We start from the raw sequence: 129,495 nt of genomic DNA, 5'->3' as shown, positions 1-129,495 counted from the left end.
TTCATGGCCAGAAGATGGCCAAGGTTCCCTCCCCCAGCTCCCCCTGCCAAGTTCGTGGTCCGCCATTGGGACCGGCTCTCCGGAGGCTCGGCTGGAGGGAGCGCTTCCTCTCCCGGCCCCCGCTCCCTGAGATCCTTTCCGAGAGATGCCGGCGGGGACCGACCCCGGACGCCTCCGCCTGCCACAAGGGCACCCGAGGCACACCTGTGGGGGTGGTGAAGGGCTTTGGGAGAGCCCTGGGGGGGCTTAGGGGGCTGGAGGGGGTAGGAGGCAGCCAGGCACAGCCCACCCGCCCTCGTAAGACCGTGTCCAATTGCAATCTCTTCCCCCTCCCCATTTGCTGAGATTTGGGGTGGACTGGCGGGTCTCTCTCCCTCTCCCTGTCCCTTTGGGAAAGCAGGAGAGGGTCTCTCTTAAAACCGCAGTGGACAGTCCTGAAAGATTCTCTAGAAAACAAGGACAGGGGGGTTGCTCGTAGTTCTCCCGGCATGGCAAGCGCTACAAGCCTAGAGAGTCGACTAAGCTACTCGGAAGTAAGTAGAAGAAGGCAGGCAGTGTGCATTCATTAGAAGAGAAGAGAACAAGAAGGAAGAATCGCCGTATTACTCTAGCTTACTACATTGGCAAAGTCCCTGATATCCGTTGCTATTAAGAATATTGGATTAAAATGTACCTGATTTCTCAGTAATACTATCGTCTTAAAAATAACATGCATTACGTTAATTATTGCTTCTATTAGTTCAGTAGGAGAATATTGCCCTCAAATAGACTATTATCTAAAAGTTTGGCAAAGAAAACAAGTGACGTAAAATTGTTTTACAAATGAAAATCCATAATAATAATCATAATAATTTAAAAAAGCATCATCAAATTGGCATAGATTTTTAAATACGTTTTTGTTCTTGCATGCAAAAAACCCAGAGCGTTAGAAAGGATGGCCACAGCAACCCCTCCCCCCCCACCCAAAAAAAGAAAGGGGAACAAAGGTCAGTCCTTCTTCCTTGCGTTTGTTTCCTCGATTCCCCCCCCCTCAAAAAGTGACGTAGACTTTGGCATAGTAAAGCAGGTCTTGGCAACAATCGTTCAGATTGGAAGTCAACAGCGGTGCAAAAAAGAGTTGGCGCTTTTCTTTAGAAAATTGCAACGTAAACTTACGAAGGAAGGGGGCGCCCCCCCTCGAATAAATAAGGAAATAAATACATAAATAAGTGCATCCACAAATAAATAAGAAAGGCTCCACTTTAAATATAGACCTCTGATTTTTTTTCTTTGCTTAAAAAAACAGTGAAAGAAATATATAATCAACCGAACACTTTTAAGAAAATAGAAATCAGACGCTTTTTAAAAACAACAACAAACCCTCTCGGAAAACTCAACCAACTTAATAAAAATCAAACAGGAGCATCGTTCGCCTGACATAATTCACTACGAAAAAAACGCATCCTTATTACTGTGAGCATCCTTACTCTCCTTCTGGTTCCCAGCAGTGGAAGCAGGGCGGACACCGGCTCGGTGTCGGTTTACCTGTCAAGGTGAACACCTGGGTGGCCCTCGGCGGAGGAGTTTTGCAAATCTCTCTTCGCGTTAAAAAAGAAAAGAAAAGGTTGACCCTTTGAAAGCCGAAGGGAGGGAGAAGGGAGGGGCGGTGGGGGGGGGGCGGGGAGGCGACTGGGGAGGGAAGCGGGGCCGCGCCCCGGGGCCTGGGGATCTGGCGCCCCCCCCCCCGCCGGCCCTGCTCCGGTTGCCGGGAGGCCGGGGCGCCATGGCTGTGCTCTGTGGGGGCTGGGGGGTCAGTCCTCGAGGGGGCTGAGGGGGGGCGGCACGGCGCCCTTGAAGCAGGCCGACTCGTAGTGCTTGTTCAGGTAGGACTTGAGGGCGAAGGTCTTGCTGCAGCGTTTGCACTTGAAGTGCTTGAAGGCGGAGTGCGTCTGCATGTGGGCGCGCAGGTTGGAGCGGTCGGCGAAGGCCTTGCCGCAGTGCGCGCAGCCGAAGGGCTTCTCGCCGGTGTGCGAGCGCATGTGGCCCTGCAGCAGCCAGGGGCGGCTGAAGGCCTTGCCGCACACGTCGCACTTGTGCCGCAGGTCGTGCGTCAGCAGGTGCATGGCCATGGCCGGCATGGAGACGTACACCTTGCCGCACGTCGGGCACTTCTTGGCCATCTTGCTGTCCAGGCTGCGGTGCGTCTGCTTGTGGCGGCTCAGGTTGGACGACGTGGCGTACGTCTTGCCGCACTCGCTGCACGTGTGCCGCTGCGGCGGCTGCTGCGGCGGCTGCTGCGGGCCCAGGCGGGGGGCCGCCCCGCCGCCCCCGGCCCCCGCCGCCGCCGCCTTGCGCCGCGAGCGGCCGTCGGTGATGAAGAAAGCGTCGACGGCGTAGCCCTCGCTCACCGCCGCGTCGCCGTTGATGTAGCCGCCGGCCAAGCCAGAGCGCGGGCTGTCGGGCGGGTCCGAGTCCGGCGCGCCGTAGTCGCCGTGCGGCCCGGGGTAGATGGCCCCCGACGGCGAGGGCACCTTGAGGCCTCCGTCGCTCTCGCCCTCGTACACCGACGATGGCGTGATGTACTCGCGGATGTATCCTCCTGGGGGTGGGGAAGGAGAGGGGGCAGGGGTCGGGGGGCCCGGGCCCGGGCATGGCCAGGAGGAGGCGGCGCGCGGCGGATGGAGAGGCCGGGGGTGGGGAAGGGGGATTGGGCAAGATGGGGGGCGAAAAGATGGAGGGGGTGGGTAGGGGGGGCAGAGAAGAGGGGAGTGAGGGCATGAAGGGAGGGCAGGAGCAGAGGGTAGGAGGCAAGAGGCAAAAGCGAGGTATGGGGAGGAGGAGAAGAAGAAGAAGAAGAGTTGGTTTTTCTATGCCGACTTTCTCTATCACTTAAGGCAGAATCAAACCGGCTTACAGTCCCCTTCCCCCCCCTCCCGCAACAGACACCCTGTGAGGTAGGTGGGGCGGAGAGAGTGTGACTAGTCCAAGGTCACCCCGCTGGCTTCATGTGGAGGAGTGGGGAAACAAATGCAGTTCCCCAGATTAGCCTCTGCCACTCATGCGGAAGAGGAGTGGGGAATCCAACCCGGTTCTCCGGATCAGAGTCCGCCGCTCCAAACCCCCGCTCTTCACCCCCACACTCGCGGGGGCGAGAGCGGCGGCAGGGCCGGCCGGCGGGCCGGGGGCCGCCGAGAGGCCGGGAAGGAGCCGCTGATGAGGCCATAATTGATGGGCTTCGCCGGCTCGGCTCGAGAGCTCTCCAGTTAATAGATGCAACAAGCTGGAGCCGCGAGGAGCCCCCCCCCCCGCCCCCGCCAGGCGGCTCCTCTGTCATGCTAATCTCCGCGGCGCTTGATGAACCTGCCCCCCCCCCACCGCCCGCCCGCCCGCCAGCCGGGCGCTCCATCATTCCGAGCGATTTCTCGGCCTTTCACCTGCGGCTCGTGTGGCCGGATAACTGGCTGGCAAGGCTGGGGAGGGGGCTAGGAGGGGCGGACGGGAGAAGGCTCCTGGCCCTTGGGCAAAGAGGGAGGCGCCCCCTTTCTCTGCCCCCCCCCCAGATCCCTCCCTTCAAGGTCAGCTCTGTGCAGGAGACCGGGGGGGGGGGCGTTGCGGGCGGGGAGCTCCTGCCTTCCCTGTCTTCGAACCACTTCAGCAGAATCCCGGCGATTATGCAACGCGCCGCAGCCGTATTGCCCGGAACAAAAGCGGGAAGGGGGGGGAGGGAGGGAGAGGGGTCCACCAGACGCCCAGGCCAGAGGGTGGGGAGCCCCCCTAGCATTTCAAGGGGAGCGTCGGGAACCATGCACGTGGGGAGCGGCGGAGGCCCCCGTGGACGGTCCCTCCCAGGGGAAGAGAGGGAGGGAGAGAGAGGGGTCTGGGTTTGCCCTTGAACTTGACTAGCGCGAGACAAAAGGGCCGCCGTGCAATCCCGGCCCCCTGGCCGCGGCCTCTCCGCAGACCCGGCCCTCCTGCCTTCGCCCCACCGCGGCCCGGGCTCGCCCCACCGCCCGTCCCCGCAAGGTCGGGGGTTGCGGCGGAAATGTGCCGAGTCAAGCCGGCTGGCGCCGCGGCCCGCATTCCAGGGAAGCAGCCGCATACCGGGACTGGCGCGCGCGCGCCGCCCCCCGGAGCTGGCCGGGCCGCCGCGGGGACCCCCCTGCCTCCCCCCCCGCCTCCGCGCGCCCCCCCTCACCCTTGTCATGGATGCGGGAGGTGAAGTCGGCCCGCGAGCGGCTGTAGGAGTTCTCGAGGTCGGCGGCGGCGAAGTCGTCGAGCTTGACCTTTTTCACGAGGAAGGATCTGGGCATGGTTTCTGCCCTGGCCGGCCAGGGGAAGGGGGCTCCGCAGCTTCAGCCGAGGAGGGGCGCGGGGGGGGGGGGCGGCAGGCCGCAGCAGCCCCCGCAGCCGCCGGGCGACAGCCCCGCTCCAGACGCGCCGGCCGGGCGGGGGGCGCGGGGCCGGGCCGGGCTCCGGCGGCCGGGGCGCTGCCGCAGCCCGCAGCCGGCGCTGCTGGGGGGCCGGCGGGGGGGCGGCGCGCCTCAGCAGCCCACCATGAGGCCGGCCCGCTCCGCTGGCTCATAAGCGGCGGCCGGCGGGGTCAGCACCCGGACAGCTCCCGGGGCCGGCGCCGCCCCCCCCCCTCTCCCCCGGCCGCGGTTCCGCGGGGCTCGCCTGGGTGCCCGGCCCCCGCCTCGCTCCTCTCCAGCGCTGCGCCTCTGCCCGGCCGGCCTGGGCAGCGGGGATGATGGGGGGGGGGGGTTTCGGGGGCGCGCGCGCGCGGCCGGCTGCGTGCCGTAATTCGTATTGTTGTTCCGCTCCGGCGGCGGGGCGGGGGGGGGGCTCTCCTGGTTCAGCACCGGACAGCTCCCCGGCCTCCCTGCCGCAGCCTGCGTGGCCCGGCGCCGCGATGGGTCTGAAGGTTCGCCGATCAGCGGTGGGGATTTATAACGCAGCGATCAGGTGGTGGACGGAAAGGGAAGCGCTTAATTTAATCCATCGGCAAAAAAAAAGAGAGAGGAGAGAAAAGGCAGCGAGCCAGAGCCCCCCCCCCCGCTCTCTCGCTCTCTCTCTCCCGGGAGCGGCGCCGAGACGGCGTGATTTAGTGGCGCTGTTGTCGGTCGCCTCCTGCCCTCTCTTTTGCATCACCCCCCCACCTACCCACCCCCCCTTTCCCCCTCTGCAGCCGGCACAGGGAGCAAGCCGGGCCGGGAGGCCGGCCACCCCCGGGCGGGGAGTCTCCCGGAGTCCCCCTCTCCTTGCAACTTGCAAGAGTAGCAACTGAGGCTCGACCTAATGAGGAGGAGGAGGGTTTGGGGGGGGGGTGGGGGGTGGACGCCGCCTCTCTCGCCGGGCCTGTGATTTATTGGCGGCAGCGCCCGGAGGACCTGTGGTCTCTGTGATGCAATAAAGGAAGCGGCATGTTCTCTTTTTAATGAGGAAAGGGGGACGCGGCCTGGGCCTTTTGTTCTCGCTTCCGAAGGAGGCCGGGAAGCCAGAGCGCGGGTCTCCAGGGCCGCGTCCCCCTTCCCAGGCCCTGGTCCAGAGGAGAGATATCCTACCTGGTGAGGTGGGCTAGGAACCACGGCTCTCCCGCAACCCCGGGCCAGGAGCATTGGGTGGGGGGCAGGAGGCAGGGCTCTTAGGCAGACCCTCCATGGGACAAAGGCCTAGAGGGACAGGAACATCTGGAGCAGCCTCAGCCAGAGTCGGACCATTAGCCGTTCGAGCTTCCTGGCCAGTCAAGCAACAGCTCTCTCTGCCGTCCTGGGCAAAAGAGAAGGTCTTCCTTGAGTCTGCCACCTGGCATCTCCTGGCATGAGAGAAAGAGACCATTCTGCCAGCCCTCTAGAACAAGAGATACAAAATAGGTAAGATGGAACATCTGTTGTTCCAAACTGCACATGTGAATGAGGCTGAAGGGCTCCACAGGACCCTTTGAACACCTGAACACACACAAAGCTGCCTCATACTGAATCAGACCCTTGGTCCACCAAAGTCTGTACTGTCTGCTCAGGCTGGATGCAGCATTCCAGGGTCGCAGGCTGAGGTCTTTCCCATCACCCACTGCCTGAGCCTTTTAGCTGGAGACTCTTCCAGGGATACAACCTGGGACCTTCTGCATGCCAACCCCTCCTGAGCATAGCCATATGGGTTTGCAGTGGCAGTGGATCCCTGAGTGTCTTCGGCTGCTCAGAGGCCCACAGGGTTGCCAGAGGTCAGTGATGTTGTGCATGCCATCCACCAGCAACTTCTCCTGCACAATCCTGAGAGAAGTAATATGGAGGTAAATGGGACCCATGGAACAGTAAGATTTCTATAGGGCTTCACAGGAGGAGGAGGACATGAACAATAAACCTCATGTATTTTAATTCATATACTTATTGCGTTTCCACCCTGCCCTTCCCCTTGCTAGGAATCCGAAGTGGCTGACGCCATTCTCTTCTCCTCCATCTTATCCTCACAGCAACTCTGTAAGGATGGTTAGGCTGCGTTACAAGCCCAAGGTCACCTGGTGATCTTCCAAGTCAGAGTGGGGACTCAGACCCGGGTCTCCCAGCTGCTAACCTGACACTCTAACCACTACACCATGTGTAAGCTTTTGCCTTCATGTGAAGGTTATCAGCACCCGTAAATCAGAACTTCCTCTGCTAAGCTTCCTTCCCCGCCCCCAATATATTATAGTCCTTAAAAGAATTAGTTGTGATCAGGGAGGTCCTTAGTTCAAATCTCACCTCTATCACAAGCAGGCAGGTCACTCTCTCAACCTCAGCCCCCCATTGTAATATGGGAATAATAATACTGGCCTACCCTACAGAGCTGTTGTAAAAATCACAACCTGAAAGTGCTGCATGAAGCATTATAAGTACCATGTATCATTTATCTTCTTTCTTCCTTTTCTCATGGGATTCACTGGGGTGTTAATGAGGTTCCCAAGAGATCTCCCCATCAGGCCATTGAGCAGTCTCAGACTGGCTTACTTCCAGCAAGGATGCCACCCCACGTCTTCTCCTCTCCTAAGAAGCCTTTGGCTTTGAGGGGGCTACCAGAAACTCTCCCGTGCAAAGGACTTGCTGTGGGAAAGTTTGCTTTGTGCAAACCAAAAAAAAAAAAGTGGGATTGGGTTAGGAATCAAACCTCCAGGTCAGACTCCTGGACTCCTGAAATGCACCCGTCAGGAAAGACTGGAACCCTGGATTAGACTCTGGATTGGAACGGGAACCCCCTTTCGGAGCCTCTTTCCCCCAGCCCTGGCAAGCTCCTTCTGCCCGGCTCTCAGATATCCAGATGCACCGCTGGGTTGCATTTGTTTCTCCTCAGCTCCCCTGTGGCCCTGCCTTTGATTCATGCCGCTCTCCTTCCCTGCATCCTAATTAACAAGACTGCTGAGAACCTCAGGCCTTCGCAGGAGCCAGAGAGCACGTCTCGGTTTCGTTCTGATTTTCTGCCCTCCCTCTTTACTCCAGCAGACTGATGGAATTGCAAACCAAGCTAACAATCTACAGTCACCCAAAGTTTACAAGTCACCCTCTGACATCACAGCCCCCAAGCCAATGGTGTTCGCTTCATGCTAATGAAGGGGGCTGGAGAGCAGAAGGTCCCCCCCCTTGCACAATGATTCCTTTAGGAGACATATGTCCCTAATTAACAAATATCTAGGAACAAGCCTGTTCGCTATTGTCTTTCCCAGAGTAGATTTGTTTACTTCTGCAGAAAAGAAACTGAGCTGAGCTGGCAGCCCAGGTGAGAGAGGCCACAGCATGACAGCTCTTCCGTTGCCCCCACTCCTATTTCTCTATTGAAGGGCCTTCTGGGGTTTGAAGCAGGCCTGACCCAAGACCTTTTTGTGCCCGAGGTGGAAAAGGCACAGGTCTCTCCCACTCCTCCCTTGAACTAGCCGGGTTGACAGCCCACCAAGCGTGTCTCCTGTGCAAACCTGGCTGAGGAGAGCTAGGACACTCTCATTCCTTTCAGCAGTGTTATGGAGGAGAATCTCCCAGTAAGAACATATGTACAGCCCTGCTGGAGCAAACCAGTGAGGGCCCATCTACTCCAGCATCCTATCTCACACAGCGGCCAACCAGTTCCCCTGGAGGTCCAGCAAACAGGGCAGAGAGGCCAAGGCCCTCTCTTGATGTTGCTCTGGAATTCAGAGGTTGACTGCCTCTGAACATGGAGGTTCCCTTGAGTCACCAGGGCTAGGAGCCACTGATAGACTTCTCCATGAATTTGTCTGATCCCCTTTTAAAGCCATCCATGCCTGTGGCCATCACTACATCCTCTGGCAGCAAATTCCACATTTTAATCCCTCTCCGTATAAAGAAGTATTTCTTTTTGTCTTTTCTGATTCTGCTGCCCAACAGCTTCATTGGATGCTCTCAAGTTCTAGTATTTGGGGAGAGGGAGAAAAGGTTCTCTTTGTCAGCTCCATCCACCCCTGAGTCATTTTACTCTGTGTTACACCCCCCCCTTGAGTCCCACAAAGATAAATAAACAAGCCAACCCTTATCGTGTCCCCTCTTAGCCTTCTCTGGGTGTGTCTGGGTCTCCTAGCTTCCCTTCTGCCCCTCTTAATGGCAGCCAGACCATGGTGCCAAGTGGGCACACCATCCTCCAAAGAATGGCTGTGCCAGGAACTCTTGTCTTGCTGTCGGCATGCCATATGTAGGCAAGTACATTTGAAAATTGTGCAAAAATGTTCTTAGCATCTGTATAAAAGAATCTGCAGTTGCATAAAATATGCAAATAAGAATGAAATGCGCATCTGTGTATGCATCTGAGAAAATGAAACCCTTCTCAAACTGAAGCCTTGCAAAGGAAGGTCTACAGGGCCAACCAGGGCCCATCTTCTGGCAATGGAGCAGGCTGGACACACAGGGGCTACAGCAGAGCTTCTTGCAGATTCCTGCCCAGCTTGTCTTTGAACACCTCCAGACATTACATAGAATAATAGAATCATAGAGTTGGAAGGGACCACCAGGGTCATCTAATCCAACCCCCTGCACAAGGCAGGAAATTCACAACTACCTCCCCCACACACCCAGTGACCCCTACTCCATGCCCAGAAGATGGCCAAGGTGCCCTCCCTCTCATCATCTGCTTAGGGTCATAGAATCAGCATTGTTGACAGATGGCCATCTAACCTCTTCTTAAAAACCTCCAGGGAAGAAGAGCATACAACATTACAACATTCTTTAGGCCACAGCAGGCTTGGATACCTGGACACATGAAGCTGCCTTCTACTGAAACAGACCATCTGCCCATCCAAGTCAGTATTGTCTACTCAAATTGGCAGCGGCTCTCCAGGGTCTTTCACATCACCAAACATCCAATACGTTTAAGTGGAGAATTGAATTGAACCTGGAACCTTCTGTATGCCAAGGAGATGCTCGACCACTGAGCCACAGCCCCTCTGGCACACTGCACTCCATGCGCAACACTTGGTACTTTGAGCCTGGAAGGCCAAATAGCCCCTAAAAACCAGACAAGAACAGTACAAATGTCAAATTTAGCCTCAGTCGAGAAGATTGGCTATAAGGCAGACTTTGTGGCTCTGGGGTAAAGTCTGGAGCCCATTTTGAGATTGCATCACTAAAACGCTTCCATACTGATCCTTGTTGCCAGTGCTGATGGGTCTCACTTCTTCCCCTTCTTTGAGTATATCACTTTTGAAATGAATCAGTCATAAGAGTATTATGTTCAGTTTGGGGCACCACAATTTAAGAAGGATGTAGACAAGCTGAAACATGTCCAGAGGAGGGCAACAAAGATGGTGAGAGGTCTGGAGACCAAGTCCTATGAGGAAAAGCTGAAGGAGCTGGGTATGTTTAGCCTGGAGAGGAGAAGACTGAGAGGGGACATGATAGCCATCTTCAAGCACTTGAAGGGCTGTCATATGGAGGAGGGTGCCGACTACCGAGTTATTTTCTGTTGCCTCAAAAGGTTGGACCAGAGCCAACAGGTTGAAATTAAATCAAAAGAGTTTCCATCTAGACATTAGGAAGAATTTCCTAACAGTTGTGGTTCCTCAGTGGAACAGGCTTCCTCGGGAGGTGATGAGCTCTCTTTCCCTGGAGGTTTTTATGCAGAGGTTAGATGTCCATCTGTCTGCAATGCTGATTCTATGACCTTAGGCAGATCATGAGAGGGAGGGCAGGAGGGTTTTGCATCAGTGTTTGGCTCTCGTGGCCCTTTCTTGCATGCCCAGGGTAGTGCCAATTGCCACTTTGTGCCAGGAAGTGATTTTTCTCCGGCCAGATTGGCCAGGGACCCTGTAGGGTGGTTTTTTTTTTTTTTTTTGCCATCTTCTGGGCGTGGAGTAGGGGTCACTGGAGGTGTCGGGGGGGGAGGTAGTTGTAAATTTCCTGCATTATGCAGGGGGCTAGACTAGATGACCCTGGTGGTCCCTTCCATGTAAGAAGCCCTGAGCTCCTGGGAGGGTAAAACTGGGACAGAAAGGCAAAGCTGAGCATCAACGTTCAGAAGATCTTGGGGCTGCTCCTTGATGGCTGAACAAGCTTGTTGCTGCCTGTTGGGAGCCCCCCATGGGAGTGTACAGGAGACCAGTAAGTAGAGCCCACCCCAGATGTTTCCCTCCCCCCCCAAGCAAGGTCCATGCTGCCACTAGCTGGGTCCAAGCCAAGCCCCTGTGCCATCATTGCCAGGACACAGCCGGTGGCAGCGTGAGCTCAGGAAATAATGTCCATCCCCCTCTTGCACTCTTGATGCCTGGGACCAAGCTGAGCCCCCATGGGATGTCAACGCTGTCCTTGTTGTGTTGCCCCAAGCAGAGAATCAATCTTGGTTGCTCGCCTGGGAAGAAGAAGAGGTCTTTATACCCTGCTTTTCTCAGCCTTAAGGAGTCTTAAAGCAACTTACAATCAACATTCCCTTCACCTCCCCACAACCAGCACCTTGTGAGGTAGGTGGGGCTGAGAGAGTTCTGAGAGAGCTGTGACTAGCCCAAGGTCACCCAGCTGGCTTCATGTGGAGGAGTGGGGAATCAAACCCAGTTCTCCAGATCAGAGTCCACCGTTCCAAACCACCACTCTTAACAGCTATGCCTCACATGCTTTTAACCACTATGGCATGCATGCTGCTGCTCACAGTGCAGAAATGACCCGAACCCTTAGGGCACCGTTCTGCAGGGGAAGGGCATGTGGAAGACTCGTTCCTCCACTTATTTACCTTTCTATCCTGCCTTATCTCCTTGTACTCAAGGCACCCTCTGAGCTTCCATGGTGCAGACAAGATGCAGTAGCAGAGGATGCTATCGGTCCTTCCAGCTTGACCACACCTGCTGGGAGTGAGCACGTCACTGAGATCTGCACCGTCATCCTCCAGTGGTCCTGAGGACTCTTTCATGTGTGGACATTTCCCCTTGGTGACTCCGGTTTGTCAGATATAAATGATTCTTCCTGATTGGACCAGTGACTAGGGTTGCCAGCTCTGGGTTGGGAAATACCTGGAGATTCTGGGGCAGAGCCTGAGGAGGGTGGGGTTTGGAGTGGGGAGGGACTTCAGTGCCATAGAGTCCAATTGCCAAAGCAGCCATTTTCTCTAGGGGAACTGATCTCTTATTGGCTGGAGATCAGTTGTAATAGCGGGAGAGCTACAGCCACCACCTGGAGGTTGAGGAATCAAAGTTATGCACTTGTTGAAAGCTCAATAAAGCACATAAGAGCAATATGCAAACAATTGTATTCAGAGAAAAAAGAACCTCACTGCAAGGTATCCAAAGGATATAAATACTGAGCAAGGTAAGTTAATACACAATGAGAATACAAAAAATGTGTACAAGAATAAGTCAGGTATACAATGATAGACTATCCAGAATGGTAAAGTCCAAAAGAGCACGGAATAAATATCAGACGCAATGGGCTTCCGGTAAAATCCCCATTTCAGAGCTTTCCTCAAGCTTCAAGAAGTACCACGTGCCAATATCACCAAAATTGGAGAGAGATGTCTATTCTGCCATTCTATGTAAGAGGCTTGGTACTTCTTGAAGCTTGAGGAAAGCTCTGAAATGGGGATTTTACCGGAAGCCCATTGCGTCTGATATTTATTCCGTGCTCTTTTGGACTTTACCATTCTGGATAGTCTATCATTGTATACCTGACTTATTCTTGTACACATTTTTTGTATTCTCATTGTGTATTAACTTACCTTGCTCAGTATTTATATCCTTTGGATACCTTGCAGTGAGGTTCTTTTTTCTCTGAATACAATTGTTTGCATATTGCTCTTATGTGCTTTATTGAGCTTTCAACAAGTGCATAACTTTGATTCCTCATTCTCCTATTTTGTACTTGAAGCCCGATTTTGAATACTAATAAACCACCTGGAGGTTGGCAACCCTAATAGTGACCCTTCTGCTAAAATAATCAATGGCCCACCAAACCACTGCAGATATATCAATGTTTAATGCCTAATATAATATAAATGCCTAATGCCTAATATAAATGCAGATATATAAATACCTAACCCCCCTCAGTGAATTGATACATTCCCGTGTCTCTCTGTATGAGTTTCTGCTGCAGATTAGCTATACTCAAGGAAAGCTTCAGCTAGAGTAAAATCTTGTTAAACTTTAAGGGATTCCTGTTTATTTTGGGCGCAACGGACTAACCTGGTCACCCTGCTGGAATTGTTAACCTATTTGGAACCCCCTGCAAAGGAAGGCCTGGGACTGCTGGGGACTGAAGCGGCTGGTCTATCAACTTGGCCTCTGCTGCTGTTAAAAAAGAGTCGGCGGGCTCCTCAGGTGCCCCCTGTGTCCGCTTGGGACAAGGGCACTTTTGTGTCTGCCTGAGAAGAGGCGAATCTTGTTATAAATCTGGGATTGAAATTTTTCTGCAAAAGCAGTCCAGACTTTAGTTTTAGCTAACGCTATCAATGCTAAGCCGACATGGTGTAGTGGTTAAGAGCAGTGGTTTGAAGCGGTGGAGTCTGATCTGGAGAACTGGGTTTGATTCCCCGCTCCTCCACATGAAGCTAGCTGGGTGACCTGGGCTAGTCACAGCTCTCTTAGAGCTCTCTCAGCCCCACCTACCTCACAAGGAGTCTGTTGTGGGGAAGGGAAGGTGATTGTAAGCCGATTTGAGTCTCCCTTAAGTGGTAGAGAAAGTCGGCATATAAAAACCAACTCTTCTTCTTCTAAGCCAAAGCATTTCAGCTAGCCTAGCCAGTGTTTGTTTCCTCTCCTTTCCCATGCTGATTTCTGCATCTCTATTTCTGTTTGCTTAATAAAATATATAATTGGTTTCAAGTCCTTCTGATGTTTTGCCTGGGGCTTTAAAAAATTGCAGGTCTGATGAGACTACCGTAAAACAGTCAGAGGGAGACCGGGAGGTGGGGCTCTGCTCCTTCTGGCTTCCTGCTGGCTCAGTTCAGCCTTTCTCTCTCCTCGAGGCTGGCTGTGGGGGGGCGTCAGCAGGAGGGGAGGTGCTACTCTGCTGGGAGGGCTTGTTGCTCTCCCCTTCCCTCTGACTTTTTCAAAATTCAAAGAATTGGGGCTGGGAGCATGGGTCCATCAGTCAGAAGTTGCTGAAGTGAAACCAAGAGAATAAGACCATCAGAGGAGCCTGGTTGGCCCATCTAGTCCAACTAGCATCCCGTCTCACACAGTGGCCAACCAGTTCCTCTGGAGGACCAACAAAAAAGAAGAAGAGGAGGAGGAGGAAGAGGAAGAGGAGGATGAAGAGGAAGATTAAGAGGAAGAGTTTGTTTTTATATGCCGACTTTCTCTACCACTTAAGGGAGACTCAAACCGGCTTACAATCACCTTCCCCTCCCCACAACAGACACCCCGTGAGGTAGGTGGGGCTAAGAGAGCTGTGACTAGCCCAAGGTCACCCAGCTGGCTTCATGTGTGGGAGAGGGGAAACAAATCCAGTTTACCACATTAGCCTCTGCCGCTCATGTGGAGGAGTGGGGAATCAAACCCGGTTCTCCAGATTAGAGTCCACTGCTCCAAACCACTGCTCTTAACCACTACACCACACTGGTGCATAGGGCTGAGGCCTTCCCCAGATGTTGCCTCCTGGCACTGGGATCCAGAGGTTTACTGCCTCTGAACATGGAAGTTCCCTTTCGTCCCCATGGCTAGTAGCCACTGATAGACCTCTCTTCCATGAATCTGTCTAATCCCCTTTCAAAGCCATCTATGCACTGAGCAGGGGGTTGGGGTAGATGGCCTGTATGACCCCTTCCAACTCTAGGATTCTATGATTCTAAGCCTGTGGCCACCTCCACATCCTCTGGCAGCGAATTCCACATTCTAATCTCTCGTTGTGCAAAGAAGTATTTCCTTTTGTCTGTCTTGAATCTACTGCCCTCAAGTCCTAACATTTTGGGAGAGAGAGAAAAGCTCTCTGTGTCCACTCTCTCTACTCCATTCAAAATTTTATAAGCCTCTTTCTTGCCCCCCGCCCTCTTTTCTAAACTGAAAAGTCGCAGGCTCCTCAGCCTTTCCTCATAGGCTCCAACCCCCTAATCATCTTGTTCGCCCTCTGGAATATGAACTGGGCGTGAGCTCGGAGGAATCTGGTGAGGTGGAGCCGGGAATGCAGCGGTCTGGCAACTGAGGAACCAAGCAAGCCAGAGCTGGGGAAGACCTCTCTGGGCCTGAGGGCAGGAGGGGTTCTGGGCTGCCGGAGCCCTGAGAAAGCCTGGGAGACAGATGAGAGGAGCTAAGTAAGGGGAGCAGGAAGGAGAAAAATCTCATGCAGGACCTAGAGACTGCGGGGGGGATGGGAGGTGGAAATGGACCTGCCAAAGAGAAGGAGTCAGGGCTAGATTCCCACTAATGGACCCAAGGCCTTGTGTAGAGCCTATAAGGCTGTAGGAGTCAGCCATTCGGGGGCTAGAACATGGCTGCAGCATCATATATGCCAAAGAGAGCCAGCGTGGTGTAGTGGTTAAGAGCCGTGGACTCTAATCTGGAGAACCAGGTTCGATTCCCCACTCTTCCACATGACCAGCAGTGGAAATGGGTGCCTTGGAGGGGAAATCTATGGGTTCCCATTCCCTTCCCAAATCTCCAGGACTGTCCCACCCTGGAGATGGCAATCCTATGTGCCTAGCGCATGGGCCGAGCCCTGAACCAGCCCAGTGGCAATGGCCTTCCATTTGCAGGATGGACCAGCACACAAGGATCTGCTTGCTTAGTGTGCATTAATTAATAAACGCATTAATAAGTGACTTCTATGTGGGGTTTTTGGAACATGTCAGCTGGCTCCGCGCACCCTCTAGAAACAAGCAAAAGGGGCATCTTTGGAGTGGGGCAGCTGCTGTATGGTGGAGAGTGAGGGAGGAGCTCTTGGAAGAGCTGGCTGAGATGTGTGGGGTGGGGGTTCAAATATTTAAGCATGCCATCATTGCGGGTGGAGACATTTTTGGGCCACAGCCTTCAGTGAGGGGGTGGCTGTCTTAAGCCTACTGGTGCCCAGTTGTTTTCTGTTGCCCCAGAAGGTCGGACCAGAGTGGAACAGGCTTCCTCGGGAGGTGGTGGGCTCTTCTTCCCTGGAGGTTTTTAAGCAGAGGCTAGATGGCCATCTGTCAGCAATGCTGATTCTTATGACCTTAGGCAGATGATGAAAGGGAGGGCGCCTTGGACCATCTTCTGGGCATGGAGTAGGGGTCACTGGGGGTGTGGGGGGGAGGTAGTTTGGAATTTAGTGGGTTGGACTAGATGACCCTGGTGGTCCCTTCCAACTCTATGATTCTATGGGCCAGCCGGGTTGGAGCGGGACCTCTTGGGGCAGGCGGCGGCCCTCTCCCTCGGGCCCCTCCTCTGCCGGTGCCATTTGGCTGCCGGGAGGGAGGAGAGGGGGCGGGCGGGCCGCGACCATTAAGCAGGTAACTGCGGTAATTGAGCGCCGGCCGCTGCCAAGAGGCGCTGATTTGGGCTGGGGGGTGGCGCAAGAGACCGGCCCCCCTCATCTGCATGAGAAAGGCCGGGCAGGCGGCGCAACAAGCGGGCGGCGGGGCTGCTGCGCAATCAAAGGGCTCCATTAGCATTTAATTGCCACTCTCGCCCTGGAGAGGCGGCCGGCCCAGGAGGCGAGGGGGCCGCAGCCCCGCCGGCCAAGATGGGCCCAGAGGCCCCGTCACGCAGGAAGCTGCCTTCTACTTCTAATCAGACCCCTGGGTCCATCGAAGTCAGCCTTGTCTACTCTGACTGGCAGCGGCTCGCCGGGGTCTCAGGCAGGGGTCTTTCGCATCCCCTCCTGCTTGATTCTTTCAACTGGAGGTGCTTCCTGGGATTGAACCTGGGACCTTCTGCAGGCCAAGCAGAGGCTCTACCACTCAGCCACAGCCCACTCCCCAAACACATGAAGCTGCCTTCTACTGAATCAGACCCCTGGGTCCATCAAAGTCAGTATTGTCTACTCTGACTGGCAGCTCCTCTCCAGGGTCTCAGGCAGAGGTCTTTCACATCACCTACCTGCCTAGTCCCTTTAGCTGGAGATGCCGGGGATTGCACCTGGGACCTTCTGCATGCCAAGCAGATGCTCTACCACTGAGCCACAGCCCATTTTCTCGGCAGGGCCTTTGTGATCCTGACCACCTGATGTCTGCCATGGCAGGAGGGCCTCTCAGCCAGCTGGAAGGGCTTTTTCACAGGGGGTGGGACGCTGGATCCCACTAGATGCCCTTCCACCCCCACTTCCTTTGGTGACCAGCCCAAATTGTAAAGCCCGAATCCAACTCCTCCCTCCAGAGCAATCTCCACAGAAAGGGACCAGCAGATTCCCCGAGGCTGGTACAAAGGAGGAGGAGGAGCAGAAGAAGAAGAGTTGGATTTTATATGCCGACTTTCTCTTCCACTTAAGGAAGAATCAAACCGGCCTCCAATCAGCTTCCCCTCCCCACAACAGACACCCTGTGAGGTAGGTGAGGCTGAGAGAGCTGTAAGAGAGCTGTGACTAGCCCAAGGATACTCAGCTGACTTCATGTGGAGGAGCGGGGAAACTAACCCAGCTCACCAGATTAGCATCTGCCATTGATGTGGAGGAGGTGTGGGGAATCATACCCAGTTCTCCAGATGAGAGTCCACCGCTCCAAGCGAGTGGTAGCTGGATGTTGTAAAATAGAGGGCCTCACTTATAAGAATCTGCCCGTCACACTTTCTCATGCTCTTCCAGCAAAGAGCTCATTATATTTCCCTCCCTTTCTCTATTTTATTCTTACAACAGCCCTGGGAGGTAGGCTAGGCTGAGAGGGACTGGACCATGGTCACCCAGTAAGCTTCATGGTAGTGTGTGGATTTGAACCTGGGTCTCCCAGATCTTCGTCTGACACACTAACCACTAAACCGCACTGGTTCTCAGTCCATCATCTTTGGGTGATGGAATGACTTTACCCACCATGCCAAGTTGTTCTAACGGGTTCCTGAATGGCTTGGACCACCGGGAGATTCTCCAAGAGGGGGGGCACGTGAACACAAGTGGAGTGGCCTTACGCAGAGTTGGACCCTGGCATTTATTCTCTGCAGTGGGAGGCTTTCCAGCTTTGTAGTGTTGTTATTCCTTGCTTGGAAGTTAACAACAGAGTTTTAAAGAGAGTTTTAAAAAGAGGAGGAATTGATGGCTCGGGATGACGCCTGTCGTGGGCTCTCCTGCCTCCCCATGCACTACAGCCGCCGAAGAGACGGCATCCTTCTACCAGACAAACAAACATGGCTGCAGAAGCTGGGGGCAAGTCCCAAATGCCCTCTCTGGTGTCACCTGATTGAACGCCAGCCTTCCCGCCCCCAAGAAGAAGAAGAAGAGTTGGTTTTTATATGCCGACTTTCTCTACCACTTAAGGCAAAATCAAACCGGCTTACAATCGCCTTCCCCTCCCCACAACAGACACCCTGTGAGGTAGGTGGGGCTGAGAGAGCATGACTTGCCCAAGGTCACCCAGCTGGCTTCGTGTGTAGGAGTGGGGAAACAAATCCAGCTCACCAGATTAGCCTCCATTGCTCATGTGGAGGAGTGGGGAATCAAACCCAGTTCTCCAGATCAGAGTCCACCGCTCCAAACCACTGTTCAAACCACTGCTCTTAACTACTACACCACTCTGGCTCCAAGCGTTTCTTTTCTGAAAAGCAACGACTTGAAAGTCTGCAGTCTTCAGGAGTGGGCGGGCGCATGCCGGGCATGTGCTCTCGCCTGCCCTTGCCCAGGGGTGCAGATTGCTGAACCACCACTCAGGCGCGCTCTGCTGCACCTTCTCCTCCCCCCCCTCGGGGGGGGGGCCCTCTGCTGACTCCCTTTCTCCTCTGCTCACTTGATTTTTGCCTCCTCATGCTCAGAAAGGGCCCTTGTGCCTGAATAGCTTATTAACTTTATTGTCAGGTTGTGCGACTGAGGTTGATCTGCATTAACATCCACGGCCCCAGGGCTTTTGTGAGAAGGTGCAGCTGGGACCAATTCAACAATTTCCCCCTCCCGCCCCCCAACAGCATTTCCACACTCAGCTGCTACGGCCTGGCCTTGGAGGCACCCAAGAGCACAGGGCCTTCGCTGCAGGTGCAGATGGGCCGCTCGGATCCTGGGTACCGGATGCTCAATGCCTAGCCCTGGGAAGGAGGGCCAAGTCCTCAAAAGCCCAGTCCCACCGTGATAGAGTTGGGAAATTCCTGGAAATTTAAGGATGGAGCCTGGGGAGGGCAGTGTTTAGAGAGAGGAGGGGCTTCAGCAGGCTGCAATGCTATAGAGTCCAACCTCCAATGTAGCCATTTCCTCCAGTCTGCAGTCTAGGGATCAGTGGTAATTCTCCTCGCCCCACCTGAAAATTGGCAAGCCTGCTACGCAGCAATCCCGAGGGAGCACACTGTCCCTTGTGGTGCTGCCACAGGTGTAGGATTGCCAGCTTCCAGGTGGGGCTTGGAACCTTGTTATATCAGGTGCCGTGGAACACAGGCAGGATAGGATGCTGCTGCAGTCGTCTTGCTTGTGGGCTTCCTGGAGGCTCCTGGTTGGCCACTGTGTGAACAGACTGCTGGACTTGATGGACCTTGGTCTGATCCAGCAGGGCCTTTTATGTCTCCCAGAAGTGCAGCTCATCTCCAGACTACAAAGGTCAGTTCCCCTGGTGGAAATGGCTGCTTTGTATGAGTGTATGGCCACCCAGCCTTGGCTGGGCCTGTCCAGGGGAGTGTGTGTAGAGGCCAGAGGGGAGCCAGGGCCGGGAGCTGAATGAGGCCTGGGCTGAGCTTCCGCTCCTCCTCTATTACAGATGTTTAGCTGGGGGGGGGGTTCTCGTGGGCTGCCTCCAGAGGAAAACAGAAGTGATGTCATATTGCTCTAGGTAAAATCATAGAGTTCCCAACAATTCCTAGAATGACGTGTTGTCACTTCCAGGGAAAATCTGGACATCACGGGATATGTGACACTGTTTTTTAAAAAAATGTTCCCACTGCCACTCAGAGAGGTAGTGGTCAGCGAATGTTGCCAGCAGGGCGTCTCCTGCCACAGCCAGAGGCCCGGCAACCATATTTAAAAGCACAGACCACACCTTCTGTTTTCTGGTGCTCCAGCATCTTCGCAGGTGGATGTTGTCGGGGGAAGGAGGTGGAATTTGGAGCACAAGGGTTCCCCACCCCTTTCTGGAACTCACGTGGAATTATACAACCCCCAGTGCAATAAATGGAAGTGGGGCATCTTCATGGGTTAGGGTTGCCAACAACCTGGAGAAAAAAAACTCCTGCCCCATAGACAGAGGCTTAATGGGGGAGGGGAGTTATCTACCAAGTGATGATATTTACCTCTATACCATGACAAGCTTCTGCTTCCCATCTCTGTTAAAGTGGCAACATTTTTTTCTTCCAGGGGGTTGGCAATCCTAGCATGGCCCCTCCAATGGGTTACCACTGGAGAACATCTAGTGGGTTGTGGTTCTTTCCATAGAGTTGTTGAAGCTCTGGGGGAAATAATGGTGGTGATGGTGGTGGTGGTGGAAAGAGCTGTAAAGTCACAGCAGACTTATGGTGACCACATCTTGGGGTTTTCAAGGCAAGAGATGTTCAGAGGTGGCTAGCCGTTGCCTGCCTGTAAGCTCTTGACCCAAAGAACCAGAAATCACCACAGAGACACTTAGAATCCAAGCAGATGACTTTTACTGGTCAAATAGGCAATACAGTGCATTGAGAATAAGATGACAGCTATGAGTGACTTGCTCGTTAGTTGGCAATATAAAGCTTGAAAACGGCGGGAGATTACAAAGCACACAAAGCATAAACAGAGCACACTTTCCCAGGAGTAGCGTTCCCAGGCTTTGGTATGTGGAGCCGTCCTTGAAGTCTGGACGGTTCAGCAGAGGAACAGAGGCAACATAGAAACCGAGATAACAGCCTGACACTGCCTCTGCGTAGCAACCCTAGGCTTCCTTGGTGGTCTCCCATCCAAGTACTAACCAGGGCCAACCCTGAGATCTAGCTTGGGCCATCCCTGTTCTAACATGGCAGCCTGCTGGGTGATCTTGGGCCAGTCACCCACTTCAGCCTTATCTACCTTACAGGGTTGTTAGAACACATTGGGTAGCTGTGTTAGTCTGTCACCAGCAGCAGAAAAGAGCAAGAGTCCAGTAGCACCTTAAAGATTTCTGGCAGGGTAGGAGCTTTCGTGAGCCACAGCTCACTTCTTCAGATACAGCTAGAATGTGAGTCCATCTAGCCTTAGGTAGAGATGAGTGAATTAGACACCCAATGGCAATGTAAATGTAAAAAGCAAATAAATGACATTAGCAGGCATCATTGGATTAGGTGTGATATGCAGAGGGGTAGCAGGTGTGGAGAAATCAGCATTGCTAATGAGACAGGAATCCCAGATCTTTATTAAGTCCAGGAGAATGCATAGGGAGGTGGGCTCTGTTGGCTCAAGGAAGCCAAGAGGGGACTGAGCCAACCTGCCATCCGAAGCCACGGCCCAAAGCTGCTGCAAGAGGGAGGGCATCTTGGCCATCTTCTGGTCACTAGTGGTGTGGAGGGGGGAGGTAGTTGTGAATTTCCTGCATTATGCAGGGGGTTGGACTTGATGGCCCTGGTGGTCTCTTCCAACTCTATGATTCTATGATTCCTGACTTGTGGCAGGGGGCACATGGTGGCATGCATAGCCCGGGGGCAGCTGTGGGGGCAGGCTGGCTCCCCTCTTGGCTTGCTTCTGAGTGAGGGGATATCTTGGCGTGGCCAGCCACAAGCCGCAGTCCTGGCTAAATGCTCTGCCCAAAGTCTGGAGGACTAGGCAGGCTCCAGGGAGTTCGGGAGCTGTTGTGGCCTGCGGGTCAGCTCCATCCGCTTGAGGAAGCAAAGAGCAAACAGTGGCTGCAGCTGCTGCGGCCAAACATAACTGCAAGGCGCCCAGCCTCCCTGACTTGGGGTAGGGGATTGGTTGTTTGGTGGCAACCCCAGCCTGTGCACATCAGTGGGGGCAGCTGTCCTCCTGGGGATGGCACTGCCCTCCCCACAGGGGCCCAATAGGCAAGGCGGCTGAGCTACTAGTGAGAGAGGCAGATGGGCCACAAACTGTACTTGGTTGGCAGGGAGTGGGAGCACCGAACACTTTGTCCTTTCCTGCTGTGGCACCCTCGGCGACTGCCTAGGTCCGCTGAATGGTTAGAACCATAGAACCACAGAGTTGGAAGGGACCATCAGGGTTATCTAGTCCAACTCCCTGAATAATGCAGGAAACTCACAACTACCTCCCCCCCCCCAACACCCTCAGTAACCCCTACTCCATGCCCAGAAGATGGCCAAGATGCCCTCCCTCTTGTGACCTGCCTAAGGTCACAGAATCAGCATTGCTGACAGGTGGCCATCTAGCATCCGCTTGAAAACCTCCAGTGAAGGAGAGCTCTCGAGGAAGCCTGTTCCACCGAGGAACCGCCCTGTTAGAAAATTCTTCCTAATATCTAGACGGAAACTCTTTCTGATTTAATTTCAACCCGTTGGTTCTGGTCCGACCTTCTGGGGCAATAGAAAACAACTCAGCACCCTCCTCTATATGACAGCCCTTCAGGTTCTTGAAGATGGTTGCGCCGGCTCTGCCTGGGAGAAGCCAGTTTCCAGCCGTTCCGAACACGCCTTGCTGTGCTTGTTTCCACTGTTTGCTTAGATTTCGTTTCTCCTCCCTCACTGCCTTCCCTGAGGCCCAAATATTGATACTCCATTGCTGAACAATTAAGCCCTCAGCCTGAGATTGCCCATACTCCGCTGCAGAACCAAGAATGGGGGCTGAAGGAAGGGATTAAGCACCAGAGGCAGCACAGGGGATATGCAGGGTGTGTGTGTGGAGTGTGTGTGGCACCTCCTAACAGTTCAAGACAACCCTCAAAGGCTGTTACTTCTCTGCACGTGTCGTGGGGGCTCTTGGGCATCTATGAAGATGTTCCCACTGCCACAAGTGCTCCTACTAAGGGTCTTTCTGGATGTTTCAAATGAAGCTCGGTCCCCTAATGAGAAATAATTTGGAAAGTGAAGTAGGGAGGGAGGGAGGGCTACTACGAAAGCCAGCTTGGGGACTGAAGGGAAAGCTTTTGAAGTCCGCCTCCTGATGAAAAGCCTCCTCTGAATAATCAGCCAGTTAACTCAACATGAGCCACAGGAGGAGGAGGGGGAGGGGCAGCTGCACTGGGTGCCCCAGGCAGGTGACGGAGGGTGCCTCGTTCTGCCTGCAATGTATTAATAGCACGGAGCTCCATCTGAGACCTATTCCCCATCGTACATCCCGCCAGGGAAGGAAGCTCCCTGTAGCTGCTTTGATGCAAACCTGGCTTCCATCCTCCACAATCCTGGAGAAGGCCCAGCTGACGTGGAGGGCTGAGAGCGGCCAGCATCAGGCCTCTGGCGCCAGAGCTGGGGTTGCCGACTCTGGCTTGGGAAATTCCTGGAGATTTGTGGGTGGAGCCTGGGGAGGGCTGGGTTTGGGGAGGGCTGCAGCCTCGGCAGTGAAGAATACAATAGGGTCCACCCTCCATAGCAGCCATTGTCTTTAAAGGAAGTGATCTCTGTAGTCTGGAGATCAGATCTCCAGATGCCACCTGGAGGTTAGAGCATAAGAAAATCCCTGCTGGATCAGACCCAGGCCCATCAAGTCCAGCAGTCTGCTCACACAGTGGCCAACCAGGTGCCTCCAGGAAGCCCACAAACAAGACGACTGCAGCAGCACCATCCTGCCTGTGCTCCACAGCACCTCATATAATAGGCATGCTCCTCTGATCCTGGAGATAATAGGTATGCATCGCGACTAGTATCTATTTTGACTAGTAGCCATGAATACCCCTTTCCTCCATGAACATGTCCACTCCCCTCTTAAAGCCTTCCAAGTTGGCAGCCATCACCACACCCTGGGGCAGGGAGTTCCACAATTTAACTATGCATTGTGTGAAGAAATACTTCCTTTTATCAGTCTTGAATCTCTCACCCTCCAGCTTCAGCAGATGACCCCGCGTTCTAGTATTATGGGAAACCTATGCTTTAACCATCAGGAGCTGTTTCAAGTCTTCACTGTTTTCTGCCAGTAATGGGGTGTTATCTGCATAGCTCAAACTGTTAATGTTCCTTCCACCAATTTTCACTCCACCTTCATCTAAATCTAATTCAGCTTTCCTTACTACATGTTCTGCATATAGATTGAAGAGATAGAGAGATAAAATACATCCTTGTCTGGCACATTTGCCAATTGGAAACCATCCTGTTTCTTCATATTCTGTCCTAACAGTGGCCTCTTATCTGGAGTACAGGTTGCACATCAAAACCATCAGATGTTGTGGCACACCCATATCCTTTAAAACCAGCCATAGTGTTTCATGATCCACACAGTCAAAAGCTTTGCTGTAATCTGTGAAACACAAGCTGATTTTCTTCTGATATTCTCTCGTATGCTCCAGTAACCAGCGTATATTTGCAATATGATCTCTGGTGCCTCTTCCTTTTCTGAATCCAGCTTGAACATCTGGCATTTCTCGTTCCATATATGGTAACAGTCTTTGTTGTAAGATTTTGAGCATCACTTTACTCACCTGAGAAATTAATGCGAAGATCTGATAGTTGCTGCAGTCTTTGACATCTCCTTTTTTCAGAATTAGAATGCAGGTAGAGTGTTTCCAGTCTGTGGGCCATTGTTTTGTTTTCCATATTTGTTGGCATATTCTTGTCAAGATTTTGATGGACTCCGTTTCTGTGGCTTGGAATAGCTCTATTGATATCTCATCTCCTCCTGGTGATTTGTTTCTCCCAATTGCTCTCAGTGCAGCTTTCACTTAACTTTCTAAGACTGTAGATTCTTCTTCCAAAGATTCTTCTTGGAAGGAATTGGTCATTGGTCAGAGAGCCAGTGTGGTGTAGTGGTTAGGAGTGGTGGACTCTAATCTGGAGAACTGGGTTTGATTCCCCACTCCTCCACATAAAGCCTGCTGGGTGACATTGGGCTAGTCACAGTTCTCTTCGAGCACTCTCAGCCACACCTACCTCACAAGGTGTCTGTTGTGGGGAAAGGAAGGGAAGGAGACTGTAAGCCAGTTTGAGGCTCCTTAAAAAGGTAGAAAAAGTCAGCATATAAAAACCAACTCTTCTCCTTCTTCATCATCATTTCATAATTCGTTTAATGTGCATCTGTGTTGATCTTTCAACATGCCTAACCATGCTTAAATTTCCCTTTGATTTCTTGGATCTTGTGGAACAAATCTCTTGTTCTTCCCTTTTTGTTGTTTGATTCTATTTCTTTATACTAGTTACTATAATAGTTTTCTTTGTCTCTATGTGCGAGTCGCTGGAATGCTGCATTTAGACTTTAGAAACGCTGCATTTAATCTGCATTTAGAAAACCCTCTGATGGGGCAGTGCCGCTATAGTAAACTTCGAAGTTTTTTTAAAGCTCTCAAAAAGCCCTCTGGTGGTACAGCAAGAAAAAAATTCTGGGGAAATGGCCCCTGCCAGGGGCTGAAGACAGAAAAATGGTGCTGACGTGGGCAGGACCTTTTCAGAGGAGGAAAACGAGAACATTCCTTCCAGATGACCTGCTGACACGTTAGCCTGTGTTCTTTCCAAAAAGGTCCAAGCAAACAGTTTTAGGAAGGAGATATGAAGAACGGGGACAACTTGGAATCAGGACGGTTGCAGCATGAAGTCATGTGGAAGCCTCCCCCCCCCCCCAAGAGTGCTACAGTTTGGATGAATTTTTAACACTGGGTTTTAATTAATACTTTTAATGCTTTGTTTTTATTGTTTTTTATTTTGTAAGCCACCTTCACCCTGACCTGGATGGCCCAGGCTAGTCTAATTTCATCAGAGCTCGTAAGCTAAGCAGGGTCATCACTGGTTAGTATTTATATGGGAGACCACTGAGGAAGTCCAGGGTTGCTGCACAGAGGCAGGCAATGGCAAACCACCTCTGAAGGTCTCTTGCCTTGAAAACCTTTTGGGGCCACTGAAAGTTGGCTGCGACTTGATGGCAAAAAAATGTGTGTGGGGGGGGGGGGAAGCTGCCTTGGGCAGATTCCTGGAGAAGCAACGTACAAATGTTTTAAATAAATAAGGTGGAGAAAAACCTGGGAAGGGCCATGGCTTCATGGAAGAGCCTCTGCCTTGCTGGCAGAAGGTCTCAGGTTCTTTCTCTCCCAGTATGTCCAGTCTTTAAAAAAGGTCCAGGCAGTAGGTGATGTGAGAGCTCTGCCTGAGACCCTGGACAGCTGCTGCCAGTCCGAGTAGACAACGTTCACCTTGATGGACCGATGTTCTGATTCAGTATAAGGCAGCTTTGTGTGTGGTTCTTTCTCCACGCAAAAGTGCCAGAGAGAATCTTGCCTTGGCAGGGCTAAGCACGTCAGGCAGGTGGAGTCTGGAGATCTCCATTTTAACAAGATGTTTTCCTTTTCTGAAAATGAGTTCCTGATCTTTAAATGTAAGCTGTAATGTCACACATTTAAAAAACAAACAAACTAATTTTGGAGGGGGGGAAATCTGAAGCGAACCAGGTGATCCAGCTGGCCCAGGGCATCCTCTGGCCCGATCCTGGCAATGGCCCTGGGAAGTTATGAGTCCTAAGCTCTCCTTTGCCATGAGCATGACCTAGAACAATGCACCCTCCATGGCCTGATAAGGAGCCATGCTCCAAAGGGGTGGACGGTAGGTTTCCAATCCATTCCAGCACCCATTAAGCCACTGTTGTGTACACTGCGACCAAGACAGCACCCGTCTCCACACACACACACTTCGTTTCTGCATAGAATTTTTTAAAAAGGTGAATATGTACAAGAAATCGAATGGACCTCCAAGTTTGGCCATGACAGATGTGCTGTTTCCACTTGACCCACACTGTGTGAGACTCAGGTGTGTGTGTTATGTGTTAAGTGTCGTCAAGTCGCTTCCGACTCATGGCGACCCTATGAATGAAAGTCCTCCAAAATGTCCTATCTTTGGCAGCCTTGCTCAGATCTTGCAAATTGAAGGCTGTGGCTTCCTTTATTGAGTCAATCCATCTCTTGTTGGGTCTTCCTCTTTTCCTGCTGCCCTTAACCTTTCCTAGCATGACTGTCTTTTCCAGTGACTCTTGTCATCTCATGACGTGACCAAAATACGACAGCCTCAGTTGAGTCATTTTAGCTTCTAGGGTCGGTTCAGGCTTGATTTGATCTAGAACTCACTGATTTGTTTTTTTGGCAGTCCACGGTATCTGTAACACTCTCCTCCAACACCACATTTCAAAGGAATCTATTTCTTCCTATCAGCTTTCTTCACTGTCCAGCTTTCACACCCATACATAGTAATAGGGAATACGGTGGCATGAATTAATCTAGTCTTGGTGGCCAGTGACACATCCTTACACTTCAAAATCTTTTCTAGCTCCTTCATGGCTGCCCTTCCCAGTCTCCATCTCCTTCTGATTTCTTGGCTGCAGTCTCCCTTTGGGTTGATGGTGGAGCCAAGGAATAGAAAGTCTTGAACAATTTCAATTTCCTCATTGTCAACCTTAAAGTTGTGTAATTCTCCTGTAGTCATTACTTTTGTTTTCTTGATGTTCAGCTGTAGTCCTGCTTTGGCACTTTCTCTTTTAACTTTCAGCAGTAGTTGTTTCAAGTCATCGCTATTTTCTGCCAGTAATATAGTATCATCAGCATATCTCAAATTGTTAATGTTCCTCCCCCGCAATTTTCACTCCACCTTCATCTAAATCTAATCCAGCTTTCCTAATTATGGGACCTGCAAAGATATGCAGCAGAAACAGACACACAAACACACAAGTGACACACTGGTGCAGACACCCCTGTACAAACACACACTTGTGTGCACACTTTTGCACCCCTATCCAAGCGCAAGGATGCTCATGCACACACATACACACAATTTGCCCTGCTGGTTCTCAGGGCTGGGGTGCCACAACCCGAGTTGTCTGGTGCGCGGCCCTTTGTGCAGCCTGGACAAGGTGGCAGGAACGACATTAATCTTATTTGTCATAACCGCTCCCTGGAGGTGGGGGGAGCAGAGAGGGCCAGGCAGCTGAGCCCTCCCATTGGCCAGGAGGGGCTGGCCCCCTTTATCTCCCTTGTGCAGTGTGGGAAAGTTGGTCCGGGAGTGCCTCCATTATGCAAATGGAGTGTCTGATCCTTGTCAGTGGTCCCCACGGGCAGCCCCTTTCTTCCAGCCGAGGGAACAAAGCCGTGCCTCCCCCCCCCAATGCAGGCACACCCCACCCCTCGGCTCTTGGGGACTCCTGCACAGGCCATCTTCATGCTTGCAGGAACTAAGATACTCGTGTTGGGTCACATTCCCTACCCCCAGCAAGGTTGCCAACCTCCAGGTAATAGCTGGAGATCTCCAGCTGTTACAACTGATCCCCAGCCAAAAGAGATCAGTTCTCCTGGAGAAAATGGCCACTTTGGCAATTTGGACTCTATGGCATTGAAGTCCCTCCCCTCCCCAAACCCCGCCCATCTCAGGCTCCGCCCCCAAAACCTACCATCCCAGGGCCATTCCAGTCTTGCATTCAGGTGGGCTAACGTGGCAAAGGGGGGGGGGGTTAGAATCATAGAGTTGGAAGGGACCACCAGGGCCATCAAGTCCAACCCCCTGCACAATGCAGGAAATTCACAACTACCTCCCCCCTCCACACCCCTAGTGACCAGAAGATGGCCAAGGTGCCCTCCCTCTCATCACCTGTCTAAGGTATAGAATCATAGAGTTGGAAGGGACCACCAGGGCCATCAAGTCCAACCCCCTGCACAATGCAGGAAATCACAACTACCTCCCCCCTCCACACCCCTAGTGACCAGAAGATGGCCAAGGTGCCCTCCCTCTCATCACCTGTCTGAGGTATAGAATCATAGAGTTGGAAGGGACCACCAGGGCCATCAAGTCCAACCCCCTGCACAATGCAGGAAATTCACAACTACCTCCGCCCTCCACACCCCTTGAAGCAGGATGCCCTTCTGGAAGTCCAGGCCAGAAGGGGAAGCAGCCCTGCGGCCACAGGTCTCTCCTGTACCACGGAATCCGAAGACTGGAAATGACTCAGATCCTTCCCGATCTCTGCACAAAAGCCGGGCCCTAGCCTCCAGGGTGCCCTGACCCAGTTGGGCCAGGCTAGCCCAGTCTCCTCAGAGCTCAGAAGCTAAGGAGGGGCGGCCCTGGTCAGTACTTGGATGGGAGACCGCCAAGGAAGACCGGGGTCAGAAAGCAGAGGCAGGCGATGGCAAACCAGCTCTCTTTGTCTCTTGCCTTGACTTGGATGGCCCAGGTGAACCATCTGATGACAGAAGGGAGGCTTAGCTCAACGGGGGGCATCCTGGGCCATTTGCCCTTGCAGAAGCCAGCCCAACCCTGCCCGGTCGTGCCCTACCGGTGTGCCTCTGGCTTTCCCCAAGCCTTTCTCATGGGAGCCCAGTGGGGGACTGGAGGGATTCCCATACTCTCATTTTGAGCAACAACTTCTAGTAGGGCCTAGCTGTCAGCAAGGGCATCAATTCGGGCCACGGATAAGCAAACTCCGTTCTCCCCCCCCCCCCCCGCTCATTCTTTCTCTCGCTCGGCATTAGCGTTTCAATAGACATCCGCTGTGCGCTAGCTGGAGCTGCAGGACTATGCCTGGGAGCCCGAGAGATCGCCCAGTCGTTTACTAGTCAATTTCACCAGTATGTTTCTAAATGGGTAATCACCGGCAAATACTTCCTTATTGTAAACTTGTATCCTTTCCCATTCAGGACAGCTCTGCTGCATCTCACCCTTTTGTGTTCTGCCATTACGTGTAATCAATTCTATTGTATGTTCCCTATAAAGATGACCAGTATTTCCCCCATCTGTATTCTGACCTTAAGTTTGTATGGACCTACTGAACTCATTTTGCTTTCTTAATAAAACTTTTAACTCGCTGCACAGTCTGGAGTGAAGTTTACTATTACTGATATGCAATGAGGTATTGAAGTCCTGACAGAATCACAGTTTTCCTTAGCCTTCCTTTTTATTTTTATTTTAGTTTATTTTATTATTTTTTTGTCTAGTGAATAGTTAGTATTAATATGTCTGCACGATCCTCAAATCCGCTCTCCACGGGAGAGGACCTCCGTCAGACCTATTGATATTGGTGTTGGCCTGGAAGAAGCGACCCCGGAGCAGCGCCCGTCCAGGCTTACCGATTTCCCTGGGATGCCGATGTGGACCTCCTTACAAGCCGAGCAGTGACAAAGAATCGGGGCCAGCGAACGGGCAGCGTCGGAACCTTGGTTGTACCGAGGACCTCTAACCGATTGGTACGGAGAGGAGGAAGAACGGAGCCGGGAGGTCGTTCCTAGGGAATGGTTGGAAGGACCCTCGGTCACCCCAGCCCCCATCGCCACGGAGGAAGTCAGCCTGCTACGTGGACAGAACCAGGCGCTGGCTCTACAGAACCGGGACCTGCAGGCACAGATGAGCATTCTGCAGAGGGACTTGGCTGCAGTTTTGGGGGCAGTGAGGGATCTCAGACAGCCCTTGCAGCAACCCCGAGCCAGCTCGCTGCCCGCTGCTGAACCACCCGTTTGTGGAGAGGCGCCCTTACCCAGGCGCCCTACTGCCAGGGATCTGAAGTTGTCCTTTGACGGATCCAGCGTGCAGTTACCCCATTTCCTACTCCAAGTCTCTGGGTTCATGAAGGACCAAGGGGAGACTTTTTCCTCGGAGGAAGCCCGGGTCAGGTACGTGATCAGCATACTGGAGAAAGAGGCGGTGGAATGGGCAGTGATGGCGGCAGAGACTATGCCCAGGGTCTTGAGGTCCCTGGATGAATTTTTGTTTGCTCTGCCATGCCGTTTTGAAGACCCTCATAGAGGGGAGAAGGCCAAGATTGCCATGCGTCGTTTGAAACAGGGGCCCGCTCCGTAATTGAGTACGCCCAGGACTTTCAATCCCTATCCTGTAAGATAAGGGAATGGAGTGAGGCCACCAAGGTTCAGAACTTTCGCGAAGGACTGCGTTGGGAAGTGCTGGGTGGCTGCCTGACCCTGGGAGACCCAGAGTCAGTAGAGGAATGGATTAAACTGGCGGCCTTAGTGGAGAAGCATAAGCAGACCCTCCAGTTCTCCAAAGATCGCCCGTCAAAGGAGCCCCCCGCGGGTTCTGCCAAAGGGGGCAATGCAGCGGAACTGCGGCGAGACGGAAGGAACCGAGGGGGCTTCAGCCTGGAAAAGGCACACCGTTTCAAGGAAGGAGCATGTCTCCAGTGCGGGAGGATGGGCCATTTCGTGGCGAAATGCACCAGCACATCAGTGGAGTTGTCAGGCAACCGAGCATCCTGAGAACGGGAGACTACCCCAACTAGGACCCTGTATCGGAGAAGAGCAGAGGGGACAGACAGCCGACATGGAGCGGTGGCCCTACAAGCGGAACCGGCATCTGGTCTGTACAGCCTTAGCCCTCAAGGCCTCTCCAGAGACCCCTCGCCGGCAAAAAACGAGGACAGCCTTCTGTGAGCGAGCCGGCACGGAGGGCACCCTCGGAAGATTCCAAACCGGCTCTGAGTAGGGTGAGTGACCAGGGGGAAACTTTACTGCTGCCTGTTGTGTTGCGGAACCCCCGGGGAGGGGAACCTGTTGCTGTTGTTGCTATCCTGGACTCCGGGTGCTCCCGGACCTTAATAGATCAGGCTGTGGTGGAACACCTGAAGGTCGGAACTCTAGAACTTGGACCAGCCCTTGCATTTCCATCAGATGGATGGGAGTGATCTACGGGGGGGGGGGGGTCCAGTCCATTTGTGCTCCCACAAGGTGTTGTTGGGGGTGGGGAACCACTGGGAACAGATCCACTTCACGGTAGTGCCTAAGATCTCTTATCCGGTGGTTCTCGGTAGCAACTGGCTGGCGGGACACAATCCTAGTATCGACTGGGAACAGCGGCGGATAGTGTTTGGGGCCCCCCAATGCAAGAAGCATGGCTGGGACAACATACCCGGAGGCGAAGGGGGGGATGCCGCTACGACTGAGGCACTCACGCTGCCCCCGGAATATAGTGACTTTGCGGATGTGTTTGAGGGGATGGAGTGTGACTTATTACCCCCTCACCGCAAGACGGGCTGTGCCATAGAACATTAAGCCGTCCAAAGCCTGGGTCTATCCCATGGGCCCCCAAGAGAAGGCGATACTGCCGGAATTCCTGGACAAGAACTTGGAGCGGGGGTTCATACGGTCGTCCAAGGCCGCGTTCTCGTCTCCCTGCTTCTTTGTGAAGAAGAAGGGGACATCTGATCTCAGGGTGACTATAGAGGGCTTAATGCAATTACTGAGACTAACGCTTACCCCATCCCTTTAATCCCGGACCTCCTGAGTGCTCTCCAGGAGGGCTGTGTTTTCTCGAAACTTGACCTGGCAGAAGCTTACTACCAGGTCCGTATTAAGGGGGGGGGGATGAAGCAAAAAAGGTTTTTTTCTTGTTGTTATGGGTTATTTGAATTAATGGTTCTGCCGTTCGGTCTATTGGGGGCATCGTCGTGCTTCATGCAATTAATCAATGAGGTCCTGCATGATCTACTGTTTAAAGGGGTAATTGTTTATCTGGACGATATTCTGATCTACTCCAGGGATCCCGAGGAACACCGGAATTTGGTGCAGGAGGTTTTGCGTCGTTTAAGGGACAACCATTTGTATGCCAAGCTTTCAAAATGTGTGTTCAATCAGAACCAACTGTCCTTCCTTGGTTATGTCGTGTCCCCCAACGGGTTGCTCATGGTCCCCGAGAAGTCTCAGGCGGTCCGGGACTGGGAACCCCCCAGGACTCGCAAGCAAGTCCAACAGTTTCTGGGCTTTGCGAAGTTTTATCTTACTTTCGTCCCTGACTTTGCCAAGATAGCCCTCCCCATCACGGGGGAAGGGACAGGCGGCTACAGCTGCAAACTATCAGGTGGCATGGGACGACCGCTGTCAGGGGGGCGTTTGACTTACTGAAATGCTGCTTCACCTCAGAACCCGTTCTGGCCCACCCGGACTGTTCTCGCCCATTCACCCTCCAGGTGGATGCCTCAGATAAGGCCATGGGGGGAGCGCTCCTTCAGAAGGACGCGCAGGGGACGCTCAAACCCTGCGCTTACTTTTCTAAAAAATTCTCTGGGCCCGAGCTTAACTGGCCGATTGGAGAGAAAGAGGCCATGGTGATTAAGCAGCCCTCACGGTCTGGCGCCAGTTCCTAGAGGGGGCAGCAGAACCGTTTGAGATCTGGACAGACCACCGTAATCTGGAAGCCATCCTGGGGCAGAGGAAACTCTCGGCCAAACAGCTTAGGTGGGCGGACTTCTTTTCAAAATTCCGTTTCACTATTAAGCATAGTCTGGCGGATGGGCTCTCCCGCATGCCGCAATACAACTGTAGAGTTGAGCGGCCGGTAGGCTCCCTGTTTACCCCAGAACATCTTGGCTTGGACCCGGAGGGGGCGAGCGCAGGAGTTCTGACCCGAGCCCAAGCCCGTATGGCGGCTCCGACACCAAGCCCGGGCCCCCCACAGGAGGAGGCGGTCTCTACCTCCCGCTCCCTGGCGGTCCCAGGGGATCTTCCCACCGCCATCCAAACAAGGTGGGAGGAGGCTCTTCAGGAGAAGCGAGGGGATAAGCCCCTGGGGGAGGGGGAGAATGGCACCCCGGAGGGAAAAACCTATGTCCCCTAGAAACTACGCCGAGAGGTATTAGAGTGGAGCCACAGCTCCAGGGCGGGGGGGGGGCATTTCGGCTTTGTAAAGACTTTATACCTGGTAAAACGTCGTTTCTGGTGGCCGGGGATGCTCCAGGACATCGACGGTTTTATAAGGTCCTGCCCAGTGTGCGCCATGAATAAACGCCTGATGAGAAAACCTCCCGGGTTGTTAAAACCCTAGAAACTCCGGAGGCACCCTGGCGAGTGATCGGCATGGATTTCGTCACTACCCTTCCTCCTACCCAGGGGAAGTCTGTACTGTGGGTGATCATGGACCTATTTTCAAAACAGGTTCACCTAATTCCTTGCGAAGGAATGCCCTCCGCCCACAAATTGGCCCGTTTGTTCGTGCAACAGGTCTTCCGCCTACACGGCTTTCCCCGGAAGATCGTGAGCGACGGGCTCGGTATTTATTTCCAAATTTTGGAAAGCATTTTTAGGACTGGTGGGAGTAGACCAAGGTTTATCATCCGCCTATCACCCACAGACTAATGGACAGACGAAAAGGGTCAATGCTGTGATCGAGTGTTATTTGCATTGTTTTACCAACTACCATCAGGATAATTGGGTCGACCTACTACCATTAGCAGAGTATGCCTATAATAATTCTGTACATGCCGCCACTGGTTTGAGCCCATTCAAAGCCATCTATGGGATGGAATTCGACCCTCTGGGGGCAGTTCCTCTCCCGCCGCGAGGGGACCCCCCAGAAGTATCGGCATGGTCCAACACTGTACGAAATACTTGGCCCTGGTTAGTAAAACAATTGGACCAGGCTAAGGAAAGGTACAAGGCGCAGGCAGACAAGCCCAGAGCGCCCCAATGGGGACTTAAGGTTGGGGAGAAGGTCTACCTCTCCAGAAGGAATTTGAAGTCGTTGCGCCCATGTAAGAAATTGTGCCAAAAGTACGTTTTCCATATCCCGAGTCATTAATGAGGTCACCGCTGAACTAGACCTCCCTAAAACTTTGCAGGGAGTACACCCGGTATTCCACATCAGTCTTTTAAAACCGTTTGTTCCCGCCCCCGAGTGGCATACCGAACTTCTGACTGCAACCCCTATCATGGTTCAGGGGGAACAACATTTTGAAATTTCTAAGGTCCTGGATTCCAGACTACAGAGGAATCAGCTGGAATACCTTGTACACTGGAAGCACCTGAACTCTAGCCATGATGAATGGGTCTCCACGGTGCACGTGAACGCCCCCTTCCTGATCGCTGAATTCCACCGGAGTTGTCCCGACAAACCTGGGAACCCGGGGAGGGGGTCTTTCGGGAGGCGAGATGTCAGATAGGCTCTCTGCCAGCCCCGGATATGAGACAAGATGGTTCCCTTCACGAACAAAATGGAGGGTTTTTTTGCACTCCGTTCCCCCCCCCCCGTTTGCACCTGGTCTCCTGCCCAAGATCTGCACCTCAATGGAGACCCGCCCGAGTAATCGCTGATCTGATACCGGGTCCCGCAAGACTATACCGGGAGCCCGGAAAGATCAGCCAGTTAACGCACTCGTTTATTTCCTGTATGCGTCATCTTAAGTCTTTACCGGTAGTTAACTTCTGTATTGTTTCTTTGTTTCTCTAACCTAATCAACCCCATTGTATTTACCCTATATATGTACCGATATTTCCCCATGTCTGTATTCTAGCCTTATGTTTCTATGATCTGCTGAACTCACTGACATGCTGAAATAAAACTTTTAACTCGCTGCATCGTCTGGAGGAAAGTCTTTATTACCAGGAACGCAACGTGTTGCTGAGGCCTGACACCTAGTCCCTTTAACTGGAGATGCTGCCGGGGATTGAACCTGGGACCTTCTGCGTGCCAAGCAGAGGCTCTACCACTGAGCCACAGCCCTTCCTGTGTGAGGCAGGATGCTGGACGAGAGGGACTCACTGTTCTGACCTGGCCGGGCTCTTCTGATGTTCTTGTGCTTCCTTGCCCGAGCCAGAAGAGCTGGAGCAACCAACAGCCGGACTCAGTCATGGGGCCAGCAGGACTGCCCCAGAGGCAGGGGCCTGGCAGAGCGAGGGGAGAGGAGGAGGAGGAGGAGGAGGAGGAGGAGGAGGAGGAGGAGGAGGGGGCGGCGATGGCAAGGTTAGGGGATCCCCCCACATTAGCATTTTGATGAGAGCCTTTGCGATCCCCCGGGGCCTGTTCCAGGAGGCTGCCCAGGAAGATGGCACCATCTGGCCCAGGCCGGGATCATTACAGACACGGAAAGAGACTGAAACAGGGAGTCCTTGGGCGGGCATCCAAGATTGCTTCTTCAGGCAAGTCCACTTGGGGCTGGTGAGTTACCCAGAACTGGTTGTCCAAGGAAAAGGTCAGGTCTGACAAGCAGGAGGCAAGAGCCGAGTGCTCCTGAACATATGCAGAGTGCCTCCAACCCCTCACTGCGCAGAACAACAGAGCTGGCCAAAGAGATTTCACCTCCGCCAGCGGCTGCAGCTGATGATCCACAAGGGCCACGTCTGGCAGAGGTGGCACACAACCCGGGTCCCATGCTGCTCTTCAGAATGTGACTGCAAGCAACCGCTCCTGGGTTGCATGTGCAGAAGGCAGCCTATTCACCCCCACCCCACCCCAAGACACACCCAGAGAGGGGGCTGGCTGCAGGGAGGTGCTGTCAAATGTCTGACACGGTGACACCCCAAGTCATATCTGGAAGGGACAGGCAATTCTCCCTCCAGCCCTTCTGCCTCTGGGTCTGTAGTCATTAGGGCCTGGAGGAGGGCAGGTTTTCCAGTCCCAAATATGGCAATCCGTGACACTGAATCTTGCAAAAGGAAGAAGGAGAAGAGTTGGATTTTTATACCCTGCTTTTCTCTATCTTTAAGGAGTCTCAAAGGAGCGTACAATTGCCTCCCCCCACCACCAACAGGCACCTTGTGAGGTAGGTGAGGCTGAGAGAGATAGAAGAGAACTGTGACTAGCCCAAGGTCACCCAGCTGGCTTCATGTAAAGGAGTGGGGAAACCAACCCAGTTCAACAGATTAGCCTCCGCTGCTTATGTGGAGGAGTGGGGAATCAAGCCTGGTTCCCCAGATCAGAGTCCACTGCTCCAAACCACCGCTCTTAACCACTAAACCATGCTGGCTCCACACTGGGAGAGGGAAGTTCATACCAAGAAGATGACCAACCCAATTTTTATATAGACATGGAAGCTGAAAATCTTGGACTCCTAATTCTGTGGGGAGGCAGCGGTAAGGTTGCCAACCTCCAGGTAAGGCCTGGAGTTCTTCCAGAGTTACAACAAATCTCCAGACAACAAAGATCAGCTTCTCTGGATAAATTGGCTGCTTTTGAGGGTGGACTGTATGGCATTGTACCCTGCTGAGGCCCCTCCCTTCCCCATACCCAGCCCTCCTCCAGCTCCACCCCCAATTCTCCAGGAATTTCCCAGCCCAGATTTGCCAACCCTAGCCCTGGGTATTGCATCACTCACAATAATGCAGCCAGTCACCTCTGCCAGGCATACCTCTGCCAGGCACACTCCATCTGAACCCATGAAGCTGCCTTGTATGGAGTCAGACCCTTAGTCCATCAAGGCCAGTATTGTCTGCTCAAGCTGGCAGCACCTCTCCAGGGTCTCAGGTGTAGGCATTTCACGTTACCTACTGTGATCCTTTACTGGAGATACCAGCGATTGAACTTGGGGCCTTCTGCATGCCAAGCAGATGCCCTTCCACTGAGCCACAATCCCTCCTGATAAAAATGAGAAGTGCACATATGAACACACACAAAAAGCTGCCTTATACTGATTCAGACAATGGTCCATCAAGGTCAATCTTGTCTGCTCAGACTGGCAGCAACTCTCCAAGGTCTTAGGCAGAGGTGTATCACATCTAGACATTAGGAAGTTTCCATCTAGACATTAGGAAGAATTTTCTAACAGAGCGGTTCCTCAGTGGAACAGGCTTCCTCAGGAAGTGGTGAGCTCTCCTTCTTTGAAGGTTTTTAAGCACAGGCTAGATGGCCATCTGTCAGCAATGCTGATTCTATGATCTTAGGCAGTTCATGAGAAGGAGGGCACCTTGGCCATCTTCTGGTCACTAGGGGTGTGGGGGGGAGGTAGTTTTGAATTTCCTGCATTGTGCAGGGGGTTGGACTTGATGACCCTGGTGGTCCCTTCCAACTTTATGATTCTATCACCTAATGTCTGGAGATTTTTTAATTGGAGACGCCGGGGATTGATCCTGGGACCTTCTGCATGCCAAAGAGATGCTCTGTCACTGAGCCAGGGCTCTCCCCTTTCCCCAACAGAGCTTGGCCGCTCACTAAACATACTCTGCCAAAGGCAACCTGGGACAGCAGCACAAGTGGGCAGATGCTGGCACACCTTATTTGTGTTGGCAAGGCCGGCCCTGGAGGTGAGCGCAGGCATGCATGGAGCGGCGGGGGGGTCCCGAGGTTATGTCAGAGCTGTATCAGGCTGCAAGCTGGTGCGAGGCAGAGAGAAGCTGGCATCTTCATGGCATCATGGAGAGCACCCTGGCACAGAAGAGACTGGCATAGACTCCACCATCAGACAGAACCACTGCAGGGATGATTTTACAGGGCAGAAGCAAACACACACACAAATTTTCCCTGTTAGGAGTGAGTCAGCTTCCGTGTGTGTGTGTGTGCACGCGCTTGGCTATCTATCTTGCTTTTCTGCTTTTTGTAGTTTACCAGATTAGAACTCAATGCCGGTAGAATGTGTATTTTTAAACACCCACAACAATAATTTCAAAAGGGTAAAGTCTCAGAAGTTAGACTTCCCAGTAACATGCTCAGTCTAGTTGCCAGTAATGTTTTGTTAAACTTCTGAGAAGCTGGGATGCTTAAGAACATTCCATAATGTGTCAGTACCTGAGTCAGTGGCCAAGGAAGTTTTATTATAGCCAATTGAAGCCAGAGAGACATTCAGTAGCCATAGGCATTTCAGAACTTGCAGCCTGTTTACATCAGCTTTATTTCACCTTTTGTCAAGTTTGTCTGATTTTGGAAGATTTGCTGGCAAAACCACTATTTTTCTGAAAATGTTCAGATCTGCGCTTTAATTTTAGACCACACACCTCTCTTTAAAATACATTAAACATCATGCAAGCACATATGCATGATTGTCAAGTTTGCAGATTGCCAACGTTGGGTTTTACCCTATTCTACTGAGATGCTATAAGAAGGAGAGAAAGAGCCTGTACATTTAATTAGCTCTTAATAGGCAAAATAAGTTGCTTGTGGTTATTAAATGGGTGCAAATGCCAGAGGGGTGTAGTGGTGAAGAGTGCCAAATTAGGCGGGATAGAAATAAAGCAAGTAAATAAATTAATTAATGCACTTTGCACCAACTCAGGTAACACTGCATCTTCATCCTCACACGGCCTTTTGGGGAGGGGGAGGGAGGGACCTCAGAGGGGTATGATGTCTACCTTCCAAAGCATCCATTTTCTCCAGGGAAACTGATCTCTGTCATCTGTGATGGTATCCCTTTACTCTGCTCTGGTTAGACCTCACCTAGAGTACTGTGTTCAGTTTTGGGCACAGCAATTTAAGAAAGATGTAGACAAGCTGGAACATGTCCAGAGGAGGGCCACAAAAATGGTGAGGGGTCTGGAGACCAAGTCCTATGAGGAAAGGTTGAAGGGGCTGGGTATGTTTAGCCTGGAGAGGAGAAGACTGAGAGGGGATATGATAACCATCTTCAAGTACTTGAAGGGCTGTCATATAGAGGATGGTGCGGAGAGGTTTTCTGTTGCCCCAGAAGGTCGGACCAGAACCAACGGGTTGAAATTAAATCAAAAGAGTTTCCATTTAGACATTAGAATTTTCTAACAGTGAGAGCGGTTCCTCAGTGGAACAGGCTTCCTCGGGAGGTGGTGAGCTCTCCTTCCCTGGAGGTTTTTAAGCAGAGGCTAGATGGCCATCTGTCAGCAAGGCTGATTCTATGACCTCAGGCAGATCACGAGAGGGAGGGCACCTTGGCCATCTTCTGGGCATGGAGTAGGGGTCACTGGGTGTGTGTGTGGGGAGGTAGTTGTGAATTTCCTGCATTGTGCAGGGGGGATGGACTAGATGACCCTGGTGGTCCCTTCCAAATCTGCGATTCTATCTGGACAGCAGCTGTTTATTTCAGGAGATCTCCAGGCCCCACCCAGAGGTTGGCAACCCGAATTCCACTGCCTGACCTGTGCATGAGTCAGAGGCAAGCACGGCCTTTCCACTCACTGGGAACACTCCTGGTAGACCGCAGTGCTGGGGATGGCTGCCAGTGGCCGGAACAGGTGTCCCCAGGGTCGAGGCTTGGATCTGGCTAGCTGACTTGGATCTGGATGGTGCTGGTGTGGAAGGAAGAGAGAAGTCATGCGACTGGGGAGGGGGTGTTAAGCGGCCCCACAAGGCTGCCGAGGATGGGGGCTTCTGCCGGGACTTGCTTTTAACCTCACAGTCTGCCCTGGCTGCTAACTGGAGATTGTCCAGCAGAGTTGAGGCCAGACTGGAGCAGGAGACCCTGGATTGTGCAAGCAGACAATCTAAGCGGATTGCTAGAATCCTTGCCACTCAGAGATCCTGCTGCATACAATATGATTTTCCTCCACGGGTATTGTTGGTATGTGGGGAAGGATGCATACCCAAACTCTATGACAAAAGCACACATATCCATTTCGCCGTGTGTGCAAGTGATATATTTTGAGGGCACTTGTTATGAGTGGCGCATCCCTAAATCTCACCAATGTGCTCACATTGAGCTCACATTTCGTTCAAAAACTATTCCACTTAATCCCTTGACCTTGATACAGGGATCAATGAGTTTGAAAACAAAGAACAGCAAATCTTAAAAATGCAAATGGAAAATACGCCACTACAACATTCCCATACCCTCCTGCGGCCAATTAAACCTGCATCGTCTGTTTCTCTGCCTGCCTGCCTTCCAACAAAATCCTCCCCGAGTGTCAGAAAATTCTGAATCTGGGCTTAGGAAGAACTCATGGGAAGCCCAAGTCATGCTTGGCCAAATGAAAACTCCATGAGCATGTGTGCTTCTTGCACATACAGAAATGTCTGCATTGATGCCCAGGCACAAAACCATTTAAGGGGTGGATTTCACATGCAGGCACATGGATGTAATGAAATACATTGACCATTTCCATTCCACATGCCAATACCAATTTTTCTTGCACTTGGGTGGTTTACTGTTTTATTGCTCCTTTGTATTCCACTTTCTCCAAAGTGGCTTACAACTTTCTCTCCTTCTTCATTTTATCCTCCCAACATTCATAGAATCATAGAGTTGGAAGGGACCACCAGGGTCATCTAGTCCAACCCCCTGCACAATGCAGGAAATTCACAACTACCTCCCCCCCCCGCACACCCCCAGTGACCCCTACTCCACGCCCAGAAGATGGCCAAGATGCCCTCCCTCTCACGACCTGCCTGAGGTCATAGAATCAGCATTGCTGACAGATGGCCATCTAGCCTCTGCTTAAACACCTCCAGGGAAGGAGAGCTTACCACCTCCCGAGAAAGCCTATTTTACTGTGATGTGGGTGAGGTGCCAACTGTGGTTTGGGAAATTCCTGGCGGTTTGGGGGAGAGAGCTTGGGGAGGGCACAGTTTGGGGAGGGCAGTAACTTCAGCAGGGTATCATATTTATTTATTTAATTTATTTATATCCATTTTTCTCCCCAATGGGAAACCAAAGTAGCTTAAAGCGTTCTCCTCTCCTCTGTTCTATCCTCACAACAACCCTGCAAGGTAGGTTAGGCTGAGAGTGTGTGACTGGCCCAGGGTCACCCAGCAAGCTTCCATGGCAGAGTGGGGTTTCAAACCTGAGTCCCCCAGATCCTAGCCTGACCACTACACCATAACTAGGGTTGCCAGCCAGGTCCAAAGGTTTCCAAAACTCACTGTCCTAAAGACAGACAAAAAGTCCAACAGGTACCAATTCAAGGTTTTTTGTTTGTTTGTTTGTTTGACACTTGAAAGAAGAAGAAAAACCTAGAATTGGTATCTGTTGGACTTTTTGTCTGTCTTTAGGATAGTGAGTTTTGGAAACCTTGGAATATTGTGACTTTGTGTCTTTATGCTTAAGAAATAGGACTTTTTGTATGTGCTTGTCAATGTTATTGTATAATACAGTCTGTTGTTTAGCTATACCTTGTATGGTTGATCTGTGTTAGATTTGGAGTAACTACCTGGAAGTTGGCAGTCCTAACCATAATCCCCTGAACTTTTAAGAGGCAGGATCTAATTTCCACAGATATGCAGTGAGAGAGAGGGGGGGGGGAGAGCGATGCCTCTTGGAAGCCAGCCCCGCTGGCTTTGTTTGCATCGAGCCCTGCACGGAAGGGGCTTCCTTGGCGGGCTCCTTGTGCGGCACAGAGGCTGGGGACGGGTGGGGTTCCTCCAGTGCTGCATGACTGCAGAGCTGGCCAGGAGAGCCCCGGCTGGAGGACTTAATTGGAGGATAATCAACTGCGAGGCACATGTGGCAGCCTGGTTAATGTTCTCTAAACCCGCCCCCCCCCCTCCGCCAATTGCCTCTCCCGTAATGGCAGAGGAGTTCCAAACACATGTGCCCCTTTGGCAGGCCCGGCCCGCCGGGCGGGGGAGAGGGAGCCGGCTGCTCCAGGCCAGGCTGGGTGCAGGGGGACGGGAGGGGGGCACCGCTGTGATTTATCGCCCTGTGCCGAGCTGGCGTGGAGCAGATGTGCACGAGGATTCACTATCAGGCCTCAGCGCCAGCCGGCACTCTTCCCACATGCGTCCCCCCACCTTTAATTAGCCCCGGGCCCTCCCGGACCCATCGCCCTCATTTCCCTGGGGGGCCCTTGGCCACTGTCAGCTGTGATACCCACCCTTTTCTATCCCCCCAACTGTAATTGCCCGTGCAACACAGACAGACCGCCCCCTTCGCCCCCCCTCCAGCCCAGGCCTCCCAAACAGGTAGCTCTTTCCTGGGTGGTGGATGGGGTGGGGTGGGCTGGCGAGGGCCAGGCGTTGAGACCTGCGGGCTGTTTGGGCAGAGCTGAGGCCCCAGAAGCCCCCAAACCTCACCAAGCGTATTTGTGGCTCTTGGGGTGTGTGGATGACCTTCCAGTGGACTGAAGGGACGGGCACAAATTGGCACCTGGCTTAAAAAGAAGCAGAAGGACAGGAATAAATGGACAGTTTGTGCAGAGAAGGGAGCGGAGCCGTGCCCCCACCCCAGATCTGTGAAGGAAAACCTTCCGTAAGTGACCACCGTCATACAAAAAGGGAGGCAGGCCCGTCGCTGAAGAAGCCAGGGATCTAAAGGTACATGGAAGAATGGAAGACCCTGCTGGGTCAGACCCAGGCCCGTCAAGTCCAGCAGTCTGTTCACACAGCGTCCAACCAGCTACCTCATAGGGTTGCCAGGTCCCTCTCCGCCACCTGTGGAGGCTTTTGGGGCGGAGCCTGAGAAGGGCAGGGTCTGGGGAGGGACTTCAATGCCATAGAGTCCAATGGTCAAAGTGGACATTTTCTCCAGGAGAACCAATCGCTTTAGGCTGGAGATCAGTTGTAATGGCAGGAGATCTCCAGCTAGTACCTGGAGGTTGGCAATCCTAGCAGATCTTCAGGCCCCACGGGTGGCATTTAAAGGTGTGAACTTAGGTATGGGCTGCACAATAACATCCCTGCACAATTTCCCAGGGCTGCCTGCTCTCCGGTCAAATCCAAGGCCAACTCCTAATACAAGGGAAAGAACAGACCCAAGCATGCCCCCCCCCCACTCAGCGTTGCATGGCACCAGATCGTGGCCAGCCTGCTGCTGGGGGCAAAAGGGCAACCACCAGGGCTGCTTCGGCTCAGGCCCCAGAGAAGCTCTTTGCTGCAAAATGCTGCTCCACCCCAAAAACCTCCCACCAGTGGCGAAGAGGGACCTGGCAACCCTACTGGCGACACCTCTGGGCTCTGTCCTGACCGGGGCTCTGCGAAAGTGAAGCTTGAGGCCGTGTGCTGCAATCCAAACCTTCCGAGTGGGCTCTAGAGGCACGGCGCTCAGCTCTTGCACTGGGCTGCATACCACTGAGCTTGCAGGTGCTGGCATCTGCCCGGGACCAGGGTCTCAGGCTGGCCCCCCTGCCCATCAGCAGGCATGTGGAGGAAGGGGGGGACCCATCCTGTGACCAGCTCTCACCCACACACACACAATCGGAGCGGCTCAAAGGCGAACGAATCTGGTGTTTGCCCTGCACGCGCAGCGCCAGGGGAGACCCGGGTGGCCCCCTTTGGCTCCCCTCCTAGCAGCCTGATTGCCTTCGGTATCAGTCCGGCCCGGCTGGCTCCCCCAGGCCTGCCTGCCCCAGATAAGGCCGGGCCTCTCTGCCTAAGCCTGATTAGTGGGGTGGGAGGGAGGAGGGAATTAGCAGGGAGGGGGCTTTGATGGGAGACTCCCGGGCGGGGAGCCTGACGGCAGCCCCTACTCCCTGTCTGATGCAAGCAGGCAGAGATGTGGGGAAGGAGGGGGGCAGAGCCCCGAGTTGACAGGGGCAGGGCAGCGGGGGGGGGGGGGGGCGGCTTGGGTCCTGCCTGGCCTGCTCACCCAGCCATCCTTTACTGCTCTGTGCTATTTTTAGGAGCTCCGAGTTCAACCCTCCTCTCTTTTACCCTCACAACACCCCTAAGAGGTAGATTAAGCTGAGTGAGTGGCCCATGGCCTGCCATGAGCGTCATGGCTAGGGTTGCCAACCTCCAGGTACTAGCTGGAGTTCTCCCGCTATTACAACTGATCTCCAGCTGATAGAGATCAATTCCCCTGGAGGAAAAGGCTGCTTTGGCAATTGGACTCTATGGCATTGAAGCCCCTCCCCAAACCCCACCCTCCTCAGGCTCTGCCCCAAAAACCTCCTGCCGGTGGCGGAGGGACCTGGTAACTTTATTCATGGCAAGCAGAGGTCCAAAACCCAGGTCTCCCCGCCGGCCCGAGTCAGCACTGGAACCACCCGGCGGCCCTCTTGGCTACCCCAGCCTATAATCGGGTAGATTAACTGTTATTATTAACAATGAAAACCACATTTATTACACAGCACCTCGCATGTCTATGGCAATGTATAGAATAACAGAGGCTCAGAAGTGCCTGCCCCAAGGAACTTACCGCCTACGTTACCACTGAAGGTCTAGTCATGCAAGAAAACAGTGTAGTTCTGCAAATCGGACCTGTCCCAAGTTGCATCCAAGCAGTTCACTGAACAATCTGTGACCTGCTGTTGAATGGAGAGCAGGACGCGTGCGGGACAAGTGGGGGTTGGTGCGTACGTAGGTGAAATGATGGGAGGCGGCAGGAACTGTTGAAAGGGCACCAATCCGCTCCTCCTAAAAAACGATTCAGTAAGTCTTCAATGACTCTCTTGCAACATCCCCCCCACCCCAACTCATCTGTTGCCGTCACCTCCAACTGTAAAAGAAAGCAAATCTGTTTGATTTTTTTGTGTATACTGCGAAGAAGAAGAAGAGGAAGTCTACCACTTAAGGGAGGCTCAAACTGGAGTACAATCACCTTCAACTTCCCCTCCCCACAACAGACACCCTGTGAGATAGGTGAGGCTGCGAGAGCTCTAACAGAGCTGTGACTTGCCCAAGTTTACCCAGCTGGCTTCATGTGTAGGAGTGGGGAAACTAACCCGGTTCACCAGATTAGCCTCCGCCGCTCATGTGGAGGTGTGGGGAAATCGAACCCGGTTCTCCAGAGCAGAGTCCACCACTCCAAATCACTGCTCTTAACCACTACACCACGCTGGCTTAAGTGTGTCTGTGTGCCTTTTGGGAGCTTTGTCTCTCAAAACCTCCTACCCCAAAAATCTTCTTGGTCTCTGAGAGGCTACTGGATTCGAATCTAGCTCTTCTGCTGCAGACCAGCAGGGGTACCCTTTGAAATGGTGTGTCTTTGGTGTTCATGTTTGAGCCCAGCTAAGCCTGGAGACAGTTTTTGTGACCCCCTGCTCCAGTGGGCCTTGCGGGCGCAGAAGGCAGGGGCAGCACAATCTGTCTGCTTTTGGCCCTTGAAAGGAAAAATCTGACGGCACAGGAGCAAAAGGGAAAGGGCCATGGGTCAGTGGTACAGCATCCCCTTGGCATGCAGGAGGTCCCAGGTTCAATCCCCAGTGGCATCTCCAGTGAAAGGGACTAGGCAAGTAGGTGATGCGAAAGACCCCAGCCTGAGAACCTGGAGAGCAGCTGCCGGTCTGAGCAGACAATACTGACTTTGATGGCTCAAAGGTCTGATTCAGTATAAGGCAGCTTCGTGTGTTCCTAGAAATCAGTACATGGAATGACCCCCAAGGACCATGACCCCAGGGGATACAGCCTCTTCTCGGGTAAGGGAGATGAGCTCCTTCCCCAACTGGGTGAGAGGAGCCACAAACTGCAGCTGTTCAGGGGCTCCTGTGCAGTTGGTGATGCTGCTCCAGGCAATACGGAGGCCCTCCAACCACTGCTGCAGAACAGCCCCATTTTGAAGAGCCTCTAAGCTCACCAGCCAGCCTTCGTCGGCTGAACACCCACTTCGCCCTCTCCTTTGGGCAGTTCCTGACCCCACAGAAGAAACCCAAGATCTCCAGTGGGAAGAACCGAGGTCCCCTGCACAGTTAGCATGACCACAATTTGAAGAATTGCCCAGCGTGGCGTCAGGCATAGTGCAGACGGGGTTCATGGGGGGGGGATGGGACTTTCCACTCCAGCGCACCCTCTCGGCTGCTGGGCATCGGCTGGGTCCAGGTGCTGGTAATTAGCTGTGTTTGGTTAATTGGCCCCTTAGAAGGCAGCTCCAGAGCAGGTCAGTCATCAGGCATGCTAATGAGAAGGGCACGATCCTGCATGCCAAAGCGTGGCTGCCGCTGGCAGGCAATGGGCTGAGCTCTCCTGGGAACCTCCCAGCCCCCTTCCTGACCCACCACTACAGACCTGCCCCTCTGTCCCCACTGAAGGGTTGCAAGACTCCAGGCAGAAGAAGGAGGAGTTGGTGTTTATACCTTGCTTACAATGCAGCTTACAATCACCTTCCTTTCCCCTTTCCACAACAGACACCTTGTGGGGTAGGTGGGGCTGAGAGAGTTCAGAGAGAACTGTGACTAGCCCAAGGTCACCCAGCAGGCTTCATGTGGAGGAGCGGGGAATCAAACCCAGTTCTCCAGATTAGAGTCTGCCGTTCTTAACCACTACACTTCGCTGGCTCTGGAGATCTGCCGGAGTTACAGCTGATCTCCAGATGACAGAGATCAGTTCCCCTGGAGAAAATGACAGCTTTGGAGGGTGGACTCCATGGCATTCTACCCTGTTGAGCTCCAATTCTTGCCCAAACTTTGCCCTCCCCAGGCTCTGCCCCCAAAATCTCCAGGAGTTTTCCAACCCAGAGGTGGCAACTCTACCCTACAGACATGCCATCAGCAGGCCAGCCGGAGAAAGGAGGGCGAGTCGCCTTCTGGGCATGGCAACCTGCCTTGCTCAAGGCTTGATCTGAGGCAAGACCTCCCCTCCTGAGGCAACCTCAGCCTCAGAACTTGTCTTCTTCCAAGCCCAAAATGTGAAAGGGGGGAGAGGAATGCATTTGCCAAAGGATCTCTCTGGCAAATGGAGACCAACCGCACATCACAAGCCCTTCCCCCACATGGTCACTCCCATTTCACCAGAAGCTGCTGGGATGCAGAGCCCGCCTGGGTGGGGAGTGGGGTGGGGTCTGGAGGCAGGTAAGTTTGGAACGTGGCTTGAAAGAAGTTTCCCTTCCCATGGGGGGCCCACAAGCCTCTGCCACCGCCAGTCAAATAAGCAGGAGTCTGGAGGCACCTGAGAAGATCTTATCCCAACAGACACTTTTGTGGACTTCTTTGGAGGGACACAAAGGGTGGATCCTTGCTAGGCAGCTGTTTTAGGGGGGTATAAAAAAAACTGCAGGGTTGGGTTTGTCTCCTTGTGCTTCCTGCATTTCATGGCTCGTTTCCCCCCCGCCCACCCAACCTCCTTCATAAAATGGTTGCCTAGTGAAGATCTGCTAGATGGTGTCAGACACAAGCTTATTCCAGGATTCAATCGTCTTAGTGATGAAGGTGTTAAAAACTCCTGTTTGGTTTTGCTGCCACAGACTGATGGATTCCAAGAGGGAAAAGACATGTTGGGGGGTTCAATCACATGGCAGCAGCAAATGCCACACATAACCAGGATGGCCTAGGCTAGCCTGATCTAAGCAGGGTCAGCCGTGGTTAGTCCTTGGATGGGAGGCCACCAAGGAAGCCCAGGGTTGCTACGCAGAGGCAGGCCATGGCAAACCACCTCTGAACATCTCTGGCCTTGACTTGATTGCCCAGGCTAACCCAATGTTCAGATCTTGGAAGCTAAACTGGGTTGCCCTGGTTGGTACTTGGATGGGAGACCACCAAGGAAGCCCAGGGTTGCTACGCAGAGGCAGGCTTGCAAAGTCTCTTGGCTTGCAAACCCCATGAGGGGACACCACAAGACAGTTGCTGATGGCCCTTTCCACCATCGCCAGGGGACTGTTTGTGGTCAGAAAAGTAGCATGGGGGCCCCTCCTCCCCTCACACAGCTAAAGGGGACATGATATGGGTTTATAAAATTATGCACGGGGTGAAGAGAGTGGACGGAGAGAACTTTTCTCCCTCTCCCAAAACACTAGAACTCAAGAGCATCCAATGAAGCTGATGGGCAGTACATTCAGATCTTCTTTTATTTCTCCATTGATCTCACATTTTTCAGTATGTTCACATGGTGATCATTTAATATACCTTCTGTCTGGCAAAGATAAGGCTGTTACCCTATCCGTAGTTCATTATTTAATGGCTACCTTGAAGATGTGTCCAAAGGTATAATTAACTTACGCCTAAACTCATATTTGCATACAGGCACTCATTTGCACTGGAACTGGAGATTCAGGATGAACAAAAAGAAATACGTTTTTACACAGTGAGCGATTTTTAAAAGCTGGTTTTAGTCTGCTGTTGCTCCAGCAGCCGTCCTCTCCCCCTCCACATGTCTCAGTTCAGACTTTCTCTTCCTGCCCTGCTACACATATTGGCCCTGTACACAGATACATTGCGAGTCCTACAGTGAGTTGGGGGAATGCAGCTGTTGCCAAAATGGGCATCAGGGATGAAGAGAAAAGAGGCCCAAGACCCCCTCCCAAACATGAGATGCTTGGCCAGGCTATGCAAGACACACACCCTGCCCCCATGCCACTGTGGCTCCATTTCCTAGGCCCCGAGCCCCCTTCTCCCACCCAGCTCCTGCCCCTGGCAACGGGGTCTCGAGTTGCAGCCATATAATGGGCAGACGCTTTCATCCACTCACAAACCCTCCCAGCTCCAGTTCCAGGGTTAGGCGGGCCCTGGGAAGGCAGTGCCCGAGGGCCTATCCCAACGGCCTCCGCCTTTGAGCTGCATGGAGTCCTCTAAATGGGCAACGCATGGGTCTGAGCACACATGGGTAGCATGCAGTCTTATCCCCCCCCCCCCATTCACCCCAGGCCCACAGGTGGGTCCTGCAGGGCTGAGCCACCAGAACATCTGCTGCTTGCTAAGGAGGGCTAGTTTGACCTCGCAGAAACTGGGGAGGACTGTCAGTTCTCCCGAAAGACCAGGGAGTGAGAGATGAAGCCTTAGGAGACCTAGGGGCCATGGAAGTTGGCTCAGTGGGGACTCCATGTTCTGAGGCAGTGCATCTCTGAAGACCAATGCTTGGGCGGCACTACGAGGGAAGGCTTCAGCCTCAGCGTCTTCCTTGCAGGTCTTCTGAGGGCATCTGGTTGGCCCTGGCATGGAACAAATGCTGGCCTCGCTGGATCCGGCATGGCTGCTCTTACGTCCCTGTGACTTTCCAGCAGAGAGCTGGTTTTCCTGCTGCGGGTGCTGCACAGAAACTGTTCTGAGTCAATCCATATCATGGCTGACCCCAAACATTCCGGCACCTGGGGCAGGAAATCCGAAGGGCACGCCCCTCCTACTTAAGAGCATGGGTCTCAATCCACCAGAACGTTTTCCTGCCTGGAATGAACGGGTGTGGCAGAAGGAAACCGCCCCGTTGTGATGGCAGAGCAGCCAAAAGTGACGCAAGGCTCCCTGACAGCCAGATCCTTGACAGCACGCCCATCTGGGCCAGGCGGCCCAGTCAGACCATTCCCCAGCAGCATCTCGGCCTCCTCTGGATGGAGCATTAGGATCTGTTTGCCTCCCCCCGCCGACCAGTCTGCCATTCCCTTCAGGCAAGCGCTCCAAGCATCCGTTGGCACCAATCAAGTGGAGAACTGAACGCTGAATTAGACCATCAGGTTGCCGAGCCCCGCAGTCTCTCTTCCAATGGCAGTGGGCCTCCGATATCCCAGAGACTAAACCTGGGGCCTTGCCCAGGCAAAACAGATGCCCCGCCACAGAGCCATGCCCCCCCCCAAGCCGGCATGCCCTTTCCCCCTGGCGCAAGAGATCGTCTGGGAACGGAACGTCTTGCACTCAGCACAACCAAGCGGCTTGGCCTAAGCCTCCCTCTGGAAAGCACCGGGCAGCCTCGTGGAGCCTCTCTGCTCTCTTAAGGGGGCAGCTGCCCAGCGGGCAAAATCGCTGCCGCCAGGTGGCAGGTAGCGTTGCGCAGGAATCTCCGGCAGGGTCCCGGCAGGGCCGGCAGATGTTCCAGCCGCTCATTAGCTTCTTCTTGGAGCACAACTGCCAGCTTTCGTTTCCATCAGCCCTCCCCGGCCTCGGCTTCCTCCCACCCCACCCGTCCCACGTTCGGCGCTTCATCGTGCCCGTGCCCTGCCACTGCCAGGCTGATCCTAGCAGGGACGGCTCTCCTGCCCACCACACCCACCCTCTTGGAAGCCCAAACCAAGCAGCCAGGAAGACCCTGCCCAGGGCAAGGGAAGGGGTGGCCAGGCTAGCCGGGGCAAAGGCAGAGCCTCCATCTGCAGGGCGCGGAAGAGCCGTGGATGGCAGAGCTTGCCCAGCACCTGCCCAGTTTCACCAGTGAAGGTCCCAGACTCAAAGCTGCCTGAAAATTATCATTATTAACAGAATTTGCATCCCGCCTTTCTGCTCTTACAAGGGCCGCTAAGGCAGCTAACAATTCAAAAATATATAATAAAATCACATTTTCAACCATTAAAATCAACCCCCTTCCAAACACGCATCAATAAAACAAGTTAAAAAAACAGAGTTGAAATACATGCAAAACATTAAAACGTTGAGCAGGAAGGACAGATCACTGAGGGAACGCCGAATGAAACAAAGACGTCTTCACCCACTGGCGGAAGACGGTAACAGAAGGGGACAGGCGAAGCTCCCCAGGGAGAAAGTTCCAGGGCTTTATTGCCATGACTGAAAATGACACCCGCCGCCTGAGAAGCAGGGCCAGGGAGACCCTCCGTCTACCTTCCGTGGTGCACGTGGGCCCTTTTCATGCTGGACTTAATGATCTTGGAGGGGGGAGGTAAATGCAGACATCAGACATGAAGCTACAGCCTGTGTTTGGTGGGAGGGGGCTGCTGAGCCCGTTAGCCAGAGCCCAGATTTCCATCCTAAAGCCTGGATTTTCCTGGAGGCTTCTGGCCGGCCTCTGGTGGAAAGAAGAAGCTTTGATCTGATAGAGCAGGGAAATACCGACCCCCCCGGCCCCGGCTATGGGGGGAGGGGGGCTTGCTGCTGCTAGTCAAAGGGTGGAAAGAAAAGCAAGATAACATCACTGAAAGAATGGTGATGGGCACACACACCCACCCACCCAGCCTGCCTGATTTGGGCTCAGCAGACCAGGCTGTTTCCCACCCACCCCCAGTAGTATTCTGAGCAGAGTTTGGAAAGTCCCTCTTATGTTCCCAGTGGCATCATGGAGAGTTTCCCCAGGATCTTGCATACTCACAAGCCCCCAATGCGCCCTGCAAGATGCCAAACCATGCCATGCCGTGCCGTTTCTCACCTGCCAATCCTTTACTGGGCTCAATTTAAGGTTCTGGTTATCACTTGCAGGTCCTTCATGGCCCTGGGACCCTTGTTCCCGCAGGAACGCCTCTCTTGCTACAAATCACCTTGGCAGCTTTGCTCACCTGAACAAAGCCTTTGGAAGGTGCCACCCAGCAAATGGGTAAGATGGGCAACTGCCCACTCACTCGCTCACATACTCCGTGAGGGCTCCCACCTTGTGGAATGGCCTTCCTGGGGCCGTCTTTTGCACAACCTCCTCACATTTCCACCACTGAACCATCGAACCATATAAGGAACCATATAAGGATGATCAATTGGCTCCCACCCAACACCATAGAAAGAAGAACTCCATGTGGACTCCACCTGAAGGCCGCAACACTATACCGGACATGTATATTGAATGTTTTCGCCGCCGAGCCCAAACTGAAATAATCAACAGAAAACACCACTCAAGATCCAATCTCAGCCGTACAGAGAAGAACGCCATAAGCAGCCTGAGAAACAATCCAAATATTATAATAAAACAAGCTGACAAGGGAGGAGCCATTGTCATAATGGACAAGACTAAATAGATACAAGAAGCTGAACGACAGCTCTCAAACACCAGTTTCTACAGGCTGCTATCCACAGACCCCGCTCAGGAATACCAGCGAGAACTCAACAAAATCATGAAGAAATTACCAAAACACATACAGGAACGAATTGATATGGATTCACCTCAAGAACCTCGACCAGGCACTTTCTACCTCCTGCCTAAGATACATAAACCTGACAACCCTGGACGCCCCATTGTTTCGAGCATTGGAACCATCACTGTAGGAGTATCAGGATATATGGACTCCCTTCTGAGACCATATGTCATTAATACCCCCAGCTATGTCCGAGACACCACAGACTTCCTAAGGAAACTACAGTCTATCAACCGTCTCCCAGAAAACAGCATTCTAGTCACCATGGATGTGGAGTCTCTATACACCAACATACCCCATGACGACGGGCTAAAAGCCATTAGAAATACCATCCCTGACAACAACACTGCAGATCTGGCTACACAACTCTGCAGGTTTGTTCTCACTCACAACTACTTCCGGTTTGGTAAGGACTTATACCTTCAAATCAATGGCATTGCCATGGGCACTCGCATGGCTCCACAATATGCCAACATTTTCATGGCAGATCTAGAACGTTTTCTGAACTCATACCCACTGGCACCTCTCCTTTACTTGAGATTCATTGATGACATTTTCTTTGTCTGGACTCATGGCAAAGAAGCCCTTGAAAGATTTCACCAGGCTTTCAACCACTTCCACCCCACCATCAATCTAACTACGAATTACTCCGAACAAGAAATCAACTTCCTAGACGCCAGAAAATATTTTTGTTAGTCTTTAAGGTGCTACTGGACTCTTGCTCTTTTCTACTACTGCAGACAGACTAACACGGCTACCCACTGTGAATTATCATTTTGCAGAATGTGCAAAACAGAAATGGTCAGGAGGGAATTTTTGTAATGGGATTAGCACTGTTGTGTCATGGAACAGCACGGGCGGGGAGGGGGGGGGTCATAAGAATCTCAGAAGAGCCCTTCTGGATCAAACCGAGGCCCACCAAGTCCAGCAGTATGTTCAGACAACAGCCAACCAGCTGCCTCTAGGAAGCCCACGAGCAAGGCGATTGCCGCAACAGCATCCCGCCCGTGCTCCCCGGCCACTGATACAAAGAGGCATCATTCTGCCCCTGGCATTGGAGGGAGCAGATATCCATCAGGGCTGGCAGCTGTATAAGGGAGAGGTCCGTAGTCTATTGCAATGCTTATCTGTATCTGTGTATGTGTGTGTGTACTTTTATCTCGCCTTGCTTTTACAATTGTCCTCTACTTTTGTTAGCCATTCTATTACAGCACGTCATACCTTGAACTTTCTTTTTGTGTGTATGCATTGCTGTCCAGTTCTGCAATCCTAGCCCCTTGTGTGTGTGTGTGTGTGTGTGTTAAGTGTGGTCAAGTCGCTTCTAAATTATGGCGACCTTCTGAATCAATGTCCTCTGAAACTTCCCATCATTAACAGCCTTGCTCAGGTCTTGCAGACTGAAGGCTGCGGCTTCCTTGATGGAGTCCGTCCATCTCATGTTGGGTCTTCCTCTTTTCCTGCTGCCTCCAACTTTTCCTGGCATCATTGTCTTTTCCAGTGAGTCTTGTCTTCTCATAGGTCATTTATGCTTGGTAATTAGCAGCGCGTTCCAGGATGAAGTGCCCTGCATATTATTTTTGAGTTTTTCATGATGAACCATCATTCAGGAAGTGACTGCGAATCGAAGAATCCCCTCAAGGAAGCATGCAAAATCACAGCTGCCCATTAACTATGCAAACAGAGATTGCTAATGGCTATGGAAACAAGGGAACAAAGGAGCAGGCGAGTGGGGGAGTGGAATTTCTCCTTTTGCATTAGGACCCTGAATATGCATTTTAAAGGTCGCATTTAAAAAAAGAGCTTTGAGCGAACATCAAAATTGACCCATAATGTGACCAAAGTACAATAGCCTCAGTTTGGTCATTTTAGCCTCTAGGAAGATCCTGCACTGTAAACTGGAGTCCTCTGCTGTCTGATCGTTTTCGATCCTATAATCCACTTTGAGTTTCCATGAGAAAGGTGGGCCATAAATGCAGTAAATAAAAATTAACCACACCCCACAGATTTCAGCAACATCACTACTCCTGTGTTGTGTGTTAGAGTTATGGCGACCCTATGAATCAAAGTCCTCCAAAATGTCCTTGCTCAGATCTTGCTCAGATCTTGCAAATTGAAGGCTGCGGCTTCCTTTCTAGAGTCCATCCATCTCTTGTTGGGTCTTCCTCTTTTCCTTCTGCCCTCCACTTTTCCTAGCACAACTGTCTTTTCCAGTGATTCTGGTCTTCTCATAATGTGACCAAAATACAATAGCTTCAATTTAGTCATTTTAGCTTCTCGAATCAGTTCAGGCTTGATTTGATCTAGAACCCACTGATTTGGTTTTTTGGCAGTCCACGGTACCCGTAACACTCTCCTCCAACACCACATTTCAAAGGAGTCTACTTTCTTCCTATCAGCTTTCTTCAATGTCCAGCTTTCACACCCATACATAGTACCCATATATACTACTCCTAGGTGAAGGAAAAACTCTTCACATGCAGAGAGACATCTCTCCTTTTATTACTTCTCTTGTCCCAGGGGACTTGCAGCCACTTGCCTTGGGAGAGCACCAACTCCGCTCCAGCAGGCAACCAGTTCCATGCCCCAGATCCATGGCAACTTAGCAGACCTGCCCAGGAGCTCTTCGTTCCACAGGGCAAATCCACCCAAGAATCAGCTCTCCCTCAAAAAGAGATGGCCAACTTATGTTCTGGTAAATGCTTTTCTTGAATGGAAGAAAGAGGCCCCATGAAGACCTGAGGCTCCCAGTAGTACTAAACGGGGCCTGGTGCTTCATGGGGCAGACTTCAGAAGACTCCCTGGCTTCTGTTTGGGCAGGAAGGTTGCCAACTTTCAGGTGAGGCTTGGAGACCTCCCAGAATTACCACTGACTTCCAGGCTACTGGGATCAGCTGCCCTGGAGGAAACGGCTGCTTTGGAGGGTAGACTCCAAAGATCAGGGGTCCCCAAACTTTTTGAGACTGCGGGCACCTTTGGGATTCTGTCAAGGCACGGAGGGCACAGCAGCCACAGAACGGCTGAAGCAGGAGGTGGAGACAGCCACAGAACGGCTGCTGCAGCTCACCTTCAGTCACCCAGTGCAGATCCTTGAGCTGTGTTGGCAGCTGCTGCCAAAGCAACATTTTAAAAAATCTGCACAGCCAATCAAATCTCTGATAACCATTCAAACCCTTTCTGGGCAAAAGCCCTACCTGGCCACACACATCCCAAAAACACTCAGCAGGCGCCAGAAAAGGTTCCCGTGGGTGCCATATGGGCACTACATTGGAAACCCCTGTGATAGAATCATACAGCTGGAAGGGACCGCCAGGGTCATCTAGGCCAACCCCCTGCACCATGCAGGAAATTCACAACTACCTCCCCCCCCCCACACCCCCAGTGGTCCATACTCCATGCCCAGAATCACATCCCTGCTGTGTTCATGCTGCTCTTCCCAGGCTCCGCCCCAAATCAACCTGGAGTTGGCAACCAGAGAACAGGGAAGGGGCTCCTCGGGCCTCAACCAGTGTGCCCCTATGAGGGTCAGACAGAAAACGGCTGGGGGGGCTGCTCTTGACAGGAGAGCCATGGGCAGCCCCTCCCCCCTGCGCCTGGCAAGGGAGGTGGGGCTGTCCTGTCGGGATGTGACATCACCCCATGGGTCAGGAATGATCCGGTGTTTGCACAGGCGCTACCTTTACCTTTTTAAGCTGGTTTACAATCACCTTCTCGTCCCCCCCCAACCCTACCTTGTGAGAGAGTGGGGCTGAGAGAGTTCAGAGAGAGCCATGACTAGCCCAAGGTCACCCAGCTGGCTTCCCCTGGAGGAGTGGGGAATCAAACCTGGTTCTCCAGATTACAGTCTGCCACTCCTAACCACTATACCACGCTGGCTCTTGAATAGTTGATTAGTTCTTCTCTCTACCAGCAGTTTAGAATTATTGATTTTAACTAATGATTTTTATGCATTTGATTGTATTTGTAGTATTGTGCACATTGTCAGCTGCCTTGAGTTCCTATGAGGTTGAAAGGGGGCTAATAACTGTTTAAAGAAGTAAGTAAGTAAAAGGATGAAGCGGGCACTTGACTGTGGGTCTCCGCAGCCTGCCTAGAATGCTGAATCCACGACGCCCACTGCCGCTTAGGAATGGGAGGGGGGAGGCGGAGAGCGGGCAGCTTGCCCAGGACCTCTTGGCTGACGGCTTCCTCTCGGCGCCAGATGCCAACCTGCCCTCGGGAGCCCCCCTCGGGCGCCGTGAGCAGCCCAAGGCGGCCCAGCAGGCGTCGTGTGGAGGGCTGGGGAAACCGACCCGCTCCTCCAGATTCGAGTCCGCCGCTCTGACCCACCGCGCCGGGATGGCCGGGGGCCAGGGAAACCTTCCGCGGGGACCCCTCCTCCCGCCCGCTGGCCCCTCTGTTCCCCACTCAGACAGACTGCTTTGGGCAAGAAAGAAAAGCCAGCATTTCGGAAGGGGGGCTGTTGCAAGGATGGCGAGCCCCCCCTCCCGCCGCCGCCTCTTGGTCCTCCGCGAAGACCACCCAGTTTGCAAGGGGGCGGGGGTGGATGGAGGTGCGAAAGGCAGGAGGGGCCTTTTGCGGGCGCATCTGGGGGAGACGCCTGTTGCAGCGCAGAGGCCGGGCCGGGCCGGCCCAAACCGGGAGGCGGGCGCTGCCCTCCCTCTAATCTGGGGAGGGACCTCTGGACCAAAGGCGGGGCTGTACAACACCTCTCCCCCCCCTCCCCGCCCTGCAAAACATCCCCACCCCTTTCAACAAAAGCATCCCCTGGGGACCAAGGAGAAGCCCCCCCCCCCGCCCATGCTTTCTCTGCAGAGGACGAGAGAAGTCAGCCTCCGTGGCATCATCAACCCCCCCCCAATGAGAAATCAAAGAAGGAGCCCCCCAGCTTGGAATCTCGAGGAAGAAGAAAATATGGCATGGCTGGCATAAGTGTGTGTGCATGCATGTTCTGAGAGAGCCAGCATGGTGTAGTGGTTAAGAGCGGTGGTTTGGAGCAGTGGGCTCTCGTCTGGAGAACCCGGTTGGCTTCCCCACTCCTCCACATGAGCAGCGGACTCTAATCTGGTGAACCGGGTTGGTTTCCCCACTCCTCCACACGAAGCCAGCTGGGTGACCTTGGGCTAGTCACAGCTCTCTTAGAGCTCTCTCAGCCCCACCTACCTCACAGGGTAGCAAGCTAGCTATGTTGTGGGGAGAGGAAGGGAAGGTGACAGTAAGCCGGTTTGATTCTCCTTAAAAGGTAGAGCAAGTCGGCATATAAAAACAAACTTTTCTTCCTTTTGTGAGCAAAACCAGCAGCCAGACTTTACTCAGAAGAGACAGAATGACCTCTCTCTAGGTGAAATGGTGCAAGGAATATAATTTGGGCTTTGGATGAGGGGGATCCGGGTTCAGACTCCAGCTCAGCCCTACATAACCAGCCCCTCCTGCTCAGTTTAGGCCTACCTCACAGAGTTGTTTTGAGGAAATATATGGTCTAACCCCTTGTGGGGTGTTTTCGGCTCCTTGGAGGCAGATGAGGAACGGATATGGATAATGACTTGAGTGCAACCGCAGAAGACGCATTTCTCTTTGTCTCTGGAAAACCAAGTGCTTAGAGTATTTTCCTTGGGTACAGGGAGATGCAGGTTCAAATCACTGCTCTGCCATGAAGCTCACTGGCTGACCTTGGGCCTATCAGTCTCTCTCTCTGCGCCTCGCCTTCCTCACAGGACTGTCGTGAGGATTAAATGGGGAAGGGAGCGTGCTGCATGCTGCCCCGAGTGTCTTGGAGAACAGGCAGAAAAAATATGTCCTAGACCTAGACGGAGTCTCAGACACAAACTCTGCAGCACCTACACACAGAGACCCGTGTGGCCCCTGGCGGTGGCCTCTGGGGAATTCCACATCCAGCCTGCTGAATGTTCCCCTGCACCAAAGTGAGCCAGATGGTGCTACACCAAATGGAATCCAGGCACAAAATGTTCTGTGCTGCATTTGAAGTGGGAAGGGGGATGTGTGAACGATAAGAACATCAGAACGGCCCTGCTGGATCAGACCCAGGCCCATCAAGTCCAGCAGTTGTTCACACAGTGGCCAACCAGGTGCCTCTAGGAAGCCCACAAACAAGACGACTGCTGCAGCATTGTCCTGCCTGTGTTCCAAGGCACCTAAGATAATAGACCTGCTCCTCTGATCCTGGAGAGAATAGGTATGCATCGTGACTAGTATCCATTTTGACTAGTAGCCATGAATACCCCTCTCCTCCATGAACATGCCCACTCCCCTCTTAAAGCCTTCCAAGTTGGCAACCATCACCACATCCTGGGGCAGGGAGTTCCACCATTTAACGATGTGTGGTGTGAAGAAATACTTCCTTTTATCTGTTTTGAATCTCTCACCCTCCAGCTTCAGCAGATGACCCCACATTCTGGTATTATGAGAGAGGGAGAAAAGCTTCTCCCTGTCCACTCTCTTCAAACCATGCATACTTTTATAGACCTCTTTCATGTCTCCCCTCAACCACCTTCTTTCCAAGCTAAACAGCCCTAAGCTTTTTAACCGCTCCTCAAAGGGCAGTTGCTCTAGCCCCCTGATAATTTTGGTTGCTCTTTTCTGCACCTTCCCAAGATCCGCAATATCCTTTTTTAGGTGTGGTGACCAGAACTGTCCACAGTAATCCAAGTGTGGTCTCACCACAGATTTATACAAGGGCAGTGTGCTACCAAGCAAGCCCTCCCCAGAGGTTGACTTGCACATGCAGGGAAGTATCTTGGTGGATTGGGTCCTGTGTCCTTTGCCTCCTGCCTGAATGGCACAGCTTCCCAAAGTCTCAGGATGAGCGGAGGGTGGCAAAGCTCTCTGGGTGCCCTGGAAGGAGAAAGGCCTGATCTAGCGGGGCTGCTCTGATGCTCAAACTTGCCCCAGGAGGAATTTGCCTCCCATCGGTCGATGTGAAGGGAACGGCAGTGGATCCAAGCTCCAGAGGGAGCCCCACGGGTCACGCGTCATGGCATCAGAGTCTGGGCAAAAGAGCATGCATTCCCACCCCCACCACCCCCATGCCTGGAAAGGCAAAGATGCTCGGACTCTCCCCGGAAGAAACTGTTTGCTGCAACCATCATGGGTAAAGGAGGTTGGTACTGGGGGAGTGGAGATCTGCTATCCTAAGCAGCTGTGGGTGTGGGGAACAAGGGGCACTAAGACCCAGTGCAGCCCCCCACCCACCCTTTGTGCTGTGTGCCTCGTCACTGTCACCGGTCACAAATGAAGCGGTAAAGGAACAGATCAGCTGCCCCCCCAAGGGAGGCCGCAGGCAGCCGCCAGCGCAGAGGGGAGGGGGCTTCATTAGTTGTGGATGGAGTCTGTTTCATTGTTCACTCTATAAAAGCAATTAAAAGGGGATGCCTCTTGCAGCCGTGGAGATTGTGGCGGCGGGGGGGGGGAGGCGCAAGGAGGCTCCGTTACAGCAGGGCCTGCCCGCTGGAGAGATCCAGCCTCCGTCGCTGGAATCTGACAGTGTGCTGGGCCAGTTTCAAGAGGTCCTGCCAACAACCCCAAAGTCCCCCAGGGTTGGGAGGCTCCCATCCCATTGGGCCCATCTCACGCTTTCCATAAAAGTAAAAAAAAGGGCTAAGTTTCTAGTCCCTATGCAATCATGGTCTGAGTTTGCCAGGAGCCTGAGCCAGCAGCTCAGAGAAGGGTGAGCAGTCCCTTGACGGCCTCCTCAGGATGGGTCTCATCGGCTTGCACCTGGCCGTAAGGTGGTGCTGTGGGATGGGGGTAGCCCATCTGGACAAAGGGCAGAGAGAACAGGAGGGGCTTGTCATTCCCAAATGCGGGGGGGGGGTTCTCCTTGGACTGGGGCCGAGAACACCCATTTATTTATTTATTATTTGACTTATAACCCGCCCTCCCCAGCAAGCTGGCTCAGGAAGACAAAGAAAACAAAGTTGGTTTTTACATGCCAACTTTCTCTACCACTTAAGGGAGAATCAAACCAGTTTACAATCACCTTCCCTTCCCCCTCCCCACAACAGACACCCTGTGAGGTAGGTGAGGCTGAGAGTTGGAGAGAGCTGTGACTAGCCCAAGGTCACCCAGCTGGCTTTGTGTGGAGGCGTGGGGAATCGAACCTGGTTCTTTAGATCAGACTCCATCGCTCCAAACCACCGCTCTTAACCACTACACCACACTGGCTCTCTATAGCTGACTCCCTATATCAACTATCCCTGACCCCCCTCAGAAGCTGGTAAAGATGAATAATGTTTCCAGCTATGGATGGTGTGGTCATGTTCACTCCGCGGGTTTCCTTCGTGTCTGGTGGGAGCGCCCACGTGCCGTGAATTACAGGAATAATCCACGTGGAAAACCGAGGTGTGGGTTAGGGATTACGCTGCCTTTAAATCCGGAGAGTGTGACTAGCCCAAGGTCACCAAAGCTGGCTTCATGTGCAGGAGTGGGGAAACAAATCCAGTTCACCAGATTAGCCCCTGCCACTCATGTGGAAGAGGAGTGGGGAATCGAACCCGGTTCTCCGGGTCAGAGTCCACCTCTCCAAACCACCACTCTTAACCACTACACCACATGGGTAACATCATTTAAAAACTCAAAAACATTCCATATATACAGTCATTAATACAACCAAACAATAAAGCTCTAAAACCCCAACATGATGGCACACTGAATCCCAGGCATACTGTAGGTGCCGTACAGGTGGCAACCCTTCAATCTACATTATTCCCATTCACGGGAAGGAAGGGGGTGGGAGGCGAGTAAAGATGGTATAAGCGGATACATGGATTCACAGGGTGGCCATAAGTCAAGAGTGACTCAAGTCTCTGGCACCCTGACCCGCATGGTCCAGGCTAGCCCAATCTTGTAAGATCTCAGAAGCTCAGCAGGATCAGCCCTGGTTAGTACTTGGAAGGGAGACCACCGAGGAAGTCCAGGGTTGCAGTGCAGAGGCAGGAGGGGGCAAAAACCACTTCTGAACATCTCTTGCCGTGAAAACCTTATGCGGTTGCCAGAAGTTGGCTGCGACTTGACAGCATTTTCCACCAAGCCTACAGCAGTCTGTGCTCTGCAAGAAATGTGTGTGATTCCAACACCCTCTGCTAGCTGAGCCAGAGGAAAGGGGCAGGCGGGCAGAGAGATGGAAAGAATCTCTCTCTTTCTCTCTCTCACACACACTGCTATGACGCTAGATTCTGCCACTACACTGTCCCAGTTTCACCCAGTGAGAATTGATCGGTAGTACCGTGACGCAAGAGGCAGTGGTGGTCAGGTTGCCTACCCAGGGCTGGGAAATTCCTGCAGTTTTGGAATGGTGCTCGAGGAGGGGGGATTTGGGGAGGGATTTCACCAAGAATACTATAGGGTTTGCCCTCGGAACCTGCCATTTTCTGCAGGGGAACTGGTCTGCGTACTCTGGAAATTAGCTGTAATTCCAGGAGATCTCCAGACCCCACCTGAAGGTTGGCAACCCTAAGTGGCGGACACTTGCTGAGATGGCATTTTTAAAGGCTTGCCCAGTTGATGGACCTTTCTTGTTCTATCTCCTGCTATTAACTGCGATACCTAAATGGAGCTCTGTGTTCAGATGCAGTCTACTTGTGAAAACAAGGCCCTTTGTGCCCTGCTTGCGGGCTTCCTGGGAATATCTCACACTGGTGACTGCTGGAAATGGGATGCTTATGAACCCTAACCTTCATGGAGGAGGGCTCTTTGCAGAGTCTCGCGGTGTCCACCCCTCTTGACCTGAGGGATCCCAGGGGACAATGTGGAACCTTCCTCTGCAAACCCACCTAGCCTGGCCCCCGAGAGGATTGTACCACAGCACATGGGGGCTGGACTGGCCCTTTAACTTCCTGGCAAAGTGCCCTGGAGTGCCACGGGCATGCGGGAGGGCCTGCCTGTTTTCCATAGGTTGGCCCCTGGGCCCAGCTGAGTGGCTCTGCCAGCACCCAAAGAGCTGGTTACTTGGCCTCAGCATGCTGCAGGGTTTGCTTTAACATCTTTGTCTGCTCGTGACCACAAGTGCCCCATGAGGTTCCCCAGGACTGAGATCTAGGGTTGCCAGCCTCCAGGTGGGGCCTGGAGATCTCCCAGAATTACAACTGACCTCCAGAGTAATCATAGAACCATAGAGTTGGAAGGGGCCAGACAAGCCATCTAGTCCAACCCCCTGCTCAATGCAGGATCAGCCTAGACTAGAGCATCCCTGATGAGTTTGTCTAGCCTCTGCTTAAAGACTGCCTGTGAGGGGGAGCTCGCCACCCTCCCTGGGTAGCTGATGCCACTGTCCAACAAATAGTACTGTAAAAATGTTTTCCTAATATCCAGCTTGTACTTCTCCACCTGCAATTTAAACCCACTATTGCAACTTCTAACCTCTGCAACCAACAGGAGCAGCTCCCTGACAGCCCTTCAAATACTTCAAGAGAGCAATCGTGTCCCCCCTCAACGTCCTCTTCTCCAGACTGAACATTCCCAGGTCCCTCAGCCTTTCTTCGCAGGCCCCGGTCATCCTCGTCGCTCCCCTCTGCAACTGCTCCATCCTATCCCCATCCTTTTTGAAGTGAGGCCCCCAGAACAAAACACAGGACTCCAGGTGCGGCCTAACCAATGGGGTGTACAGCGGAGACCCACCCCCCTGGAATGGCTGCTTTGGAGGGTGGGGCTCCTTGGCATTATACCCCACTAAGGTCCGTGCCCTCCCCAAACCCTGTCTTCCCCAGGCTCCACGCCCAGATCTCCAGGAATTTCTCAACCTGGAGTTGGTAACCCTCCTGGGATCTTGTGGGCAGGGGTGTGCACTGGCTGCAGAGGACGACGCTCTGGACAAATCGTGTCTGGTGCTGGGACAGAAAGTTCCCCCCAGCACCGTACTCTGGGGCATGGAAGAGCAGCCAGAGGAGAGGAAGGGTCCGGTGAGGGACCCCCACACACCTCAATCATGCAAGGGTGAGGCTGATCCCACCCCCACAGCCCAGCCGGCAGGACCAAGGTGGCGGCAGCGATAAGGCCAAGGGAAGCAAAGTCCTCCTGGAGCAGCATGAGATTGGCCCCCCCTCCAGGGAAAATGGGGCAGAGCAGGAGGGGGGGGCTGTGCTTTGGAAGGAGGGCCAGGCAAGGCACTGGGGCGCTCTGGCAGGCCTTGGCCAACCCCAGGGGCGCAGGTCTCCACTCCATGCCCGACCTGCACGCAGTGCTTCTGCTGGGCATTTGGCTGCTTGAAGCAAGGGGCACGGCCGGAGCCAGCCCCTTGCCTCAATGTGCAAACGGAACAGGCGCAGGCCAAACCAGAACAACAACATGAAAAGGGAGATACACCCAGGATGTCTCACCTGTTGGGTTTTTAAAAAGTAAAATCCAGCTGTGTGATGTGGGGCGGGGACTCCCAGCTGGATCAGGCCAGGGAGGTTGGTGAAGCCAGCGCCTAACCCTTTTCCTTCCTGCCAGTTGCCCGCTCAGCTGGGTGACCTTGGGCTAGTCACGCTCTCTCAGCCCCACCCACCTCACAGGGTGTCTGTTGTGGGGAGGGGAAGGGAAGGTGATTGTAAGCCGGTTTGATTCTTCCTTAAGTGGTAGAGAAAGTTGGCATATAAAAACCAGCTCCTCTTCTTCCCTCCCTGCAGCAAGCGGGCCCTGGCAGAGGCAGCAAAGGGCAGCAGCGCCATCTAGTGGGGCACCATCGGCCCAGGCTGGCTCCTTTGCGGGCAGAGACGGTGTTTGAGCAACGGGAGTCCCCCCCCCCCCCAACAATGTGAGGACACCCAAGTTCTGCAGCAGTGGCATGGCAAAACACTGCTTAGGGCAAGAAGAATTGGCTCCTCTGTGAACAACCTCCCTACAGAGCGGGGTCTTCTGGGGGTGTCCAGCACCATGTGTCACGGCCCAAGGAGGCAGGGTGTTTTCTGTTGTGGCCCTCGTGGATTGGATCTGCCTGTCTCCCACTTGGGGGCAATTAACGGTGGCCAAAATCTGCCACCTGAATCGGCCGCCTCCCCTTGCCCTAGACTGGGGCTTTCTCAGGCTGCCAGTCATTGGGGACGGGACGGGCAAACCCCAAGTGAGGGAGGGGCTGTGGCTCAGTAGTAGAGCCTCTGCTTGGCATGCAGAAGGTCCCATGTTCAGTCCCTGGCATCTCAAGTTAAAGGGACCAGACAAGTAGGTGATGTGAATGACCTCAGCCTGAGACCCTGGAGATCTGTTGCTGGTCTGAGTAGACAATACTGACCTTGATGGACCAAGGCTCTGATTCAGTATATGGCGGCTTCGTGTGTGTACATTCTTATCTATGACTCAGAAGCAGAGCATCCGCTTGGCAAGCGGAACGTCCCAGGTTCAATGCCCGGCATCCCAGTGAGAAAGGACCAGGCAGCAGGTGATGTGAAAGACTTCAGCCTGAGACCCTGAAGAGTCGCTTCCAGTCTGAGTAGACAAGGTTAATCTCGATGGGCCAAGGGTCTGCTTCAGGATAAGGCAGCTTCATGAGTTCAGGAACTCTTGTGACCATCTGCATCAGTGCCAGAAACAGGCTATGCAGTCCATCCACCACTGGTAATTGAAAAGGAAAGGCCATGGCTCAGTGGTAGAGCCTCTGCGTGGCATGCAGAAGGTCCCAGGTTCAATCCCTGCCATCTCCACTTAAAGGGACTAGGCAGGTAGGTGATGTGAATGACCTCTACCTGAGACCCTGGAGAGTTAGTCAATGCTAACTTTGATGGACCAAGGGTCTGGTTCAGTATAAGGCAGCTTTATCTGTGTTCATGTGTGTGTGAAAGGATGCAAAGAGGGGATGAATGGCAAGTGATCCTGTGCCTTACAAGACAGGTTGGTCACTTCAATGGCCCTGGGGAATGCTTGTCTTCTCTGGTAAGAAGTGATTGAGTTCTCAGGCTGGATGAAAGCAAGCACAATCCGCAAGGACCTGGCCCTCCAGCACAGGTGGGCACCGTGTGGGTTTGGCCCAATGCTGTTCTGATTGTTAGGGGACAACAGTCAGGAGCCCCCTTTGATGGAGGGAGTGCAAGCAAGGAAAACACTTGAACACGTGAAGCTGCCTGCGACCCTCAGTCTCGTGCCTCCTCTGACTGCTGGCGGTTCTGCAGGGTCTTCGGTCGAGGTCTTTCACATCACCCACTGTCTGATCCCTTGAACGGGACACGGTGGGGGTTGACTACTACTGAGCCATGGCCCCACCCCCATTTGCTTGGTGGCTGTGCTCCTGACAACGTTCTCAGGCTGCCTGGTTTGGGGCTGCCCCTGCTTGTGCCAACCATCCATGGTTTCTTGGTCAGGGCCTTGAGCCTTTCACTGGTGGACTCTCTCAGATGGAACTTTTCTCCGTATAAAATCTGGCGCAGTAAAATATCCACTATCTCAAACGTTCAGAGACAGTCCTGAGAAAGAACAGACACTTTGGAGACAACTGTTTTCCACAGAGGCCCTGGTCCCACCCCCTCCACATATTTAATAGGCAGCCTCCCTCCCCATCATTACCATCATACCCCCGCTCATACATTCTGGTCCTCATTGGACGACGACGACGACTCCCCCTTCTTGGCCTCGGGCGGCCTGTGACGGATCACGTGGCGGGTGGAGATGTCCTCATAATCAAAGTAGTTGAGGTTCAGATTGCGTGCTATGCGGCGCCCCAGAATATCTATTGGCTGTGGAGGGAGGGGGGAAGAGACTGGTGTTTAAACTGGGGGAGGTCATGAGAACCCCAAGGCCCACTGCCTGGCCCTCTCCCTCAACGAGAGCTGGGAGGCCAACTCTTCCCCACCCCTCATGGACTGACATCTAAGGAGCACGGGTGCTGGTGGGGTGCCAAAAAAGACACAGTGGGGAGGTGCGACTCCAAAGTAGGCCCCACAGCCATTTGGGCTTGGGGAAAAAGTTGGGGGGGGCAGGGGTCCCTCCTCCCCCACACCATCAAGCCAGGTAGGGCTCCCGTGGGCTTTAAAATTCCTTTTTCTGCAGCTGCTGTGTGACTCTGGGGGAAGTGAGTTGGGTCCAGGAAACCTGGCGCTGACTTGCCAAAATCTGTAATGTGTCCTTTGGCCCTAAGCAGCCACCTTTCCCCTAAACTCAGCCCCACATGCTTTTGCCTTGCTTCATAGGAAAGGCAACTCCAACCCCATGTACATTTTGGTTGCCCTTTTCTCAGCTCTTCTATATCCTTTTTGCAGCGTGGCAACCAGAACTGTACACGGTAGCCCAAATCTGGCCGCACTGGACACTTGTGTAAGACCACTACTCTGTCAGTGGTTACATTCCCAGTCCCTGGGTTGATAATCCCTGGCAGAGAATCTGCCACATTTAATCACTGCTGCTGCACACAGAGTTGACATTTTCAGCTTTCTACCCACAACTGCAAGTTGCCATCCCCGGCTCAGGCCCCATCAGCATACATGTGAAAAGAAGCTGCTTTTGCCCAAATGTGTAACACTGACTTACAATGAATTCCATCTGCCATTTGGAAGCCTGCTCACTCACAGTATGGAGAGATCCTTTTTGGAGCTCAGTCATCCCCTTATGCTCTCTCCATCCTGTGAGTCGAGCCACTTCACTGTTCACCACCACTCTTGGATAATTTGTGAACAAATTAAGAAGAAGAAGAGTTGGTTTTTATATGCCGACTTTCTTTACCACTTAAGGAAGAATCAAATTGAATTGCAATCACCTACCCCTCCCCTCCCCACAACAGATACCCTGTGAGGTAGGTGGGGCTGAGAGAGTGTGACTAGCCCAAGGTCACCCAGCAGGCTTCTTGTGTAGGAATGGGGAATCAAACCCGGTTCTCCAGATCAGAGTCCACTGCTCCAAACCACCACTCTTAACCACTTTACTTACTTAAAATATTAACATAACCTCCTTTCTCCTGGGCATCCCAGGACCCAAGAAGTCAAGCATTTCTGTGTAACTTAGAGCCAAACCATTCTAGGCTGGCTTAAATTCCAAACCACTGCTCTTAACCACTACACCACGCTGGCAATTTTACTCCAGGCCAGATTGGCCAGGGATCCTGGAGGGTTTTCTCCCCATCTTCTAGGCATGGAGTAGGGGTCACTGGGGGTGTGGGGGGGAGGTAGTTGTGAATTTCCTGCATTGTGCAGGGGGTTGGACTAGATGACCCTGGTGGTCCCCCTTCCAACTGTAGGATTCTATGATCAGAAGAGGCCAAGTGGGGCCATTTCAGGGCAACCGGTGAAGAAAGCAAGTGGGGAAAATCTGATGGGGAAAGCTGCACATGGGTTGCATTTGTGCCTGCCATGGTGCTGCCAAAGATACAGAGAATAGGTCTACTGCAGAGCAGACTCAGGTGGTGACTAAGCCATCTTAGCACTCAAGCCCAGAGAAATTTTCATGCTCACCTCAAACTTGCTGGAGAGATTGGCCAAGGTGAGCACCTCCAGACGGTATCCGTTAATAATGAGGCTGTAGAACAGTTTCCCGTAGGCTGGAATGAGGGGGAGAGAGAGAACGCACACCGTGTTCCAGCCGCTACTCAGGATTCAGCAGAGCTGGAAGCTTTTTGGCAACTCGCTCTGCAGGTGATGTACTTATCGACAAGGTTTCTGCCCACCTTTCCGTCCAACTGTGATGTTCACCAAGGCAGATTGCAACTGAAGTTAAAAACTGTGCCAAGTACTGGGTGATATAAATAGCTCAAGTCAGCAACAGGAGAACAAGAGCAGATTCTGATTCTGGCCTCAGAGCCGGGGAGGGGGGGCGGTTGCAGCTGGAATGTCAGACGTGATTGGATCTGGGACTGGATCAGAGTAGGATCAGATCCCCACTATACCGTGCTCGATTTTATTAACTTTTGGTGTTCTGTTTTTATTACATTTTATTTTGTAAGCTGCTTTGTGCAGATCCTCTGGAGAGGTGGCCACCGCCATCCAGGTCCAAGCCAAGACCCTAAAGCAACTCTGGGTTGAGAAATTCCTGGAGATTTGGAAGTGTAGCCTGGGGAGGGCTGGATTTTTTGAGGGGGGGGAAACCTCAGCAGGGTATAATGCCATAAAACGTGCATCCTCCAAAGGTGTCATGTCATCCAGGAAAACCAATCTCTGTTGTCTATCAGTTGTAATTCCAGGAGAGCTCCAGGTAGGGTTACCAGCCTCCAGATGGTGACTGGAGATCTCCCGCTATTACAACTGATCTCCAGCTGATAGAGATCAGTTCCCCTGGAGGAAATGGCAGCCTTTGGCCATTGGACTCTATGGCCTTGAAGCCCCTCCCCTCCCCAAACCCCGCCCTCCTCAGGCTCTGCCCCCAAAACCTCCAGGTATTTCCCAACCCGGAGCTGGCAAGCCAAGTTCCAGGTCCCACCTGGAGGATGGCAACCCTATTCCACAGGAGCTGGGTGGGACCCGGCTTGTGGTGGTGTCTGCTAATGGTGCCCCCCAGAAGTCGCTTGAGGGGTTTGGTCATTGGAATCCCCTGGCTGGCCTGGATTAAGGGGTCCATCTTGGAACAAACCTGGACCCAGATTAGCAGGCCAAACGGCAGCCCCTGCCCGCCCGCCCGCCCGCCCGCCCATTAGGCACTCACCGTCCCGCTGGGCCACCAGGCGCACGTAGATCTGGTAGAGGGGGCCCTCCTGCCAGAGGCAGCCCTTGATGTAGAACTGGTAGCGCTCCTTGTTGTGGTTGATGATCAGCCGCCGTTTGTGCATGTTGCTGATGATCAGCCACAGCCCAATCGTGATGCCGTAGATGAAGAAGCCAACGAAATTTTGGAAGCCCTGCAGGGCAGAGCATGAGGTGAAGTTACCGGGCCCGGGGGCCAAAGTGAGCCCCCAATCCTTTCAGAGACTCAGCCCGTTTCCTGCCTACCTCGCATCTGCAGAGGAAGCCAATTGAGGGTTGCCAACCTCCAGGTGGGGCCTGGAGATCTCCTGGAATTACAGCTGGTCTCCAGAGAAAAGAGATCAGTCCCCCTGGAGAAAATGGCTGCTTTGGAGGGTGGACTCTGTGGCATTACATCCCTGCTGAGGCCTCTCCTCTCCCCAAACTCTACTCTCCCCAGGCTCTGGAAATTTACAGACCCAGAGATGGCAACCCGATTTATCTGTTTATCATGAACGTCTTCCTTACATAAAGATTGCCTTTCTTGCATCCCTCCACATGCTCTTAGAGTTCCCTGCCGTGCTTAGACTCAAAGCAGTGGGAATGGAAGCTCTTTCATGATCACTCTGGCATAAAGGTGTTGGTTTATTCTGAAAAATACACCAGAGCCAGGTCAGTCTAGGGTGGACACATCTGGTGGATGTAGAGTTGCCAATTCTGGGTTGGGAAATTCCTGGATATTTTGGGGATGGGGCCTGTGAAGGGCAGGGTTTGGGATGGGGAGGGACCTCAGGGAGGTACGATGCTCTAGGGTTCACCCTCCAAAGCAGCCATTTTCTCCAGGGGAACTGGTCTCTATTGTCTGGAGGTCAGTTGTAATTTCAGGTGAACTCCACTCCCCCCCACACACACACCTGGGGTTTGGCAACCCTATATCTACTAAGCTCCAGGGGCAGAAACAGAGACTCCACCAGCCCTCTGGAGAGAAAGACCACCTGAAATCCACACCTTGGCTGGGAAATGCCTCCCTTGTTCCAATGGCCACTCCAACAGCCAGAGTGGAACATGCCCTGGATAATGCTGCTGCAGCCGTCTTGCTTGTGGGCTTCTTAGAGGCACCTCGTTGGCCCCTGTTTGAACAGACTGCTGGACTTGATGGGCCTGGGTCTGATCCAGCAGGGCCTTTCTGATGTTCTTATGTTGTTATGTTCACTCTAGTTTTCATCCTGCAAGCTGCATCGGACCACGAAAGATCGGTCACCCTGTGGCCAACAGGGGAGGTGTGAAATCCTGAGCAGTACCCAAGAAAGTTGGCCCAAAGCGGACACTGCAGGCCTAGGGAGGGTCAGCACAAGCTCTGAGACCACCTTCGCCAGCTTAGCCAGGCATACAGACCAGGGACTGTGTGCAGATGAAGAAGGAGGGAAGAACACGCAAACAAACACACATGAAGCTGCCTTATACTGCATCAGACCATCAAGGTCAGTATTGTCGAAGGCTTTCACGGTCAGAGTTCATTGGTTCTTGTGGGTTATCCAGGCTGTGTAACCGTGGTCTTGGTATTTTCTTTCCTGACGTTTCGCTAGCAGCTGTGGCAGGCATCTTCAGAGGAGTAACACTGAAGGACAGTCCTTCAGTGTTACTCCTCTGAAGATGCCTGCCACAGCTGCTGGCGAAACGTCAGGAAAGAAAATACCAAGACCACGGTTATACAGCCCGGATAACCCACAAGAACCAAAGGTCAGTACTGTCTACTCAGACTGGCAGCGGCTCTCCAGGCCCTCAGGCAGAGAAAGGTATTTCATGTTACCTACTGCCTGGTCATTGAAACTGGAGGAGCTGGGGATTGAATCTGGGACATCCTGTGCTCTTCTACTGAGCCTGGACCCTTTCCTGTACCATTGGTCCATCAAAGTTAGTATTGTCTACTCAGACTGGCAGCAGCTTTCTAGGGTCTCAGGCCGAGATCTTTCACATCACTTATTGCCTGGTGCTTTTTAAGTGGAGAGGCTGCGGCGATTGAAACTGGGACCATCTGCATGCAAAGCAGAGGCTCTTCACTGAGCCACAGCCCCTCCTCAAAGCACCCTGTAGCCCCACCTCTCCCCCACAAGCGTTCGGGACCCTGAGACAAATTGCTTTCCCTATTGCTAGCTGTAACATGCAAATTGGCAGTGACCCCACCTTGCAGGGAGGGTGTGTTTTCACACAGGACCAAATAAATATGTGATGCAACAAGGCAATTCCCACCAGCCGCCAAGGACAGGGAGAGAACAGAACCATAGAGTTGGAAGGGGCCACCAGGGTCATCTAGTCCAACCCCCTGCACAATGCAGGAAACTCACAACTACCTCCCACACACACACCCAGTGCCCAGAAGATGGCCAAGATGCCCCCCTCCCATGATCTGCCTAAGGTCATAGAATCAGCATTGCTGGCAGACGGCCATCTAGCCTCTGCTTCAAAACCTCCAGGGAAGGAGAGCCCACCACCTCCCGAGGAAGCCTGTTCGACCAAGGAACATCTCTGACTGTTAGAAAATTCTTCCCAATGTCTAGATAGTAGCAAAAGTAGCAAGGATGAGCAGGAGGAAATGTTGTCCCTCATGAGTCAGTGGCATTTGGGTTGGGCGGGAGGCCAACTCTTCCATGGACCACCTAGATTTTGCCGAAGGGGTTTGAAGGAGAGCAGGGAGAGGAAGGAGGCTCCGTGGGGGGGGGGGGGCAAGAGCCCATCTATAAAGGAGTACTTGGAGACAGGCAAGGCGGCTGACCTTAAGAACCGCAAATCCGGTGCCTACCGTTTCTGCCCTGAAGTAAAAGACGCTGGCCACCAGAGAAACGGTGAAGAGCAAGGCCCCCTTCCAGAGCAGGTCCTTGTAGTACTCCATCACAAACACTGCAAGGCGGAGGAGGGAGAGAGAGAGCAAGAGACGAGGGTCAGGTCCCCAGCAAACTCAGCCAGGTGCCACCAGAAAAGGGCTGCTGGAGGCCTTTCCATTGTTCAGGTCACAGAACCAGGCATCTCCAAGGCCAGGACAGGGCAGTATGGCACAGGCCTGAATTTAGCTACTGCAAATGCAAATTACATTGTTTTACACATGTGGGGAAAGTAACAGGTTGCTATAATCAAAGCAAATGATTTCAGCTTTATTTTATATGTTTTGTTTGTATTTTTCAGAGAGGTTTGGAGGCATGTTACTGGAGGAGTAAACAAGTGGAAGGCAAGGTGTCACCACCAGCTCAGCGGGCCCCCCCAGAAGGCAGGGGTGAAGGGTGGATCTAACAAGAGTCCTAGTGAGAGAAGAGCTCAGGACGACTCCTGTGGGGCGGTTGGTTTGGGAAGGCAGGATGCCTCTTTGGCCGTGGAGAAATGCCCTCCGTCCTAGAATGCACCCCAGTAATACTCTGGTCATATTGGGAAACCAGTTGCAAACTTGTAGCTGGCAGAAAGGAGGTTGAAGGAAGGAGCCACCCAGCTTCAAGTGCAGAGGGCTTTAGTGCTTACAGGTGCTACTGGCTCCAGTCCAATAGAATAGAAGTGCCTACCATCCCACACCTCGCTAGAATGTCACACCCAAGGGAAAGGGACTTGGACAGTCAAATAACTAGGTAGTGTCAGCATTGCCGAATGGTGACTTAGGAATCTGTGGTGTGCTCAAACCTCCCAGGACCCCAGGCAATGGGGCTTGTAACTCTGTTCCTTCATAGAACAGGTCCCCAGTTTTCCTCTCCCTTGCCATACCAGTTCCCAAGAGTAACCGGGTGGGTGCCAAAAGCCTCTAACTGGGACCTGTGATTTGGGGTGCAGGGCTATTCAAATGTGCAGAACGAAGGATCCTGAAACCACGTCGATTCTACCTCCCAGTACAGCTGCCACACTGGATCAACTGGGTAGGAAAAGCTTCCCTCCCCTGTGGCCAAGCGCCACCCCAGGAGATTCCTCACCTCTGGGCTGCTGCACCTGAAATGGAAAAAACTTATTCCCTTGGACCTTCTGGGAGAGCTTTATCTCTGGATTGGAGAAGCTGAAATCCCAAAGGACCAAGGGCCCCCGGAAGAGGGACATTTTCAACCCCATGGGGCCGGAGACAAGGCGTGGCTGTTTCTCTGTCCTAGAGAAGACCTGCTGGAGAGAAGGAGGCAGGGAGAAGGGTGTGAGGAGAATGGGTGCTCCTGGGAAATCAGGAATAAATAAGCAAATTTGTAGTCTGGAGAGCAGTTGTAATTCTGGGAGATCTCCAGCCCCCAGCTGGAGGTGGGCAACCCTAGTGTTGAGGAACTCACCCATACAGCACTTAATGCAACTACAAAGCAAAATCCAGAGTAGTTAGAGATAAGGGGCTGAGCTCTCCACTGGATGCCCTCAAAGCCCGGAGAGCACAGAAGCAGCTGGCATTGGGACAGGCCGCCGAGACCAATGGAGAGTCAAGGAACACACACATTTGTCCAGCAGTGGGCAGCTGCCACCCTTTTTAGAGGGTTGTCAGCTCCAGGGTTGGGAAATTCCTGGTGTTTTGGGGGTGGAACCTGGGGAGGACCAAGTTTGGGGAGGAGAGGGACCTCAACATTGTATAATACCACCCTCTAAAGCAGCCATTTTCTGAGTGGGAACTGATCTCTGAAGTCTGGAGATTAGTTGTAGTTCCCGAAGATCTCCAGGCCCCATCTGGAGGGTGGGAACCTCCCCCTCCCAGCTTGCACATTGACAGGGGCACCTGAGGGCCTCCACATCATCCCCAGAGCCAAAGACTCCATCCTTCGGCTCACCAGGATGGGCTCGCTTGTGAAACCAGCATCAGGAGGTCTCTGCAGACCCCCCTCCCCCAGGAGCACAGGGGCCTGGGCATTACAGGGGGCAACCCTGGGCCTCAGGGAGGGCACCTAGCCCTCCTCTTGGGGAGTGCCTTCATGCCGAGACTCCCCCACATCAACCACACAACAGGAGGTCACACAAAGACACACTTCAAGCTCCAGCACTCCCCTCCCTGAAGATGCCCCCTTATAAATAGAGTTGCCAACCTCCAGGTGGTTGAGCAAACCCAAACCAGCAACGTGTTGCAAAAACAATGAATAATTCAAAATTAAATACTTGTAATAGTGTTATTCAAACTATCATATACACTATATACAATGAACTTGGTTTACAAACTGAACTGTATATACCAAAGAACACAAAATTAAACTACAGAACATAGGTACAATGTCCATTTTTTGCAGTCCTTTTAGCTGTATAGAACGTCTTGTCATTCAAGAGGTAAGAAGGTCAGTTCTTCATTTAAACAGAAGCCCGGTTGTCTTTCTGTTTCGGCTTAACAAAAAAGCCTTCCTCAGCGGCCACTACAAAAATACAGCAATATACACAATGCAAAATGGTCTATAAATAACAGGAATCAAAAGTAAGCATTATAGGAATAAACAAACAATTGATACTTACACGCGAGCTGTTACTAACTGGCTTTCGCGTTGGCAAAGTAGTCCTGAGTACGGAGAGCATTTAAAGAGTCTAGTCACCTGATACAAGGAGACCATGTGAGCAGAATGTTTTAAAGTGACAGAACCATATAGTGTAAGTGATGTACTTGCTCATAGGTAACATGCTAGATCTAGCGATGTGTTTAGTCCTTTAGGATGTAAGGAATCGAACATATGTATGTACTTAGATTCTTGACGTCTAAGTATCAATTCAATGTCAGTTTTCTCATATTTCTTAGTGTTAGTATAACGCCATAATACAAAGAAAGAAAGTTCCTCATCAGAGTGGTTTTTCTCCAGGAAATGTGAGGTAAGGGGAGCCTCCAGAACGTGATTTCTTACTCTGGACCTGTGCTCACTGATCCGGTATTTTATAGGTCTCTGGGTTTGTCCAATATACCAGAGAGGACATGCACATCTGATCACATAAATAAGGTGCCGTGAGTCACAATTATTAAAACTATCAATTTTGAATATGCGACCCGTTACTGGGTTCGTGATTTCACGAACTGTCAGCATGTATTTGCAGCTCTGACAAGAGCCACATTTGAAATTACCTGCAGGCAAATTGGATGAGGACATAGGGCGTGATATTGGATTTATTAGTATGTCTCTAAAAGACCTGGTGCGTTTGTATGCAATCCGTGGAGGTACTTGGCAACCGGGTAGATGTTGCACCAGGTGCCAGTGTTTACGGAGAATTTGGCCAATTAGAGGTGACATGGAAGTATATTGCATCACATAAGTAAGTCGTGTAGGCTTAAGAGTGGTGCATTCTGTAATTAATGATTCCCTAGGTTTGTTATTAGTTTGATGCATAGCATTTAGAATGACATGTTTAGGGTATCCCCGTTGTAGGAGATCAGCATTCAAATTGTGTGCTGCTTGGAAAAAATCAACTTGTTGAGTTGAATTCCGTTTCAATCGAAGTAATTGGCCATATGGGATATTATTTTTTAGATGGACCGGATGGAAAGAATCATAATGCAATAAAGCATTCCTGGCCATAGACTTTTTATAGGGGCGAACGCCCAATTTACCATCAGAATTTTTGTAAACGGTCACATCTAGAAACGGAATTGACTCTAAATTACATGCCCCACTCAATTGAATATTTAGATCTTGTTCATTAATCCATTGGTTAAATTGCATGAAACTATGTGCATCTTGCATAGCCAAGCAAACATCATCTATGTAACGAAAATAAAAAAAGATCTTATTGCTAAATGGGTTATTGGTCAATATATGTGCATATTCAAATGCGATCATATAAATATTTGCAATTGAGGGCGCACAGGCGCTCCCCATGGCGACCCCATGTATCTGCAAATAAAATTCCTCATCATATACAAAGTAGTTCTTTTCCATAACAATGTCAAGTAAGTTCAAAAGAAATGGGGTCGGAGGTTGTAAGTTAGCACGTGAGTCCAATAAATCAGCAATTATAACACGTACTACGTCCGTGGGGACATTTGTGTATAGTGCGTTAACATCTAGGGTGCAAAGCACCGCAGTCAGTGGTATAGTCAGTTGTTCTATGCATGTAATAAAATGTTTAGTGTCTTTAATATATGCTGGAGTTTTTAAAGTAAACTCATGAAGGAAGGATTCTAGATACTTAGCTAAGGGTTCTAAGGCAGAGGAAATCCCTGCAACGATTGGTCTACCTGGTGGAGGGCGGGTCTGTTTGTGGATTTTAGGCAGAACATAAAACTTAGGTACTTTGGGAAACTCATTATATAAATATTCAGCAGTCGCTTTTGATATGTGGTCAGCAGCTAATGCTTCATTCACCACTGTTCTAATAATCAGTTGTACTTCCTCTGTGGGGTCATGTGTCAGGCGCTTGTAAAATTGCGTATTGCTAAGTTGTCGTTTTATCTCATTGTGGTAATCTGCTTGTGATAATACCACAATGGCCCCTGCTAGCAGCACAACCCGATATAGTGATTCAACCCGCTGATAAGGGCGGGGCCATTGTGGTATTATCACAAGCAGATTACCACAATGAGATAAAACGACAACTTAGCAATACGCAATTTTACAAGCGCCTGACACATGACCCCACAGAGGAAGTACAACTGATTATTAGAACAGTGGTGAATGAAGCATTAGCTGCTGACCACATATCAAAAGCGACTGCTGAATATTTATATAATGAGTTTCCCAAAGTACCTAAGTTTTATGTTCTGCCTAAAATCCACAAACAGACCCGCCCTCCACCAGGTAGACCAATCGTTGCAGGGATTTCCTCTGCCTTAGAACCCTTAGCTAAGTATCTAGAATCCTTCCTTCATGAGTTTACTTTAAAAACTCCAGCATATATTAAAGACACTAAACATTTTATTACATGCATAGAACAACTGACTATACCACTGACTGCGGTGCTTTGCACCCTAGATGTTAACGCACTATACACAAATGTCCCCACGGACGTAGTACGTGTTATAATTGCTGATTTATTGGACTCACGTGCTAACTTACAACCTCCGACCCCATTTCTTTTGAACTTACTTGACATTGTTATGGAAAAGAACTACTTTGTATATGATGAGGAATTTTATTTGCAGATACATGGGGTCGCCATGGGGAGCGCCTGTGCGCCCTCAATTGCAAATATTTATATGATCGCATTTGAATATGCACATATATTGACCAATAACCCATTTAGCAATAAGATCTTTTTTTATTTTCGTTACATAGATGATGTTTGCTTGGCTATGCAAGATGCACATAGTTTCATGCAATTTAACCAATGGATTAATGAACAAGATCTAAATATTCAATTGAGTGGGGCATGTAATTTAGAGTCAATTCCGTTTCTAGATGTGACCGTTTACAAAAATTCTGATGGTAAATTGGGCGTTCGCCCCTATAAAAAGTCTATGGCCAGGAATGCTTTATTGCATTATGATTCTTTCCATCCGGTCCATCTAAAAAATAATATCCCATATGGCCAATTACTTCGATTGAAACGGAATTCAACTCAACAAGTTGATTTTTTCCAAGCAGCACACAATTTGAATGCTGATCTCCTACAACGGGGATACCCTAAACATGTCATTCTAAATGCTATGCATCAAACTAATAACAAACCTAGGGAATCATTAATTACAGAATGCACCACTCTTAAGCCTACACGACTTACTTATGTGATGCAATATACTTCCATGTCACCTCTAATTGGCCAAATTCTCCGTAAACACTGGCACCTGGTGCAACATCTACCCGGTTGCCAAGTACCTCCACGGATTGCATACAAACGCACCAGGTCTTTTAGAGACATACTAATAAATCCAATATCACGCCCTATGTCCTCATCCAATTTGCCTGCAGGTAATTTCAAATGTGGCTCTTGTCAGAGCTGCAAATACATGCTGACAGTTCGTGAAATCACGAACCCAGTAACGGGTCGCATATTCAAAATTGATAGTTTTAATAATTGTGACTCACGGCACCTTATTTATGTGATCAGATGTGCATGTCCTCTCTGGTATATTGGACAAACCCAGAGACCTATAAAATACCGGATCAGTGAGCACAGGTCCAGAGTAAGAAATCACGTTCTGGAGGCTCCCCTTACCTCACATTTCCTGGAGAAAAACCACTCTGATGAGGAACTTTCTTTCTTTGTATTATGGCGTTATACTAACACTAAGAAATATGAGAAAACTGACATTGAATTGATACTTAGACGTCAAGAATCTAAGTACATACATATGTTCGATTCCTTACATCCTAAAGGACTAAACACATCGCTAGATCTAGCATGTTACCTATGAGCAAGTACATCACTTACACTATATGGTTCTGTCACTTTAAAACATTCTGCTCACATGGTCTCCTTGTATCAGGTGACTAGACTCTTTAAATGCTCTCCGTACTCAGGACTACTTTGCCAACGCGAAAGCCAGTTAGTAACAGCTCGCGTGTAAGTATCAATTGTTTGTTTATTCCTATAATGCTTACTTTTGATTCCTGTTATTTATAGACCATTTTGCATTGTGTATATTGCTGTATTTTTGTAGTGGCCGCTGAGGAAGGCTTTTTTGTTAAGCCGAAACAGAAAGACAACCGGGCTTCTGTTTAAATGAAGAACTGACCTTCTTACCTCTTGAATGACAAGACGTTCTATACAGCTAAAAGGACTGCAAAAAATGGACATTGTACCTATGTTCTGTAGTTTAATTTTGTGTTCTTTGGTATATACAGTTCAGTTTGTAAACCAAGTTCATTGTATATAGTGTATATGATAGTTTGAATAACACTATTACAAGTATTTAATTTTGAATTATTCATTGTTTTTGCAACACGTTGCTGGTTTGGGTTTGCTCAAGTAACTATACAGCACGCTAACGTTTGTTTGCTACAACCTCCAGGTGGTGGCTGGAGATCTCCAGCTATTATGACTGACCTCCAGCCAACAGAGATCAGTCCCCCTGGAGAAAATGGCTGCTTTAGCAATTGGACTCTATGGCATTGAAGACCCTCCCCAAACCCCGACCCCCTCAGGCTCCGCCTTAAAAACCTCCCACTGGTGGCGAAGAGGGACCTGGCCACCCTATTTATAAAGGGTACCTTGAAGCCCTGGTACAACCAAAGAAGCCCCACAAAAACCAGCAACCATAGCAGGTCCCAGAGCCTGAGCAGTCACACCAGCGTTGTGGCACTAGGTGGGCCCCATAGCAACCGTAAGCAACAGAACCCCCCTCCCCTAGAGACGGGGCACCATGTTTGCAGCATCCGTGCTGGCTGCTGAAGCAACTGTGGGTGGGGGCTGCCCCCCCCCCCCCGGCCTTGAGCGGAACCAGGACAACTTTCAGCCCCACTCCAGAGAGACGACAGAAGCTGGTTTGCCAGTTTCAGGACCAAAATGAAATAAACGCTGTGTGGCATGTAGGGTTGCCATCCTCCAGGTGGGCCCTGGAGATCCCCCAGAATTGCAGCTGATCTCCACTCTATGAAGATCAGTTCCTCTGCAGAAAATGGCTGCTTTGGAGGGTGACCTCTGTGGCATTATACCTCACTGAGACCCCCACCACCACCAAACGCCCCCCTTCCTAGTCTCCACCCCCAAATTTCCAGGAATTTTTAAAACGAAAGTTGGCAACCCTAGTGGCCTGGCCTGGCCTAGAGTGTGTCATTCAGCGCTCTGCTGGCAGGACCAAGGAAGGAACAAGGCGGAGGGGGCCTCTCCCACAAAAAAGTTCACGGGCTTCAGGAGCTTCCAGGTAAGAGTCCTTTACCATGGGAGTCTGACTTGATTCAGTTTTATTTAGTGAAAATATTTGTATGCCGCCTTTCCACAAGGCAAAAGTTGGTTCCCAGTTCTTTCCCAGAACTGAACATGGGACTCCCCTTCAGCCTGGTTTTTTCCAGTTCTGAGCAGGCCAGAAAGGTTGTTTCCCGTCATAAAGGTGATGTGCAGCCTTGGACTGTCTAGCCCCAGGATCAACTTTATTCCTTTACAGCTTCCTGGGTGGGAGACTTTGCATTTCCACTGCAAAGCTCCAGGCCAGGGCACCTGAATTGCTTCATGGGGGATTTCCCTCAAGCCAAAGGCAAACACTAGCAAATCCCCTTTATTTCAGAGTGGCTCTACCAAGCCTGTTGTTCTGATGAGCAAGATTCGAGTCCAGGAGCACCTTAGAGACCAACAAGATTTTCGGGGTAGAAGCTTTTGAGAGGCAGAGCTCCCTTCATCAGATGCCTCTGACTGTCGGGTAGCTTTGACACTCATAGAATTATAGAGTTGGAAGGGACCACCAGGGTCATCAAGTCCAACCCCCTGCACAATGCAGGAAATTCACAACTACCTCCCCCCCACAACACCTAGTGACCAGAAGATGCCCAAGATGCCCTCCCTGTCATCATCTGCCTAAGGTCACAGAATCAGCATTGCTGACAGATGGCCATCTAACCTCTTCTTAAAAACTTCCAGGGAAGGAGAGCTTACCACCTCCCGAGGTGCTCATACCCCGAAAGCTCATACCCCGAAAATCTCATTAGTCTCGAAGATGCTACTGGACTCGTGCCTAGCTGTTCTACTACAGACTAACACAACCACCCGCTGAAACGTGTTCTTATGAGGCATTCTGATCTTGGAGCCAGAGTGGTGTAGTGGTTAAGAGCGGTGATTTGGAGTGATGGACTCTGATCTGGAGAACCGGGTTTGATTCCCCACTCCTCCTCCACATGAGTGGCAGAGGCTAATCTGGTGAACCGGGCTGGTTTCCCCACTCCTCCACACGAAGCCAGCTGGGTGACCTTGGGCTAGTCGCAGTTCTCTCTGAGCCTCACCTACCTCACAGTGTGTCTGTTGTGGGGAGGAGGAGGGAAGGTGATTGCAAGCCGGTTTGAGTCTTAAGTGGTAGAGAAAGTTGACATATAAAAACCAACTCTTTTTCTTCTCTTCTTGGAGCATCATTCTGAAGCTCACCGTCTTGCGCTTTCATGAGACCAGGAACCCAGGTCCACGAAGAGAAACGGAATAAAGGCATGTCTGTTTCCTGCGCTCTGCCCAGCTTGTGCTTCTCCGCCTGCCTTCCAGCATTCTCAGCCCCACCTGTTTTTCTACCATGACCCCAGCCTGTTCCTTTAGCTAGTTCCATGATGTTTGGACCTGGGTAGTAGGTTTTAAGGGGCTTAAAGTGATAGGGGTGACTGATTTGCTTTCAGTGTTTCATCCCAGCCACTGGGGGCCGTGGTGTGCGCAGAGCCTTCTCTTCTTCCTCCACACTAGCTGATTAAACAAGTTTAACCGGCTTTGGAAATACCGGCACATCTAAAGCTTGTGGAACAGAGCCAGAGATGGAACTGGTATGTGTGCTGCGAGCAACAATTCCTCTTTCAAACTGCATTCTGCTCTCTGGAAGGGCCGGCATCTCTCTCTGGTCAAAGGGGCTGAGCAGCACGGGCATTCCCAGCTCAAACGATGCGATGCAGCCCAATCAGATGTCCACTTGTTTCCTACACTTTCCAATCTGCTAATCAACCAGGCCCATATTGTCCTTAACTGATGGAGCTGAAGCAGAAGGAGGAGTTGGTTTTTCTACCAAGAAGGAAGAGGAGTTGGTTTTTATACACCGACTTTCTCTACCACTTAAGAAAAAATCAAACCAGTTTACAATCACCTTCCCCTCCCAACAGACACCCTGTGAGGTAGGTGGGGCCAAGAAAGTTAAGAGAGAACTGTGACTAGCCCAAGGTCACCCATCTGGCTTCATGTGTAGGAGTCGGGAAACCAACCCGGTTCACCAGATTAGCGTCCACTGCTCCAAACCACCACTCTTAACCACTACACCATGCTGGCTCTTTGGTAGGAAGAACAAGAAGCAGATCCAACTGGTTCCTGTGGAATTGTCCAGGCTTAAAATACAGCTTCTGGGTTCTAAATCTGGATTCTGTCACACTTTAGAGACTGCCTTGGTCACCCCCATGAGATGACCATTTCCAGGCAACTGACGCTGGGATTTTGCCCCCACTGAGCCTCCTGGAACTCTCAAGGGGCCTTGGGCATCAGTGGGCAGGGCGTCCTTTTGAACTGACTGAAAGACACAGCACTGGCCATCGTTCAAACCCTTCCCTGCCCCGTGGTCGCTGGCGTGTGGGACACCACAAGGTTCCGCCTGGTCCCCTTGAGTTCTTTAACATCTGCACCCACAGATTTGAGGCTCAGCGCCATCCATATGCTTAAAAAAAATATTTAGTAAACTTATTAACTGCCTTTCAACCAAAACAGATCCACAAGGCAATTTACAACATGAGATAAACACAAAATAACATTACAATCAGAATAATTAAGAGTTTGAAAAGATCCAGGAATAAAGCCACCTTCCCCAAAATGCCACCCTCAAATACAAACATCCATTTTCTAAAAAGCTGCTTTAATCTAAACAGAAGTCCCTCTGGAACTGGCAGGTCTTTAGACCCATCCTGAAGGCCTTTTGGGAATCAGGCCCCCTCAATTTCTGGGGGACTGTGAGGAGGAGGGCGGTGGTAACAAGTGTCTTTCCCTCAGGTCCCCACCAGCCACACTTCAAACAAAGCTTGTCCATCTGGATCTCAAGTCCCAGATCAGACAATATGGGCGGAGTCAGGGCTGTGGGAACTGGCGTTTGACTGTTCCAGTGGGGTAACACTGCCTCTGACAGAGCAGATACCCAGCTTGGAGGTGCTCTTTGCAGGAGAAACCAGTGACAGGGGGAGCCAGGGGGAGCCTTTGACCGTTCCTGGCAGTGGACCTGGCTACAGGAACACACAGACTGCTTACAAGTTACATTACAGTAAAGGTGTTCTAGGGGGAAGTGCCCCAAAGATGGTCCGGAAACACGGCTGCGAGAGGTCTATCAAATGAGGTTTAAACCAGATGCATGGTGGGAGTTGTATCCAGAGCAATTGTTTAAAACCGAATTCTCAGGCACACCTCCCGTCCTCCTGTTCGGGGGGGGGGGGGCTGGATAAGAGAGAAAATTGCTGGAGGCACGCCAGCCATTCCTCCTCACCCAAAGGGAAAACTTGCGGCAACCCTGCCACAGGGGGTCCGGCTCTTTAGACTTACGCAACAGCTGCCTACACTCCCCATTCAGGAAGGCTCAGGACCCGGGCACAGAAATGGAGGGGGGGCCAGGGAGCTGCTGAGCCCCTGTGATTTGAGTGGTGACCCAGAGCTGGGCACAACACCCCGGCCAAGGTCAAAACAAAACTTTTAGAAAATCCTGGAAGTGTTCAGTCCCAAACATGCTAGAAAAGATATAAAAAATCAGGAACTGGAAAAGAGGGTGGCGTTGGACATCTGGAATGCTTCCCTTTGGCCTCTTTGCCACCCAGTATCCTCGATGCTCTCCCTTGCCAGGGAGGAGAGGGATGGCTGTCCTGGCAGAGGAGTGGGAACCATCCAGGAGAGGTGCAGGTGCTGAAGAGGCCAGGGAACTTGGCTTGACAAGGCAACTGGTCCAAGACAGGAGCCTGGGAGATTCAGAGAGCCTCCTCTGCACTAGTCAGGAGGTGGTGCAAACACTGGCGGATTTCCTTCTGGCCTCGATAGGCCTTCTTTGTGCCCCGTGGCAAATGGCGACAGGACGAGAGGTTGAGGTAGGTGAGGGCAGGGCAACTGGTGATCAGGGTGCTGAGGGCGAGAGAGAAGACCAGAGTTAGCAGGATACCCAGAGTTCTGTGCCTGCCTTCTTCCCATTCTGGCTGGGTCAGAGGACTGGTTATGACAATACCGCATGTAATGCCAAGGCCAGTAACTTGAGAAATTGTGGCCCTGGCACCAGCTCTGTGGTTGTTGATGGCCGAGCATGCCTGGACTGGCTTTTCCCCGAGGCCCACGGCCCTGATTCATCAAGGCTTTGGAGAAAACTCCAACCTGAAGAGAGGATTAGCTGTAAGGTCCAGCAGCACCCAGGTCAGCGTACATCAAAGGTAGAGTGAAAAACTGAAAAACTGTTCTGAAAAAGCTTAGCAGTTAACATCCCCCATCCCCAAACTGGTTAAGGGAGGGCACCTTGGCCATCTTCTGGGCATGGAGTAGAGGTCATTGGGGGTGTGGGAGGGGAGGTAGTTGTGAATTTCCTGCATTGTGCAGGGGGTTGGACTAGATGACCCTGGTGGTCCCTTCCAATTCTATGATTCTATGAAAAACCCGGGGAAAGGCAAAGCAACTTCCCCAAGGGGGGGTGCGGGTGGGAAGCAGGCTCAAAGAGTAGCAAAGGAGGAGAGGGCTGGGGAAATGGGCTGCCCCCCCCATCCCACTTACCTGACTGTGCTGAGGATGACCTTGGTGCCAGTGAGATTGAGGGAGCGAAGGGGGGGAGGGCCCCCCTTCTGGCTCTGCCCCTGAGCCAAGGAAGCCATTGCCTGCTCCAGGTCACCCTCGCTGAAGCTCTGGCCGGCCAAGTCCAGCTCCTGCAGGCTGTGGCTCCACTTCCGGGTGAGGAGGGGGCTCCCTTCCAGGGGCAGGTGGATTTGGCTGGTGCTGCAGTACAGGCCCAAGTAGAGCTGCTCCAGATCTGCAGAAAGGTGCGAAGAAGAAGAGTTGGTTTTTATAGGCTGACTTTCTCTGCCACTTAAGGGAGAATCAAACCGGCTTACAATCACCTTCCCTTCCCCTCCCCACAACAGGCACTCTGTGAGGTAGGTGGGGCTGAGAGAGCTCTAAGAGAGCTGTGACTAGCCCAAGGTCACCCAGCAGGCTTCAAGTGGAGGAGTGGGGAAACAAATCCAGTTCACCAGATTAGAGTCCACTGCTCAAGTGGAGGGGTGGCGAATAAAACCCAGTTCTCCAGATTAGAGTCCACCACTCTTAACCACTACACAACAAAGGGAAGGAGATCACAGGGAGAGGCCCTCCTGACTGTCCAATCAGAGAAGCTCCTCTGGAGGGCAGACAAGAAAGGGCCTTTTTGGTGGCAGCCCCATGATTATGGAACAACTTCTCCCAGGAGGTGCATCTGGCACCATCTTTTGATCCCTAGGAGGCAGCTAAAGGTAGCTTTTTAGGGCTACATTTCATTGTTTTAGTTTTTACTTATTGGCAGTCCCAACTGAAGATTTTAAATTGAGGTCTTTTGAGTTTTGCAAGACACTTACCTGGGCACGGCAGCTGCTGCAGCCCTTTGGGAGTGACACGGAAGCAGCCGCGCAGGTCAAGCATGCGGATTTGGTCTGAGGCCCACAAGATCCGCTGCAAGGTGCTGTCGTCGACGAAGGAGTAGGAGGTGGTGGCCAAGCAGAGCTCTGCCATCTCAGGGAAGCCCTGGGAAGGAGGGGCAGAGCGGGGGCGGGGCTTCGGGTTCCAGACAACATTGAGCAGGCGCAACACCTGGACAGCAGGAAAAGAAGGGAGAGAACACCTGGGGACACCTCTGGCCTCTGCCATCAAACCACGGGGGCAAAGCCCTACGCATGCAAAATCCTCCCACCCCTAATCTTGCCTCCCACCCTCCCCCTCATATAACAAATCCAGGGCACAAATGCCCCATGGAAGGAGGAGAGAAAGAAGAGGAGTTGGTTTTTATATGCTGACTTTCTCTGCCACTTAAGGGAGACTCAAACCGGCTTACAATCACCTTCCCTTCCCCTCCCCACAACAGACACCCTGTGAGGTAGATGGGGCAGAGAGAGCTCTAACTGAGCTGTAACTTGCCCAAGGTCACCCAGCTGGCTTCATGCAGAGGACTGGGGAAACAAATCTAGTTCACCAGATTAGCCCCCACCACTCATGTGGAGGAGAGAGGAATCAAACCCTGTTCTCTAGATTAGAGTCCACCGATCCAAACCACCGCCCTCAACCACTACATCACACTGGCCAGGGGCCTGTGTTGCAGCTCCTGCTTCCGGATAACTTCAGCAGGAGAGCCAAGCCAGGCTGGCCCCGGGAAAGACAACAGCCCCAGGCTCACCAGCTGGTCTTGAGCTATACTGGGCCCAGGCCCTACAGGGCTTTAAGGGTCATGACCAGCACTGTGAATTGGAACCCGGAAGCAAATTGGAAGCCAGTGTAGATGGAACAAGACTGGAGTTAAATGGTCCCTATGACACTTTGGCCGCAGCTTCTGGAGAGTCTTCAAGGGCAGCCCCATGTAGCCTGCATTGCAGTAATCTAATCTATATGTTACCAGGGCATGCACCACCATGGCCAGATCTTCCTACCTGTAGATGTGGGCAGGCAGCCTGGAGCTGCTCAATGGGAAGCTGGAAGTGCTGGCTGCTTTGCTTGATCTCCATGTTCAGCTCCAGGAGCCGCAGTCCAGGGCAGCAGCCGTTCTGCGAGAGAAAGGAGCTTCAGGGAGTGGCGTTGCAAGCGCTGCTGCCCAGGACAACTCGCCTGAGCCCTTTTGCAAGGTTGGAACATAGCCAGCCTCTGCCCCAAGGGATGAGCAGCCCCAGCAGAGAACAAAAAGCATCGGGAACAAATGGGTCCGGTCCAGGTAGCACCAAGCAATCCTGGTGGAGGGGTGATGCTCCAGGAATCCCTGAATGCACATACAACAGCTCTTTCACGTGGCCAAGCCCGTCAGCCTGACCTGGGGGCCACAAGTGACTTCCCATTTTGATGCTGATCAGTGGCAGAGCCTAGAGTTGGAGTACTCTCTCCACTTTGGTGACCCGTTTAATAATTATAATATATAGAATTTCTAGCGTACAACGCATCGGCCCTTTCTCAGCTGTCCTCACAACAACCCTGTGAAGCCGGTCATCACGATTCCCATTTTGCAGAAAGAGAAACTGAGGCTGAGAGGTAAGTGACTTACCCAAGGCAGCCCTGGGAGTCCCTTGGCTAAGCGGGGATGTGGGCCCTGTTCTCCCAGACCTGTACCCAGCGCTTTCTCCCTTGGCCCACACTGCCTCTCTAAAATGGGAACAACAGGGTTGCTGTGAGGCCAAATGAAGGAAAGACTGCAAAGGACAGGCAGGAGCGATGCATCTTCTTCCCTGTCTGTCAGAATAGCTCCCCCTCAACTGCAGGCAGAAACCCTCTCGTGACACCTGCCCGAGTACTCCAAGTAAGCTTACTGAAAGCGCAGCGATAACGGCGCTCGTTCGGGTGTAGGTCAACCATAGGTACCGGATTCGAGAACCAGCAGCTTCAAGAAAGCTGACTACGGCTGAAGAGTGAACCTAGAGGCAAAGCGGAAGACAGCAGTTAAGGTGGCCCTGCAACCACTCCATGACTGAAGCTCTTTGAGAGGATGTAGCCGGCCCACTCCTTCAGAGCCTCTCCCTTCCAACACAGTCAGCCCTCACCTGGGAATTCTGCACATTCAGACTCTCCAGCTGGGGGCAACATGCAGCCAGCGCGACCAGGGACTCTGCAGTCACCCCACTGCAGTGGGACAGCTTGAGAGATGCAAGGAGGGGGCAGGATTTGCCAATTTCCTGAAACAAGCAGGATAGGAAAAGGAGATTAGGTGACACAAGGTGTGTGTGTAAGCCAAGGTACTCTGCACCTCAAAAAACCCCAACCCCGCATAACTGAATTAAATCTTCAACATTCCACTCATTGATTAAGCAAAAGCATGAGCTACTGGCTTGTGTTGCATCGTTTTGTTTGCTTCTACAATTCGACGTAAAGCGAACAAGAAAAACAGGAAACAGGGTGTGGAACGGGTCACAGAGTTTGCAGCTCCCCTCACCTTCAGGACAAAGGGCACGTGATTTTTCCAGTGGCAGAGAGCAAAGTCCCGGAGGTGAGAAAATCTGCAAGGATGAAGCACAAATAAAATGAGTCAGCCCCTTCCCCCCTGACAAAGGGAGAATAAAGCAGGTGCAAAGAGCAGATGTGGTAGGCCCAGGAGCTCTGCCAAGGGAAGAAAGATGGCGAGCGGGCAAGCGAGCGGGCAGGCGCCACCGCAGCGTCATCATCACATAAGGAGGGAGCATCTCCCGCAAGGAGAAGGCGAATCCTCACCTGTGGCCAGCCAACCACTCCACAGTGCCAAAGACTCTCTTCTCTACAACGGGCGACCATTTTTGGCCTGGCGCTGCCCAGCAGTAGCCAAGGGACACCTTTTGCCAAAGCACAGGGTTGGCAGCTGCTCCATACCAGAGCCGGCACACACGGGCCACCCTAGAGAGAAAAGCAGCCATGAAGGTAACGTCCCTCCATGCTCACTTCCTGCTCAGGGGCAGTCCTGTCCTGGCCCTTTGCTGTGGCCAGCACCCCCACTGACCTGCAGAGGAAGGGGACCGATCCTTCTGATGCCACAATGTGCTGGAATATCTGTACCAGGATCTCCACCGGGAGTTGCTTGCCCCAGGAACTGCCAGCAGCTGGGTAGGTGCTGGGGGGGAATGCCTTGCTGCCCTCCCCCAGGCTTCCTGCAGGCACGGGCTGTTCCGTCAAAACCCTCCCCTTCCCTCTGCTCGATGCCGGCTTCCTCAGCCCCTTCAGCTGCCGTGGCTTCTTCCGCTTCCTCTTGGACACTTTCTGAGTCGGCCGCACTCGTTCCTCGCCCACGTTGGAAATGATCAGCAGCATGTCGTTGTCTGTCTCGTGCACGAGGAAATGGGGGGCCGCTCTCCTGGGGGCTTTCCTGGCCTTCTTCTTCGGGGCCGGGCCAGCAGGCCCCGGGCTCCTGCTGGTCTCTGCCCTCCTCTTCCGAGGAGCACGCTGTTTCGTAGCGGCAGGGGCCACCTCCGGGGACGGCCCGGTGCCAGGCGGCTTCTCTTCCATCCTGGGCCGGAAGGGGCTGCCCGGTGAACTCTCCTTAGGAAAAGCAAGCGAGAAAGAAAAGACAAGCGTAACACAGTCATTGTATGACCAGGGACATTTATCTAGCGCATTTTCTCCCCGAAGCTGCCATTCGGTGAGTGGGCCCTTCTGAAAAACCCTATGTGCGTCATTTGTTATCGGATTATGGTGGTGATTATGGTCTGTCCGAGCTTTTGGCAGCTGAGTTTTATTCTTGCCCCACCCCAATTATCTGGTTTTAACCTTCAGTTCCATCTCGCGCTGCCATTTTACAATTGTTTGGTTATTTCCGCTGCTAAGATTTATGAGTTTATTATCCGTATTATCGCGTTATTTCTTCTCCGACGGTTTGATTGTGAGCTTCCTTGATTGCCCATTGAGCATAAAAGTGGCGCACGCATTTTAAAATGGAACAGGTTTATTTGGAGAGAGGATGCCACGGCTGAGAGCCTCGGTTCCTGGATGTGCGGAGATCTGGAACAGGCCCTGCCGCTCCATAGCTCACGTCCTCAACCGTCACCACCGGCGGGAGGTTTTGGGGGCGGAGCCTGAGGAGGGGCGGGTCTTCAAGGGGGTCGAATGCCATCGAGGCCACTTTCCAAAGCGGCCATTTTCTCCAGGGGAACCGATCTCTGCCGCCTGGAGATCAGCTGTCATCTCAGGAGATCTCCCGCCCCCACCTGGAGGTTGGCAAGCCAAGAAAGAAGGACCAGTTGGGGGAGGGGGAGGCAACTCTGGCCAAGCGCCGCGGAGCATTGTGGGAAGGGAGCCATGATTCCCGGGCTCGCCGAGGATGCTGGGAAGGGAGCCAAGCTTCCAAGGCGGCGCGGAGGATGCTGGGAAGGGAGCCAAGCTTCCAAGGCGGCGCGGAGGATGCTGGGAGGCGGCGCCATGTGGAGCTGCTCTTTCGGGGAGGGAGGGGGGAGCATGACTCTTGACCAACAGCCGCGCGAGGCATTCTGGGAAGGGGAGCCGGGGGGGGGTCAGAGGGACCTGTGACACCCCCCCGGAGAGGGGCCGGCCGCAGAGGACGCCGGGAGAGGAGAGCGGGGGGGGAGGGGGCCCCTCTGGCCGACCTTACCTTACCTTACCTTGACTCTCCTGGGCCGGGCTGGTCCTCCCCCTTCCCTTCCCCCTCCCCTCCCCTCCCCCGGCGGGGCGGAGCTTCCGGGCGGGGACGGAGGAAGAGGCGGCTGCCGCGGGAGCACGTGAGTGCGGCGCCGGGGTCGTCTCGTCTCGTGGGAAGGGGCCGGCGCGCCTCAGCCCGCGCCTGGCAAGGGAGGCCGGTGGGCGAGGGGTGCGCCGGTTGGGGCCTGGGGATCCCCTGGAACCAGGCCTCCACTCCAGGCTGCAGAGATCAGCCCCCCCGGAGGCGATGGCAGCTTTGAATCAGAGACTCTAGTCCAACCCCCCTGAACAGGGCAGGGAATTCACAACTGCCTCCCCCCCCCACGCCCCCAGTGACCCCCTACTCCCTGCCCAGAAGAGGGCCAAGAGGCCCTCAGTCCCTCTCATCACCTGCCTACGGTCATAGAACCAGCCTTGCTTTGGGGGGTGGGGTGGACTCTATGGCCTTGTGCTCCCCAGGCTCCATCCCCAAATCTCCAGGAGTTTCCCAACCTGGATCTGGCAACCCTGCTCCCCCCCCCATTCCCTCACCAGCGGGCCAGGGGGGACCTAGCAACTCTAGCAGGGCCCCTGGAGCCAGTCACAAGTCCGGGCTGCCCAAAGAGAGGCGGCCACTTGGCCCCGCAGCCCCTTCAGAGTCCCCTTGGGCCTCGCCGTAGGACCCTGGTGGAGACCCAGCGCTCGGCTTCCTGATACCCTGAAAAGCAGTTGTTTCATAAAAAAACAGTAAAGGAAATGAGACAGGATTATTGCACGATAAAGATTATGCAAGAATGGGTCTTCCTGAATTTACGATTTACGCTGTGTAGTTTGCAATGGGATATAGTGCAGAAGAGGGCGGGGCAAGCGGAATAAGAGAATTTCAGAGGGCAGGCCGTGTTGGGCTGCAGTAGAATGGCCAGATGCGAGTCCAGGAGCGCCTTAGAGACCAACGAGATTGTCGGGGTAGTCACTTCCGAGAGTCAAAGCTCCCTTCGTCATATGCAAGTTGGAATGGGGAGGGGATCCCTGAATGAGGTAGAGATATAAGGACTCGGGGATCGGAGCATTGGCTCTTGAAAGCTTACAACGGTCTGAAAGCTTACAGTTTTCCCTGAAACTGTCCTCGCAGTAGCCATTTACTCCCCTTCCCTTAGGAGGCTTTATAATTTTTACACTGGCACTAGAATATCATTATATTGGTACAACATTATAACAAGTATGTGTAACAGGTTCTCTGAATTCTCAGCTTTCATTTTTTTTAAATCTCTAGTTCCTTCCATGTTGGGTCTCCTGCATTTCCGGCTGCCTTCCACTTTTCCCAGCTTTATTGTCTTTTCCAGTGAGTCTTCTCATAATATGATCAAAGTACAATAGCTTCAGTTTAGTCATTGTAGCTTCTAGGGAGAGTTCAACATAAGACCTGGGATTTTGTTCTCCCTGCCCCTTTAAAAGTATTAGATAAAAATGTTGCTGTGGGTAGATCTGGAAGTGGTGGGGTAGTCAGAACTAAGTTCTCTGTGTCCTGGAGCAATCTGATTCTTGTTATGTATACTCTGTTGTGAACTTTTTGGGGGACAATCTTGTCAACCCCCCTTCAGAGAAGAAATGCTCAGCTGGGGAGAACCCTGTTCTGGATTGGCATAGAAACTTCATTTCTTGTGCTGTCTAAGAACTCTGTGCTAGGCCTTGTGAGTCGCCTCCCCTGCCATGCCTGAAGGGCAGAGTCCAGAACCACGAGAGTCGGGAGTGAACTAGGGGCAGGGGGCAGCTCAGGTCACCTCCGTGGTTCCGAGAGGCTGCCTCTTGATGCTTGATCAGGCTCCCCTTTGGAGTCGTAAAAGTGCCGTGGCCTCGGGCATCCAGGGACTCGCAGAACAAAGTCTGTTGCTGAGCTGCTGGGGAGGTTGCCAGACATTGGAGCAACAGCTGCTGCTGAGGACAGGGAAGGGCTGGCAGGGAGGGAGATCTCTGGGGTGAGAGAGAAAGCTGGGGGATGGGGGGATTGGCCTTCTCCAAAAACCTCGCCAAGGTCTGAAGGGATCTTGTCCAGCATGCTGCGTAATATCCCAGAGTCAATTCCCTTTCCTGTTGAGATTTGGGGAGGAGACACGTGCTGGCAGACAGAGCGCTTCCCTCTCAGTATGATCAATTACGTGTCTCCTGGCCTGGCAGAGGAGCATTTTGTGTTGAGAGCAGAACAGTTGTGCCCAGGGCCTGCTTCCTGAGCAGGGATTTGAAGTTGGAATCGCTGCCTCTGGTTCCAGCTGTCTGCATCACTGACCAACTCTGTGCTTTTGTGATGTTTTAGAGGGCACTTTTGGCAACAGAAGGTACCAAATATCTCTGTGGCGTTGGCTGAGGCCTTGTGTCCGGCTGCTTCCCTGTTGCCCCGCTCCGAAATGATGCTTCTGACTTTCTGGTCTTCCACAGCCAGAGCCGGCAGCAGGTAAGAAGGGATTGGGAGAGATCACTGTGCCACCTCTGTTTGCTGCAGGAGTTTAAAGGGATGGGAAGTCCAGCATGGGGCTGTTGGCTAGAATGGCCAGGCAATATCCCTCCATGCTCAGGTCTGTGCAGGACGAAGGGTGTTGGGCATAGTCAGTTCCCTCCTTAGGGAAGGGTTCATGTAGAAACAGAGACTTTAGATACGGATCAACTGCATATTGCAGACAGGGTGGCGAAGCAAAGAGCCGCTCTGTTGTAGTCTTTAACGCTGACATCAGAGAGTCACGCTAGTCATCTTTCAGACAATGCATTAAAAGTCCATTTCTGAGCTTGCAGGAAACAACAACTCCCAGTCAAGAAACTGGTTCTTTTTTTTAAAATTATTTAGACAAAGAAGGACATTCCAGGGCTTCAAAGTGTTTCCGCTTGCCACTGACAACTTAAAAAGAGAACCAAAATGAGAACGAACCCATCGGATATTCCTCCCCCTCAAATAGGCTGTTACTAATTCTTAGTATAACATTGATCTAAGGCCGCATGTTTGTATAGCCATTCATTTGTAGCGTAAAATTTCAATCCTCGTGTAGTCCTCTGGTTGTTTAACCCAGTTCCAGTACCAAATATATGTGTTGGTGAAGTTATCCTGGGCAGATTGCTTCCTTTCTTGCATTTGCTTCTACATTTTTTCCTGCATTTTTTCTATATTCTATATTTTCCTATGACTCACAAAACTTCATAGCAGGATAACATATCTTGTTTCCAATTTTAATAGTCTTGCTGCTAGAAGTAGAGTTCTTACTAACCGCATGGATTTTATCTCTATGTCTACAATAGCCTAAAAGAGCAGCCTTCAGGAGTGCCTGGGATTTTCCCTTCTACTTTTCCTTTCCAGGGTCTCAGGCAGAGAAAGGTCTTTCACATCACCTACTTTCCTGGTGCCTTTAACTGGTGATGACAAGGATTGAACCTGGGACCTTTTGCATGCCAAGCAGATGCTCTACCACTGAGCCACGGCCCCTCCCCAAACCAAACGTGGCCAATTCCAGCACTCTGGACTGGCATAACCAGAACTCTGTGGACAGCCCGCCGGGGGTTCTCTGTGTTCCCGTGAGAGGCTGGGAGGGATCCTGAGCCACTGTACAACCTGCCCTGCGTGATAATGGTGTGCATTGCAGAACCATTTGCCAAGAATGCCAAACCCGTGCACAAATGGTGGGGAGTATGCGTGGAGCGTTTTGCCTTCTGGGGCTGAGAGAACAGATCTTGTGGTGCCACCCTGGAATTGTTGCAGCTTGTTGGCAAGTGGAGAGACTCAGCCTCTCACGCCTGGGAAGCCAGCATTCTGAACTCCGTGGCGTGTGGAATGCAAGCGCTCCTGGCTGATCAGCTCTTGCCCTGACCTGTAGCCTGTTTGCCAGCCAGCCGGCCAGATCCCTTCTGCAGTCAGGAAGGTTGGTTCTTCTGGGACCGTGGTTACTCCTGCCACAAGGTATGGGGGGCTTGTTTGACCGTGGACGCACCCCTGCCCTATTTCTGGCTGTGTGGCTGCCCCTCGGTCAGCACTGTGGTAGGCAGGCCAATCCTAGGCAGGGGGGCCGCCATCCAAAGCTCTCCGCTGAGAAGGCAGATTCCATGCGGGCCATAATTAGACAAGGAATAGAATATAAAACTGCTGATATCATACTGCCCTTGTACAAATCTGTGGTGAGACCATACTTGGAATACTGTGTACAATTCTGGTGACCACACCTCAAAAAGGATATTGCGGAGCTTGAGAAGGTGCAGGAAAGAGCAACCTAAATGATCAGGGGACTAGAACAACAGCCCTATGAGGAGCAGTTAAAACGCTTAGGGCTGTTTAGCTTGGAAAGAAGGCGGTTAAGGGGAGACATGACAGAGGTCTTTAAAATTATGCATGGTATGGAGAGAGTAGACAGGGAGAAGCTTTTCTCCCTCATAATACCAGAATGCGGGGTCATCTGCTGAAGCTGGAGAGTGAGAGATTCATAACTGTTAAAGTATTTCTTCACACAATGCTTAGTTAAATTGTGGAACTCCCTGCCCCAGGATGTGGTGATGGCTGCCAACTTGGAAGGCTTGAAGAGGGGTGTGGACATGTTCATGGAGGAGAGGGGTATTTATGACTGCTAGTTAAAATGGATACTAATCATGATGCATACCTATTCTCTGCATGATCAGAGGAGCAGGCCTATTATCTTGGGTGCTGTGGAATACAGGCAGGATGGTGCTGCTGCAGCCGTCTTGTTTGTGGGCTTCCCAGAGACCCCTGGTTGGCCGCTGTGTGAGCAGACTGCTGGACTTGATGGGCCAGGGTCTGATCCAGCAGGGCCTTTCTTATGTTCTTATGTAAGTTGTAGTGCTGCAGTTGGAATGAATAGCAGAATTAGGAAGCAGGGATCCATGCTACAAACGCAAGACACGCTGCTGTTGGTTCCTGTCTTGTGCTTTTTGTAGCGTGGACGTGCATCTCTCCCTGTTGAGATCTGTGCCACTCGTCCTGCCGCTGGCGAGGGCCGGGAGGGCTGGTAGAACTTTGTGGGGGAGGGGTGGGTGGGAGGCCAGGAATTTGCTGGGTTGCCCCCAGCCTCCCTCTCATTCAGAGAACTTTGGGAACTTCTCTGCCGTAGGCCCCATTGACTCGAATGGGGCTGGCCCAAGAGTGGAATGTGGGGCGGGCTCTTTCCACAACATGTTGAGCACGACATAACTTACATGGGCACAACCAGTGCTGAAGGAGGGGCAGAGTGGTTTGGTGGTTAGAGGCTAAGGCGTGGCGGAGAGGGGGCTGCCTGCAAATTCCTGTTCAGTCATGAAGTTCAGTGAGTGCTTTTGGGGGCCACTTATGTGCGCTTTTCCCCAGCCTAGTCTGTTTTTTAGGATTGTAGTGAGGATAAAGTAGAAGAGGGAAGAACAATGTACTGAGCTCCTTGGAGGACAATCAGAAGAAGAAGAGTTGGTTTTTATATGCCGACTTTCTCTACCACTTAAGGGAAACTCAAACCTGCTTACAATATCCTTCCCTTCCCCTCCCCACAACAGACACCCTGTGAGGTAGGTGGGGCTGAGAGAGCTGTGACTAGCCCAAGGTCACCCAGCTGGCTTCATGTGGAGTTGTGGGGAAACAAATCCGGTTCACCAGATTAGCATCCGCTGCTCATGTGGAGGAGTGGGGAATCCAACCCGGTTCTCCAGATCAGACTCCACCGCTCCAAACCACTGTTCTTAACCGCTACACCACGCTGGACAAAATGTTAGGTGGCCGTGGGGACTGGGGGCTTGATATTTGAATGGAGGTTTGAATGGAATAGTGGAGGAAGCCTTTAGAAAATCCTCGCTGTGGGAAGCAGAGGGTTGTGCCAGACTGGGCCTTGAAGGCCGTGTGTGTGTGTGCTGTGGAGAGTCAGGCCTGTGCTGAAGCCTAAACTCCACAGCCTTTAGGTCAGAGGTACCCAAAGGCAAGCTGGGCATCTTCCTTCCTCCTACTCGCAGGCTGAGCCAGGCAGACAGTAGGAACAGGCCCTCTGCTGGGGCCGGAAGCCTCTCCACTGGGCGTCTCCGACCCTCTGGAGCTGCACAGGAGCTTAGCAGAGCCGAGGACTCCCCAGCCGCTAAGGGGTTAAGGAGCTTAGCCTAACAAGTTAATGGTCTCTCTATTTCTTCCTGGTTAGTTTTAATTGTAGGTGATTACATTTCACCCCGTTCTTCCTGCATTTCATGTGCTTGCATAAAATGAGCCCCCAGTGAGGATTCCCTACATTGCACCTGGAACCACGCTGCAGCCCACAGAAGATTCTGCTGGGGTAAAATCATGCTAGTTTTTAAGGTTCCGCCAGACTCCTGCTTGTTTGTTTGCTGTGCTTCTAGTCCTCCTTGGTGCTGTTTGCTTTTGCAGTAACAGATCAGCACAAGCAGCAGCCTCCCCCCTCCAGGGAAGGGTTCTGTACTGCCTCACTGTGGACTCTCCGTGCACTTTAGTTGGAGCCCTGATTTGTCCATATGCCCTGCCTTTGGAGCAGGCACAGCCCCGTGTTCTCCTCTCTGTTTCCCGAGCCTCTACCTTCTGTGTGTTCCGAACAGACTCTGTGCACATCAGAAACCAACCACAATTTTTCTCTCCCACAAGAACAGCCTCCGTGGTGTGAGAGATGCTCCATCCGACCTGATGCTTTCCTCCAATCTGGGCTAGATCAAGGAAACCAGCAGTGTTTGAAAAGCAAAGCTCTGATCTGTGGTAAGAAAAGAGAGTTCCCAAAGATCGCTAGCTCCTCCTCTCCCTGTGTGCTGTGCTCCCAGCTGCTTGGAATCTTTCTGGTCTTTAGCAACTTCTCTTGCATCTCCTTTTCTGCATTTCTCAGTCCTTGGAGACCTGCACTTTTATCTCTGGTCGGTCTTCTTGGTCCCTGCAGAGTCTGTTCCCCCAAACCTCCTGCGACCTCATTCACCCAGCAGCTAGGCTTGGTGCTCTGCCTAAGCAGTGTTTTCTCTGAGATGCCCCTTGTGCACCGCTAGTTGGTAATGATGAGATTCCTGAAGTTTCCCAGAAGCCCCTTGTGTGGTATGTCTGTGGGATGACTCCTACGGGGAATGGGATGTGAGGTTCTTACCAGACAGCACCAGGAGGTGGCAACAGAGGCTACCCCACTGCCTTCTTCACCACTTCCTGGTTCCCTCTGGAAAAGGCATCCCCTCTTCCAACTTCAGGGGTGCTAAGTGGAGTCTCCCCAGTGCCCAAGTGCTGCCTGTGCTCCTCTTCTCTTTTCCCATCTTCCTAGTTTCGTAGAATCATAGAGTTGGAAGGGACCACCAGGGTCATTAGTCCAACCCCCTGCACAATGCAGGGAATTCCCAACTAGAAGAAAAAGAGTTGGTTTTTATATGCTGACTTTCTCTACCACTTAAGGGAGAATCAAACCGGCTTACAATCACCTTCCCTTCTCCTCCCCACAACACACACCCTGTGAGGTAGGTGGGGCTGAGAGAGCTCTAAGAGAGCTGTAACTTGCCCAAAATCACCCAGCTGGCTTCATGTGTAGGAGTGGGGAAAAAATCCAGTTCACCAGATTAGCCTCCGTCACTCATGTGGAGGAGTGGGGAATCAAACCCAGTTCTCCAGATCAGAGTCCACCGCTCCAAACAATCGCTCTTAACCACTACACCACTATCTCCCACACACACACACAGTGACCACTACTCCATGCCCAGAAGATGGCCAAGGGGCCCTCCCTCTCATGAACTGCCTAAGGTCATAGAATCAGCCTTGCTGACAGATGGCCATCTAGTCTCTGCTTAAAAACCTCCAGGGAAGGAGAGCTCACCACCTCCCGAGAAAGCTTGTTCTACATGTTTACAGACATGATGTTCTGTTCTTCTCAGCTGCTGATTCCTGCCACCGCTTCCCTTTCCATACTGTTAAGTTCTTCCTTCTTCTCTGTGCTTGTTGCTTAGACACTTGTCTCTCCTCTGGCACTCTCAGAGGTGGACTGCTGCAGTTTTCCTCCTTTCGTTGTGAAAGGCCTCCCTTGCTGGAATCGCCACTCCCGTCACCTGGCCTGGCCGTCCTGCCTCCTCTCCAGTCTGTGTCTTCTCTTCTTCTTACTTTATTCACACAGTCGCTTTGATGATCAGCTTCTTCTCTGGCTGCTGCAGTGGGGTGTCGATGCTCGGGGTTATGTGTCTTGAGCCAAGCTGCCCCGAGCAGCTGCTTGAGCCAAGCTGCCAAGCACAGAATCACCGTAATCCAACTTCTGTTGGAGTGGACTTTAAAAGGAAAGCTACATTTTGAGTCCTTTTGCTTGTGGGGAGGTGTTGCAAAAGAGGAAAGTCGCACCTGCAGATTTTGGCCTTTGTTGCCTGACTTTAAGAGGCGGAGCATGGCTGCCTGGCCTTTCTTAGCCAGCCCTGTGCCTCTCAAATACCCGTTCTTTCCTCTTTCTCTTCATGCTGCTCCTTTTTCAAAAACACCATTCTTGGCCTTGAAACACAGCAGCTATTGTCTGTATTGTATCATTTTGGTTAGTTTGGTGGCAGGAATGGAAGCTTCTCGATGCAGAGTTTGTGTTTCGTTGCTGCCCTTCCTACGTAGCAGGACCTTCTGTCTGCAGCCCCGTGTTGAGGAAGGATTCCTCAGCTCTGCCTACAGAAGCTGTGGGCTCAGGCCTCACCTTCCTAGTTACTTCCCAGATCATCTGCCTGAGGCCTGAGGCCTCGAGGGAGCTGGGTGAGCGGGGTCAGGGTCAGCCTGCTCCATCTGTGTCTTTAATCAAGCCTGCTTCTTCTTCCAGGACCTAGAAGGGCTGCCCCGGGCATCTCCCACAATAGCTCAGCTGCAATATACCCTTCTGGAGCAGAAGGTAAGGATGCATTGATCTCCGCCTCTCTCTTCTTGAGGCTCCGGGGAGCGTCCTTCCGTTGGCTGGGGGTTTTGAAATTTTTTCTGTGCCAGCAGTGCTGTGGGCTGTCTGTGGTTTCACCCACTGTAGAGAAATGGAGCCCTTTCAGCCGTGGCTCTGGCACTCTGGAGTCCAGCTGACCTCTTTGATGGCAGACTTTACACTGCGTGGGAAAACTGGGGGCGCTTGACTTGAGCTCCTGGAGCTGCTTTCTCCTGAGCCAGGCCCTCGGTTGGTTGCCATTTGTCTCTTCTCCTGGGACTAGCAGCGGCGCTCTAGGGTCTTGGGCAGAGACAGGCCTTTCACATCACCCCCTACCTGCTCTTTCTAACTAGAGGATGCTGGGGATTGAACCAGGGACCTTTTGCACACAAAGCATGCCCTCTCTCACTGAGGCATGGCCCCTCCCACAGCTTCTGCGTAACACTCTTTTTCCTTTCTTTCCTTTATCCCTTAGAAGCTCCTTGATCCATTGATCTTGAGCAGCATAGTTTTGAATCTAATGTTTGGGGGGTATAAGGACTGAGATAAATTTTGCCACTGCCAATGTAACCTTGGGATCCCTGTCACAATAAAAAAAGGCATTATATCGGACACAGAGGCACTGGATCGTGCTCTCAGTTTCTCATAGAAACGGCATTCCAAGAGCACATGATCTAATGAGTCAGTGGAGCCAGAAGAGCACGGACAGGTCCTTTCTGAGTATGGCAAATTCAGAATTCTGCCTTGCATAACCACTGAAGGGTTAGCATTTAATCTAGCTAGAAAGAAGGCTCTAGAGAGGCGAGGAATTGTCAAAAAGTAGGTACAGGCAGGTAAACCACGTGGTGGTGGTATTCCAGAAAACTGAAATGAGCAAACTTGACGAGCATGAAAAGATGTGCTATAATCTCTTTGATACGCTTTTTTATTGTAGCAAAAGCCTCTGTTTTTCCAAGAAACAATCCTTTTCATGCTTGTCCAGTTTTCTGGTTTTCAGCATCTTAGCTTTTGCTGTTGAGGTTGGACGTGCGTGTTTTTCTGATTTGACTATCCTGTCATTGTTATTTAAGCACATGGTGATTAGCCTCCAGGCTTTGGCACGAGGCGCAACGGAAATATTTTAGCACTGCAGAGCGATGCTGCTGAGCCTTTTGCAGGCCCCTCCCTGCGTGGGGACCCTGGTGCCCAAAGGGGTGTGATCATCAGGCCCTCGCTTTTCTTGGGGCCCCGCAGCCACCCCCCTGCTCTGAGTAGCATGCAGTCGGGAAGCCTGAGAAGGGGTGGAGGGCAGAGGAGGATGTGAGCCAGGCGGAGGGTAAGGGCCCTCCCTGAAGCAAGCCCGGCTTTCTCTCCCCAGGCCAAGAGGATGTCTGCCCCCCTGATGAGCCGCTCTGTGGCCACTCATGTGCTTGTGGCCCTGTTCGGCATGGGCTCCTGGGTCCCCATCAATTCCTTGTGGGTGGAGCTCCCAGTGGTGGTGAAGAGGCTGCCCGAAGGTAAGGAGCAGGGCTGGCACCCTGCAGCCCCCGCGGTTCCCTGGAGGAGTTTTTATTGCCATCTTCTGGTCATGGAGTAGGGGTCACTGGGTGTGTGTCGGGGGGAGGTAGTTGTGAATTTCCTGCACTGTGCAGGGGGGACCTTGGAAGCCCCTTCCAACTCTATGATTCTATTATTCCTTGGACTGGGATCAAAGTCCCGACGGTTGGGCAGAAAACAGACACAGAGTGGAGGTGAACGGCTTTGTGGGGCTTCTTGAGGGCTTGTCTGGAGGTCTGCGGTGATGCCGGGGAGCAGGAAGCCAGGACGGTGCCAGCTGATGGAGGTGCCAGTTAATGGAGAAGGGGCTGCCAGGTGGGCGCTGCCTGGAACATCTGTGGTGCCCTTGCTGTGGGATCGCAGGGACATCAACCAGGATCAGAGCAGAGGGCCCTCAAGTTGGCGTCCGGCTTCCCACGGTGGGCGAGACCATTTAGGACCAACCTGGATAGTGCCAGGCCCTGTGGGACTTTAGCTGCTCACTTCCCTCCACTGTGAGGCTGCTGCGTGTTCCTCCCCTCCCTTTCCTCTTATGTAACTGGCTGTTAATCCACATGAGGATCCCTCTCCTTATTACCATACTGCTCTGGAGTGTCCGCAAAACCTGGTCTATTTGTTTGCTTATTAAACTATTTATATCTCTTTGCCCTGGCTTCCTCCATTGGGGGCAGCCTGGCAGCTTCCCCATGATGGAAGAACACGCCTGGAGTGAGGGGTTTGTCCCAGTGGGGTCTGAACTGACATCCAAGAACCACCCTGACTTCAGTGTATGGAGACATGGGAAGGGGGGGGGTTTAGAGGGGAGTGGCTCGTGCCCTGCCCTCAAAGAAAGGCCCGGCTCGCTCCATATTGCTGGCCCCGGAGGAAGTCTGAAAGGGGAACATCTAGCACCATGCAGCTGGGCAGGTGTGACTTGACGGCAAAAAAAGCAAACAGTCACATCGGACTTATGGGGACCCCTGGTGGGGTTTTCAAGGCAAGTGACGTTCAAAGGTGGTTTGCCACTGCCTGCCTCTGCGTAGCAACCCTGGACGACCTTGGTGGTCTCCCATCCAAAGATTGACCAGGGCTGACCCTGCTTAGCTTCTGAGATCTGACAACATCGGGCTAGCCTGGGCCATCCAGGTCAGGGCTAGGTGTGACTCGCCAGGGGTTAAATGTCAAGATTCTGCTGGAGGAACGCAATATGTCCCAGGAAGCCAACCCTGTGACTCAGCAAGCCGCGTTTCTTTGTGCAGGATAAACACTACCTGTGTGAATCAGTGTGCTGAGTTTGAGCTGCCTGTTTTAACTGCAGCACCTTGGCTTTTCTGCAGCGTTGCCTCCTTCGGAGGGCAGCAAAGAGGGGAAGGTGTCCGCCAAGGGTGGGAAGTAGGACGGCACATCAGTTTCTAAAGAACGCCAAGCCTGGTCTCACGACCAGCAGGAAAAGTGGCCAAAGCCCTCTGTTTCCAAACTCTTCATGGTGTGTGTTTAGTGAGGAAATTGCTAAGATTCTTTAGAGCAGGAAACCCCGGTGGGGGTGCCCGTGGGTCCACAGTGCCCACTGACCCCTTTCCTGATGCCAGCCAAGTGTTTTAGAAAGTAGGCGGGGCTGGGTGGGCCTGTCATTGAAGAAGAAGAAGAGCTGGTTTTTATATGGCGACTTTCTTTACCACTTAAGGGAGAATCAAACCGGTTTACAATCTCCTTCCCTTCCCCACAACAGACACCCTGTGAGGTAGGTGAGGCTGAGAGAGTTCAGCGAGAGCTGTGACTAGCCCAAGGTCACCCAGCTGGCTTCGTGTGGAGGTGTGGGGAAGCAAACCTGGTTCTCCAGATCAGAGTCCACTACTCCAAACCACCGCTCTTAACCACTACACCACGCTGGCTCTCACTGGAGATTTGATTGGCTCTGCAGATTTTTAAAAGCATGCCTTTGGCTGCAGCTGCCACCACGACACAAGGATCTGCTATGCCCGAAGGGAATAGGCTAAATCTCCTGTTATCAAACAGTATTCCAACACGCAGCCACAAAATTTCTGTTGTTATTTTTATAAATTGTTTTTCTTATGCTCACATAGACACATAATCCCAGTTCACAGAATCATCATTGTAAACAAAGTAAACTTGCAATATTACAACTAACAAAAGCTTTTATTGCAAGTTTACTTTGTTTACAATGACGATTCTGTGAACTGGGATTATTTGTCTATGTGAGCATAAGAAAAACAATTTATAAAAATAACAAAAGAAATTTTGTGGCTGCGTGTTGGAATACTGTTGATAACGAAGGGAATAGGCGGCAGCATTTTTGTGCCCATCTCTCCCTCACACCACTGCCATTTCGTGGTAGCGCCCACCACACTGTGTCAGAATTCCAAGGGTGCCCCCAGGCTCACAAAGGTTGGGGGGGCCTGCTCGAGAGGGCTGAAGTCTATGCAGCAGCCCAACTTGCTGTTTCTTTTTTGCAGGCTGGGACCTCCCCGCCTACCTGTCTGTCCTCATCGCCCTGGGCAACGTGGGCCCCATGAGCGTCACCCTGACTCACCACTTTGCGCCCGGGCGGCTGAAGGAGCACTGGCTGATCCATGCCATCCAGCTGCTAGCGGTGTGTGCAGCCCTCTTCCTGGCCTGCTTCTGGGATCGGACGACGACAATCGCTGGCCAGGAGCGCAGCGTGGCCTACTTGGTGCTGGCCTTCCTGCTGGCCCTGGGCTGCTGCACCTCCAACGTCTCCTTCTTGCCTTTCATGTACCAGTTCCCGCCGCTGTTTGTGCGCACCTTCTTCATCGGGCAGGGGCTCAGCGCCCTCCTGCCCTGCGTGCTCGCCCTGGGGCAAGGCGTGGGGCAGCTGGAGTGCCTCAACGGCACTTCTGGCAACGCCTCGCAGCCGCATTACCTGGAGGAGAACTTCTCGGCCGACACCTTCTTCTGGCTGCTCCTGGGCCTGCTGGCCGTCTCGGCGCTGGCCTTCCTGGCTTTGCTGTACTGGCCTGAGGGCGGCAGCTCCCCCCAGGGGAAGAGCTCCTCCCAGGAAAGTGTGGCGTCAGAGGAGTCCTTCCCATTGCAGACCGATGGCGCACCCACCCCTGACGGTGCCATAGAGAGCCCCATCCCAGAAGCAGCTGCCAAGTCGCAGACCTCCAGCTTCTGGACGTGGAGAAACATCTACTTGCTGGTGCTGCTGGGGGTCTGCAGCGCCCTGACCAATGGGGTCCTGCCTTCTGTGCAGAGCTACTCGTGCCTGCCTTACGGGGACATGGCCTACCACCTCTCCGTGGTGCTCAGCAACATCGCCAACCCCGTGGCCTGCTTTGTCGCCATGTTCCTGCTGTGCAGGTAGGTGAGCGAGGGCCCTAGAATCATAGAGCTGGAAGGGACCACCAGGGTCATCTAGTCCAACCCCCAGCACAATGCAGGACATTCACAACTACCTCCCCCCCACACCCCCAGTGACCCCAACTCCATGCCCAAAAGATGGCCAAGATGCCCTCCCCCTCAACATCTACCTAAGGTCATAGAATCAGCATTGCTGACAGATGGCCATCTAGCCTCTGCTTAAAAACCTCCAGGGAAGGAGAGCTCACCACCTCCCGAGGAAGCCTGTTCCACTGGAGAACCGCTCTTGACTGTTAAGAAAATTCTTCCTAATGTCTAGACAGAAGCTCTTTTGATTTAATTTCAGCCCATTGGTTCCGGTCGGACCTTCTGGGGCAACAGAAAACCACTTGGTCATCAGTGTTGTAGCTTCAACACACCCTCCAGTCCCCCCATTCCACCGTGCCGCGGGTGCTCGGTAGCGGTGGACAGTGCCGTCAAGTCGCAGCCGACTTATGGAGGCAAGAGACGAGCAGAGGTGGTCGGCCCTTTTCCTGCCTCTGCCACAGCTTCCTTGGTGGTCTCCCATCCAAGTATTAACCTGTGCCGGCTCTGCTTAGCTCAGGCGGTCTGGCTACGCAGGGCCATTCAGGTCAGATCTGCCTGTGCTTGGATATCTGAGACTCCTGCTGCTGAGGCTCTAGGAAACCCCTCCCCTGTGGCAGAAACCATGGAGGGGAAGGGGTGAAGTCTAGATTTTGTTCCAACACATTCTAGATTGTGGGTACTGGAAACCCGGACCATCTAAAGGAGTGGTAGATATGTGTTTGTATCACAGAAATTCCGCAGGGTTTCTAGCCCTCATTCATCACCTTTGTCTGGTGGGTCATTTGTACCCATTTCACAGAAGGCAGAGCCGGCAACTGAGGCAACGCCGTCCAGAGAGAAGGCGGACCCAGGTCTCCTCCTTCTGCTTCCATGGCTGGGCCCCGTGGGCAGGACGACTATCTACCTTCGCAGGATCCTGGGTTTCTGACTGGGGGCTGGGAGAGGCGTCCTGGGGAATCTGGGGCTGCGTGCATTTCCGAGCCTTTTGCTTTCACGTACAAGGCCTGCAGCGCTCCAGGCCAGAGGCCTTTCCCCACACAGGCTCTGCACGGCCCCGTCAGAGGCAGCCGGCAGCGCACTTTGTGCCCAGCCTACCCAGGAAAGAGCACATCTGGCTCAGCTGCTCTGTAGCCTGAGGGGGCAGGAGGGAGGAGTCAGAGCCTCGGCTGCGCTTCTTGGGGGAGGTGGGTGGGCGCTCAGGGTCTGCCAGTCTGTGGATGCCGAGGCTGTCCAAAAATCCCCTCCACCCCTTCGTGGCCAGCACCCTGGGAGTAACAGGCCATGCCCAATAGGGCCTTTACCCGCCCCCCCCCCCCCCCGATGCTTCTCTCACATGGGTCGTCCCCCATTGTGTTTGCTCTCCCCTCTGCTGTTATTTCCACCCTCCCAATGGAAAGCCGAGGTGCAGAGAGGGGGCCCAGTGAACCCAGGGCAGGGAGTGGGTGTGGATGCGACTCTGCTTCCTGCGCATCACTGTTGCTGTGCATAAGGGTCATCCTGAGTGGTTCCTGAGTATTCACTCACATTTTCTCAGCAGCGCTCACAGCAGCCCTGTAGGGCACTCCTGTGGCTGCCTCGTGCGGCGGGGAGAGGGGCTGTGAGAGAGCGACTTGCCCAAGACCACCTTTCCCTGCCAGGTCATGGGTGAGGACGCAGCTCGACCCTCTGGCTTCCCAGCTCTCCCCCTCCTGAGCACTGTGAAAGAGGGGGTCAGTCGGGGTGTGGTGATGGCTGCCAGTTTGGAAGGCTTGAAGAGGAGTGGAGAGAGAGGGGTATCCATGGCTACTAGTCAAAATGGATGCTAGTCATGAGGTATACCTATTCTCTCCAGGATCAGAGTAGCAGGCCTGTTCTATTAGGTGCCGTGGAGCACAGGGCAGGACAATGCTGCTGCACTTTGTGGGCTTCCTAGAGTCCCCTGGTTGGCCACGGTGTGAACAGACTGCTGGACTTGATGGGCCTCGGTCTGATCCAGCAGGGCTCTTCTCATGTTCTTCTGTCTGGACTCCAGCACTCTCCAGGTCTCTTCAGGCCACGGCTGCCTCTCTTGGCCACTAGGCGGCAGCAACAAGCAGCTGCTACTCTCTCGGTCGCCCCTTTTCTGGCCTTCCTGCTGGGGGGTGGGGGAGACCGGGGAAGGGGGGCTGTGCCGCCTCTGTTTGGGGCATCTGAGCCCTCTTCCCTCGGGGCACCACTCTTCCGCTGAGGGCTTGCTTGCTTTTCTTTCCCCATCAGGTCATCCCTGGGCCTGGGCCTCCTCTCTGCCCTGGGTGGCGTGTTTGGAACCTACCTGATGGTCCTGGCAGCCTTCAGCCCCTGCCCACCGCTGGTGGGCAGCCCCGTGGGAGTGGCACTGGTGGTGAGTTTGGCCGCAGCTGCTGAGGAGTGCCTTGGGGCACCTCTGGCTGGAGGGGGGTGGAGCTGAGCATGCAGCCCCTGCCCCCAGGGGCCTCTCTGTGTCCAGGTCCTTCTTCTGTGCAGGATTGGGGCCTGCAAGGCCTCCCACGGCACCTGGCCCCTTTACTGGGCTGGGCAGGATGACACGGCCCGCTTGACTTGCCTTATACTTGGGTGGGGATGGGCCCAGGGTAGGGCGGAAGCAAGTTTGCTGCATGCGACTCTCGTTCCGGGCATTTGAATGGGGTCCCTGGAGAGGGAGGGGAGAGTCTCTTGCACTTAATGGACGCAGAGGAAGCCACAGTATTTCTGGCAGCCGTCAGGGCAGAAGGAACCCGGTCTTTCCCCACCCCTCTTTAGCTGCTTGGCCAGGCACTGTGTGAACAGACTGCTGGACTTGATGGGCCTTGGTCTGATCCAGCAGGGCCTTTCTTATGTTCTTATGGGCATCCATCCGGTCCACCGACTGAGGCCGTCTTCTCCTGGCAGGTGGTCTCCTGGGTCCTGTTCATGGGCCTCTTCTCCTACCTGAAGGTGGTGATCGGCAGCCTGCTGCACGAGGCGGGCCACGCCGCCCTGCTCTGGTGTGGCAGCATCATCCAGGTGGGCTCGCTGGTGGGCGCCCTCGTCATGTTCCCCCTCACCGGCGTCTACCACCTCTTTCGCAGCGGGACGAACTGCAAGGACAACTGCTCGGCATGAGCCCAGCCGGGAGCAGGGGAGAGACCTTGTGAGACAAGGATGGGCCCCCACCCTCTGCGGCTAAGAGCCGGAACTGGACTTTCCTCCGGCTCCTGGAGGGGAAGAAGCTGGGCCACAGCATGGGCGTTCTCCAGGGGTGGGGGTGGCCCCATGGCCGGCATAACACTTGGGCTCCGTAGCTGCAGCTCCCCTTCCTCCGAGCAAGAAGCACTTCCTCTTATTCGGGCCAGGCACTGCCCATCTCCAAAGAAGGGGCTCCCTCCCCCCCCCACCCCCCACCATTCCCAGTCTCTTTTTTTAAGTCTTGGAAAATGCACATTCCAGCCATGGGCACCCTGTTCCAGTAAGTGGCCAGGTGCTCTTCCAGGCCCAGCCCACCCTCCCTCAACTCTGCATTCCCCCCGCACCCAGCCCCAGCAGCAGCCCCTCTCCTCTGTTTCAGAATCCTACCACTGCCACAAACCTCCAAGTGGGATGGGGGGGTTTGCTCCGAGGAGCCGCAGCTTCCTTGCCTTGCCCTGTGCCTGCACTGGAGGGGTGCTGTGTCCAGCCCCACCCAGCGTGCCTTAAGAACAATGCCATTGCTAAGTCCTTGGGACCAGAACTGCCACTCATAGGACGGCTTCGGTAGTTCCTTCTCCCCCGCCCCGTCCTTTTGCCAGCGGAGCAGGCAGGTCACTTGAATCTTCCTGGGGGGCACAGGGGTTTCCAGAGAGACCCTGGGGTGCCTGGGGGCAGACGTGGGCATGCAAACCCCGAAGCTGGGCGCTGGGCCTTGGATGCTGCAGCTGGCTTCAGATTGTGCTAGAGGGGCTTTGGTCATGAATACACTTTTCTATTTGAGTGGTGGTTCAGTTGTGTGCTGTGTAAGGGAGGGTGTTTCCTGTCCCATTTCTGGGGGTCCCTCGGTAGACGGCACAGCAGAGGAAGCCAGGGATTCACACTTCCAGAAATGGAGAATCATAGAATCATATAGTTGGAAGGGACCACCAGGGTCATCTAGTCCAACCCCCTGCACAATGCAGGAAATTCACAACTATCTCCCCACACCCCCAGTGACCCCTAGAGACTAGAAGACCTTCCACATGTGCCGTGTTATCCTCTGTAGCTGCGAAGCAAAGTTCTCCACTTTGGCCTCCTGGATCCCCCTTGCCAGTCTTCGAAGTTCCAGAATTGCTGAGGTCTGTGCTTTTTGTTGTCCAGATTGCATTGGGGAAAGCCGGCCTGTTTTGTTTCCCAGGCTTGGAAGGAGGGAGAGTGTCTAAACTCCTTTTGGTGGGAATAATGTGCAACCCTTGGGCATATCTTTTTTTAAAGGTATAGGTAGTCCCCTGAGCAGACACTGGGTCATTCCTGACCCATGGGGTGACTTCACATCACGACGTTTACAAGGCAGACTATGATTACAGGGTGGTTTGCCATTGCCTTCCCCAGGCGTCTACACTTTACCCCCAGCAAGCTGGGTGCTCATTTTACCGACCTCAGAAGGATAGTAGGCTGAGTCAACCTTGAGCCGGCTACCTGAAACCAACTTCCGTTGGGATCTAACTCAGGTCGTGAGCAGAGCTTGGACGGAAGTACTGCAGCTTGCCACTCATAGAATCATAGAGTTGGAAGGGACCACCAGGGCCATCAAGTCCAACCCCCTGCGCAATGCAGGAAATTCACAACTACCTCCCCCCTCCACACCCCCAGTGACCAGAAGATGGCCAAGATGCCCTCCCTCTCATCATCTCCCTAAGGTCACAGAATCAGCATTGCTGACAGATAGCCATCTAACTGCTTCTTAAAAACCTCCAGGGAAGGAGAGCTTACCACCTCCCGAGGAAGCCTGTTCCACTGAGGAACCACTGTAACTGTTAGAAAATTCTTCCTAATGTCTAGACAGAAACTCTTGATTTAATTTCAACCTGTTGGTTCTGGTCTGACCTTGAGCAACAGAAAACAACTTGGCACCCTCCTCTATATGACAGCCCTTCAAGTACTTGAACATGGTTATCATATCCCCTCTCAGTCTTCTCCTCTTCAGGCTAAACATACCCAGCTCCTTCAACCTTTCCTCATAGGACTTGGTCTCCAGACCCCTCACCATCTTTGTTGCCCTTCTCTGGACACGTTCCAGCTTGTCTACATCTTTCTTAAATTGTGGTGCCCAAAACTGAACACAGTACTCTAGGTGAGGTCTAACCAGAGCAGAGTAAAGCGATACCGTCACTTCGCGTGATCTGGACACTATACTTCTGTTGATGCAGCCCAAGACTGCATTTGCCTTTTTAGTTACAGCATCACACTGCTGACTCATGTTCAGTGTTTGGTCTACTAAGACCCCAAGATCCTTTTCACACACACTACTGCTCAAACAAGTCCCCCCATCCTATAATTATGCATTTGATTTTTCCTACCTAAATGCAGAACTTTACATTTGTCTTTGTTGAAGTGCATTTTATTAGTTCTAGCCCATTTCTCCAGCCTGTCAAGATCATCCTGCATCTTGGCTCTGTCTTCTACCGTATTTGCTACCTCTCCCAATTTAGTATCATCTGCAAATTTAATAAGCATCCCCTCTATTCCTTCATCCAAATCATTTATAAAGATGTTGAACAACACAGGGCCCAGCACAGATCCCTGAGGAACTCCACTAGTCACTTCTAGTGCACTCTGCACCACGAGGCTCGGTGCATCTTATGGGCACATCTTCTGAGCCGTGAATCCCCTCCCCAAGGGCACAGTTGCCAGTGGATTTGTGGTGGCTTCTAAAATGGGGTTTGGAGAATGTGTGGGGAAATGGAGAAGGCCCCAGTTGCAGACTGCAGGAGCCCCCTGCCTTCCCGCACCACTACCCCTTTGCCATTTGTCATCCAAATGCTTCTGTCAGCAAAGGGGGGGCATTCAGAACCTGCTTCAGTTCATAGAGGCAGAGTAGCTGGAGCCTGACTTCAGAGTCGCTTTCTGCTGCACGGTCATGGCCAGTTGCCCGAGGAAGAGCGTGGTGAGGGTGGGCTCTCCTCCCCACCATCTGTGTATTGGGGGACTGGAAGACCGTTTGTGAACCTGCCCCTCCTCCCAGCCAGTCTTCCAAGGTCAGACCAAAGATTAGCCTCTTCCTGCATTGTGTTTCCTGCAGTGGTCTGAAAGAAGCCCCCTGAGGAAATTCTCAAGTGGTGGGATGTGAAGAGGCCACCCTCCCGGTACCTAGAGCAACAGCCCTACGAGGAGCGGTTAAAACGCTTAGGGCTGTTTAGCTTGGAGAGAAGGCTGTTAAGGGGAGACACAATAGAGATCTATAAAATTATGTATGGTTGGAGAGAGTGGACAGGGAGAAGTTTTTCTCCCTCTCTCATAATACCAGAACGCTGGGTCATCTGAATCTGGAGGGTGAGAGATTCAAAACAGATAAAAGGAAGTATTTTGTCACGCATCGCATAGTTAAATTGTGGGATTCCCTGCCCCAGGGTGTGGTGACAGCTGACAACTTGGAAGGCTGTAAGAGGGGAGTGGACATGTTCATGGAGGAGAGGGCTGTCCATGGCTACTAGTCAGAATGGATATGGGTCATGATGCATACCTATTCTCTCCAGGATCAGAGGAGCAGGCCTATTCTATGAGGTGCTGTGGAACACAGGCAAGATGGTGCTGCTGCAGCCGTCTTGCTTGTGGGCTTCCTAGAGGCTGCTGGTTGGCCACTGTGTGAACAGAATGCTGGACTTGATGGGCCTGGGTCTGATCCAGCAGGGCCTTTCTTATGTTCTTACAATAATCTGAAATAGTAGTGCCTCTTGCTCAAGAAGGCAACATTTTAGCTGTCGTGTTGAGTACCCTTTGTGAGACACTTTGCATACATTTCTCATTGTCATCTAAGCATCTGGCCATGAATTCCCAAAATTCTGCACGGCTTGAAGAATTCAGCGGGTTGGCTGGGAGCCCACTTTGAGCCTCTCCTGTGTGCCCGTCGTCTCAGGATCATGAGATGAGCAGGCTCTCTGCCTCCTGACTCTCGGCTGTGTGGAGTTGCTTCAGCGTGGCAAACCTCATGATGCTGCTGAAGCCAAATTTAGTTGCCTGCCAGAAGGCATCACTGAAGGCTCTGTGGGATGCCCCGTCTCCTGGAAGGCACAGTCCCGAGAAACTGCTCACTCCTTGGCATTTTGTCCAAAGCAAGACACTTTGCTCCAAGAACAGCTGTGGTATAGTAACGTAAGTGGCTTTATCTGGATGTATGCAAAGAAGATGGCGCTCCTCATGTTCATAAGGTGTACGAATTCTTTCCGAATATGAAGGAAAGGTCTCGTGCGTCCCTGCTGTCCCATTGGGTTGTCCCCTGGAAGGTTGGAAAGCCCCACTGCTGTGTCAGGTCTCCGCTCTGCAGTACCGCCTCTTCCCCTCACTCCCTGGGAGTGTCAAAAACAAACTGGGTGACAGCTGCTACTACCAACCCTGCTAAATGGAGCCACACATCCAGCACTACCTGCGTCACTGTGTGGAGACTGCCTAGTTGCCGCCCCTCCAGCTACACTCCTTCAAGCAAGCGTGGGGGACAGCCTATCTCAACTTCGCACTCAAGAGCTATCTTGCTCCAGGGATGGAGAGCTTACCTGCCACCCCTCTGTGTTACCACACTTCAGCTAGCAAGACCGGAGTAGATGTGTTTTTCTAGAGATCAGACTTGGAGCTTTCAAAATTATAAGAAGGTTCAAATAAAAGGAATACACATTGCCTGTTCAAGCATTCAGGCTGAGCAAGAGTACAAAGAAAAGGGTACAAAGAAAAGGAAACATACAGCCCCCTTTTCCTACATGTACTTATCCTACAAGTGTTTAAATAGGACAGGCTAGCTTAATTTTAAGTTGCAGTAGTGTCAGGCTTCAGCAACACGTTGCGTTCCTGGTATAAGGGACTTCACTCCAGATGATGCAGCAAGTTAAAAGTTTTATTCAGAAAGTCAGCGACTTCAGCAAGTCATAGAAACTTAAGGCTAGAATACAGGCATGGGGAAATATCGGTACATATATAGGGTAAAAACAATGGGGTTGATTAGGTTTTAGAAACAAAGAAACAATACAGAAGTTGGTTCTTGTAGGTTATCCGGGCTGTGTGACCGTGGTCTTGAAGACCACGGTCACACAGCCCGGATAACCTACAAGAACCAATGAACTCTGACTGTGAAAGCCTTCGACAATATTTTAATACAGAAGTTAACTACTGGTAAAGACTTAAGACAACGCATACAGGAAATAAACGCGTGCATTAACTGACTGATCTTCCCGAGATCCCAGCTTTGTTTTGCAGGACCAGGTATCAGATCAGCGATTATTCGGGCAGGTCTCCATAGAGTTGCAGATCTCAGGCAGGAGACCGGGTGCAAACGGGGGGGGGGGGGGGAAGCGAGTGCACAAAAAACTCCATTTTGTCCGTGGGGGAAACCATCTTGTTTGTATCCGGGGTCAACAGAGAGCCTAGCTGACAAGTAGTTAAGGTTCATCCTTACCTTCCTGTTCTTTGCCATGTGGTCCCTTGGCAAAAGTTTTGTCCTTCACCGTTAGTTAGTGCCTCTTCAGAGGGCTGCTCCAGATGGAAGAGGATGAGAGCTCCTCTGCATCCAGGGAGTTTATAATTTCCCCTTTGGGTATTTCAGCCCTTCTGGCTCTGAGAGGAAGGGTTTACTATCTAGCAATTTGACCCCCAGCAGTCTCTGCCCCTTGGGGTGGGACATTCTAGTGGGGTATGAGATGGCAAACCCTTGTCTGTCTTGGGCCAGAGCTATCAGCATGCATAAGCACTCAAGCGCCCTGCTCTTGAAGCGTGACAGCTCATCCCAGGGCCGCCTCCTTCCCAACAGCTCTGAGTTGGCAGCCAGGTTTCAACGCAGAGACAATTACTGAAATATTGTGAATTCCAGGTGGAGGGCAGTGGAGCTGCTGACTGCCTCTCATTGGTCTTCGACCGTTCCAGGGCAAGACCCACCTGTAACGCCCAGGTGGTAGGAGATCCAGATCCACTGACTGGCAAGCTTGTGAGAGGAGGGCTCTGAACCTGCCTGTGCTAAAGAGGAATTCTCTCTGTCACCTTGCTGTACAGCTGATGTTCTCAGCCTATGTGCAAGGTAGGTCCGGAGGCCTGGCGCTCTAGCTTTCTGCGTCTGCACTCTAGCAAGGGGCTGATTCTTGCAAAAGGTATTCCAGGGCCTGGCAACCCAGCAGGTGGGGCTCTGTGGCCCAGCTGAGGGTCCTGACGCAGGGCTTGTCTCTCACTGTGGCCAACACAGTTTCAGCATGGGAAGTCATCACTGGAGCCACTGAGCCTTCTCAGCAGGGGCAGCTTCAGGCCCACGTGGTGTTTGGGCAGGATGAGTTTAGGCCAAGACACACACACCCTTGCTTACGTTCTGCTGGTGGCAAACTCGCGGGTCTCCAGAGCGGATGGTTGCAATGCATCCAGTTCACACATCCCAGTCCTGCAACAGCCAGAATGGAGGCGGTAGAAGGGAACAGCTGAGAACTTGACTGCCCCTCCGTGTAGACTATGTGATATTGTCAAATTTGGGCACCTGAATTAGGGAACTTCATACCAACTGGAATCCACAAACGCTAGATGTGGTTTATCACTAAATTATACTAAATGATTCTGAAGGAGTGAGTCTGTGACTCAAAAGCTTACACCCTGCCAGTCTTTGTGGTGCTCCTGGACTCTTTCTACTGATACAGCTCCAGGCAGCATAGGATATATCAGACGTATTGTTTCCAACACCTCAGAGAGAAACTAAAGGCATAACTTCATTTGATAATGGTGGATGTGTGGAATGAGAAGGGTTGGTTTTTCTATGCCGACTTTAGGAAGGAATATTTTCATCTTCACCAGGGTTCTTGTCAAAGGTGCCCCGGTCTCCTTCCATGTTGGTAAGTGTTAACTGCAAAAATTAGATCTGGAGTTGGACCTAACTTGCAAGGAAATGACACGGCAGGCGGAGGCTGGTTTAATGGTTTTGTCTAATCCATCTTCCTTGGCTCCTAAACTGGAGATCTGCTAATCAAATTCTTGTCTCACTCAAGATTCTTAATAAATAGGAATGCGTCAGCAAGGTCAGCTGGCCAGGGAGGGGCTCTCCGTTACACTAAGGGAGTCTAATTTTATTTCATTCTTGGGGGTGAATGAGAACTGCTGGCCTGTCAAAAGGGGGGGGGGCTGCAAGCCTAGATACTGTTAGGAGTTATTGTACGATTTAACCCAATAGCAAATAAATGTGGGTTTCACTGGCCTTTTTGTTGCATATAATTTGTATTGCACAAGATCTGACTTCAATAATCCCACATAACTGTTTGACTCTGATCACAACCCAGCATGAAACCTGCTGGGTGACCTGGGGCCGGTCACAGTTCTCTCTCTGAACTCTCTCAGCCCATGTGGAGGCAGGCAATGGCAAACCACCTCTGAACGTCTCTAGTCTTGAAAACCCTACGGGGTCACCATAAGTCAGCTGTGACTTGAGGGCACTCTCCACCACAACAACTCTATCCTGGATGGTGACCTCCAAAGATTAGAGCAGCCCCCCCCCCCAACCTTTTCTAGCCTTCAGGCAGCTTTGGGATTCTGACTCAGGGTGAAGAAGAAGAAGAGTTGGGTTTTATATGCTGACTTTCTCTACCATTTAAGGAAGAATCAAGCTGGCTTACAACCACCTTCCCTTCCCCTCCCCACAACCGACCCCCAGTGAGGTAGGTGGGGCTGAGAGAGCTCTAAGATAGCTGTGACTAGCCCAAGGTCATCCAGATGGCTTCATGTGGAGGAGTGGGGAATCCAACCCGGTTCTCCAGATCAGAGTCCACGGCTCCAAACATCTGGTGGTGGGACCAGCCACAAAATGGCTGCTCAGGAGGCGAAGCCAACCACCAAATGTCAGGGAGGGAGGTTCTGCAACGCTCTAACTTTTCATTTCAGGCAGATGCTCCGCTGAAGAAGAGGCCTTTTTAATTTTCTTGCGAGCGCACACAGCTTATCAGGAGCCCCCGCCCACTTTTAAAAACACTTGCTCTTACCCATTTGCAGGGTGGCACATTTTAGAAAGTGCTCTGTTGAATGAAGTTGTCTCAGCAGAGCATCTCGGGAGAGGCTGTCCTGCAGTTATGTGGGTTTTAGGCCATAAAGGGCTACATTGGTAATAACCAGCCCTTCAAATTAAACCCAAAGGCTAGTTGGTGGCCACTGGTGACTGCAGAAGAGGTGACTTTCCTGTGCTTGCTAGACCCTGGGAGCTCCTTGCACAGGGCCAGAGCCTTCGGGTGCAGAAGCTGTGTGCCTGTGAGCAGGTGCTGAAGGGGAGGCAACCTGCACATGAAGGGTCCAGGGCTGGGTCAAGAGTATTTTGCGGGAGGGGCTGTGGCTCAGTGGGAAAGCCTCTGCTTGGCATGCAGAAGGTCCCAGGTTCAATCCCTGGCAATGCCAATTAAAAGGACCAGGAAGTAGGTTATGTGAAAGACCTTTTTCTGCCTGAGACCCTGGACAGCAGCTTCCAGTCTGAGTAGACAAGACTGGCTTTGATGGATCGATGTTTTGATTCAGTACAAGGCAGCATCATGTGCATTTGTCACCCCAAGCAAAGCGCACCAATTCCCTGAGCCTGCCCTGCCCCAAGCCAGCTCAAACAAAGTCCCTTCCGTGACTCAGCCAGCAGGGCCACGGGCCCAGGGAGGGCTACTAGTCACTGCCCGCTCCACTGGCCTCTGAAAATGAGCCCACCCTTAAGGTGCATCAGCACCATCCTCGCGGTGCCGTCCCAAGGAGTCACTTGGGGGGCCAGGCCAGAGACCCCCAAGGCTCCCGCTTTCTTCCACTCCATGCGGCCTTCCCAGAAGCCTCAGACTGGCTGCTGTTGGGAACAGGCTATGGGTCAAGATGGGATTTGCTGGCTCCAGTCCTGCAGGACAGGTGCTGCTCTGAAGTCTGCTGCAAAGGGGCCCTGGCGTTGGCGGCATCTGTTTTTCTCATGGGCACGAGCCTCGAGCCAATGCTGAAAGGAAGCGCCTGACGGTGACACCTGGGGGAGCTTGTTGGTCAGGCTCATTTCCTTTGGGGAGGGCTTGTGGCTCTGTGGTAGAGCATCTGCTTGGCATGCAGAAGGTCCCCGGCTCCCCCACGCCCTCCCTGCCTGGGGCTGTAGGCCACTCCCCTTTGCAAGGCGGGGGGTGGGGGTGTGCCTTCTGCAGCCAGGCCGAGGAAGTGAGCGGGACGGCCAGTCCCTCGTGCGCTTCCTGGGCACCGCTCTGCTCAGCAGCAGTAGCAGCAGCCGGGGCAGGGCCTGTCCCTCCCTCCCTCCATAAGGTAGGAGACGAGCAGAAAAGGCTATTGGCAGCCCTGGGTGGGCACAGCTGCCCGGGGGGGGGGGGAGGTGGGAAGACAGCCTGGGAGCAGGCTGCCTTGTGAATTTCCTGCATTGTGCAGGGGGTTGGACTAGATGACCCTGGTGGTCCCTTCCAACTCTTTGATTCCAGCTGCCCCCCCCCAGTCCAGCCCCATCCCCCTCTGGCATTTGGGAGATGGCTCATGCAAACAGCTGGTGTGCCCAGAATGCCCAGGGTCTGCATCTTCCCTCCCTGGCTTGGATTCTCTTGGCTCCAGTGCACAGGCCTGTTAATGCACATGCAGGGATGCTAAGTTCCCGGGACATTGAACAAGAGGGGCTGCTGCGGAAGCAAGTGCCGGACAGGTAACTGCCAAGTATGCCCACGGGGAGCAGAAGAGTCTCCCTGCCTGGGCTCTTTGGGGCAGGGGAGATTGGGCGGCATAACTACACTCCAAGCCCCCCCCCCAAGTTTCCCCCTCTTTCTCAGCTATAAAATCTGGAAGGGCAGAGCTGGGCGGTGGGGGGCTAACAGAAGTGCCTCTCCCATGTTTCACTTCACAGTTGCCCCTGGGGCTCTATTTTGGAAGGGTGCCCACCTTCCCTGGCAACCCTTCTCCCCAGCTAGCTGGCGCTGCAGCTTGGCACAAAGTGGCCAGGGAAAGGCTCTCTGCCCAGGCTCAGGGGCACAACAGGGTGCTTTTGTGTGTGTTTAAGCAACAGCTGGGTCATCGTGTTCACCCTGAAGCTGCAAAGGGCCCGAGCAGGGTAGGCAAGCCTGCCAGAGGGAGAGCCAGGCACGGCTTGGCTGCAGCGGCCAAGGCGTGGACCAGGCGAAGGGGCTGCAGTGGGCTTCCAGCATATGACCATGCGGGGGTCGATTTGTGTTGCTTCAGAAATCAAATAGAAATTTTTATTTATTTACGTCATTTATACTCCACCTGACTCCCCAATGGGGGCCCGAATGGCTTAAATCATCATTCTCCTCTCCTCCATTTTATTCTCACAACAACGCTGAGGTAAATTAGGCTGAGAGTATGGGATTGGCCCAAGGTCACCCAGCCAGCTTCAGTGTCAGACTGGGGATTCGAACGCGGGTCTCCCAGATCCTAGACCACACTGGCTCATAAGATGCCACAGAGACTCTGGGGGTGGCTGCGGATGACAAGTTTCCCCCAGGCCCAGAGCAACGATGCTTGGATCTTGTCCAGCAACCAGCTGGGCAACAAAAACCATTTTGGCCCTTGAAGAAAGGGGTGAGGCCAAGCAGATGCTCGACCACTGAGACACAGTCCCTCCCCAAAATTATTCCCATGAACACATGAAGCTGCCTTATCCTGAATCAGACCCTCGGTCCATCAGAGTCAGGATTGTCCACTCAGACCAGCAGCGGCTCTCCAGGGTCTCAGGCAGAGGTCTTTCAAATCACCTGCTTGCCTAGTCCCTTTAACGGGAGATGCCGGGGATTGAACCTGGGACCTTCTGCATGCCAAGCAGATGCTCGACCACTGAACCATGGCCCCTCACATGTCACAGAGAAAGGAGGCTGTGCTTCATATATCCCACTTTGCTTCCAAGGGGGACCCAAAGCAGCTGATGTTGTTCTCTCTGTTTGCTGGCGGCAACGTTCACTGGTGCCTGGCACTTGCCAAAGTGGGCAAAACTAAAAGGTGCCACTTTGGGAGGGGGGCATCAACAAGCCGGGGGCAGAACTTGGGCAGCATTTCCCTTCCTACCTGTGCCCCTTTGCATTTCCCGACCCTCCTCCCCCAACAGACCCTTTCCCCCCTTCCACTTACTCACATTTGGCACAACGCATAACTGCTGGCTTTCCCACACCCGCCAGTGCATAATGTGTCCCCACTGCACACCCTTGGCGGGTGGGAGGGAGATGGTTGTGCCCAATGGAAATGGAAACAGGAGACCACCACCCCTGCCCCCATGCAACTTGCTGTCCTGTGCATCCAGCACAAGAGTTTGCCTTTACATCTCTCTGAACAGAGGCATGAAAAGGTGACGCAAGATTTGGGTGTGTGAAAGGTCAGAGTGGTCTCCAGACGTGTGTGCGAAGTCCAGCGACTGGCAGCAAGGAGCCATGGGCCTAGAGAGGTCAACAAAGAGAGTCTGGAATTCCCCCCCCCCCCCCGGTTAAAGGCTCCTCCAGCCGTGCTCCCGAAGAACTGCTGTCAAAGCAAGGGGTCAGGAGGACCCTCGGGCGGTTGCCAATGGCCAAAGCGGCCATTTTCTCCAGTTGGCTGGAGATTGGTTGTAACAGCGGGAGATCTCCAGCTACCACCTGGAGGTTGGCAATAAAACAGTGCAGGCAAACAGTATCAAAAACATATATTCAGTGAAAAAGTGCAAACATCAACATACAACAGGGCTGACATGAACAATGAGGATACAAGTTATAAACACACACACAAAAAGCTGTTCCCAATGTGGCAGCAATGATAAATAAGGCACAACGGCTGTCTCCTACAATAGTCCTACAATCCACTAAAACTGAAAAATAAAAAAGACTGATAGACAAAGAATGGATTGACATCTCTTCCCCCCTCCATTTCTTTTGCGGGGGGGGGGGGATCAATGCAACAAGGTCTCAGAATCTCTCACATGGCGGCTCCTCCGGACTGGCAGGGCTGGGTCCATTAATGGTACCTCTAACATCCCTCTTTCAAAGCAGGCCACAGCAGGAGATCCCGTACCCCCCCGGAGCCCAGCGCCATGGCCTTGTCCGTCCACCTCCTGGCCTGCCTCTTGGGCACAGGCTCCTGGGTGGCCATCAACGGCCTGTGGGTGGAACTGCCTCTGCTGGTGCCCAGCGTGCCCGAGGGCTGGCTCCTGCCCTCCTACCTCACCGTGGTCATCCAGCTGGCCAACGTGGGCCCGCTGCTCGTCACCCTGGCGCACCGCTTCCTGCCCGGGCGGCTCCACGAGGTGGCCCTCATCTACGCCCTCCTCTGCCTGGGGGGCCTGGCCTGCCTGCTGCTGGCCTTCTTCTGGGGCGAGAGCAGCGTGGTGGGGGGCTCCCGCCGCAGCGTGGCCCTGCTGGCGCTGCTCTTCTGCCTCTCCCTGGTGGACTGCACCTCCTCCGTCACCTTCTTGCCCTACATGCGCAGGCTGCAGCCCCGCTACCTCACCACCTACTTTGTGGGCGAGGGGCTGAGCGGCTTGCTGCCCGGGCTGGTGGCCCTCGGGCAGGGGGTGGGCGTGGCCCGGTGCGTCAATGGCAGCCTTGCGGGCAACGGCACCGGACTGCAGGTGGCATACCAGGCCCCCCGCTTCTCGGCGTGCGCCTTCTTCCTCTTCCTCAGCGGCATGATGGCCGTCAGCCTGGTCGCCTTCGTCCTCCTCAACCACCTTCCGGCTGCCAGGCAAGAGCATGCCAAGGAGAAGTACCAGGTGCGGCTGCAGATCGAGAGCCCCGACAGCATGCGAGTCACGGTGGAAGAGGGCCCCGCAGCCCACACCGCCTTCCCTTCCAGCAGCCGCTCCTGGGCCCAGACGGTGTTCATCTTTGGGGTGCTGGCCTGGGTGAATGCCCTCACCAATGGCATCATGCCCGCCGTCCAGTCCTACTCTTGCCTCCCTTATGGGAACTTCGCTTACCATCTCTCGGCTACTTTGGCTGCCTTGGCCAACCCTCTGGCCTGCTTCCTGGGAATGTTCCTGCCAATCAGGTGAGTGGGGGGGGGGGAGCCGCCCTCATCAGGGCCACCTGGCTCTCCCCAGCCAGCGTGGTGTAGTGGTTAAGAGCAGTGGTTTGGAGCAGTGGAGTCTGATCTGGAGAACCAGGTTTGATTCCCCACTCCTCCACATGAGCTGCGGACGCTAATCTGGTGAACTGGGTTGGTTTCCCCACTTCTACGCATGTAGCCAGCTGGGTGACCTTGGGCTAGTCACAGCTCTCCCAGCCCCACCTACCTGACAGGGTGTCTGTTGTGGGGAGGGGAAGGGAAGGTGATTGTACACCGGTTTGATTCTTCATTAAGTGGTAGAGAAAGTGGGCATATTAAAAAAAAAAACTTTGCTCTCTCTCTCTCCAGCCTGGGCTCAAGGCCAAGAGCCCTGGGGCGGGGGGCGGGGGGGGGGTCTCACCACCTGCTGGTTCCGAATCAAAGACACCTTTGCAGCTGGGGCAAGGGGAAGGAGCAGGGAAGGGCTGAGGATGCCAACTCTGGGTTGGGAAATTCTTGGAGGTTTGGGGGTGGAGCCTGGGGAGGGCGGAGTTTGGGGAGGGGAGGGAGCCCCGGGGGGATGTGACGCCATACAGTCCACCCTCCAAAACTGCCATTTCCTCTCTGTTTCTGGGGATCAGTTGTAACTCCAGGAGATCTCCAGCTCCCAGCTGGAGTTTGGCACCCCTTGCCTAGGAGTAAAGTTGATACACAGCCCGGGATTAAACGCCAGCAGTCAGCCCTAGAATCATAGAATTGTAGAGTTGGAAGGGACCACCAGGGTCATCTAGTCATCTAGGGTTAGAAGGCAGGAAGCAATGATAAGAGAGCCCCAGAGCAGGTGCAGAATGTCTTTCCCTCGCCCCCAAGCAACCTCAGGCATCTCCCACCGCCTTTCCTTTGGGGAAGATGGAAATCTGGCCCCGGGGGGAACGATGAGCAGATGCCAGAAGAGCAGGGGGCAATCGGGACAGGAGGGGGCTCTTTGGGATCAGCCCCCCACACCTTGGGAGCACCAAAGCAAGAGTGGGCCAGGCCAAGTTTTGTGTTTGGCGTCTGGGCTTCACATTGAGGCTTCCAGGCTGAATAACCACCACCACCCCGCCATTCCCTTGGTGGAGCCAGAATGGGGTAGTGGTTAAGAGCGGTGGTTTAGAGTGGTGGACTCTGATCTGGAGAACCGGCTTGGTTCCCCCACTCCTCCACACGAAGCCATCTGGGTGACCTTGGGCTAGTCACATCTCTCTCAGCCCCACCTACTTCACAGGGTGTCTTATTGAGGGGAGGGGAAGGGAAGGTGATTGCAAGCCGATCTGCGTCCCCTTTAAGTGGTGGAGAAAGTCGGCAGCATACAAAAACCGAAGCTGCTTCTTCCTTCTTTCCTTCCTTCCAGGTCCCTTGTGCTGATGGGGGCCCTCTCCTTGGCCGGATCCCTCCTCGCCTGCTACATCATGGCCATGGCGGTGCTGAGTCCCTGCCCTCCCTTTCTGCATCTGCCTGCAGGGGTCATCCTCATTGTAAGCATCTGAGAGGGCAGAATCGGGCCCCTGCTGCTCCCTCATCCCCTCAGCAGCCTCCAACGCTTCCGAATGCAGCTGGGGCCGGCCGAGGCGTTTTATGCCAGCCAGCACTGGCCGGGGATGGGTGCTGTGTCAGGGCCCCGTGTGACTGGGCACAGAGCCTGAGGTGCCCGGCCTCTCTGGTCGCCTGGGGCTGCTGGCTCCCAGGCGCCCCTCCCCAAAGCCTCACTTGGGCTGCTTGCACGGAAGGGCGTAGCCCACTACCCTCGCTGTCCACAGCTGCTCTGGCCAGAATGATCCCTCCCAAGAACATGTATACACACACTTCCAGTTGGCAGCAGAGCAAAGGACTGGCGGGGTTGGGGAGGGGAGGGATCTCAGCAGGGTATAATGCCACAGAGTCCACCCTCTGAAACAGCCATTTCCTCTAGGGGGGCAGGTCTCTGTAGTCTGGAGATCAGCTGTGATTCTGGGAGATCCCCAGCCCCCCCCCCCCAAGAGGCTGGCAGCCCTATGGCAGGGTGGCTCCCCCATGTTATTCGTCCATTAATCTGCTCCAGGCCCTTCTGTTTGAGCAGACCAGCCCCCCTCCCCAGCTGCACAAACGGGGGATTATGGGCAGGTGGCCTTGAACACAGGAAGCTGCCTTATACTGAATCAGACCCTCAGTCCATCAAAGTCAGTGTTGTCTACTCAGACTGGCAGCGGCTCTCCAGGGTCGCAGGCAGAAAAGGGTCTTTCCCATCACCTACCTGCCAAGTCCCTTTAACTGGAGATGCCGGGGATTGAACCTGGGACCTTCTGCATGCCAAGCAGAGGCTCTACCACTGAGCCACAGCCTTCCTGCCTGACGCTGACCCGCTGGCTCTCCCCACAGGTGCTGTGCTGGGTGCTCTTCGTGGGCACCCTCTCCTACGTCAAGCTGATGATCGGGATGCTCCTGCGGGACGAGGGGCACTGTGCCCTGGTCTGGTGCGGGGCTGTGGTGCAGGTGGGCTCCATGGTGGGGGCCCTCGCCATCTTCCCCGTGGTCAGCGTGTACGGCCTCTTCCGCTCGGGGGACCCTTGCCACAGCAGCTGCCCTGGCTGAAGGGCAGGGAGGAGGGCAGGGGGCCAGATGTGTGGATCCAAGGGGCTGCGGCGCTTCATCCCTCGTGGCCCCCCAGACGCCCTTGCAATATTGGCAACGGTTCCGTGTGGCCCACCGGGACCGACGGGGGCTGCATTAGCACCCGGCACGTGGGTGCCACTCGAGAATCGCGTGCAGCTGCATCTTGCTTGCCGGGTTGCTTGTCAGAAATTGCTGCTCGGCCTCAGCATCTCCTGCCTGGGTGACCGGAATAATTGCTCCCCAAAGCTGCTGGTATGATAGTATTTAACAGATTCCCTTTGAAACTGGCACTGGGCCTCTGCTGGACAGCCAGGGGCAGCCCTGGGAGTGTGGAGTTTGAGGAAGGGAGGGGTCTCAGCACAGATGTGATGCCATAGAGTCCACCCCCCTGCAAAGCTACCACTTCTTCCAGGGGAACTGGTCTCTGTAGCGTGGTGATCAGTTGTAATCCTGGGAGATCTCCAGGCCCCACCTGGAGGCCGGCAACGGTATGAACAGCTCTTGTTTGCAGTACGCTCCTTGAAGAAGGCTCCTGTCCTTTTGCTGACCTTGCTCTGGCACGGGCAGGAGAGTTGATGGTACTCGGGGGACTCGCCCCACGGAAAAAAACATCCCGGGGGCTCTGCTGTGTGCACACCCCACCCAGACTCTTGGCGGGTGCCTTCCAGAAAGAGGGCCTTTTCTGAGCTGGCCCCTCTGTTCTGGAACTCGCGCCATTCCCCTGGCACCTGCTCCGTTGAGTCTGGGGTGGCGCATTTCTTCCCTCCGGCTTTTCTTCATCTGGGGGTGGAATCCCATGATGGCTGTTCACTCCCCGGGGGGCTCTTCCTTCTCAGGTGCTGCTAATGGCTGCTTGAATGCTGCTTCGGCTCCCCCTCCGGCTCCCCTCTTTGCGCGCTTCTCTTTTTGTGACCTCTCACGGGATGAGATTGTTGGGAGCTTGGAGCTCCCTGCAAGAACCGCAGGGTGGCCGGAACAGAATAAAAAAGCTTGAGAGACACAGGGAGAGACTGGTTTTTTAAAAAATTAAACATGTTGGGAGTGCTTTTTCTTCTTGAACAATAATGTCATGGGTTTGCATTTGCCTAGGCTTTGTCTCAGCACCCAGCAGTAAGGGAGCACCAATGGGGGGGGGGGGACAGAGTGCCTTGGGCAGCCCCGTGCTTTCATCATCTAAATAAATGGGAGGGATTCCCAGGGACTGTGCGGGTGTGGGCCCACCCCTGCAGCCAGGACACAGCGTCAGGGGACAGCATCACCCTCAAGGGCACAGGGCTTGGACGGGGTGGGTGAGGGGGCAAACGCCAGTTCCTTCTTTGCACTGCATCAGAAGGGCCCTGGCACCCCCTTCAGCTGGCAACCCTAGTGCCCCTCGCTCCCAAATTTCTGACAGGCAGGTGCGGGGAGATCTTGTCCCTCTTTATAGGCCAGTGCAGGAGGTGGAGGGGGCTCCTCTCTACTTGTCAATCAACCTTCTGGGAAGGCCAGATGGAAAAGGACTTCTTCCCAGAGTTGTTTGCTGGTTTAAGTGGGTGCTCAAAATCTGGACTAGATGAAGCCCCACCAGGCGGGAAGGCTCGAATCGGGATTTCTGGCCAAGATGGGACCCTTCTGCAGACCCTGCCTCAATATTGCACAACACTCTGGGGCATCCCTGTGCAAAGCCCCCAGGGCCTTCCCCAAATTAGCCCTCTGGTTAGGGGGCGGGAGCGTCGCATTTTAGGTGCAGTTCTGAAGGGTCCCAGAAGTGGCCAGCCCACAGGCTTCCAGGAAACCCACAAGCCAGGCGCCAGAACGACAGCCCCCCCCCCACAATAGCTACCCAGCCACTGGTGTTCAGCGGTGCACTACCTCTACATGGAAGCTCCACTTGGCTCTTGTGGGTAATGTTTTCAAGAGGCCTCATTCACTTTTCAGGCCTTCTAACTCTCCCCCTATCTTCTGGCAGGGAGTGCCATTCTGTGTACCAAAACCCTTCCTTCCCTGTTGGGAATCAACTGCTCCTTTGCTTTCATTTGGTATCCCTGAATTCTGAGGCCGAGCCCGTTCTCCATTCCACAGCAGGCCCAGATCCGTGTGCCTCCCTTGAGCTCTCTTCAGAGCCACGAGGGCCTTTTCAGCGTGTGGCCCTCATTGCTCTGAAGACAGCTCTGAAGACCGGGAGGGGCTGTGGCTCAGTGGTAGAGCATCTGCTCGGTATGCAGGAGGTCCCAGGTTCAATCCCCAGCATCTCCAGTGATGGGAAAGACCTCTGCCTGAGACCCTGGAGAGCCGCTGCCGGTCTGAGTAGACAATACTGACTTCGATGGACCAAGGGTCTGATTCAGTTATAAGGCAGCTTCATGTGTTCGCATGTTCATGCCCCGTGGCAAAAGACGGAGAGGGCAGCGTAGCGTTCATGACAGTTGTATGGAATGTAGTTGCGCACCTGTCACAGGGGCCATTGCAACACAGTTTGGGAAGGTGACACCCTCACCTTCCTGCCCTGCATTGCTGAGCCACCACGGTGCACTTTTCAAGTAGCCACCCCACCCCACCCCACCCCACCCCTGCAGCGAGAAGCTGCCTCACGCTCAACCAGGTTGGCCTGGGTGTCCTTCTTGGGGTTTGAATCCAACGGGCAGTGGCTCTCCAGCATCTGGGGGGGGGGTCTTTCCTGCCCAGCACTTTTAACTGGCCATGCCCAAGGATGGGCCCTGGGGCTTTCACCTGTTTGTGAAGTGCCGAGTTATGTCTGTGGTGTGCTTTAAGAACATCTGGAATGGGTCCGACCAAAATGGTCCACCTAGTCAAGCCTCCTTTCCCCCATGAAGGTTAAGCACATACCGTGGAAAGCAACAGCTTTGCCTTGCCCCTCCTCCATGCCAACAACCGATAGCAGCATGCTACCTCTGTACATGGAGGCTCCCATCCAGCCCCTACCCTCCAGGGATGCCCTTTTAAAGCCATCAGCATGTCTTGTGTTAGTGAGTTTCACAAGGGAATTATGTGTTTACTACCATTATTATTATCATCCCCGTGTATAATCTGCCTGCCTCACCGGGGCTCGAAGGTGGATTGCAAAAGAGGAAAAGCTATTCAGCCAGACAGCATAAGATGTCCAGTGAATGACGCACCGGGGCGGGGGCTGGAAAACAACGCACACAAAGAACTGGTCTCAGCAACATCCTGCCCTTCTTCAAGGAGCTCAGGGGGATGTATGTCGTTTCCCTCACCTCCACTTTATTGTTACAACAACCCTGTGGAGTATGTCAGGCTGAGAGAGCGACCGGCTCAAGGACACCCTGTGCATGTCCTGGTCCACAGGGATTTGCACCTCAGTCTCCCCGGGGTCGACTCCAACCCGCTCATTGTCCCACCACCTCAGCTTCCGCTGTGACGCCTGGCCCTGTTGCCCACCAGCTTCAATGGAGGCGGAGAAGCTCTCTCCACCCACTTTCTCCACCCCAGGTATCCCTTTTAAGCCTCTATCAGGTTCTCTCCCCCCCCCCTTTAAGGGGTCTTTTCCCTACATGGACAGGTTCCCCACCCCTCAGCTCCTCTGGGTACTTGAGCCCCTCCCTTCCCAGGAAGGGAGGACAAAGCAATTGCTGAGAAACTCAATGAATTCTTCTCATCCGTCTTCAGTGTTGAAGATTTAGGGCAGATTCCTTCTCCTGAGGGAGAATGAGGAAGTGGGGCAAAAAGTGGTGGTAACAAGGCAGGAAGTCCTAGAATGTCTAGACAAACTGCAAACCAACAAGTCACCAGGACCAGAAGGTATTCATCCTAGAGTTCTTCAAGAACTCAAATGGGAAATTGCTGAACTCCTAACAATAGGGATGCCAACCTCCAGGTGGTGGCTGGAGATCTCCTGCTATTACAACTGATCTCCAGCTGATAGAGATCAAGTCACCTGGAGAAAAAGGCATTGAAGTCCCTCTCCTCTCCAAACCCCGCCCTCCTCAGGCTCCACCCCCAAAATCTCCAGGTATTTCCCAACCTGGAGCTGGCAACCCTACCTAACAATGATATGTAACATGTCCCTTCCATCAGCCTCTGTAACAGAGGACTGGAGAATGGCCAATGAAACACTGGGCGAAAACGCATGGTCGCTTTATCCTCCTTTAATCCCTGTGTCAGCCAGGATTCAGCCTGGATCGAACGCATGCGTTTCACCTAATGTGAGTTCGATCCTGGCTAAAACAGGGATTAAAGGAGGGTAAAGCGACCCTGCGTTTTCACCCACCCATTTATTAAAAAGGTTCCAGGGGGGACCCAGGAAATTACCAGCCAGTTAGCTTCACGCCTGTTCCCGGTAAATAGATGGAAAGCATGATTCAAGAGAGGCTCCCCACCCACCACCCACCCACCCAAATCGCCAGGCATTTCCCGACCTGCAGTTGGCAACATCAGCTGCAGAGTCCGTCTTGCCCCGAAAAACTGGCCCTTTGGGCTTCAAAGGGTTGGGATCCCTTGCGCGCGCGGGGGGGGGGGGCGCTTCTGCCCTGAGACCCCAGCCCCGCTCCGGAGGGGCAAATGCTCGGCGGCCCCCGGCTTGCTGCGGCGCGCGCCCAGCGTTTCCCCGTAGCCTGGGCCGACATTTGTCTCCGTCACTCGGCTTGCCAGCCTCCAGCCGAGACCTGGAGGTCTCCCGGAATTACAACTGATTTCCAGACGATAGAGATCAGTTCCCCTGGAAGAAAGGGCTGCTTCGGATGGGGGACTCTCCGGGATTATACCCTACTGAGCTCCCCCCCGCCCCCAAACCCCACCATCTCCATATTCTACCCAGGAATCCCAGGGATTTCCCAACTTTGAGCTGGCAGCCCTCCCCACATCCCAGGCTTGTGCCAGCCCTGGGGTAACTCAGGAACAGGGCTAGGGTTGCCAGCCTCCAGGTACTAGATGGAGATCTCCCGCTATTACAACTGATCTCCAGCCGATAGAGATCAGTTCCCCTGGAGAAAACGGCCGCTTTGACAATTGGACTCTATGGCACTGAAGTCCCTGCCCTCCTTAGGCTCTGCCCCCAAAACCTCCCACCGGTGGTGAAGAGGGACCTGGCAACCCTAAACAGGGCCCAAGCAGGAGAGGTACTGATTAAGAAGGGACCGGGACCCCATGAAGTGCCATGGGGCAAAGCCCTCCTCCTGCATTTGGGATCCTCCCCTTGTGGAGGGCTTCCTGGAGCTCCAGCCACGGCTTGGCAGCTGTCTCTCCCCCCCCCCCCGAAATTCAGCAGCAGTCTTCCTTGCTTCAGGGGCCGAGGCCCACCCTCCAGCCAAGTGAGCAGCCAGACTGGAGGTCTGCGGTGGAGGGGTGTGGGTGACCCCACAGCTGAAGTCGTGGGCCCAATCAATGCCACAGGTGCAAACCAGAAGCCCTGCAACCAGCCCCGCTGCCAGGGTGACCCTTTTCAGGAAAGGGCCCTGATCCTTCCAAAGACCAAACTGTAGCACTCTTTGTCCTGGAGGCTGTGCCCCACTCTTTGGCCAACGCCTCCCCCAGACTTTGGGCTCCTGGGGGACATTCTTCCCATGCCGGGTCCCAGCTGGAGTCACGGTGACTGGGGATTGCCCGCCCCCCCCCCCACGGTGTCTCCTTCCTCACCGACACTGGTCACTTACAGCTCTGTGAGCGCCCCATAGCTTGACATGGCTCCCAGGGGAGGGTCTCTTGGTCTGGGGGGGGCATCAAGGGGTTTTCAAGGCCAGAGATGTTCAGAGGTGGTTCGCCATCGCCTGCCTCTGCGTAGCGACCCTGGACTTCCTTGGCGGTCTCCCATCCAAGGACTAACTGGGGCCCACCCTGTTTAGCTTTCAAGATCCTATGAGGTTGGGGCAGCCTGGGCCGTCCAGGTCAGGGTCTCTTGCGCTTAGGTGGCCAAATTCCCACAAGTGCTCTGTGCCCAGCTTGGCGTGTTTTGCCCTTCTCCAGATCTGCACTCACATGGTGTTCAGAGCCGCTTCACAGAAGTGTAAGCCCTGGGTTCGAATGCACTGGACTAGACCGCAGCGTGAGCTTGCAAGGAGCTCCTCATACTCCATTTGCTTTGAGCAACCCCCCTGCAGGAGGATCGTGTGAACAGCCCCAAGGCCCTCCTCTGCCTCCCCCAACTGGCACAGGGGGCTTTGCATTTGAGCGGAGTGATCCCCGCTCTCGACCTCGGGATTTCGGGTGACAAGCGGCAGTGCAAGGGAGGCGGGCGGGCAGGCTGACCCATCATTACGGTGGGGCGGCTCCAGAGCCCCCGGGACCCCCCCAGCCTAATCGGGCTCTGCAATCTCCTGAGTCAGCCCTCCTCGAGACCCTTTCATCTGGCAACAAAGGAGCATTGAGCCGGGCTGGGCAGCAGCAAAGAGCCCCTTGTTCTGCCGGGGCCAGTGGGGTGGGGGGAGGAATGCAGGGGGAGGGGTGGCGGCTGTCCATCACAGGCAGGCAGGCTACACCTGTCCGCTCAGGAGAACGAGCCTCCCTACACCTTGCCGGGGAAGAGCTTTCCTCCAAAGAGGCCAGCCCTCACCAGCGCCCCCCCCCCCAGCCCTCCAAAGGGGAACCTGGAAAGTGGGGCTTCATGCGGCAAGGAGCTGGCAAAGAAAGGACCCCTGAAGACCCTCTGAGGCGAGCCCAGCTCAGGTTCCCTGGAGCCATTCGGAGAACCCTCCAGGCCAGGGAGATGGGCGTTTGGGGAGCGGGGTCAGGAAAAGACCTCCCCCCCCCCCACTGGAGCATCCCTCCCCGTGTCTGGGCCCCCCAGGGAGACTGGCCTTTGCGCTTACTGGAAAGTCTCCCGTTGGGCTGCTGTGGGCAAAGCCACCTGGTCCCGGGGGCCTGACAGTGTGCTCAGCAGAGACCTGGGTCCCGGCAGCAGTGGCAGGGAGCCGACCCCACCCCATCAGCATCCCCAGCCCTGAAACAAGCGCCCCTGCGACACCACCTGCCCCCCCAGGGCTCGGCTGGCTTGAGGGCTGCTTGGCCCAGGCCCACGCGGCCCCACTGCCTCCCCAGACCACTTGCACTGGCTTGGGCCTGGTTCCTAGTCCCCTCCCCCCAGCTCCACCGGCCCCCCACGGCTGCTTTGAGGATGCCGGCCTTGGCACTGGCCCCAGCACAGGGGAGACTGGGCAGTTCCCTGCCCCCCCCCCGCCCATGGAGCCAGGTGCCAAAAACCTGTCCCTGCTGACCAGGCCTGGGGGGGGGGGTTCCCTGGAGCCTGCACACCTGGCTGTAGGCCAGAGCTGATCCCGGGGAGGGCTTTACGAGCAGACGCCAAGCCCAGCGGCTGCCTTTCATGCGGCCGCAGTTGGTTGCAGGCCAGCTGCTTGGCTGGGGCCTGCACAGTCTCCTCCAGGCAGGTGGGTGGAGGGGGGGGCAGCTTTGGGGTCTGAGTCATGAAGAAAGAAGAGAGTCCCTTCCCTGTACCTGGAGACCAAGGACCCCTTTCCATGGAGGAATTGGGGAGAAATCCCCCCAAAGGAAACTTTGGAGGAATCCCCCGAAAGGCCCAGAAACTTTGGCTAAACTCTTCCCTGGGGTGGGGGTAGGCGCTTCAAGAGCAAAGGCACTAAGGTTACCAACCTCCAGGTGGGGGCTGGAGATCTCCCAGAATTAGAACTGATCTCCAGACGACACAGATCAATTGCTCTGGAGAGAACAGCTGCTTTGGAGGGTGGGGCTCTATGGCATCATACCCCACCGAGGTCCCTCCCTCCCCCAAAGTCCACCCTTCCCAGGCTCCACCCTCAGACCTCCAGGAATTTCCCAACCTGGAGCTGGCAACCCTAGAAGGAACCCTGTTCCCGTCTCCAACTAGACTAGGGAAGGGAGGAGCTTCTCCTGTCAGCTGCAGGGACCCCTTTCCAGCCATCCTTCCATGGCTCATAGGCCAGAAAACATAAACCTCTTGGGTTACAGACGTGAGGGAAAGTTTTAATTAAT

The 129,495-nt window shown here is 53.2% G+C and overlaps 5 protein-coding genes across 5 annotated transcripts; 2 read left to right on the top strand and 3 right to left on the bottom strand.

The window, feature by feature from the left end:
* Positions 1–1,790: 1,790 nt before the first annotated feature.
* SCRT1 (scratch family transcriptional repressor 1) lies at positions 1,791–4,289 on the bottom strand. Its single transcript, XM_056854596.1, has 2 exons — positions 4,175–4,289; positions 1,791–2,578 (listed from the first exon to the last, which is right to left on the bottom strand). The coding sequence occupies exons 1-2, from the start codon at positions 4,287–4,289 to the stop codon at positions 1,791–1,793; spliced, it is 903 nt and encodes a 300-aa protein (XP_056710574.1).
* Positions 4,290–59,381: 55,092 nt separating this feature from the next.
* TMEM249 (transmembrane protein 249) lies at positions 59,382–72,352 on the bottom strand. The gene is made up of 6 exons (XM_056854595.1): positions 72,220–72,352; positions 71,073–71,170; positions 68,256–68,448; positions 67,073–67,158; positions 65,216–65,365; positions 59,382–59,480 (listed from the first exon to the last, which is right to left on the bottom strand). Exons 1-6 carry the CDS (start codon positions 72,350–72,352, stop codon positions 59,382–59,384), a joined length of 759 nt encoding a protein of 252 aa, XP_056710573.1.
* A 10,357-nt stretch (positions 72,353–82,709) lies between these two features.
* On the bottom strand, positions 82,710–87,925 carry FBXL6 (F-box and leucine rich repeat protein 6). The gene is made up of 9 exons (XM_056854848.1): positions 87,423–87,925; positions 87,161–87,319; positions 86,886–86,949; positions 86,497–86,628; positions 86,266–86,370; positions 85,402–85,515; positions 84,340–84,571; positions 83,507–83,759; positions 82,710–82,873 (listed from the first exon to the last, which is right to left on the bottom strand). Exons 1-9 carry the CDS (start codon positions 87,923–87,925, stop codon positions 82,723–82,725), a joined length of 1,713 nt encoding a protein of 570 aa, XP_056710826.1. The 3' UTR covers positions 82,710–82,722.
* An 11,331-nt stretch (positions 87,926–99,256) lies between these two features.
* On the top strand, positions 99,257–105,933 carry SLC52A2 (solute carrier family 52 member 2). Its single transcript, XM_056854540.1, has 4 exons — positions 99,257–99,386; positions 101,880–102,747; positions 105,070–105,193; positions 105,721–105,933. The coding sequence occupies exons 1-4, from the start codon at positions 99,257–99,259 to the stop codon at positions 105,931–105,933; spliced, it is 1,335 nt and encodes a 444-aa protein (XP_056710518.1).
* A 12,058-nt stretch (positions 105,934–117,991) lies between these two features.
* LOC130481812 (riboflavin transporter 2-like) lies at positions 117,992–121,554 on the top strand. The gene is made up of 3 exons (XM_056854591.1): positions 117,992–118,947; positions 120,338–120,461; positions 121,342–121,554. Exons 1-3 carry the CDS (start codon positions 117,992–117,994, stop codon positions 121,552–121,554), a joined length of 1,293 nt encoding a protein of 430 aa, XP_056710569.1.
* Positions 121,555–129,495: the final 7,941 nt, after the last annotated feature.

This window comes from Euleptes europaea, chromosome 8, assembly GCF_029931775.1.
Source record: "Euleptes europaea isolate rEulEur1 chromosome 8, rEulEur1.hap1, whole genome shotgun sequence".
NCBI classification, from domain to species: domain Eukaryota; kingdom Metazoa; phylum Chordata; class Lepidosauria; order Squamata; family Sphaerodactylidae; genus Euleptes; species Euleptes europaea.
Note: the sequence above shows the minus strand (reverse complement) of the source record. Positions and strands in the feature narration are given on the sequence as shown.

Bases quoted from the DNA above. Each gene is read 5' to 3' on its own strand.
- SCRT1 (XM_056854596.1), bottom strand. From the start codon at position 4,289: ATGCCCAGATCCTTCCTCGTGAAAAAGGTCAAGCTCGACGACTTCGCC. The intron at 2,579-4,174 runs GTGAGGGGGGGC...CCCCACCCCCAG, and splicing joins CTCCCGCATCCATGACAAGG to GAGGATACATCCGCGAGTAC.
- TMEM249 (XM_056854595.1), bottom strand. From the start codon at position 72,352: ATGGGGTTGAAAATGTCCCTCTTCCGGGGGCCCTTGGTCCTTTGGGAT. The intron at 71,171-72,219 runs GTGAGGAATCTC...TCCGCCTTGCAG, and splicing joins TCAGGTGCAGCAGCCCAGAG to TGTTTGTGATGGAGTACTAC. The intron at 67,159-68,255 runs GTGAGTGCCTAA...CCCTCATTCCAG, and splicing joins CCTGGTGGCCCAGCGGGACG to CCTACGGGAAACTGTTCTAC.
- LOC130481812 (XM_056854591.1), top strand. From the start codon at position 117,992: ATGGCCTTGTCCGTCCACCTCCTGGCCTGCCTCTTGGGCACAGGCTCC. The intron at 118,948-120,337 runs GTGAGTGGGGGG...CCTTCCTTCCAG, and splicing joins GGAATGTTCCTGCCAATCAG to GTCCCTTGTGCTGATGGGGG. The intron at 120,462-121,341 runs GTAAGCATCTGA...CTCTCCCCACAG, and splicing joins CTGCAGGGGTCATCCTCATT to GTGCTGTGCTGGGTGCTCTT.
- SLC52A2 (XM_056854540.1), top strand. From the start codon at position 99,257: ATGTCTGCCCCCCTGATGAGCCGCTCTGTGGCCACTCATGTGCTTGTG. The intron at 102,748-105,069 runs GTAGGTGAGCGA...TTTCCCCATCAG, and splicing joins GCCATGTTCCTGCTGTGCAG to GTCATCCCTGGGCCTGGGCC. The intron at 105,194-105,720 runs GTGAGTTTGGCC...TTCTCCTGGCAG, and splicing joins CCGTGGGAGTGGCACTGGTG to GTGGTCTCCTGGGTCCTGTT.
- FBXL6 (XM_056854848.1), bottom strand. From the start codon at position 87,925: ATGGAAGAGAAGCCGCCTGGCACCGGGCCGTCCCCGGAGGTGGCCCCT. The intron at 86,371-86,496 runs GTGAGGGCTGAC...CTTTGCCTCTAG, and splicing joins TGAATGTGCAGAATTCCCAG to GTTCACTCTTCAGCCGTAGT. The intron at 83,760-84,339 runs GTAAGTGTCTTG...ACCTTTCTGCAG, and splicing joins GCAGCAGCTGCCGTGCCCAG to ATCTGGAGCAGCTCTACTTG.